We start from the raw sequence: 144,179 nt of genomic DNA, 5'->3' as shown, positions 1-144,179 counted from the left end.
CTCGATAACAAGAAGTTATAATAAGGACTGATAATGAACATTGAAAGAAATTATGCAGATTTGTCTAAACAAATATAGATTTTGATATAATATAAGTATCAATTGGTATTAAAATGAATATTACATTTTAAATATTTTTGGGAGACATAAAAAGAAAAAACATCTAAGAAAATGGATTTGCACAACACATAAAAAAGCCAGATAGAATATTGCTTTAAAAAAAAGTAGAATATTGCCTTCAAATATCTTCTTTGATGCTCCAGCATCAAATATTTCTGGTGTATTACTTTATACTTCACTTCTTGCTATTTGTAGAAGATTTTCTAAGTAAGTTTTACCAGACTAGGTCCCTAGCTCAAAAATATCAACATTACAGGATTCATTCATCATTATAATTTTATTTTCCTTTGTATTTTGAAGCCATTCTACCCAAAAGAGTTGTATTTGAAAGGCAAATTCTCTTGGAGGTCATGCCTCAAAAATCAGTTAGCATGTTAATATATAGATAGAACTATAGCATGGAAATGTTACATTGATGGAAATTGGATATTGCAGTTGCAAAAGAAAATACGACGCTGACATGAGAGGTGAAAGAATCACCCAACGCAAATTTCATATTTGTGTCCAAGGCCTAAACCATACTACTCAAAAATGCATTAAAAGTATGACCCTACAATGATATGTGGATGCTACATGCAATTTTTAGTGGAAATCAGAGGAAATTCACATAACAGCACCAGTGGATATTATTCAATATATCCTGAATATGATCTGAGTGATCTAAGGACAAAAATCATATTCTTCATGGGTGGCCATGAAAATAACTGTCTTTCATGGGTTTTTTTTGTTTGTTTGTTTGTTTTTTTTTGCGTGTGTGTGTGTGTGTGTGTGTGTGTATGTGTGTGTGTGTGTGTGTGTGTGTGTGTTTCTATGTGCATATCCTGTATCTTGAGGTTAAGGGAAAATAAAGGAATTGCATCCTGATTTGGTTGCCAAAACTTTCGTGTCTACAAATGACATGAAAGCAAACCCTTAAAAATTATCTAGAAAATAGACATAACTTATGTTTTTCAAATCCAAACACTTGGATCATACCTTTTTGTTCAGCTATGTCTGATTGATTATTGAGACACTGCCATTAAACAAAAAATGTGGGAATTGTCAAAATACAATATCTAAGGTAACTTAAATAATGCCACCTCACTGTAAAGCACTCAACATTTATTCAATTATAAAATATATATTAAGCAATTTGCTATGTACATGGGTGGCACTGGCCTTCCTGCAACTAATATTCTTGCAGGAAAGAGTTAAAACTACTTCCAAAATCGTAATTAAAATTTTGGCCAATATTCTGGAGGTGTTTAGAGGGTACATAGCAGGGACATCTGCCCTAGACTGGGATCTAAACAAGGGAAAGACAGAAAAAGAATTCCAAGCAGAGGGAAAAGGACGTGGAAAGGTCCTGAGATAGAGAGGATCAGAGTCCATTGCAGGGACCGAAATAAAGTCTGTGTGGGTGCAATTCAGAATGGAAAGTGGTGTGAAACAGGTTCATAAGAACCATATTAAGGGTTTTAATCTTCACCCTAAGAACAATGGGAAGCAATTGCAGTTTTCTAAAAGAGCGGTAGCAGGATCTAAAGGCATTTTTAAATCATCTGATTAGAAAGAAATAGCTAGCTAAAGGAGTATTTCTGCAGTTTAGGTAAGGAAGCATGGTCGCTAGGAGTATGGGTGTGGCAGTGAGAATGAGAGAAGCAGACATATTTGAAAGATTTGAGAGATATTTTAGAGGTAAAATTGATAGGACTTTTATGGTTAATTAGTTGTGGGGTGTGAGAGAAAAGAGGAGTCAAGGGTGACTCTCAGGTTTCTTGCTTGCATAATTGCATATATAAACCATTGAAAGAGAACAGAGTTTGAGAAAGGTGAGGATTTGTTCAGTTTCATTTATACGGAATTTGAGTGGTTTATGAAATACAGAAATGAGAAAGCTTAGGAGAGTTGTACATAAGACTTTTCATAGTGGCCTATGTTTAAATGAATTTAATTTCCAATGTAAGTGTGCAAGCAAGTAGTTTTATCTCCATTTTACAAGTATGATGTCGCTGTATGTCTACACTCAATTGTTTTTCATCTTTTTTACCAGTAACTTCTCACAAGAAAGTGCTCACCTGATAATTCCAAAAATTTTAGATTAATGTCATACATAGGAAACAATCACCTGAAAATTAACAGGCTGAAAATTGAAAGGCTGGAGAGTAAATGTATCTATATTTCCCTACCTACTGCTGACTTACCTATAATTTCTTCATTTCTGGTTTGTGTCTTTACCAGCTGTTTGAATGAAAATGTTGATATGACCACAAATTCCAAAAATACTTTTTCCTACGGTCAAACCACTTTAGTATTCATATCCTATGAAGAAAATAAATTAAGAGAAAATAGAAATATCCCATGCGGGGATGCATATTTTTTATACTAATGAAGAGCTGGTCTCATTATCATCAAGTAGAAATGAAAGCCACTGTTGAACAAAACAAATTTTATAGATGTTGACTAGAATACATAGCTTTTCCATGTATTTTCTAAGGTAAATGTGTTAGTTCTTTCCAATGCCTAAAATAGATAGCACAGCCTATCTTAGAATGCCAGGGGTGCTGCTGCAAACACACACAGACTTTGGGAGAGTCACATGAATCACATTTGTGCATAACAAGCTGGCAAATTGTGACACACAAAGGCAGATACGTGCTTGCTGAGTGTTCACTTTACTTGGTACTGTACTTCACAAAATGTTTTCCTAACACTCTTGATTCTTTGATTGCTGATGCAGCATCTTCCAGGCCTTCAAAAAACGATTTGCAGTTAAAATGAGGAAGATATATTTTCAAAAAAATGAAACTTGGTGTTACGCTTTTCCATTTCCAAGAAGTAACATTAAGAAAGGCCAAAAAAGGTGGGAGCAGAGGGTTGCAGAGATTCCGGAGGGCTGGGAACATCATTTAGTATGAGGTAGAATCAAGTTTAGTTTTCGAAATGGTTCCTATTTCTAAGAGCATTTTTCATAATGAAAGTGAACATTGAATAGAAAAATCTTAACCTTAAAATGCTTGAATGGAATATAAATTTTGTCCATATAACTTTAAATGGCTGACATTTTTAGTTGTTGTTCTTCATGATCATTCTTTTATATACTCTGTTAGAAGGTTCATTTGGTATACATTTTGCTAGATAAAACAGGAATAGGTAAATATTAGTAAGAAGATTAGCCCAATGATTTTTTTTTTCTGTATATAAAAATCCAAAGAAACAGAGAAGAAGAAACAAATAAACACAAAAACTAACACTAACTTTTGGGTTCCCACAATCACAAATAAATTTGAGGAAGGGAAGGTACGAATGCTTACAGTCTCTGGAACACCATCATCCTCCTTCCATATTGCCCTCTCCCTTCTACGGCCAATGTGTTTCATCACACCCTGCCTTTATCCCCATCCACCTCCCACTCCCCCATTCCCTACACATAGGGTCTACTCCAGAGGTCCCTGGACTCTAGGGAACCAAAACACAGCTTCTTATCTCAAAAAAAAGGTGTCATCCTAAAGAATTCTTTCTATGACAGGCTTAGTGCACCTGGCCTACTGCCGATTTCAATTCCCCACATTTCACAGATTAATTCTTTCAAATGTCTTCATCAGGAGTAGGGAGAAATAGAGAGAAAATTCTGGGACAACTCAACATTTGCTAATGGAATTTTTCCAAATTGAAGAAATTTGCCCTTACATAGTCTCTCTAATGGTGAACTTAGCTTGCATGTGCATACAGTACTCTCTTCAGAAGAGTTCATCCCTAACAGTGTCCTGGGACCCACTTGCTTTTGCCCACAACTATCTGGAAGAGAGAATGTTATCTTGAGAACTATTATCTTTTACGCACCATTCTCGGCTAGAAAGACTTCAAGTAGGTGGGCAACATGGTTTTATGACAGGATGGAATCCTGTTTCATTTTCCTTCTCTCACTCTGACTCAGTTACACTGGCCTCCCTGCTTTACCTCTAACCTGAAGGCACACGGCTGCCTCAGGGCCTTTGCATTATTGTTCCCTCTGCCTCCAAAGTTCTTCCTCCACAAGCCTCACTTCTTTATCTCACCTTGTCCCTACTCAAGTGTCAGCTTATTAGAAAAACCTTCTCTGCCTCCCTATTTAATCCTGCAGATCCTTCTACCCAGTCCCAGCTCCCAGTTCCTGCTTTACCTTTCTTCCTAACACTCACCATTATCTATCTTATTTGTTTTTATATGTCTTATATCACTAGAATATAAGCCCCATGGAGGTAAGAATTTGTACCTACTTTATTCATTGATGTATCCTCAGCACCTAAAAGAGTAGGAACTCAAATACTTGCTGAATAATGAAACAGTGAATGAGTAAATGAATATTGGGCTAAAGGAGCATTAGATATAAATCTCCACTCTAAGTATCCTATACAAATAAAAATTATCAAATTGCATCACAGATGACTCACCATCATCTTCAACTTAATCTTACGTTGATTTATAGGCAACATCGTATACTTTGCGTAGGGTAATAATTTAAATCATTCATTTACTTCTAATTTGTCAATGACATCATGAACACTGAGGAATCTTTACAACTGTGTGCTAGTAAGTTAGCTGGGCATTGAAATACTGATAAATTTGGTGGGCCCTGATCATGGTTATTGTGTCGTTTCTTACCACCAATACACATTAATTGGTCTCCTGTCACTCCCTTTTGGTGCCACTAGATTTGCTGTCTGCCATGACAGTAACAGACAGCTCTAGAGCAGATGTTTCTGAAGTATCATTGATAACAGTGTCACAAAGATTGTGTGGAGTCAAAGGCCAACAAGCTTGACTGATGAGGAGGAGGTTTGGGCAGCTGATACATTGCCTTAGAAAGGGAAGTTGTATACTTCCTATGCTTCAACAGCTTCTGGAAGCAGCCAGTCATTTTTAAAGAGAAGCCACAGCTGTATAGCAATACCTGGTCTCTTGATTTTCTCCACTTTGATATCATTTATCATTCTTCAATTTAGCTATTTTTGCATTATTTGGTTCCATGGCTGCTAAGTTTGTGTCTTCCTGTATTCTGTTCATTCAAGTTGCCTCTCAGCACCTGTGGTTTATAATGCAGAAATCTGACTTACAGTATTACCTGACAGGCTTATTTTGCTACTCTGTAGCTGTCTAATTAGACTACTAGGAGAAATTTTAAATATAATATTCCTAGCTTATCAGAATAATCAAACCCCTGTTACTTTCCACCAAAAAAACTCTATTACACTGTTATGAAATACTCAGTGTTGTTGTTTTTTGTAGTTATAACTGTTTTTGAGGAGCATCAGTGTACTTGTGATTTCATGATTTCATATAATCATATTTCATGTGAAACATAAGAGATCCATTCTGATGACCTTAGTTTTTTAGATGAGAAAATTAATTTCCCAAAAGGTATGTTTCTTACGCAAGATCACAAAGCATTTAACTACCTATATGAATATAGTTCTATAATAGAGACTATGCAAATCTGGTCCCTGACTCTTGTTATCTAAATACTGGATGTGTTAAAAATAAAAGATAGGAATACATGTAAAATATATCACTATAATCTTAATTTCCTTTACTGTTCTAAATCATAGTCATAGAATATTACATTGGGAAAACTTAATTCAGTCAATATATGTTTTATGTCTACATTGTGTTTGGGACTGTGCTGAGGTGCCGGGGATATAAGAATTATCAAAAGAGTCATAATCCCTGTCATCACAGAGCTCACAATATAGTAGAAAAGACAGATGAGTAAACAGATATACTTACAGTAAAGTATAATAAATGGTAATACAGGAGAAATACATCAGGCTATGAGAGGCATAGAAGAGCAGTACATAACCTAGACAGTGACAGTGGTGGGGATCAAGAAAAGCTCTCTAGAAGTGATTTGAAATTGAGATATAAATAATGAGTAAGAGTCAGGTAGTTCAATAGTGGGTGGAGGGTACTGCAGCCAGAGGAAGAGAAAATTGTGAGAGAAAGCTTCCAGGTGAGAGAATGCATGGCATGTTAGCAGATGGAAAGGAAGCTCAGCATGGCTGGAAAATGGAATGCCAGTGGATTATAGCAAGAGGAGCTGCTCAAGAAATAAGAATGGTCTTATAAATTCTACAAAGGAGTTATGGAGTTATCCTAAGGTCAATGAAGAAATCTTTTAAACAAGGTAGTAGCATGAGAAAATGCAGAGATAAAGTGACTCTAGCTACAGAAAAAAAGAGAGAGAGAGAATGAATGAAAGAGGGTAAAACTGAAGTCAGGGAGAACAGTTAGGATGCTTGTTAAGTAATCTGGGCAAGAATGTTGGTGGCCTGAACTAGGGTAGTGATAGTGGAGAAGGAGATAAATGGATGAGATCAACAGGACATTCAACAGATAAATCCAGCAGGGCTTACATACTGACTTCATGTGTTGGAAGACAAATGCAGAAATCACATGTGGCTACCAGATTGGTAACTTAATAAACTGGGTGTGTGAAAGTGTCATTCACTGAGATGAGGAACAACAAAGAACAAATTTGAGTGTGGAACGCCAAGAGATCAATTTTAGACATGTTATATTTATGATGCTTATAAAACATCCATTTAAATTTGTACAGTAGGCCATTGGATACACAGGTCCAAAGGTCAGGGAGGAGATCTGGGTTGGAGATGTAGATTTGGGAGTCATCGGAATTACCTGTTAATTATAGCAGCGAACACAGATGATATCATTGAGTGAGAGAATATAAATTAGTAGTGAAAAAGACAAAGAAAAGAATACTGTAGACCATGAATGTTTAAGTAATAAAAGAGGAAGAGGAACTAGGTAAAGGCCCTGCAAATGAATAAACATAGAAGCCCAAGACATTCATTGTTTTTGGAAAACAAATAGAGAAAATTTTTCAGGATGCACAGGTTAAAAAAATATCTCATAAGCTGCTGAGCAATGAAGTGAAATAAAAAATTTAAAATCTCTATCAGATTTAGCAACAACGTTATTAGCATCTTTAAGAAGAGCAGTTTCAGTGATGTAATGAGGGTATAATTCTGAATGGCATCCATTCATCCTTTTCGTCAACAGACATATTTATTGAGTGCCTACTTTGAGCCAGTTACTGTGTTAGATGTTGCACATGCAATGGTAAGCACGAACATAATCCTCATTAACAGGGAGCTTGCAATCTAGTGAGGGAGACAGGTATTAATGAAACAGTAATGTGAATAAATATTAGGTCACTGTCCTGAGAAAGGAAATTGTTATGGATGAATATACATGAAGTAGAAAAGCTGGAAATTTTCTCTATGGAAATAACATATGAACTGAAATGTAACAGATATGTATAAATCAACTAAGCATAGGAGAGTGCAGATGCTATGATGAATAGGTTACAGGGTGAAAGAGAGAACATTTGCAAAGATCTGGGAGAGAAAAAACATGGCATTTCCATGGAATTAAAAGTAGGTAAGTGTGTCTGAGGTATAGAGAATAAGGGAGACCATGGTAATAAATGAGGCTAAGAGAAATGCGACAGGCTCAAGTCATGCAACTAAGGATTTGGTTTTTATCTGAAAAGCAGTGGGAAGCTATTGAAGGAGTTTAGACATCTGTATTGGGGGAGTATCAGTATACTTGTGATTTCATATAATCTTGTTTCATGTGAAACATAAGAGATCATCCATTGTGATGACCTTAGTTTTTTCAGATGAGGAAATTAATTTCCCAAAAGATATGTTTCTTATGGAGTTGACATGATCAGATTTGAAATTAAAAAGGTTGTTCTGGCTTCTGTTAGTAGAAAGGATCTGAAAGAGAAGCAGATTAGATGCAGGGAGAAGTGTTAGGATCCAAGTCTGTAGTTGTCCAGCCCAGAGATGGCAGTGGTATGAACATGCAAAGAAGTAAATGGACTCAAGAGTTATTTAGATGATAAAATTGATAATATATTCTGACCAACTAGATAAGAGCTTGTGGAAGAGAGGCATCTAAAACAAAAATACAAAAAAATTCCCAAGTTTTTGTTTTGAGTAGTTAAAACTGCAATATATTTTCTTTAAAATTTGGCTAAGAAATTGCAGAAGAGGGAGTAGCTAGGGATAGACATGAGATTAATAAAGACATGAAGTTAATGAAAGAGTTTTTAAATTTGTTTTTTTTTTAAGATTGTAAATATTTAAGTATGACAAAATGTCAGTTGGAAAGACCTAGGGAGAGGGAAGAAAAGTTTACATACCAGAGAGAGAAGAAATAATCAAAGAACATGTTCTCTGAAAATGCAAAAGAAAGTAGACTCTAGAACACTTAGGAAAGAAGGAATTAACAGCTAGGAATACAGGTAAGTCATAAAGCTGGTGAAGGGATGATGAGGACATCTCCTTCTGATGGCTGCTGTTTTCTCTGAATTAATTTGCTGAAAGTGAAATGGAATGTGACGGTGTCAAAGTTTGTCACCACATTATTTATATTAATGAAACATTAAAAGCAATAAAAATGCTTACTATAGAGGATTGGTAAAATAAGTTATGATATGTGTCTATAGTGTTCTAGTACACAGTATTTTTTAAAAAACGTAGGAGATATCCAAGATGGCGGAGTAGATAAACACTGTGCATGAGTCATTCCATGAACACATTAAAATTACAACTAAATTATAGAGCGATCAACACAGAGAACCATCTGAAGATTAGCTGGACAGCAATCCTATAACTAAAATTATAAAGAAGGAGCCATATTGAGACTAATAGGAGGGGTGGAGACTTGGAACGGGCCCCTCACTTCCCTGTGGTGGTTGAGAACCAGGAGGGATATCCCGGCCACCTTCGTTCCCCCTGGAGGAGCCAGGGACTCCAGACCCCCCACACACACCAGGATTCCCAGCCTGGAATACTGGTGCTGAGAAGAAGAGCTCCCACAATATCTGGCTGTGAAAAACAGTGGGGATTGTGACCATTGAGGTGGGCCAGAAGGCTGCATGAAACCCAAGCATCCTCTTAAAGTGTCCATGCACAGACTCACTCACTTGCAGCCACTCACCTTGGGCTCCAGTGGTGACGGGGGTGGGGGCCTCAAAGACATATGGGGAGGCAGACTGAGGTGTGTGGCTTCAGAGGGAGAACAAGAGTAGAGTTAGCATTTTCCCAGTTGAGGTGTCAACCTTCTATGCAGTGAGCAGGTGGGTGCCATCTTTCCTGTGTTGAGCCCGATCCATACAGCCAAATCTGAATCTGATTGGCCTGGTGAGCTCCTTTGCTCTGCCTTGCTGACTCACTGGGACCCTGTCCCCACCCAACTCGAACACAGACAAAGTCACTTTCTCCAAGAGCAGCCAGCCCTTCTCCCATTGCACTCTTTCTTAGAAAACTCAGGTGGGTGGCAACTGGCCTTGGTGTGTTCTAAAACTTTTGTTGCATCAAGTCACTCCAATATAAGCACTGGCACCAAACCAGAGTTTACATTAACCTGATGAACACAATTCTTCCCACTCTAGTGACTCTCTGAGACCCTATCTCACCCAACTCGTAAACCACATGAAGCGTTATCAATGGCTGAACTTTAAGGGAGCTGGCAGGTAGCAGCAGGCCTTGGGATGTCCTGGCTTTTTGCACAGCTACCCCAGATCTTGTACTGGTGGCGGTTCCCAGTGTGGTCTCTCCCACACACCTCCAGGTCCAATACAGGCAGCGAACAACTGCGAATCGCACTATAGCTCCTACTAGGTATGCCCTGGCTGGTCACAGGCAGTGGCTGACATGCGCCTGCACCAGAGAACCTTTCAAGAGGCCCCAGAACCAACATACTTGGAGGTTAGTTTCAGACTACAGCAGAGCACTGTCCAACTAGACCCATAAGCAGCACACACAAAGGGCAGTCTCAACAGGCACCAGACCCCACTGGGGTGAACTTCACTCAGTGGGGTAAGCCTCCCTCACAGCAGCCCATAGGCTGTGGACATGGCCAAACTCCACAGCCAGTCAGCCTAAGGGCCAATCTCAACCACTGACGCGCCAAGAGCAATCAGGGCTCGACTATAACAACAGGGTATATACAACCCACATAAGGGACACTCCTGGAGAACCTGGCTCAGATGACCAGGGAGACTGAGCCACTGGGCCCCACAGGACACCTACAACATAAGGCAGATCTACCTAATATAGAGAAACAAACACAGAGAGACAGCCAAAAAGGAAATAAAGAAATGTGTCCCAAATGAAAGAACAGTAGAAAACTTCAGAAAGAGAACTAAATAAAATGGAGGCAAGCAACCTACCAGAGACAGGGTTCAAAGCAATGGTTATAAGGATGTTCAAGGGACTCCATGAGAACTTCAACAAAGAGACAACAAGCATAAGAAAGGACATAGAAACCATAAAAAAGAACCAGTCAGAAGTGAAGAATACAATAACTGAAATGAAGAATGCACTGGAAGGAATCCCCAGTAAACTAGATGAAGCAGAGGATAGAATCAGTAATTTGGGAGACAAGGTAGCAGAAAACACTGAATGGGAACAGCAAAAAGAAAAAAGAATCCAAAAAAATAAGGATCGTTTAAGAGACCTCTGGGACAACATCAAGAGTAACAACATTTGCATCATAGGGTTACCAGAAGGAGAAGAGAAAGAAAGCCATTGGGAACATAATTTGAAGAAATAATGACTGAAAACTTTCCTAACCTGTGAAGGAAATAGACATACAAGTCCAGAAAGTGCACAAAGTCTCAAGCAGGATGAACTCAAACAGGCCCACACCTAGTAACATTATAATTAAAATGGCAAAAGTTAAGGACAAAGAGAGAATCTTAAAAGCAGCAAGAGAAAGGCAACTGGTAACTTATAAGGGAGCTCCCATAAGATTGTCAGCTGATTTCTCAACACAAACTTTTCAGGCCAGAAGGGTTTGCCATGAAATAATCAACGTGATGAAAAACAAGGACTTACAACGAACATTACTCTATCCAGCAATGCTATCATGTAAAATCAAAGGACAGTTAAAGAGCTTTCAAGACAAAAAAAAAGCTAAAGGAGTTCATCACCATCAAACCAGTATTACAAGGAATGTTAGAGGGACTTCTTTAAGACAGGAAAAAAAAAATCAAAATTATGAATAAAAAAATGAAAATAGCTACATATCTATCAATAGTTACTTTCAATGGAAATGGATTAAATACTCCAATCAAAAAACATAGGAGGGCTGAATGGACAAGAAAACAAAACTCTTACATATGCTACCTATGACAGATTCACTTCAGATTGAAAAACATATACAGACAGAAAGTAGAAGGATGGAAAAAATATTTCATGAAAATGGAAATAAAAATAAAAAAAACAGAAAGAGCTGGGGTAGCAATACTTATACAAGGCAAAACAGATTTTGAAACAATGGCTATAAGAGACAATGAAGGACTCAGTAATCACACTTCTGGGTATTTATCTGAAGAAACTCAAAACACTACTTCCAGGGGACATGTGCATCCAATATGCAGCATTGTGTACAATGGCCGAGATGTGAGGCAGTGTGGGTGTCTTTTGATGTAAGAATGGACAAAGAGGAGGTGGTACATATATACAATGGAATATTGCTCTGCCATGGAAGAGAATGGGTTCTTGCCATCTGCAGTGGTATGGATGGACCTGGGGGGTATTGTGCTGAATAGAGAAAGACAGATGGAATGTGATTTCACTTACATGTGGAAACTAAGAAAAAAATTAAGAAAAAAACTCACAGATACAGATAACATTTTGATGGTTGCCAGACGGGAAGGGGGTTAGGGGTGTGGGTGAAAGAAGGGGAAGGGATTAAGAAGTACAAATTGATTGTTACAGTGTAGTTATGGGGGTGTAGGGCATAGCATAAGGGATAGAGTTAACAATATTGTAATAACTATGTATCATATCAGATGGTACTAGATTTGTTGGGGGGATAGATGAGAGGGATTTGGGGGACAGATTGAAAAAGGTGAAGGGATTAAAAAGTAGAAATTGGTAGTTACAAAATAGTCATGGGGATGTAAAGGAAAGCATAGGGAATATAGTCAATGATATGGTAATAACTAGGTACAGTGCCAGGTGGTTACTAGACTTATCAGGGGGATCACTTTCTAAGTTATATAAATGTCTAACCACTATGCTGCACACTTGAAATTAATGTAAAATAATGTTAAATGTCAACTGTAAAACTGATAAATTTAAAAAGGGGTAAAAGGGAAGGGGAGTAAGAGGTCCAAATTTCCAGGTATAAAACAAATGATCGTGAAGATGTAATGTACAGTATAAGGAATATAGTCAATAATGTGATAGCATGGTACAATGTCAAATAATTGCTGGACTTATCATGGTGATCCTTTCTTTAGATATATAAATATTGAATAATTATGGTGTACTCCTGAAACTAACATAATATTGTATGTTAGCTATATTTTTAATAGAAATCTAAAAAAAGACATCAAACTGTGCACTTTAAATATGTGAAGCTGATTGTATATCAATTTTATCTCAATAAAAGTGTCATAGAAAAGAAAAAAGAAAAAAACATGCTGCAGAAGACAATTTTAGATCAAAGAGAATGATTTACTATGTTTCACATGAAAATATCAGCTTACCATAGATTATGCATGATATACTCCCAAATAACAAAAATAAATATTGAATATATTCAAAGTTGAAAAGATAAGAAAGATATACACCAAAATATTATACACACACACACACAAACACACACACACAAGTTCTGACAATTAAGTTCATGAACTCATCCTAGAAAATGTCCTGCATACCTCATTGCTGAATATCACTATGGTCACCTTCGAAGTACTCCCCTTGGGAAGCTATGCACTGATGCCAGCGCCTATTCCACCCTTCAAAGCAATTTTGAAACTCTTTTTCTGGAATGGCCATCAGAGCTGTTGTCGTGTTACACTTGATGTCCTGATTGTCATCAAAATGTCTTCCTTTCAACATTTCCTTTATCTTTGGGTAAAGAAAGAAGTCATTGGGAAGCCAGATCAGGTGAGTGGGGAGGGTGTTCCAATACAGTTATTTGTTTACTGGTTAAAAACTCCCTCACAGACAGTGCTGTGTGAGCTGGTGCATTGTCGCAATGCAAGAGCCATGAATTGTTGGTGAAAAGTTCAGGTCGTCTAACTTTTACACACAGCCTTTTCAGCACTTCCAAATAGTAAGCTTGGTTAACTGTTTGTCTAGTTGGTACAAATTCATAATGAATAATCTCTCTGATATCAAAAAAGGTTAGCCACATCATTATAACAAGTTTGCAAACTTAATTGGCAGACTTCATGTGTATGTGTGTGTGTGTATATATATATACAAACTTGTATATACTGTATATGTATATATTCATATATATGTATATATTACATATATGCATATACTACATATATATACTATATATACATATATGCATCTATGGATATACTACATATATGTATACACAGATGTAGAGAGAGATATACATACATTGTCTGTGTGTATATATAAATTGATGGACTAGAGGAGATTTTCATTTTAATCTTCGCCCTTTTCTGGATTTCACCAATTTTCAAGATAAATATGAATAGATGTATGTGCATCCATATTCAGTAATTAGAAACAAAACTTTTATAAATAAAAATAAGCTATTTTATTCAGTAATATTTCATTACATTATCATCAAGTTGTGTATGATCTTTGTAGTTCATTTGTAATTTCTTTTCTGCAGCCGCAATGCCTGGCTCTTTGTAAACGTTCCATAATTGTTAAAACAATATAAACTAATGCTTTAACTTTATCTCAAAATAACAGCATATTGTATAATATATATGAAAATTGTTAAGAGAATAAGTTCTAAGAGTTTTCATCACAAGGAAAAAATGTTAGTAATTCTTTTTTTTGTTACATATATATATATATATATATACATATATATATATAATGATGGATGTTAATTAAACACTTGATAATCATTTCATGATATATGTAAGTCAAATCATTGTGCTGTACACCCTAAACTTATCCAGAGTTGTACATCAATTATACCTCAATAAAACTAGAAAAAATTGCTACTGTGATAAAATAATGTAACAATTTTTGTCCTCCCTTTAAAGCCAGCTTTTTGGTAATATGGACTGTTTTAATAAAAAGAAAATGTAACTAAAAAATAAATTCTTATATGGCAAAAAATAATAACAGCATAACATCCTACTATTCAATATAAAACAATGTAAAGAAATGATTGTAGAATTATATTTCCATTGAAAAAGCATGAGATTCTATTGTGCATTAATCAAAATAGCTACAACCCTTTTTCCCTGAAAATAAGACCTAGCCAGACAATCAGCTCTAATGTGTTTTTTGGAGCAAAAATTAATATAAGACCTGGTATTATATTATATTATTATATTATATATATTATATTATATTATATTATATTATATTATATTATATTATATTATATTAAAGACCCAGTCTTATATTATAGTAAAATAAGACCGGCTTTTATATTATTTTTTGCTCCAAAAGACGCATTAGAGCTGATTGTCCAGCTAGATCTTATTTTCCAGGAAATGGTATGTTTTTAAGCTCCTAGTACGTGTCAGACACTATTATTTAGTGCTTCACCCTTAGAGCAATTTGGTGAGAAGGGTGTCAATATGATTGCCACTTTACGGATAAGAAAACTAAGGCATTGAAAGGTCATTTGGTCAAAATCAGTCACAGGGAAGTGGCGAGTCAGATTTGGAGCCCAGGTCTATCTGATCCTGGAGACTATGAGCTGCACTACGCGGTGACAGGAACTAAAAGCCAACTTCTATTGAAAAGACTCAGAAACCTGCACTTCTGCTGGCAAATATTACCATTCTAATGGAAACAAAACATCAAATGAACCAATAAAAGAAAAAAAATTCCATTTAGATTAATAAGCAAGCACCATTAATTACACAAAAGATATTTAGACAGTTTTTTTTTGGCAGGATAATTAGTATTGCCAACGTTACAGAAACCACCGTAAGCCCTGTCTCATTTCTTAGATAATTAGCAGTGGTCAAAATGGTTTTTAAAGGGGAAAAAAAATCAAGTGAAAATGGAAAATGACACAAATGGCACTGTGTCATTGAAAAAGCTTTCAACAGCTGTAGATTTGGTCTAAGGTACTTGTTAATTGTGCTTCTGTTTTGACCATTGCCATCACAAGCCTTTATTTATACTTAGGATCAGGAACAGCAAGCAAGCTAGAAACCATATTCTTTTCTACACTGAAGTGAAGCCCTAAACCTGTTCCCCTAATTCATCTCCTCCTCATACTTCCAATAAATATTTATTGAGCACTTGCCTCATGCTCAAGACTGCCAAGTGGGATATGATTCTGACACAATTTGATTGAAATGATAACAACTCCCAGTGGATAATGTGAAAAACTAAACTCAGCTTATCATCAAAATATTTTAAGGACATTATTTTGGTTAATGATGTAGAGTTTCTTTCAACATCTTCTATATCCTGTCTCCACATCGACTAACCAACTAAATAAGGAATTAAGAAGAAAAAAGTGAAATATATGTTTCATCAGCAAGAGGCAATAGATAGCTTCTTGCTATTAGATATTCTTAGTTGGTGGTATTTGAGAGGGTTTGTTTAATTTGCTTAGTTTAGTTTTATTTTCTTGACTCCATTATAATAGTAATAAAAATATTTTACATCTTGCTCTTTTCAGCTGAGAAGCTGAAAGGATTCACAAAATTAAATTCATCCATACAACCTTTATAAAAGCAGGAAAAATGAAAGAACCGTATCTATTATATTAAAGTAACTCATGATATAGAGAAAAAGTGGTTTCATATATGACAGTTTCCATTGTTTTTTTGTTGTTGTTTTTTGTTTTTTTGTTTTTTTTTTTAATTGTGGAATGGTGTGCCTCTCTAGGGACCATCAACTCCAAGTCGCTGTCCCTCAATCCAGCTGTGGAGGACGCAGCTCAGCTCCAAGTCCAGTCGCCGTTCTCAATCTTAGTTGCGGGGTTGCAGCACACCATCCCATGCGGGAATTGAACCAGCAACCCTGTTGTTCAGAGCTCACACTCTAACCAACTGAGCCATCCGGCCACCTTGACAATTTCTATTTTAATGTAGTATATCAAATTATGGTGTATTTTAACCCTGATGGCAAATTAATTAATTAGAATTGTTTATTCAATGAGTAGGGGAGTTAAAATGTAATTGACTTGGTTGGCCATGCAGGATGTCTGATGTAAGATATAACACTGATGTATCTGGTCCCTTTAAATATAGAGGAAGAATAGATTACTATCATCCCTTATTTTAGCATGGGTTATCCCTAAAAGCAGAGGCTGAGACAGAGACAAAAGTTGATGGAAGTAGTTGAATCTCAGATGGCCGGAATGAAAGACAGAAAGAAGGAAACAGGAAGGAGGGAGAGCCGATGTAAGGTGATATGGAGAACTGTAAAATTCTCTGCTCTGAGAATTCATGGACTCCTTTGCTCTCTGGGACCAAGCAACTCACTCCCTCCCTCTAAATCCCTTCTTTTAGTCAACAATTCTGAGAACAGGACTTAATGACCTGAAATGGACCACATCACGAAGAAAGTCAATTTCTTTCATCAAGCTTGCAATACCTGCCTGACCAAATCAAGCCACCAATCGTGAAACTACACGCTGCTGCTTGTCTCTTTTCCCTGTAAAACCCTTATCATCCTCCACATTCAGGGAGACATTTCCTTTGTTTTCCCATTGCAACTACTTGAATAAAGTACAAACAACCTTGCAGCTTGCACATTGGAAAATGTTTTGAAAATGCAACAGTGTGTTTCTCAATATAGGGTGATTATTTGATCTTGAAGGGATTTCTGAGGAGCCTTCTAAAAGTGCACTTCAGAATCATCTACCTAGGGAAAGAAAGGGATAAACATTTATCCCTCATGAGTCAAGAGTTGGCCTACAGGGCTTTAGTTCTCCCACACGACTGGGTGGTTAGAGCTTGAGTGTGAAAGTTTTCAAGAGGTGTCTCAGGCTTCAGCCTCAGAGAAGTTCTGGGGTAGGAAGCCCAAGACACAAGGTTCTGGCCCAAGGCAAGGTGCTGTCATGCTGTGACTAATTGAAGCACCTATTCCCATGTGAGCTGGCCACTCTGGTCAGGGTTGCAATGAGAGGTGAGGCTGAGAGTATCTGAAGTGATGCCAAAGACGTGCCTGCCTGTGTACAACTTGTAGGGTAGTGTTCTCACCTCTCTGTCTTCTTGGGAAGAGACACATGACCTTCATAAAATTTCTCCCACCACTGTCTAGGTAGATCACGTTTTTCTATCTTCTTTTGAAGAACCTTTGTGAACTTGGTCAACCTGCCTCTCTCTGCAAATGGAAGATGTTGGTAGTAGATGGTGTTAATGGCTCACCTCAATTCCCTTTGCCATCCTCCAGTTGCTGTGAGCATTGGCTGCTAACTGCTCACAGTGGCACTCTTCTCTGGAAAATCATCCCAGGACAGGAGTCTTCTCACTCATGACGTTATGCCCCACCAACCCATGTGGTAGCCTGAACCCAATGACTGACTGACCAATTAAGTCAGGGTCTCCTAAAGGCAAGATGTATTCTATCGTGAGATACGTGCAGTGGTATTCTGGTAAAATGACTTAGAAAAAAAAAGGGGGGGGCCTCATTTTTAGTATTTATGATTTCTGTGGTGCAAATTCTCCAACTATGGCTGATGTCAATCTACCAATCTGATATCACTAAAAAGCAGAGTTGGGATAAGATATGCACAATCTGCTCTTACAAGCCTGCTCTAGCACACTGCTAAATTTATGCTTCAGAGCTTCCTGTGGAAAGCACAGTGTAAGGACTCAATAAAGATCTGTTGGTGGCTACATTTTTTCTCAGCAACTTTCCCTGCCCTAGCCTGATTCCCTCACTTCCCTACAGACCCTGCCAGAGTCTTCCCTCAGTAAAGCACTTAGACAAGAATTCTGGCCTCAGGCTCTGCTTCTAGGGAACCCAACCTAAGACAATTACGTGGAGAACGAACTGCTGTGAAAACACTGTACTCCATTAACCATCTCCTCAGGCTTATATGGGTCAGGCCTGCTGGCTACCACTCCAGCCTTGCCTCTTGTCATGATAGTTGTGACCACCTTGTTTCTGACGGTTAAGCACAGCTTTATTATTTTAGGGTCCCCCAATTCATTATTATTTTGGGGGGACTCAGTTCTATATCAGTATCTCTTACCATCAGCCCTTGCCTACAGAGAATGGCCACCTTTGTACTTCTCAGTGATGATAGTGCCTTGTCTCACCAACTCATTCCTTATCACTTTTCTAAATGGGGTGTCCTCCAGACATTACTAGGGGAGCACAGACAGCTGGTGCATTTTCTGGTCATACAAAATATATCCTCTCTGCTATGCCCACTTCACTAAGCATTTTGGTCCCATCTTCCATCATCTTTGACAGCAGTTCTAAAGTTTTTACTTCACTTCCTTTGGGCCATCACTTTATCCAAATTTCCAAGTGCCATCTTAGCAGCATATTAGCACCATCATCTAGGGTCCTGGCCAGGGTGTTTAAATTGTTATAATAGAGTGCATCAATATTGATAAATCCCCAGTTATCTAGCTGAGAATTAAGATGTTTGCCCACACTCTCCCTTGATCCAGCACCCTCAGGATACAGTCCCATACATATGTATCAGATCCTGGTACATATTGGTTAGGCTCTTCATATCTTTACCTTAGAGTTTTTTCTCCCTTCCACATATAGGTTATGTGTGACATGTCTCCAAGTACTGGTCTGATGGCCTAGGAGGGGAGCTGATTCTAGAACATGAGAGGCCACAGTTGTTTTTTCCTTTGTTTTGCAAGAGAGGATCTTGTATCATTACCAAGCAAGATGGAAGCACTAGCCTTTAAGAGAAAGGAGAAGCTCACTTTTGTAAGGCCAGAGGATTCAGGAGAATCAGAGAATTCAAGATATTGAAAACAGCTTTATTGGGATGTAATTCACATAACCATACAATTTACCCTTTTCAAGTGTACAATTTAATGGTTTTTATAGGTATGTGCCATCATCACCATAGTCTTTTTTATAATATCTTTCATTCATCAGAAAGAAACTCTGCACCCTTTAGCTATACCCCACCCCCATCCCTATGAATAGGGACTATATAACATGTGGTCTTTTGTAACTGGCTTCTTTCACTTAGCATTATGCTTTCAAGGTTCATCCTTGTTGTAAAAGCCAAGGGTATCTACCATATGTCTCCATCCCACATCTCAGGCCTCCTCTCCTCTCAACCAGTGCCTCTACCTTGGTGTAAAAAAACATGCCAGAGGTGAGGCATAACCCTTTCCTGGGCTGCAGTTCCTTATGATTAAGTCCTGGGCCTTATCCTCTGATTGCAGAAAGTGAAAGTCTATAAATGCTTCCAAGGCCCTCTGACTTTCACATTCACCTTAAATTAGTGATTAATCACCCTCAGACTTTCATTGTTTCTCCAAATCATCTTTCACACTCAGCAACAGCTATCCATTGTCCATTGTCCTTATCATTAGTTATCATTATTAATTGTTCTGAACCTCCCCAACTCCTGAGATAGTTTCACTGCCAGTGCATTCCCCTCCACTTCGAGAATTTTAACAATTGCAGTGCTACACCATGCCAAATGCTATCGACATGCTGCTATAAGCAGTGACGGCATTCTGGTTTCCAGCCAGCTGATGAGTGATCCAGCTCCAATATCCCATTTTAAATTCTGCTTTGTCAGAGCGTGCCTAGTACCAACTATCCCATGTCAGTTCTCCATGAATCAGACTCTGGGATGGATATTTGCACGCAGAAAATTTATTGATGAGTGTTCTCTGAAACAATACCCATGAGGCAATGAAAGAAGCAGGATTGGGTAGAGAAAGCAGGCCCTGCCCTTCTGAGGGCAACAAAGGCCTCGTTTGATCCCACAGGGAGCTTTGGAGCAGAAACCAAGGGTCCCTGTGGCTTTGATTAAATTTAGTTTTAAATCCTAGCTCTAGAAATCATATCCCTTTCTCTACAAGTTCTGAGAATTAAGTTTGTGAACTTGTTGCAATGATGTTGCTAACCTTTTGTGATATCAGAGGGATTATTCATTATGAATTTGTACCAACTAGGCAGTTAACCGAGTTTACTATTTGGAAGCGCTGAAAAGGCTGCATGAAAAAGTTAGACCACCTGAAATTTTCGCCAGCAATTCATGGCACTTGCATAACGACAATGCACCAGCTCACACAGCACTGTCTGTGAGGAAGCTTTTAGCCGGTAAACAAATAAGTGTATTGGAACACCCTCTCTACTTACCTGATCTAGGGACCCAATGACTTCTTTCTTTACCTGAAGATAAAGGAAATATTGAAAGGAAGACATTTTGATGACATTCAGGACATCAAGGGTAATATGATAACCGCTCTAATTGTCATTTCAGAAAAAGAGTTCCGAAATTGCTCTGAAGGGTGGACTAGGTGCTGGCATCAGTGCATAGCTTCCCAAGGGGAGTACTTCGAAGGTGACCATAGTGATATTCAGCAATGAGGTATGTAGCACTTTTTCTAGGTTGAGTTCGCGAACTTAATTGTCAGACCTCGTGTGTGTGTGTGTGTGTGTGTGTGGGGGGGGGGGGGGGTACCGTGTTTCTCCAAAAATAAGACCTAGCCGGGACAATCAGCTTTAATGCATCTTTTGGAGCAAAAAGTAATATAAAACACGAGCTTATTTTACTGTAATATAAGACTCTGTCTTATATAATATAATATAACATAACATAACATAACATAACATAACATAACATAACATAACATATAATACAATACAATACAACATAACATAACATAACATAATATAATACCGGATCTTATATTAATTTTTGCTCCAAAAGACCCCAGAGACCAAGCCTTTCCCCCTGATAATCAACAACACCAGAGGCAGCAGAAGACAGTAACCCAGACTTGGCTAATGGTCACAAGTTCTGCACCTCTGGCAGGCTAAAGATAACATCTTGAGCTAAGCTATGTTTGAGTTCCTGAGCCCTAAGTTGGAACAACCCCCTGGTTACTTTCCCATGAGACCAGGTAGAGATACACCAGAATAGACCTCAGAACTGTCCTCAAGACCCAAAGAAATTATTTATTACTTCACCTCCAACCAATCAACTCCCAACATGACCCTGGACCCCTAACCCACAGTGTCTTGTGATTTTGTCCTACATAATCTGTAACCTATACACCATGGGTTTGTCAAATTTTGAGCATTAGCTTCCTGGCTCCATATTGGCCAATTCAATATTAAACTATTTTTTCTTTCTATACTGGAAACTCCTGTTTGTGCATTTCTTTGGGCCAGTGTGCACAGGCAGGCAGACTCAAGGAAAAACATTGGGGCTCCAGTAACAGAGCTAAAATGGCCCCTCACAGTTTTAAATGGACCAATCATTAAATGTGGACTGCCCCTAGGTAAGGGCATAACCTTGGCCAAAGCAGCTGTCTTCAGTGGAGGGCAGTGCCTACAAAGGGACTCAACTCTTTGAGCTCTCAGCAGGCAATACTCACAGAAGCTGAAAAAAAAAATGACTGCCTTTGTTCTAAAAAGAGGTTTGGGGCAACACATTATAGCATCCACTACAAGATCATAATTCAGAACTTGACATTGCCAATAACTGCTGTTCCCCCAAAATCTCAGTTTCAACTTCCTGTCCTCCAAACACCATCTCCTTTTTTTTTAATTTTGTCCCCTAAAATTCCTTAACTATAACTATCATTGAACTGAGACTTCTGACAGGCTAAAGATAACATCTTGAGTAGGTGTGGGGACAGAGCCAGGAGTGCAGTTTCCAGGCTCTCGGCCTCACGTGGAAAGGTTCTGGCTCAGGTAGTAAGTGGCCATCAACTGTGATTGGATGGCCATCAGCTGTGGCTAGTTGGCCATCAGCTGTAACCAGTGAGCCATTGGCCACTAATATAACTGCTATGGCTACCCTAGCAGAGAAAAAAATGGGTGCTAGCAAGAAGATGGTGGCTGAGCTAGCAAGCGGCGGAGTGAGGGTTGTGGATCGTGTGGCTCCTGTTTCCTGTTTCTCCAACCCAGCCACCAGTGATACTATAGCGGTATAACTCCCCTATCTAAGGCTCCATGGGTGTTTCTTTTTGGCCTCACCATATCCTGCGTTCTTATGTGAGGAGCGGGAGTAGAGACCCTGCATGCCACCCTGCATGACAGTAGGATTCAATACATTGATCCTACTCTCTATTTTTTGTTCCTCACTCCCTTTAATTCCTCTCCCCACCTAATGATCTTAAATCCATGATCAATTAATACAATCATTGACCTACATGTAGCATAGTGTAGTACTCCTTGCCATCTCTCACATACGTTTTGTTTGTTTGTTTGTTTGTTTGTTTTTGGCAAAAGTATAACTAATCTTAAATATAGCTGCTGTGGCAATCTTAGATATATTGTGTCCTCACCCCCCACACCCAATATGTATATTGAAACCCTATCCACCAAAGTGACTGTATTTGGAGATAAGGTACTTAGGAGATAATTAAAGTTAAATGAGGTCATAAGGATGAGGCCCTAACCAAAAAGAACTGGTGGCCTTATAAGAAGAGGAAGAAAAAACTCTCTCTCACTCATCATATTAACTGAAAAGAAAGTCCATGTGAGAACAAAGTGGATATCAGTAATCAGAAAAAGACTTCTCTTACCAAAAAAAATGAACCCTGTTAGACTTTGATCTGGGACTTACAGCCTTCAGAATTGTAAGAAAATAAATCTCTGTTGTTTAAGCCACCCAAAAAGAAAAAAAAAAAAAAGAAAAATACCCAGTCACACTAATTAGCTAACTTGAAATTCATGACCATGAATCTCAAGTATACACTTTATGATGCCAGTCAATCATAATAAACTTCCCACTTTTATTTAATTGTCCTGCTCTCTTAGATAAATATTTTATACTTTTTCTTATTACTCAACTCTCAACTGATGAGAGCTCCCCATTCTCATGACAGCTGCTGACTTTTCTTCTTCATCATTGAGAAAATTGAAGCAATCAGAAAAGAATTTCCACAGATCCCACGAAAACTAGATCTACCCTCCTACCGGTACCTGCAACCATATTCCTTGTCTTCCCAATGTTTCCACAGATGAAATATTCATGTTATCATCTAAAGCCTCTCCCTTCTCTCATGTACCAGATTTTATGCCCTCTCCACTACTAAGAGGAATCCTTTCAACGGTTCTCTTCCACATCATTCATTTTTTCACTATCTCCTGGATCAATCCATCAGCTCATAAGCATACTATTATTTCTTCCATTAAAAAAAGAAACCAAAACACTTTAGTCTCTATCTTTCCACAAAATAATGCTCCATTTGTTTGCTCCTCCTTTCAATAAAATTTTTAAAATTTATTTTTAAATTACTGTTGACATTTGATAATATATTAGTTTCAGGTGTTCAAAACAAAATAGTGATTCAACACTTATATACCTCACAAAGTGATAACCCAAAATAGTCTATTACCCATATGACACTGTAAATAGTTATTACAATATTATTTGCTATATTCCCTTTGCTGTACCTTATATCACCACAAGTTTTTTTTCAGTTATAGTTGACATTCAATATTATTTTATATTAGTTTCAGGTGTACAGCATAGTGATTAGATATTTATATAATTTATGAAGTGATCCCCCCAATAAGTCTAGTACCCATCTAACACTATGCATAGTTTTTACAATGTTATTGACTATATGACCATACTGTATTTTACATCCCATGACCCTCTTGTAACCTTTCTCACCCAGCCCCCCAACACCCCTCCCATCTAGTAACCATCAGTTCACTGTACCGATGAGTCTGTTTTGTGTGTTCATTTATTTTGTTCTTTAGATTCCACATATAAGTGAGATCATAGGGTATTTGTCTTTCTCTGTTTGACTTATTTCACTTAGCATAATACCCTTTAGTTCCATCCATGTTCTTGCAAAAGGTAAGATTTCATTCTTTTTTATGTCAGAATAATATTCTATTGTACATGTACCACTTCTTTTTTATCCAATTATCTATTGATGAGCATTTCAGTTGTTTCTGTATCTTGGCTATTGCAAACAGCACTTCAGTGAACATAGGGGTGCATATATCTTCTCAAGTTAGTATTTTGGATTTCTTTGGATGAAAACCCAGGAGTAGAATTGCTGAGTTGTAAGGTAGTTTTATTTTTAATTTTTTGAGGAACCTCCATATTGCTTTCCATAATGGCTGCAGCAGTTTGCAATCCCACCAACAGTGCACAAGTGTTCCCTTTTTGTTCCCTTGTTTCTTGATTTATTGATAATAGCAGTTTGAACAGGTGTGAGGTGATATCTCATGGTGGTTTTTATTTGCATTTCTTTGATGATTAGTGATGTTTGGCATCTTTTCATGTCTATTGGCCATGTGTATGTCCTCTTTGGAGAAATGTCTACTGAGCTACTCAAGTTTTCTGTTCATTTGTTAATTGGATACTGGTTTTTTTGTTTGTTTGTTTGTTTTTTGGTGTTGAGTTGTATGACTTTTTAAATAAATTTTGGATATCAACCCCTTATCAGATATATCATTGGCAAACATATTCTCCCATTCAGTAGGATGTCTTTTTGTTTTCTTGATGGTTTCTGTTGTTGTGCAAAAAAATTTAGTTTGATGTAATTCTATTTGTTTACTTTTTCTTCTGTTTCCCTTGCCTGAGGAGATATATCGGTAAAGAATTTACTGCCCATGTTTTCTTCTAGGAATTTTATGGTTTTGGGTCTTACATTTAAGCCTTTACCCATTTTGAGTTTATTTTTATACATGGAGTAAGAGGTGGTCCAGTTTCATTTTTTAGTATATATCTGCCCAGTTTTACCAGCACCATTTATTGAATATACTGTCCTTACCCCAATGCATATTCTTGCTTTCTTTGTCATAGATTAAATGACCATACATGCATGAGTATATTTCTGGGCTCTCTATTCTGTTCCATTGATAGATGTGTCTGTTTTTTGACAATACCATGTTGTTTTAATTACTCTGTCCTTGTAGTATAGTTTGATAACAGATAGTGTGATACTTCCAACTTTGTTCTTCTTTATCAAGGTTCCCAGGGCTATTTGGTGTCTTTTGTGGTTCCATGTACATTTAAAGATATTTTTTTCTAGTTCTGTGAAAAATGTCATTAGTATTTTGATAGGTATTTCATTGAATCTATAGATTGCTTTTGATAGTATGGACATTTAACTATATTAATTCTTCCTACCCATGAGCAAGGTATACGTTTCCATTTATTTGCATGTCCTTTAATTTCTCTCTTCAAAGTCTTACAATTTTCTAAGTACAGGTCTTTTACTTCCTTGGTTAAATTTATGCCTAGGTTTTTTGTTTTTTAAGCAATTACAAATGGGATTGTTGTCTTAATTTATCTTTCTGATAGTTATTGGTGTATAAAATGTAACCAATTTCTGAATATTAATTTTGTATCCAGCTACTTAACTAAATTAATTCATTTTTCAGTTCTAATAGTTTTTTGGTGGACTCTTTGAGGTCCTGTATATGTGGTATCATGTCATCTGCAAATTATGACAGTTTTACTTCTTCCTTTCCAATTTGGAGGCATTTCATTTCTTTTTCATGTCTGATTGCTGTAGTTAGGACTTTCAGTACTATGCTGAAAAAAGTGCTGAAACTGGACATCCTTGTCTTGTTCCTGATCTTAAGGACAATGACTTTAGTTTTCCCCCATTAAATATGACATTAGCTATGGATTTGTCATATATGGCCTTTATTATATTGAAATATGTTCCCTCTATTCCAATTTTGCTGAGAGTTTTTATCATAAATCAATGCTGGATTTTGCCAAATATTTTTTCTGCATTTATTGATATGATCATATGATTTTTTTTTTTATTTTATTTATGCAGTGTATCATGTTAATTGACTTGAGGATATTGAACCAACCATGCATAACAGGAATAAATCCTACCTGATCATGGTGTATGATCTTTTTAATGCATTGATGAATTTGATTTGTTAATCTTTTGTTGAGGATTTTTGTATCTAGGTTCATCAGGGATATTGACCTGTAGTTTTCTATTTTTGTAATGTCTTTGTCTGGTTTTGAAATCAGGGTAATGGTGGACTCACAGAATGAGTTTGGAAGCCATATATCCTCTCAATTTTTTTGGAATAGAGAAGAATAGGAGTTATTATTATTATTATTTTAATATTTGGTAAAATTCACCTGTGAAGCCATTTGTTCCAGGAATGTTTTTTGTTGGGAGCTTTTTCATTACTGATTCAATTTCACTAGTACTAATCAGTCCATTCAGACTTTGTTTTTTCACGATTCAGACTGAGAAAACTGTACGCTTCTAAGAATTTATCCATTTCTTCCAGATTGTCAACTTTTTGATGTATAATTGCTTACAGTATTTTATTTATTTATTTATTTTATTTATTTATTTTTTTTGTATTTCTGTGGTGTTCATTGTCACTTCTCTTTCATTTCTGATTTTATTTATTTGGGTCCTCCCTCTTTTTTTTCTTGATGAATCCAGTTAAAAGTTTAATTTTGTTTATCTTTTCAAAAAAACAGCTCTTGGTTTCATTAACCTTTTATATTGTCTTTAGCCTCTATTTCCTTTATTTCCGCTATGATCTTTATTATTTCCTTCCTTCTATTCTCTTTGGGCTTTGTTTGCTGTTCTTTTTTCAGTTTCCTTAAACGCAGAGTTAGATTGTTTATTTGAGATTTTTCTTGTTTCTTAGATAGGCCCATTGCTATGAATTTCCCTGTTAGGATTGCTTTTGCTGTGTCCCATAGATTTGGGGTCATTGTGTTTTCATTTTCATTTGTCTCAAGGTGTCTTTGAATTCTTCCTTGATCTCAATGTTAAACCATTCATTGTTTAGTAGCGTATTATTTAGCTTCCATGTTTGTGTGTTTTTTAAGTTGTTGTGTTTTTTTTTTGTAATTGATTTTCAGTTTCATACCATTATGGTCAGAGAGGACACTTGATATGATTTCAATCTCCTTGAATTTATTGAGACTTGTTTTATGGCCTAGTATGTGGTCTATCTTGGAAAATAGTCCATGTGCACTTGAAAAAAAAATGTATATTCTGCTACATTGGGGTGGAATGCTCTAAAAAATATTAATTAAATCCATCTTATCTAGTGTGTCACTTAAGGCTGCTGCTTTTGTATTGATTTTCTGTCTGCAAGATCTGTCTATTGATGTCAATGGGGAATTAAAGTCTCCTATTATAATTGTATTACTGTCAATCTCTCCCTACATATTGGTCAATATTTGTTTTACATATTTAGTGCTCCTATTTTGGGTGCATAGAAGTTTATTAGGGTTATGTCCTCTTGTTGGATTGATCCATTATCATTATGTAATGTCCTTTGCATCGCTTATTACTGTTTTCGTTTAAAGTCTATTTTGTGCAACATAATTATTGCTACCCCAACTTTTTTTTTCCATTTTCATTTGCATGAAATACCTTTTTCTATCCCTTTACTTTCAATCTATGTGTGTCTTTAGATGTGAGGGATGTCTCTTGTAGACAGCATATGCATGGGTCTTATTTTCTTCTCCATTCAGCTATCCTATGTATTTTGTTTGGAGCATTTAATTCATTGACATTTAAAGTGATTATTGATAGGTACATTGTTATTGCAATTTTATTATTTATATTTTTTATCTTTTTGGTGTTGTTGTTGGTTTCCCCCCTTCTTCTTTTTCTTAAGAAGTCCCTTTACCATTTCTTGTAATACTGGCTTGGTGGAAAATAATTTCTTTAGCTTTTTTTGGTCAGGGAAGCTCTTTATTTCTCCTTCAGTTTTAAATGATAGCCTTGCTAGGTAGAGTAGTCTTGGTTATAGGCTGTTGCTTTTCATCACTTTGAATATTTCATGCGACTCCCTTCCGGTCAGCAAAGTTTCTGTTGAGAAATCATCTTATAGTCTTATGGAAACTCCCTTGTAAGTAAGTAGTTGTCTTTCTCTTGCTGCTTTTAAGAGTTTCTCTTTGTCCTTAAACTTTGCCATTTTAGTTATGAAATGTCTTGGTGTGGGCCTGTTTGGGTTCATCTTGTTTGGGACTCTGCACTTCCTTGGCTTGTATATCTATTTTCTTCACCAGGTCATGAAAGTTTTCAGTCATCATTTCTTCAAGTGGGTTTTCAATCCCTTACTCCCTCTCTTCTCGTACGATGTGAATGTTGTTAAACTTGAATTTGTCCTAGAGGTCCCTTAAACTATCCTATTTTTTTTTTCTATATCTTTCATGGGAATTGTGATTAGAAATTCAAAAAGTCTGTGTTTTAAACCAAACTCTAGCTTTTCTTATATATAATGTTTCTAGGTATCAACTTTGCTCCTCTTCAGTTTCGATGCATCTTCATTCTTCTTTGCCAATTCCCAGCTTCTTTAAAGTTTGAGAAACATCAAACTTTTATATTCCTTTTGCATTTTCTCATAAAGAATACATTAATTGAGTTCATTTGCATGCATAATTAGTTTTGAAGCAACTCTTAGGTCTAGTCCTACTATAGGTCTCCCACCCTCATCCATCACCTCACTTTTTTAGAAAGAAGAAACTGGCTTTTTATAGCAAAGATTTCTTTGCAATTTTTTCTTTTATATTCTTAATCAGAATATAGAAAAGAAAAAAAAACTTTTGCTTGTTGTCTTACATTAAGAACAAAAGAAAACATCTTAGAAAACACATTCCATGACTCCAAGTACTGAGCAACTCCCATGGACAGTTTCATTTGCATCTTGGGAGAGGGAAACTAAATCCATTCACTTTTCTGAATCCCACCATTCTTTCTTATTAATGCTTATTTTGCATCAAATGCTAAAGGTAATTCATTAAGTTACCTAGCACACTTCTAGCATTTTATTTTTGATCTGACTCATTTCCAGATAATTCTTATAGGTGTCAATTCCCTTGCCTACTTTTCGGCTTTTCTCTTCTAAAGATTTAAATAAAAACTCAGTGGCACATATTAAATTTTAAATAAAGATACACAGTCATTTATTCACAATAGATAAGCCAACTAGGTTTGTAAACCTAAGAATTGAAAAGCTAAATAACTTATTGAGTCTTATATGGAGCATATGATAGAGCCAAGCATGGAGCAACTTTCCTAAATCACAAGGCTTGGAATGGCACCCCGGAACTCTTAAACTTATATGCAAAGAATATTTGTACTTTCTGCCATCCTGTGCTTTGAAACTGTAAGTCTCTTTCCTGACTGCTTGCTATGTTCATATTTACATTTGCCTTTCTTTGTGTGGGGAATTTATTAAAACCAAATTCATTCTGGTGATATAGGTTTGTACTTTGTTAAACTCTCAATTGTTGTGATTTATGATGTGATGTAAGTTTTCTATGTACTGACAGAAAACTGTGTAAAGTTAGTGTTCTAAATTTCTTACCCGGTTTGATATGAATGCAAGCCATATGAAAACCTTATGCACTGGCAATGTTCTGTCTAAAATCTACAACTGACCAAACCTGGGCCAATGTCTGTTTATTGTAGTCACTACTCTTATCCAGTATGTTAGCTGGTACTGAGTGATTCTTTTAGCCACTGTGAACTGATATTCCCTCTCTGTTTTCCCAACCTGAATCCAGACTACTGGGTTTAGAATTGGTGGTCGAAAATGAGCTAATTCATGTACATGTGTATTTTGCTGATAGTAATTAAGAATTTCGCTCAGCTTTCAGTCTCTGAGGTACGTGGGTGGGAAAGGCAACAGCAAAATAGTCAAAGGAACTGGAGGAACACTGGGGCTTGGTGACACATTGGATGTGGGTGGTAGTCACTTGTAGAAAGCTAGACAGAAAGTGCTTCCTGAGTCACTGGGCTAACTATCAAGATGTGTCATGTTTACAAACAAATACTAGGATAATGGCAAACTTATAATTAATGTTCCCACTGCAATACAAACAGGATATAACTCATTTTAATTGTTCCATCCCTGTTCTCTTTCTGGATATTCACTGGTCATTTCTCAGGCATTTTGTTAACATGTCATTGTAGATTTATGAGCAGCTAGCTTTGATTGAGAGAATTTCTGAAGACACAGAACTGAAATGGAATTCAGAAATTATTTTGCTCATCTCTCTGATTTGTACAGGTAGAAAACTGAGGCACCAAGACTTGCCCAATCTATACATCAAATTGGAGACAGAATAGAATGTAGAGGCCCTGACCCACACCTACGGTGTTTTCCTCTATACCACACTGCTTGACCTAGGAAATACTAATTTTAAAGCCTTCTTTTTCAGAAACTGAAAATGGTTTGTCAGTAGCCTTGCAAGTTCATTTGAGTTATGATATTCAGTCACCTGCAAAATCATCTTTAGATATCACCACAATGTTGCAGGATTAATTAAAATTATGAGTGGGATATGTTAACATTTTCTAAACATGGGGCAACTTCTATTTGTATTAAACATTAACCACAGAGACTGATCACATATTAACCTAAGAGTTAAAAATACCTATTGAAATAATGGTGCTTGATTGTAAGGCATTTGGATGTGTTTTTCCTAAGCAGTCTACTTAAAGATCTGCTAGATACTGTTAAAGGAACACCTTCAGGCTGTTCTCATGGGTGAAATCAACTGATCTCACTTGCTTGAAGTCTCCATCAGGGGTCACACCAAAGTGCAAAGTGTTCTACACTGTTGTACTTAATATATTACCCAGATAGCTGATGTGCTTGTCACCAATTAGAGCAACAGTCCTGACTTTCTGTAATGTAATTTCCATATTCTTGTCTATGTTGCAATTAATACTTGCAAGAAACTGAGTTGGAAAATGATAAAATAAATCCCAGTTAATCACATTTAATCAACTTCCAATTTTTGGTTGCCATTGACTGCTTTGTCCCTCCCATTCCTCCTGGCTTCCCAGCACTGCATTTCAAATAATGCTTGTAGTTGCTTCTTTGTATGATTTTGTGATTGATTGACAAGCGGTATAGCTGCATATTGTTCTGCTCTACCATTTTCCCAGTGGGCAGTACTGAACAATACTGATGGGGAACTGTAATGACACTGCATCAGAAGTCAGTAAAATATAAATATGACACGAACTTCTCCATTTTGTGAAGCTTGATCTCTATATCCATTTATTTGTATCACTTTTGTATGTAGACTGATAAAAAATGTTAACCCTCTGTTTTCCAAACCTTCTCAAATAGGATTTGAATTTAAATGCTCTTGGGAGACACACACTTTAATATAGGTGTATTCTAGGACTTAAAGTACGATCACTCTTTATGCAATATTCTTTCTAAGCACAGCATATCAGAGGAGATTTAAAGCAGATGGAAATTATTCAGTGTAGTTATGAATTGAAAGCTCATAAGCTAGCTTCTCTTCAAACTGCTTAGAACACCTGGGCCACCAGAATTGCTGAAGTAGATAGTGGCATTTATACTGAGATTACAGCATCATCTTATTCTAAATGGTATTTTTGTCTTTAAAGTACATGAGGGATGCCTGCACTTCTCAGTGCTTAATTGGTTTTCTCCCTTGACTTTAATTAAACTCACCCTAAGCTTGCAAAACCCCAAGGCTGCTGCTTAAGGGTAAGAAACTCCAATGTTCCTAGCTTTGAATATAGTGTGTTAAAGAATCAATTGTACTATTTGATTAACTGAATATGCAACCATTTTACATTATTAGACAGCAATATTGTTACACAATCAACAGCATTCTAAAAAATGCTCTATTATAGATAAAAAGGCATCATTTTTTTTATAAATCTCCAACAGGATTTTACAAAATGTTTAAGTTGCCAAACTGTAATGCATATACTCATTGACCGGCAATGCCTTATTTATATTATGCCTAATTATAAAGCCTCATTATTTACTATTATTATGCTAACTAGGTATCATTTAGATTGTTTAAAAAGAATCTCAGCTTTGTTATTTGTTGCATCTAGTGGTATGGCAAAGATCAAGGTCTTCAGCATTCTGGACATAACCCAATTCCCATTTACTTCCTCAATTCTTTATTGGAAGCTCATCTGAATTGACTGAGTCAGTTGCACCTGAACTGGGAAAGAGTTTTCTGTCTTTTCTGGGATGAGTCAGCACTCAGTTTTAATATTGTACCTGAACCTAGGGATTGGAAAATAGAAACACATCCTTATAGCATGTATCAGGGTTATATAGTGCTGGAAGCCATCCCTACCAGCAAACATAAATTAAATACTGAGTCAGAAAAAGATGACAGAATAGAAACCTATCTAAAGTTTTCCTACACTACCTACATAGAAATGATTGAAATTCTAGAATAGCATTGCAGGAATGCAGATTTCCTAGCTATGTGTTTTCTTTAGGACTTAATATGACTAGGCATTGTGCTGGACACTTTACATATATTAGTTAATTTAATATTTACATAAACTCTATGAAGTAAAGAGTATTATTCTCCCTACCATTTAGGCATATAAACTGAAGAACAAACAATACACTTAAGGTCACAAAGGTAGAAAGTGGTGGGTCTAGAAGGAAAACCCTGGCAATCTGATACCAAAATCCCTATTCTTAACCACCTTACTATAGTGAGACACAGTATTAGCTACTGAACACATCTCAGTCTCTTGACTTGCAAAGAAGGGTGAAAAACTGCTGTTAGGCCCAATGACCCTGAAGAATACAAATCTGTTCTAAGAACGTAATTAGTAATGTTTTAATAGCCCAATTAGAATTCAAGTAAATGTCTCCAGAAGCCTTATAGGCTGAAGACCATGTTAAACTTCTCATTGTGCTCTGTTCTCCCAACAGCATGACTGGGAAGAGGCACCACTGAATCAAAATTGAAGATAACGTTCATCTTGTCAAAAATTAATTTCAATAATTTATACATTCAAAAAGTATTTATTTGGCTATTCACTATGTGCTAGGTTGAGCTCAGAAGTAAAAATTGCATTCTTCTCATCTGAAAGGAAAACAACATCACACACTAGACGTTCATGCAAGTTGAAACACAGAATCAAAACATGGCATGGGAAATAAAGCATTCAAGTCCATCAGGGTTATTAAGGGTGATAAGACCTGGTGGCTGCCTTTAAGTTTTAATTCTAAGTGAGGAGACAAGACATGAGCATGAAAAACTAGCTAGTTTAATTTGGTAAAAGTGTCAAGTAGGTATATATACAATAACTAAACTGGGAAAATCTGAAATAAAAGAGAGATCACTATGGACTGGAGAAGAGGTCTTCAGTGTTAATTTACATGCAAAACCTGGAGCTCTTTTGAAAATTCAGATTATGATTCAGTAGGTCTGGGTGGGGGCCTAGGAATTCGGCATTTCTAACAAGCTTCTTAGTGATGTTGGTTTGTTAATTGATAGATTACATCTGGAATAAGGAAGAGCTGAGAAGATTAGGAAAATGTTTATATAGCAGGGGAGAGTTGAGCTGAATTTGAAGGGTAGGTAGGATATGTGTAAGTGAAGAAATGGGAAGAGAACACTGGCAACAACACAGGGAAAGTATCAGACTGCATCAAAGAATTTACGTTGCCAAATACTAAGTGACAGTGGAAAAATAGGTTAGGACTAGGTCTTGGGGAGTGGGGAGACAGGGGAGATACATTCCAGGCTTGAGAATTTGAGTCTAGAGAAACGGGGAATCATAAATGATATTGTTTGGTGACGTCATAGAAATGGCACCGGTGAGGTGGACTTCTTGAATTCTTCACTGGAAGGTACCACAAATTGAACATCTGTAACTCATTAAAAGATTCTCTGTTCATCACACAAAACAGGCAAGAGATACGCACATGGATTATGTGAAAGTGGGTAAACCGGGCTAGCAGGGGAAGAGGGAAGGGAAAGGTGTGGAGACCAGCCCATATCCGCGGCTGCAGAGACATGGGGCCCCAGGATCAGGACCACAGATCACAGCAACCAGGTGTGGGCTCCCTCCCTGCACCCCACAGTCCTGCCCAGAGATCAGCATAGATGATGGTGGTGCCCAGCATTCAAGGCAGAAACCTCAGCTGAGAACTGCAGCTGGGCTCTCTCAGTCAGACAGAAAGTAGAGAAAACAACATACCTAGAACCCCTCCCTCCACTCTCCCACAGCCCTCCCTACCCCCGCTCTTCCAGAGCTTTAAGCTAGTCTCAGATCAAGAAGGAGTAGTGTCAGATTACAGAGGAGCTACAGCCCTGAAGAAATTGAAAGAGCCGGTTTGGATCTGTAAGCTAGGGAAGAGGCTGGGATGACTGTGACACTGGTGGTAGTCTGGCCAGGGAGACGAAGGCAACTGCCTACCCAGCCCCCACATTTTCTGGGTGGCTCCTGGGAGGACAATTAAAGCTGCTGAGACACACACAGGTGACAACAGTGGGTGGCAGAGGCAGCTCTGGGCTTTCAGCAGCTGAGAAATCTCACGTCCTGGACACACCTCAATGGAAGAAGTGCCCTAAGACACAGGAGACTGGTGCACAGGGAAAAAGCCCACCTTCTGGTGACTGGTTGTGGTGCTTTCAGCGTGTGTTTGTGCAGGCAAGAGCAGAAATTGCACTGATTTTGTAAAAACTACCAACCACACCCCATGGCCCCTCTCATCTAGAACTGCATTGCCAGGGTCACTCTGGGCACCAGGTGTCTGGCTCTGCCTCCATCAGACACAGAAGAGTTTTGCTACAGCACAGGACAACCTGGAGATAGCTTGGTGGACTTAAGCCAAGACACTGGTGTTGTTTTTTTGAATTTTTTCATTATTATCATAATTTTAGTATATATATAATATATATATATAGCCCTTCCTCCCTTCCTCTCTCTCTTCTTTTCTTTTTTCTTTTCTGTGTTCTACTTTTCCTCCTTCTTTCCATTTTTCTGTATTGATTTTTTTCTTTGATGTTGCTATTTTGTGTTTTGTTTTTTTCTGTTGTTTTTTGTATTTTTGACATTTTTGTGTGTGTTGAGTGTTGATTGTTGGTTGTTTTAATATCTGAGTGTATTTATTTTTTGTTGTCATTGTTGTGCTTATTGGTTTGTTTTGCTCTGAAATCACCCTGCACTAGGGCCCAGCCCAAGAGTCACAAGAGTCAACACACCCAGAGGCCAACTCAAGACCAAATCAGAGCATTGCCAGGTTTCAATTACAAATGACTCACCCAAAGGGATTTCTCTACAAGCACAAGAGCCCATAGAGGCCAAGCCTCATCTGAGGGGTCAACCCTCACAAAGTAGCTCATACACTGTGGGCATAGCTAATTCTCACAACTAGTCGTCCTGGGAGTCAATTCCATACACTGACAAGCCAAAAGCAATTAAAGCTCAACTTCAACAGGAAAGTACACACAACACAAGGGATGCCTCTGGGACACACACACAGGAGAATAGGGAGACTGTGCATTTCAAATATAAAGGACACGTACTACATAAGTCCACCCAGCAAAGACTGAGAGACCTAGGGGATCTATCTAATACATCAAAGCAAACACAGTCAGCCAGAATGAGGAAACAAAGAAATACGTCCCAAATAAAAGAACAGAAGAAACCTCCAGAATTGGAACCAAATGAAACAGAGGTAACCGACCTATCAGAGAGAGTTTAGAACACTGGTTATAAGAATGTTTAAGGAATTTAGTGAGAACATAAAGAAGGATACAGAAATCATAAAAAAAACAACTGGTTAGAACTAAAAAATACCATAACTGAAATAAAGAACACACTTGAAGGAATTACCAGCAGGTTAGATGAAGCAGAGGATCAAATCAGTGATTTGGAAGACAAGACAGCAGAGATCACCCAATCAGAACAACAAAAAGAAAAAAGAATAAAGAACAATGAAAATAGTTTAAGAGACCTGTGGGATAACACCAAATGCAACAACATGCGCATCATAGGAATACCAGAAGGAGAAGAGAGAGAACAAGGGATCGAGAACATATTTGAAGAAATAATGACCGAAAACTTCCCTAACCTGGTGAAGGAAATCGACATACAAGCCCAGGAAGTGCAGAGAGTTCCAACCAAGATGAACCGAAACAGGCCCACAACAAGACACATAATATAGGTAAAGTGGCAAAGGTTAAAGACAAAGAGAGAACCCTAAAAGAAGCAAGAGACAGACAATAAATTACTTACAAGGGTGCTCCCATTAGACTATCAGCTGACTTTTTTACAGAAACTTTGCAGGCCAGAAGGGAGTGGCAGGAGGTACTAAAAGTGATGAAAAACAAAGGCCTACAACCTAGATTCTTTATCCAGCAAGGCTATCATTTAAAATTGAAGGAGAGATAAAGAGCTTCCCAGAAAAGAATAAGCTAAAGGAATTCCTTATCATCAAGCCAGCATTGCAGGAAATGTTAAAAAGGTTCTTAAAGCAGAGGAAAGTTGAAAACAATCTAACTAATGAAGACAAGAAATACAAGTAACAAAATGGCAATAACTATATACCAACCAATAATCAGTTTAAATGTAAATGGATTAAATGCTCCAATCAAAAGACCCAATCAAAAGACATAGGGTGGCTAAGTGGATACAAAAACAAGACACTTGCATATGCTGTATACAAGAGACTCACCTCAGATCAAAAGCCACACACAAGTTGAAAGTCAAGGGATGGAATAAGATATTTCATGCAAGTTGAAATGAGAAAAATAACTGGAGTAGCAATACTTATATCTGACAAAATAGACTTTAAAATGAAGAACACAAAAAAGGACAAAGAAGGACACTATATAATAATAAAGGAATCGATCCAACAAGAGGATATAACCCTTGTAAACATCTATGCATCCAACGTAAGAGCACCTAAATACAGCATTTCCCCAAAAATAAGACCTAGCCAGACAATCAGCTATAATGCGTCTTTTGGAGCAAAAATTAATATAAGACCTGGAATATAATATAATATAATATAATATAATATAATATAATATAATATAATATAATATAATACCGGGTCTTATTTTACTATAAGATCCAGTCTTAATATAATATAACATACTATACTATACTATACTATACTATACTATACTGCCGGGTCTTATTTTAATTTTTGCTCCAAAAGACACATTAGAGCTGATTGTCTGGCTAGGTCTGATTTTGGGGGAAATGCGGTATATAAAACAGATATTAACTGACATAAAGACTGAGATCAAAGCAACACTATCATAGTAGGGAACTTCAACACACCACTGATAACAAGGGACAGCTCCACCAGACAGAAAATCAATATGGAAACAGTGGCCTTAAATGACACATTAGATCAGTTGGATTTAATCGATATTTTTAGAGCATTTCACCCTAAAGCTTCAGAATATATATTTTTCCCTAGCACACATGGAACATTTTCCAAGATAGACCACATGTGAGGCCACAAAACAAGTCTCAATAAATTTAAGAAAACTGAAATCATATCAAGTGTCTTCTCTGACCACAGTGCTATGAAACTAGAAATCAATTACAAGAAGAAAACCAAAAGACACATAAATACATGGAGGCTGATAACATGTTACTAAATAATGAATGAGTCAACAGTGGTATCAAGGAAGAAATCAAAAGATACCTTGAGACAAATGAAAGTGAAAACACAATGTCCCAAAATTTATGGGATGTAGCGAAAACATTCTTAAGAGGGAAATTCATAGCATTGCAGGCCTACCTAAAGAAATAAGAACAATCTCAAATCAACAGTCTGTCTTTACACCTAAGGGAACTGGAAAAAGAACAGCAAAATAAGCCCAAAGGGAGTACAAAGAAAGAAACAATAAAGATCAGAGCAGAAGTAAATGAAATAGAGACCAAAAAACAATGCAAAAGGTCAATGAAACCAAAATCTGTTTTTTTGAGAAGATAAACAAAATTGACAAATGTTTAGCCGGACTCATCAAGAAAAAGAGAGGACCCAAATTAATTAAATCAGAAATGAAAGAGGAGAAGTGACAACAGACAGCACAGAAATGCAAAACAAAATTAAGACAATACTACGAGCAACTATATGCCAACAAATTAGACAATATGGAAGAAATGGATAATTTTCTAGAAGCATGCAAACTTTCAAGGCTAACTCAAAAAGAAACGGAAAATCTGAATAGACTGATGACTACTAAGGAAATTGAATCAGTAATCAACAAGCTCCCGACAAAAAAAAAAAAAAAAAGCCCTGGACCAGATGGCTTCACAGGGGAATTTTACCAAACATTCAAGAAAGAATTATCACCTATTCTACTCAAACTATTTCAAAAAATCAAGAAGGAGAGAAGGCTCCCAAACTCCTTTTATGAGGCCACTATCACCCTGATCCAAAAATTAGACAAAGACATTACAAAAAAAGAAAACTACAGGCCAATATCCCTAATGAACATAGATGCAAAAATCCTCAACAAAATATTAGCAAAGAGAATTCAGCAATACATTAAGAAGATCCTACACTACGATCAAGAGGGATTCATTCCTGGTATGCAAGTTTGGTTTAATATCCACAAATCAATTAATGTGATACACCACATTAACAAAATGAAAAACAAAAATCGTGTGGTCATATCAATAGATGCAGAAAAAGTATTTAACAAAATCCAGCAACTATTTATGATAAAAACTCTTAGCAAAATGGGAATAGAGGGATCATATCTCAATATAATAAAGGCCATATATGATAAACCCACAGCTAACATCATACTCAATGGGGAAAAGCTAAAACCATTCCCCTTAAGATCAGGAACAAGACAAGGTTGCCCACTTTCTCCACTTTTATTCAACATAGTTCTGGAAGTTCTAGCCACAGCAATCAGACAAGAAAAAGAAATAAAAGGCATCCAAATTGGTAAGGAGGAAGTAAAATTGTCATTATATGCAGATGACATGATACTATATAGAGAACCCCAAAGACTCCACCAAAAAACTATTAGAACTGATAAATGAATTTAGTAAAGTAGCAGGATACAAAATTAATATTCAGAAATCAGTTGCATTTGTATACACCAATAATAAACTATCAGAAGGAGAAATTAAGAAAATAGTTCCATTTACAATTGCTTCAAAAACTATAAAATACTTAAAAATAAATCTAACCAAGAAGTAAAAGACCTGTACTTAGAAAATTATGACACTGAAGAAAGAAATTAAAGAAGACACAAGTAAATGGAAACACATACCATGCTCATGGATAGGAAGAATTAATATAGTTAAAATGTCCTATCTATATACTATACTATACTATACTATCTATATACTGCTTAAGGCAATATATAGATTCAATGCAATTCCTATCAAACTACCAATGGCATTTTTCGCAGAAATAGACAATATAATCCTAAAATTTATATGGAACCATAAAAGACCCTGAAGAGTCACGACAATCTTGAGAAATAAGAACAAAGTGGGAGGTATTACAATACCTGACATCAAATCATACTACAAGGCTATAGTAATCAAAACAGCATGGTACTGGTATAAAAACAGACACATAGCTCAATGGAACAGAATAGAGAGCTCAGAAATAAATCCAGACCTATATGGGCATTTAATCTATGAGAATGGAAGCAAGAATTTACATTGGAGTAAAGATAGTCTATTCGCTAAATGGTGCTGGGAAATCTGGACAGACACATGCAAAAAACTGAAGTTGGACCACCTCCTTACACCATATACAAGAATAAATTCAAAATGGATTAAAGGCTTAAATGTAAAATCTGAAACCATAAAATTCCTAGCAGAAAATATAGGAAGAAACTTTACAGACATTACCTGGAGTAAGATTTTTACTGATATATCCCCTCAGGTAAGGGAAGCAAGAGAAAAAATAAACATATGGGATTACATCAAACTAAGAAGTGTTTTCACAGCAAAGGGAACCATCAATAATACAAAAAGGCAGCCTACTAAATGGGAAAAAATATTTGTCAATGATACATCTGATAAGGGGGTAATATTCAAAATTTATAAAAAGCTCATTCAACTCAACACCAACAAAACAAACAACTCAATTAAAAAATGTACAGAGGACATGAAGAGACACTTTTCTAAAGAGGACGTACAGATGGCCAACGGACATCAACCTCACTAATAGTTAGAGAAATGCAAATAAAAACCACAATGAGGTACCACCTCACTCCTGTCAGAATGGCTATCATCAGTAAATCAACAAACAAGTGCTGGCAAGACTGTGGAGAAAAGGGAACCCTCAAAAACTGTTGGTGGAATGGCAGATTGGTGCAGCCACTATGGAAATCAGTATGGAGGTACTTCAGAAAACTGGAAATGGAACTGCTTTATGACCCAGCAGTTCCACTCTTAGGTATCTATCCAGAGAAATCCAAGATGCTAATTTGAAAAAAATCTATGCACCCCTATGTTTATTGCAGCGCGATCCACAATAACCAAGACATGGAAACAATTGAAATCTCCATCGGTAGATGCCTGGATTAAGAAACTGTGGTACATTTATACAATGGAGTATTACTCGGCCATGAAGAAGAATGAAATCTTACCATTTGCAACTATATGGATGCACCTAGAAAATATTATGCTAAATGAAATGAGTGAGTCGGAGAAAGACACCATGCAATCTCACTTATATGTGGAATCTAAAGAATAGAATAAATGAACAAATTAATCAGAAACAGTCTCAGAGATATACAGAAAAACTGAGGGTTGCTAGATGGGAGGGTGGTGGGGATGAGGGAGAAGGTGAGGGGATTAGAAAGCACAATTGATAACCACAAGATTGCTACGGGCATACAAAAGATAATTTGGTGAATATAATCAATAATGTTGTAAAGATTTTTTAGCGTGTCAGATGGGCACTTGTCTTATTAGGAAGAGCACTTCAAGGACGGTGTAGATGCCTGACCACTGTATTGCACACCTGAGGCTGAAGCTGAATAATAGTGAATGTCAACTGTAACTTAATATATAGTCACAAGATGTGGAGTACAGCACAGGGAATAGAGTCAATGGAATTGTAACGTCTATATACGATGTCAAAGGGGTAGTAGGTTGGAGGAGGGGGGTTATCACGTTGTGAGGGGTGTAAATGTCTAACTATTACATTGTTTCGTACACCTGAAACTAATAAAAAAGTAAAAATAAAATAAATGATATTGTTTTAGGTTTTTGAAAAAAAATCTGTAAAATTAACTGCAAAAGTTTTTGTTCAATTTGAATATCTGGGCCTCAACTTATTTCTTTGGCAAATGGTTTGAATATTTACCACCTTAAAGCATTGAGTCCTTACTCCGTGGAAATGTATATAACATAAAACATCCAGATACTAATTTTGCAAAAATTAGTAAAATTGATCCATCATTATACTATTTAAACAACCATATTAATTGTCAATGTAGAGATAGAGGCCTACTAAAGATGATTTGAGGAACCAATCTATTTAGAATGCTTCATTTATTAATATCTGGAAATCCCTATAATCAATATTTTGTTTGCTTTTGCTTGTTCTAGTCTTCCATTTCAAATGAAACCCTACCTACTATGGTTGGAATAATTTATTGAGAAGGAATTACACAAAGAGAGCTTAGAAAATGCAGAAGATTGATACAAAGATAATTTGCATTATTGACTGCCACCATGCCAGAGAGGCTGGCCTGCATCTTTTTCAGAATATTAGTGGTGATTAGAATTCAAGAAAAGTCATTGAACATTTTGGTTATATTTCTCTTAAAAGTAAAATGGATGAGCCAGTGCCTATATGGTGACAAAATATGTCGTGAAGTAGATGAAAATGAGTCAATTTGATATTTTTGAAAGAAATTTACTTTCTCTTTTCAATCACAGTTTTGGCCTTGAAGACATAGCTTTACAGTATTTTTGAAACACAGAATATTGTGCTGTTCATCAATCATTAAAATGGTAAAATTCTACAGATGGTGGTTAATACTTGACTCTGTGACCTAGAGATAAGTAGCACTGTAGAGTATTGGATTTTTTTTCTTGCATACAATGAATAAACGACCATTCCTCTCATGTAGAAGAGCTGAGAATCTCAATACATTCTCTTCATCAGAAAAATGCAGATTTTGTGAAAAGTCAATACAAAACGCAAACTCCTGTGGCTGTCCTTGGATTCAGATGTCAGATCACATCAGCTCTTAAATAAACAAGAACTATCTACTTCAGACACTGGAAATATTAGGCAAAGGCAGAAATAAAACTTTACAATATTACCAGCATGGGCAAGTCCTAGCTTTAGAACAACTATAACAACCTTAGCAAAGAAATGTTCATTTTATAATTGTATATATATATACATGTGTGTATGTATGTATATATACACATATGTATACATATACATACATGTACATATACATATGCATATATATTTCTTAGAAAATTAATCCAAATGATGAGACCTATATGTTACTAAGCAGCCACCAATCAAGTGGCTATGAGGTCAAACTTCATTAAAGATGCAAATTACAACTGAAAATTCAAAAGAGCAGAACTCTTACAGTCCATTTACAACATTGCAGATTGTTATTTATACTTAAATGTCAGCCTTGGCTACTTTGTTCACAAGTCTCAAATGGAAAAGACACTCTGTGAAAGAAACATCAAGAACATCAAGTCAGTTACTACAATAATTTAAAATGAAATTATTCTTGTAGGAATTTTCATAGAGCTAGTAGGTCTGTCTTGATTTCTGTGGTCCTTGTAAGAATTTACTTTGCATTTAAAACTATTAGGAACTTTAAGAAATATTAAATTAAATTAAATTTACTTTCTGCTTATAGCCAACTGCTGAATTGCCATGAAACTTATAAATATTTCATAGTGTATCTGGAACAAATTTAAAAATTTCCAGGTTCAGGTCATTAGAAATAGCTTTCTTTCCCATTAAAATTATTTTAATTGGTGCTAGTGGAATAATGGGTGAGATACAAGATGAAAAGCATGATATTCTAGGTTTAGAGATTCAAAAAATATTGGTTGTCTTTTTGATGAGCTGAATCAGGAATGTAAAGATTTTTTACCATGTTCAAAGTATAAACCAGAATTTTAATCTCTGGCCAAGATGGAGTAAGGACCAGATTTACCTTCTTGCCAGAATCATCAGCAAGCTAGACAAACTATACATGAAATAAGTTTTTAAGACACTTGATATCAAACAATGAAGGGAAGTGGTACATGATTGATAGAAAACAGGCAAATGGAGTCCCAGGATTCCCTCAAATTGCTGGCTTGAAAGAGTTTCTAAGCTATGGTACAGGGAGGGAACAACTTGGCTGAGTCTGGCAGACAACCAGAGTTCAGAAGATAAAACTAGAATGACCATGGCAGCTTGAGTTTGTCGGACACAGTACTGGAGAGGAGAGAGCTACAAAGAAAGAGAAACCCAGAGATTTAGAGAAGATCCCTCCTGAAGTGTTCAGAAGAGCGCTAGTGCTCATCAGTAAGTGAATGTGATGGGGCTCAGGGCAAGCCACCCCCAAAATATGTCACTTTGGCATAATGATTAATTTGAATTAAAGTTATCTGTGAGGCAGCTGGTACAAGAAGGACACTCTGATCCTCTTGTTTATCCCCTTGAAAGCAGGAAATAAATCGTCCATGTAAAAGGTACCCTCTCTGCATCAGGAGGTAGAGAAACATCCTTACTACCAGAGATAAAAAATTCAGGGCCAAGAAGGCTGAGTAAACAAACTCTCCTTAGTTTTTTCACTAATTAGTACCCAAGCCTAAGTTTCTTTGTCTGGTCAGTTCTTCATATATTTATTGTTTCTTTGTCTAAAAGTTATATAAACAGCCTGCTTTGGTCATTTGTTAAGTCTACACATAAGAAATGAAATTTGATTTTTTCCTTGTAATATGTGTCATGTCAATTTAATACTTAGACCAGCCAGAAAAACCTAGAAGAGTGGAGGAAAATTTTTTTCCCTCAAAACATGTGTGAAGACTCAGGAAAAGAACAACATAAAAAGATTAGAGGGAACAATATCCAGCACTCTCACAGGGCTAGGGATAGTGCCTATTCTTACAGCCAGACTTGTAGTTCATGGGCAGAATACTCAGATTGATATTTCCTCCGTAGTGGAGAATAATTGGCCTTAGATTAACTATGGCTCTAGTCCTACCTAACAAATCTTAAAAACAAGACCGGAAAGGATAAAACAATTCCCAGTTAACTTAACTGCATCCCAGAATACACTGAAAAATTTTATAAGAAAACAAAAATATCCAGCACCAAGCATTGAGATGCACTACTTAAATGTCCTTCAAGAGGAAGTGCCATGAAGTGCCTCATTAACTGGCAGCCTCCAGATGTGTTCCCTTGTGAAGGATAAGATCACACATACTTCCTGGTTCTCTCAGCCATTGGTGGATCATGGTAGGAGTTGTAGTGGAGACTCATTCCTGTCCAACAGGGGATTCTTCTAGCAGGAAACTATGGTTCAGGGACTCCCAGTTGGCCTTGTTGTTCAGTTTTTAGGACACAGTACTAGAGGTGTTCTCAAAACAGTGCTGCAGTGAATCTCTTGCTTCCCAGTCCTCCTCTATTCCAGCTCTTCTTTGACAGGTGTTAGACCAGCACTGAATTTTGAAGGCTCTTCATGCCTACTCTGGCTGCCACTACCTCTATCTATCTTAGTTTTTTTTTTCTGTAATTAATCTCTTGATCTGTGTGGGGACAGAGTCCCAGAGAGCGGTTTCCAGGCTCTCGGCCTCACGTGGGGAGGTACTGGATCGGGTGGTGAATGACCATCAACTGTGATTGGTTGGCCACCAGCTGTAACCGGTTAGCCAATTGGCCACTGATATAACTGCTGCTGCTGCGCTGGGGAGTGGAAGTCAGTCCGTCCGACAGCAGGTCACTTGTTGTGTGAATCCAGCCTCCAGTGAGACTATAGCGGTATGAATCCCCTACCTATGGCTCCGTGGGTGTTCCTTTTTGGCCTCACCATGTCCTGCGTTCTTATGTGGGGAGCAGGAGCTGAGACCCTGCAGGCTGCCCCACACGACAATCTTCTAATTCTATCTTGGCATCAGATTTTTTTGTGAGACCCAAACTGATACAATCTGGAACTCTTTAAGTCAAAATATTCTTTAATTAAGGAAACGCACTATGATATGCCATGAAAAATAAAAGTAAGTGATACCAAGATTATTATAAAGATATTTTACAAAGTTATACACATGCTTATCACTATAATTACCATTAAATGAAGTTGATGATACTAACAGTAATGGATGTTAACATTTATTATGCACTATAGTCCATGTACTATTCCTAGAGCTTTTAATAAATTATCTCTTTTAACTCTCCATAATAATCCTATGAGGCATACACTACTAATTTCCTTCCTTTTATAGATGATAAAACAGGTTTAGAGAAATTAAACAACTTGTCCTTGTCCATATAGATAGTAAATACTTGAACTAGGTTACAAGCCCAGGCAGTTTGCCACTAGAGCCCGCACTTTTCATTATTACAATATTCAGTCTATATGCCTCAGTTGGCTTCTCCAACTCCATGACCCCCACCAGCTTCAGACATCTCAGCCAGGCTTCATAGATCATTAGTTCCCAACCTGGCTCTTTTTAAAAAAAAAAAAAAATTATTAAAATATAGCTAAAATACAGTATTATATTAGGTGTACCCAATAGTTATTCAATGCTTATATATCTAAAGAAGCGATCACCATGATAAGTCCAGCAATTATCTGACACTGTATAACACTATCATAATATTATTGACTATATTCCTCATGCCACATATTATATCACTATGTCTCATTTGGTTTAAACCTGGAAATTTGAAACTCTTATTCCCCTTCCCCTTTCCCCCCTCATTAATTTTTCAATTACAATTGACATTCAGTATTATTTTATATTAATTTCAAGTGTGCAGCATAGTGGTTAGACATTTATATAATTTAGGAAATGATTCCCCTGACTAGTCTAGCACCAACCTGACACTATACATAGTTATTACCACATTATTGACTACATTCCCATTGCTTTACTTTATACCCAAATAACTATTTTGTAACCAACAATTTGTGCTTTTTAATCCCTCACCTTTTTCACCCTGCTCCCCAAACCCCTCCCATCTGTCACCCAAAAAATCTAGTACCCATCTGCCACCATACATAGCTATTACAATATTATTGACTATATTCTTTATGCTATACCCTACATCCCCATGACTACTGTGTAACAATGAATTTGTACTCCTTAATCCCATCCCCTTTCTTACCCACCCCCAAACCCTTTCCATCTGGAAACCTTCAAAATGTTCGAGGCATCTCTGATTCCTCTTCTGTTTTCCTTGTTCATTTATTTTGTTCTTCAGATTCCACATATAAGTGAAAACACATTGTATCTGTCTTTCTCTGTTTTACCTACTTCACTCAGCACAATACCCTCAGGTCCATACATGCTGCCACAGATGGCAAGAACCCATTCCTTTCCATGGCCAAGCAATATTTCATTGTATATATGTACCACCTTTTCTATATCAACTCCTTCATGGACGGACACCCAGGCTGCTTCCACATCTTGGCCATTGTAAACAATGCTGCAATGAACATATGGATGCACACATCTCCTCAAAGTAGCATTTTAGGTTTCTTTGGATAAATACCCAGAAGCGGGATTACTGGGCCCTTCTTTTCTTTTGTTATAGCCTTTGTTTTAAAGCCCATTTTGTCTAGTATAAATATTGCTACCACAGCTGTTTTTTTTTCTTTCCATTTTCACGAAATTATGTTTTCCATCCCTCTATGTTCAGTCTGTGTGTGTCACTTGATCTGAAGTGAGTCTCTTGTAGACAGCATATGTGAGGGTCCTGTGTTCTTATCCATTCAGCCACCCTATCTTTTGACTGGAGCATTTAATTCATTTACATTTAAAGTAATTGTTGATAGATATGCAGTTATTACCAATTCATTATTCATATTTTTTATTTTTTTGTTGCTGTTCTTCTTAAAGAAGTCCCTCTAAGATTCCTTGTAATTCTGGTTTGGTGGTGATGAACTCCTTTAGAGTTTTCTTGTCTGGGAAGCTCTTTCTCTGTCATTTGATTCTAAATGATACCCTTACTGGATAGAGTAATCTTGGTTGTAGGTCCTTGCTATTCATCACTTGGAATATTTTCTGGACTTTGAATCCCTTCTGGTCTGCAAAGTTTCTGTTGAAAAATCAACTGTGGTATTATGGAAGATCCCTTGTAGGTAAGTAACCATTTTACTTTTGTTGCTTTTAAGATTCTATCTTTGCCTTTGACATTTTAATTATGATGTGTCTTGGTGTGGGCCTCTTTGGGTTCACCTTGTTTGGGAATCTCTGTGTTTCCTGGGCTTGTATATTTATTCCCTTTGCCAGGTTAGGAAAGTATTCCATCATTATTCTTCGAATAGGTTTTCAATTCCTTGCTCTCTCTCTTTTCTTTTTATGGTACCATTATGATGAAAGTATTGATATGCTTGATGTTGTCCCACAGGCCCCTTAAACTAGCCTCATTTTTCAGACTCTTTTTTCTTTTTGCTGTTCTGATTGAGTATTTTCTGTGATCCTATCTCTCTTTTTTAAAAAGTTTTTTATTAAAAATACAGCTAACATACAATATTATATGAGTTTCAGGGATACACCATAGTTGTTCAACACTTATAGACCTAAAGAAGTGATCACCATGATAAGTCCAGCAACCATCTGATACCATACTGTGCTATCACAATATTACTGACTATATTCCTCATGCTCTATGTTACACCCCCATGACTTATTTGACTTATACCTGGAAATTGGGATCATTTATTGCCTTTCACGTTTCCCCTTTTTTAATTTTCAATTACAGTTGACATTCAATATTATTTTATATTAATTTCAAGTGTACAGCATAGTGGTTAGACATTTGTATAATTTAAGAAGTAATCCCCCTGACTAGTCTAGTACCCAACTGGCACTATTCATCGCTATTACCATATTATTGAGTATATTCCCTATGCTGTACTTTACACTCCCATGATTACTTTGTAACTACCAATTTGTACTTCTTAATCCTCTCACCTTTATTACCTTGCCTCTCAATCCCCTCCCATCTATCGTGCCAACGAATCTACTACCCATCTGACACCATATATAGTCATTACAATATCATTTACTATGTTTCTTCTGCTATACCCTACATCTTCATGATTACTTTGTAACAACCAATTCGTACTTCTTAATCTCTTCCCCTTTTTTCACTCACACCCTCAACTTCTTTTCCATCTGGCAACCATCAAAATGTTCTCTGTATTTATACCTTTGTTTCTGATTTGTTTGTTTGTTTATTTTGAGGTTTTTGTTTGTTTAGGTTTCGCATATAAGCAAAATCACATTGCATCTGTCTTTCTCTGTCTGTCATACTCCAGTCAGCACAATACCCTCCAGGTCCATCCATGCTGCCACAGATGACAAGAACCCATTCCCATCCATGACTGGGCAATATTCCACTGTATATATGTACCACCTCCTCTTTATCCATTCTTTCATCGACAGACACCAAGGCTACGTCCATTGTAGTAAACAATGCTGCAATGAACATATGGATGTTCATGTCCCCTCAAAGTAGCATTTTGGGTTTCTTCGGATAAATACCCAGAAAGATGATTACTGGGTCCTTCTTTGTCTCTCATTATAGCCTTTGTTTTAAAGTTTATTTTGTCTGATATAAGTATGGCTACTCCAGATTTTTATTTGTTTGTTTGTTTCCATTTTCATGAAATACCTTTTTCCATCTCTTTACACTCTGTTGTGTATGTATGTGTCTTTTAACCTGAAGTGATTCTTTTGTAGGCAGCATATGTAAGGGTATCGTTTTCTTATCCATTCAGCTCCCCTATATTTTAATTGGAACTCTTAACCCATTTCTACTGAAAGTAATTGTTAATAGATATGTACCTGTTGCCATTTTATAATTCATAATTTTGATTCCCCCCACAACCCTCCTGCCAATCTTGAAGAAGTCCCTTTAACATTCCCTGTAATACTGGTTTGGCGGTGATGAACTCCTTTAGCTTTTTGTTGTCTGGAAAACTCTTATCTGTCTGATTTTAAATGATAGCCTTTCTGGGTAGAGTAGTCTTCATTGTAGAGCCTTACTTTTCATCACTTTGAATATTTCCTGCGAATTCTTTTTGGCCTGCATGCAAAGTTTCCATTGAGAAATCAGCTAATGATTTTATGGGAGCTCCCTTAATAGGTTACTAGTTGCCTTTCTCTTGCTGCTTTTAGGATTTTCTCTTTGTCTTTAACGTTTGTCTTTTTGATTATACTATGTCTTGGTAGGGGACTGTTTGTGTTCATCTTGTTTGGGATTCTCTTGTTTGCGCTTCCTGGGCTTGAATATTTATTACGTTCTCCAGGCTAGGAAAGTTTTCATTCATTATTTCTTCAAATAGGTTCTCAATCCCTTGCTCTCTCTCTTCTCTTTCTATGATGCAAATGTTATTACACGTGATGTTGTCCCAGAGGTCTTTTAAACTATTCTCATTTTTGCATTCTTTTTTCTTTTTTCTGTTCCCATTTGGTATTTTCTGCTACTTAGTCTTCCAAATCACTGATTCGATCCCCTGCTTCATCTAGTCTCCTGGTGATTCCTTTTAGTGCATTCTTCATTTCAGTTACTATATTCTTCATTTTTGACTAGTTCATTTTGATGGTTTCTACATCCTTTTTCATGCTTACTATCTCTTTGTTGAAGTTCTCACAGAGTTCCTTGAGCATCCTTGTAACATTGTTTTGAACTCTGTCTCTGGTAGGTTGCTTGCCTCCATTTTGTTTAGTTTGTTTTCTGGAATTTTTTCCTGTTCATTTTTTTGGGGATGTATTTCCTTGTTTCCTCATTTTGGCTGCCTCCCTGTGTTTGTTTCTGTGCCTGAGTTAGATCTGCTATGTCTCCCATTCTTGGTTAGTAGCCTTATGTATAAGGTGCCTTGTGGGGCCTTGGCAGAGTCTCCCTTGTCACCTTCTTTGGTTGTGCCAGGAGTGGTCCTTGTGTGGGTTGTGTGTGCCCTCCTGTTATAGTTAAGCCTTTATTGCTATTGGCATATCAGTGGATGAGATTGACCTTCAGGCTGATTTGCTTTGGGGTTTGTCCATGTCCACAGCTTATGGGCTGCTGTGCAAGGGTCTTACCACAGTGAGTGGGATTTGCCCCAGTGAGCTCTTGTGCCTTTTGAGACAGCTCTTTGAGTATGCTGTTTGTGGGGCTAACTGGGCTGTGTTTTGCTGTGGTCTGAAGCCAACCTGCAAGTATGTTGGTTCTGTGGCCTCTTGAGAGGGGCTCAAGTGCAAGCCCAGGTCACCCACTGCCTGTTACCAGCCGTTGACTACCTTGTAGGAGCAACAAAGAGATCTTCAGTTCTTTGCTGCCTGTGCTAAACATGGAGACACGTGGGAGAGGCAACGGTGATAACCAAGAACGGTTGCCACCAGTTTCAAGTCTGGGGTAACTATGCAAAAAGCTAGGACACACTGAGGCCTGCTGCCACCTGCCAGCTCCCTTAAAGTTCATCTGCTGATAAATCTTCATGAGATATATAAGTTGGGTGAGGCAAAGTCTCAGGGATTCACTACAGTGGAAAGAGTTGTGTTCACCAAGATAATGTAGATTCTGGTTTGGTGCCAGTGCTGAGCCTGGAGCTACTTAGGAAAAGGCTCAGAGAACACCAGCACCAGGCACTACCAATCTGGGGCCTGTGGACTCTGACCATTTAAAAAAAAAAAAGTTCAATGTGGGAAGGGCTGGCTGCTTGCAGTCGGTAAGCTGGGTGGGACAGGGTCCCAATGAATCAGCATGGCAAAGCCTCAGAGCTCACTAGACCAATGAGATTCAGATTTGGCCGCAAGCATAGGGGGGTGGGCTCAGCACATTAAAGATGGCACCCACCTACTGGCTGCATGGGAACAGGACCCGACACAGGGAAAATGGTGACTGTCCTCCAGCCCTGGACGTGAAGCCATACACCCTAGTCTGCTCCCTGTATGCCTCTGACGTCCCCTGAGTCACTGTCCCTCCACTGGAGCTCAAGGTGAGTACCTATGAGCGAGTCAGTCTGTGTGTGGGCTATTTAAGAGGATGTCTGGGTTTCCCGCAGCCTTCTGTCCCACCCAAATGGTTGGAACACCCACTGTTTTTCACTGCCAGATGTTTTGGGGGCTCCTTTTCCCAGCACCAGTACTCTGGGCTGGGGAGCCTGGAGTGGGGCTGGGGTCCTTCGCTCCTCCATGGGGAATCTCCATGGCTGAGGTATCCCTCCCTATTTTCAACCACCACAAGGAGGTTTGGGACCAGCCTGGTTCACGTTTTCATCCCTCTTACTAATCTCAATGTGGCTTTTTCTTTATATCCTTAGTTATAAAACTTCTGTTCAGGCACACTTCAGATGGTTCTCCAGGATGACTGTTCTATAATTTAGTTATAATTTTAATGTGTTCATAGAATGAAGCAGGCTCAGTGTTTATCTATTCTACCATCTTGGATCTGTCCTCATCTGCTATTCTATCTTCTACATCAGTGATTCAATCCTTTGCTTCATCTAAACTGCTGTTGATTTCCTCTAGTGTATTCTACATTTCAGTTATTGTATTCTTCATTTCTGACTGGTTCTTTTTATGTTTTCTATGTCCACTTTTATGTTTATTATCTCTTTATTAAAGTTCTCCCTGAGATCATTGAACATCCTTATAACAAGTGTTTGGAACTCTGCATCTGGTAGATTGCTTGTCTCCATTTTCTTTAGTTCTTTTTCTAGAGTTTTGTTCTGTTCTTTCATTTGGAATGTTTTTCTTGGTCTCCCCATTTTGTCTGCCTCCTTGTGATTTTTTTCCTCTGTATTAGGTAGGGCTGCTATGTCTCCTGGTCTTAGTAGAGTGGCCTTATGTAGTAGGTGTGCTGTGGCACTCAGTGGTCACCTGAACTGGGCACTACAGGTGTGTCCCTTGTGTGCATTTGTGTGTCCTCCTGTTGTAGTTGAGCCTTGGTTGCTATTTGCCATCAATGGAAAGCATTCGTCCTGAGGCTGAATTTTTTGTGAGGACTGGCTGTGACTACAGTGGAGGAACTGTGGTGCAGGATCTGCTAGCAGAGATCTGGTGCCTGCCCAGTGTGCCTTTTCATTATATCATCCCTGGACACTGCTGGGTTATGCTCCAGCTAAAACCGAAGCTGGCCACTGGGTGTGCCAGCCTAGAGGCCTCCTGGGAGTGGCCTCACAATAGGCCAAGTTCAGCTGAAGCCTATGCCCTCCCCAGGGCCACTTGGCATGAGTTATAAAACAATCTTCAGATGTCCATTTCTTGCTCTAGGCTTGGAGGTGCCTCAAGAGGCCAAGCTGCGAACTGATGCCAGCTGTCGCTAGTGCCAGGCTTATGGCTCTTCAGCCAGAGGTACAGGACATGTCAAAGCCAGATGTTGCTTGTTTGGGTTTTGTGAATATTTGAGAGATTTTAGGACAGTCTGCAGCAGGAGCTAAGCAAGCTGTTAATATGGAAAAACCACTGGAAGCAGCTTGGGTCAGCCCGGATGTTGGGTAGGACACAGTCTCCAGGAATCAGGGTGCACAAACACTGTTAGCCAGATTGATAGAGACTCATATATGGAAGCCACCTCTCTCTGCATGCCAAGAGGGAGAGGACTCAACAAACAATGGCTTCTGCCAGCTCCTCTGTCTGGGGGAAAGCTGCCCCTTCAGCCCTTGTATTTCCCTGGTGCCTTTCAAGTTGCAGCCCCAGCACTGTAGCTCAAAGTTAATGAGTCCATCAGCAAGTACATCCATGTGTGGGACCTTTAAAGAGGAGTGCCTAGAAATTTAGCTGCCTTCCATTCCACTCAGCCACAATCTATGCTGGCTTTCACAGCCAGAAGTTTTGGGGACTTCTCTCCCAGACACTGGTACCCTGGGCTGGGGAGCCTGGTGTGGGGCTCAGACTCCTCACTCTCTAGAGTGAGGGAGACCTCCACAGCTGAGATACCCTTCTCAATTTTTAATGGTCACACGAGTATGTGGGACCAGCCCTTTCCACATCTCTGCCCCTCCTACCTGTCTCAATGTGGCTTCTTCTGTATGTCCTTAGTTGTAGAGCTTCAGTTGAGCTAGATTTTAGGTGATTCTCAATGATGGTTGTTCTGTAGTTTAGTTGTTACTTTGACATGGTGGTGAGAGGAGGTAAGCACAGCGTTTACCTATTCTGCCATTTTGACCAGATCTCTCCCCAAGCTGATGTTGATCCCAGGTATGCTCTAGTCCAGATCCAAGGGCCTGTACATTAAAATGCATCTCTGTACTAGCATTCTGACCTCAATTACTTTTAAAAGTATCAACGGAATCAATGAGTTTAAGTTAATTTTTTGATGACTCTCTGAATGTAGTGACTTGAATTTTTGCAAAATTCTGACACTCATGATATAAAAAGTTGGTTACTAGGAGCCATACATTTGTCAACATCAGTCTAAAAGGATAAATATTTATGTTGACATGTTTAGTAAGATGTGGCCAGGTAATATTTTCTTTACATATACAAATGCCAGATTATTTACTAGAGGCTGAATGGAAAGCACCAGAACAAAGTTATTCTGGTATTGGTATATTCAAATAGTACCTATGGCTCCCTTCTGAATTATGCAAAGTTTAAAGTAATCTTGTTCTTGGGAGATAACTGGAAGAATGAAATCTTTTAAAAATTTCATAGAATTGACTTTTGCATTCTTTGAAAATTCATATAGAATCACAAATGGATTATGAATGTTAGGAAGCTATAAGACATCAGTGTAAATCCATAACAAGGATGGGCAAACCTGTTCAGACAAAATTGGAATGAGCAGTCTGAAACCTACAAATCTTTAACCAAATCAGAACCTCATTAAATTTGGAAAAGTTTCATTGAATATTTTTAGAAATATGCCTCTCCACATTTTCAACTCTATTTCAAACCAAGAATAAGAAATAAATAAACTCATTGTGCATGGGCCAAGTCTACTTTAACTTTTGCAAATGCTTGACAAGTTCAACAAATGTTAAATAACAGTAATAGTCTAGGAAACAGCTCTCAAAGTTGTTCTTAAAGAATAGAAATCAGGAAAGATTAACCAGTCAAGACAAAATCAGAAATCTTTTGAGCTTTTTTTCACTTACATAAAATGGATGTGCTGAATGTTATTCACTGTTACCATAGCTTATAATAAACTGTACAACTGTGACACTAATAAACAGGTCATCTTCATTTTGATTTTCAATTTTTCTGTTCCTACATTGAAAATAATTCAAGGACTGTTAACTTGGAAGAACTGAATACAGATATGGAAGGGTATAGAAGTATTAACCCTCATTTTTGGATTTGCTGATCTTAACCTCAGCTGCATTAACTAGTTCGTATTAAAATTCATTTACTACACCACTTTAAATGGTGTTAAACATGTGACAAATTTGTATGGATAGAATATTCCTATATCTGATAGTAATTTTTGTACTATTCATGGGATCATCTTTAAATATATGTGAATTTCTCTGAGTACCTAAACTTGTTTATTTTCTCTCATCACTGAGATCCACTACTGTGATAAAGTGCAGCAGAGAAATTTTACATACAAGATTTTCACATACTTGCCAACAATTTTCTTTGGCAAATTTTATTATTATCAAATTCTTTGGTAACCAAATGCAAAGGTACCTTTAATTGCTAAGTTGATTCACAAGGCCTTTTAATGTATACTGAATTGATTTTTTCTCATCAATGAGTAGGCAGAATCGGTACCCTGGTTTACTGATGAAGAAACTGAGACTTTTAATTGACTACTGGACATGTGTTCTCAATTCAGATGTTCCAACATATGTCCTAAATAGCTCAGACTAAACAAATATAAGGTAAATAATAATGCATGAAAGCACAATTGCAAATACGATGGCAAATCTGAGAAAACAGACAAAAATAAGGTACAAATAAAGGATGAGCTCATTCTTTATAAGCAAAGGTATCATGTGGCTTGTGAAACACCTGAATACCGACTACAATACCATGGATGTGGCAAATGCTCAGTACATAGGAAAATAATAAAGTGCTATAAAATAAATAGACCATATGCCTTATAGACAATCATTCCTGGGTCCAAATCCAGCTTATGCTATTTACCAGCTGTTTGATATCATGTAGCCACATTACCTCTCTTATCCTGATTTCTCATCAGCAAAGTGGGGATGATGATGATACGTAATGCTTATCTTTAAAGATTAGCTTAGAATTAAATTAGATCAAATTAATTGTTAAGTGGCTGGCATTTAATACCTGATCAAAAGTGTTAGTTCTACTTTCCACTTGGTGAAGCTGAAATAAGTAACATGCTCAAAACAGAAGAATCTGCAAACTGTGGACAGTTGTAAACAACAACAAAAAGACTTTCATGGATCCATAATGGGTGAATAAGTTTTCCAGGCACCCTCTGGAATTTTCAGCCAAATATCCAAGCATTATAACATTGTCAGAAACATTTCTTTTCATTCTGAGAAAAGTAATATTATTTCAAGAAAAATCATTTCAGTTAACAAATCCTAACATATTTTTTAAATTAAGCTATTGAGTTGCTTTTGTTTCAAATTGCCCATAAATAATTTTGTGTGGCTTAATTTCACCATTCATATCGTGCCTTAAAGTAGTGCCATTCAAATTTCTTCTTAATAAGTAAACATAGTTAATTTTCCCTTTTAACCCAACATGGTCTATTATAAAAAAATCATTAGAGCTTACTTAATTTTAAAGAGTAATACACTCTTCTAACATGATTAAATACTTATGTATAAAATGTAGAATATAGTTCCTGTTACTCTTTCTGTATGGTTTTCCCAGTCATACAGCAAACACATGTATATGCAATGAATGGTAAATTGAGGTCAGGAGAAGTAAGAACCAGATTGTAACATAAAAATCTCCTACCGGTGCATATTTTTTTCTTTTGATTTGTTTAAATTTAATCAATTACCCAATTCTATTAAATTTGTTTACAATTTTTAAATAATATTTTTATTTTAAATTACCGTTGACATACAATATTATATTAGTTTCAGGTGTACAATACAGTAATTAGACATTAACATAATTTACGAAGTGATCACCCCAATAAATCTAGTACCCATCTGACACCATATATAGTTATGATAGTATTATTGACTATATTCCTTATGCTATAATTTACATCCACATTATGATTTTGTAACTACCAATTAGTACTTCTTAATCCCCTCCCTTTTATACCCATCCTTTAATCACCTTCTCATCTGGAAACCATCAAAATGTTCTCTATATCAATGAGTTTGTTTCTCTTTATTATGTTTGTTTATTTTGTAGTCTAGATTCCACATATGAGGTCTGACAATTAGGTTCGCAAACTTGTCACCATGCACTTACATTGGCAGCACTGTACAAACAGCTTGGTAAGGTTTCATAACCTTGGTATATCAGTGTCTCACAGCTCTGTTCGTGGTGATGTGTGGCAGTGTCTTGCTGAGTGGCATTCATTATTGTTGTTGCATGTTTTTGTATGCTGTCGCGAGAATGTCTGAGCTTGAATTACAGCAATGAACAAACATTAAATTTCTTATTAAACTTGGCAACAGTGGAAGTGAAATCAGGGACATGTTAGTCCAAGTTTATGGGGATAATACGATGAAGAAAATGGCAGTGTACAAATCGATTAAACATTTTTGTGAGGGGAGAGACTGCCTCACTGATAAAGAGAAATCAGGGTCACCAGTAATGAGCAGAACTGATGAAAACATTGCAAAATTCATCGAACTGTGGGTCCAAATCGTCAGCTGACTGTGAGAAGCATAGCTGAACAAGTAAACATTGATAGAGATAGTTAGGAAAATCTTAACTGAAAATCTTGGCATGAGAAAAGTGTGTGCACAAATGGTCCCAAAGGAGCTCACCGATAACCAAAAGCAAAAGAAAGTCAAAGTTTGCCAAGACCTTTTGGAGAGGCAAGACGATGTTTTGGGCTGTGTTATTACTGGTGATGAAACATGGTGTACCAATGTGACCCTGAAATAAAGCATCAAAGTGCACAATGGAAGTCAGCCAATTCTCCATGACCAAAAAAGTTCTGTCAGTCCAAATCAAGAGTTAAAACGATGTTGCTAAACTTTTTTGATATCAGAGGGATTATTCATCGTGAATTTACACCAACTGGACAAACAGATAGCCAAGCTTAGTATTTGGAAGTGCTGAAAAGGCTGTGTGAAACAGTTAGACAAAAACGACCTGAACTTTTCTCAATAATTCATGGCTCTTGCATCATGATAATGCACCAGCTCACATGGCACTGTCTGTGAGGGAGTTTTTAGCCAGTTTGTTTACTGGCTAAAAAGTGAGTAGGTAGAGTGTTCCAACAGTTATTTGTTTATAACTGTATTGGAACACCCTCCCTACTCACCTGATCTGGTCCCCAATGACTTCTTTCTTTACCCGAAGATAAAGGAAATATTGAAAAGAAGACATTTTGATGACATGCAGGACATCAAGGGTAATACAATGACAACTCTGATGGCCCTTCCAGAAAAAGAATTCCAAAATTGCTTTGAAGTATGGACTAGGTGATGGCATCAGTGCATAACTTCCCCTGGGGAGTACTTCAAAGGTGACTGTAGTGATATTTAGCAATGAGGTATGTAGCACTTTTTCTAGGATGAGTTTGTGAACTTAATTGGCAGATTTCATATAAGTGAAATTATATGGTGTTTGTTTTTCTCTTCTAGCTTATTTCACTTAGCATAATAACCTCTAGGTTCATCTGTGTTGTTGCAGGTAGTAAGATTTCATTCCTTATTATGGATGAGTAACATTTCATTGTATATATGTAACACTTCTTTATCCATTCATCTATTGATGGACACTTAAGTTGCTTTCATATCTTGGCGATTGTGAATAATGCTGCAATAACCATATTGATGCATATGTCTTTTAGAGTTAGTATTTTGGATTTCTTTTGATAAATACCCAGAAGTGGAATTAGTGGGTCTTTCTTCGTCTCTTGTTTTGAAGTTTCTTTTGTCTGGTATAAGTATTGCTACCCCAGCTTTTTTTGTTTGTTTGTTTCCATTTTCGCAAAATACCTTTTTCCACCCCTTTACTTATAGTCCCTGTGTGTCTTTTGATCTGAAGTGAGTCTGTTATAGGAAGCATATGAAAAGGTCTTGTTTTCTTATCCTTTCAGCCACCATATATCTTTTGATTGGAGCATTTAATCAGTTTACATCTAAAGTAATTGTTGATAGATATATAGTTATTGCCATTTTATTATTCATATTTTTCATCTTTTGTTTCTTCTTAAAGGAGTTCCTTTAAAATTTCTTGTAATACTGGTTTGGTGGTCATGAAGTACTTAAATTTTTCTTGTCTGAGAAGCTCTTTATCTCTCCTTTGATTCTAAATGAAAGCTTTGCTGAATAAAGTAATCCTGGTTGTAGCTCCCTGCTTTACATCACTTTGAATGTTTCATACCAATCCCTTCTGGTCTGCAAAGTTTCTGTTGACAAATCAGCTGACCATCTTATGGGAGTTCCCTTGTAGGTAACTAACTGCTTTTCTCTTGCTGCTTTTAAGATTCTTTCTTTGTCTTTACCCTTTGTCATTTTAATTTTGATGCATCTTAGTGTGAGCCTCTTTGGGTTCATCTTGTTTGGAGGTCTCTTTTCTTCCTGGGCTTGTATGTCTATTTCCTTTGCAACATTAGGAAAGTTTCCCTTATTATTTCTTCAAATAGGTTTTCAATTTCTTGCTCTCTCTTCACCTTCTGATACCCATATGCTGTGAATGTCGATAGGCTTGATGTTGTCCCAGAGGCCTCTTAATCTCTCACTTGTTTTGATTATTTTTTTTTCATTCTTTCTTTTCTTTTCTTTTTTTGTTGTTTTTGTTTTTTGCTGTTCTGTTTGGTTGTGTTCTGCTACCTTATCTTTTAAATTGCTGATTCGATACTCTGCTTCATCTAATCTACTGTTGATTTCCTCTAATGTATTCTTCATTTTAGTTATTGTATTCTTCACTTCTGACAGGTTTTTTTTTATGTTTTCTATGTCCACTTTTATGTTTTCTGTCTCTTCTTTGAAGTTCTCCCTGTGATCATTGAGCATCCTTATTACCAGTGTTTTGAACTCTGCATCTGATAAATTGCTTGTCTCCATTTTATTTAGTTCTTTTTCTAGAATTTTATTCTGCTCTTTCACATAGGACATGTTTCTTTGTCTTCCCATTTAGACTGCCTTCTGTGTTTGTTTCTGGCTGCTATATCTCCAGGTCTTAGTAGAGTGGCCTTATGTAGTAGGTGTCCTGTGGTGTCTAGTGTTACAGTCTCCCTAGTCACCTGAGTCTGGTACTCCAGGTGTGTCCCTTGTTGGTGTTGTGTGTGCTGTCTTGTTGTAGTTGAGCCTTGATTATTGTTGGCACATCAATGGGAGTGATTGACTCTCAGTCTGATTGATTGTGAGGACTGTCTGTGACTACAGTGAAGGGACTGTTGTGTAGGAGTTGACCCTATGAAGCAGAGTTCACTTTAGCAGGGCTCTGGTCCCTACTGAATCTGCCCTTAGGGTGTGTCATTTGTAGAGGTGATTGTATGGTACTTTGGTGTGTTGTGAAGCTGGCCACAGAGTTTGTTGGTTCTGGGGCCTCTTGGGAAGGGCTGTGGTGCAGACCAAGTTCAGCTGCTGCCTATGCCTTGTCCAGGGCTACTTGGTATGAACTACAAAGTGATCTTCAGATGGTTGCCACTTGTGCTGAGCCTGGAGTTTCCTGGGAGGGGCTAAGCTGCAACTTGAGGCTGCTGCCATTAGTGCTGGGCTTGGGGCTGCTTAACATGTGGTACAGGCACACAGACCAATTGCTGCTTGTTTGGGGTTTATGAACCTTTGAGAAATTTTAGGAATATTCACAGCATGAACCAAGACAGGCCATTTGTACGGAAAAACCACTGGAAGTGGCTTGGGTGGGCCTGCAAGTTGGGTGGGACAACTTGGGTGCGTGATTCTCAAAGAATCACCAGGCTGGAGCAAACAGTGTGGGCTAGATTGATGGAAAGTCAGATATGACACCTGCCTTTGTGTGCAGGCTGGGTGAGGGGAGGGGTCAACAAAGGAACAATGTCTTCTGTCAGCACTTTTGTTTGGGAGAAAGCTGCTCTTCCAGCCTTTGCCCTGAAGCCAGACAATTCATACCCTCTTCATATGTCCCTGGCACTTTTCAAGTTGCTGCCCCTGCACTGGATTTCAAAGCAAGAGTATATGTAAGAAAGTAAGTAGGTGCATGGGACTCCAGCAGCCTTCCATCTCACTCAGCTACAATTTCTGCTGGTTTTTACAGTCAGAAATTAGTGGGACTTCTCTGCCTGGCACTGGAACCCTGGGGTGGGGAGCCTGTGTGAGTTTCAGACCCCTTGCTTCTTAAGGAAGGACTTCCACAGCCGAGCTATCCCAATTTTTAACCACATGTGGGTGTGAGACCAGCCCATTCTGCATATCTGTCCCTCCTACCAGTCTCCACATGGCTTCTCCTATATATCCTTAGTTACAGGACCTCTGTTCAACTAAACTTTAGGTGATTCTCAATGATGGTTGTTCTCTAATTTTGATGTGGTCATGGAAGGAAGTGAGCACATTGTTTACCTTCTCCACTATCTTGTCCAGATTCCAATTTTTTTTTATTTTAAATTGCTGCGTCATTTGGTTAATCTTAGCAGATCAAAACTAAAATGTTGACAATAGCCAATAAATGTTGACATTGTGGTGGTTTGAACTCTATAAAACTGGTTCTTTTGTGAAAAACTACATGGATTGTAGATATGTCCTACTAAATACCAATGTGTGTGATATGTTATCTACTCATTATACAAGGGGGTGCATTTCTGAAAAATAATGATCAGTCTGCCAGACAGCTTTCTTTTGTAAACAGCTTAAACTTGATTTATATAAGTTGATGTGATACAGCACTTTTGTTCATTATTTGGTTGTTAAAACACCACATGATTTAACTATGTCAATATTCACATTCAATGGCTTTTGTCATTAAATGTTTAAATTTGAGTGCTTTTAAGGCAAACAGAAAGCAGAATTTTTTTAAAAAAGCTTCATCAATTCAAACCATTTTAGCATTTCAGTCTAATTTTTTAAAGCACAACTTCTTACATGTCTTTGCCAGACCTTGAGATTTAACATGGTTGCCATGCTGATTGAAAAGGATCCTTTCTAAACATTTACTCCTGCTCTTCCTAGCCAACAAGAAGAGGGCCCTTAACTTAACTTACCTTGTCTTCCACAAGTGACAATCTATGGCTGCTAGTATTTGTGTAGGAGAAAGAGTCTTTCCTCTACCCTCAAGGCTCTTTCAGCTGGTCCAATAATCAAATACACATAATACAGATTAGAAAGAGAAAATGACGAAATTTCATTATGTACATATGTGTGGGAACCCAAAATACATGAGAGATTCAGAGACCCCATATACCTGAGAAATTCAAAGACAAGAAGGGAAATTTAGGTAAATATGGCATTTTGAGCTAAGTATAAAAATGCCATATTTACCTAATTTTGGGGCTTCAGAGGAGAGGAAGGTCATTGCAGGACAATAAGAAGAACAGATACTCAGTAATTAGAAGTTTGCCTGCCATAAAGATAGGTCAAAATGGTTATCTCTGATAATCTCTTATTATGCGTAAGGGTCCTAATTTAAATTCTTCTAGTTACCCCGTTTCGCTGAAAATAAGACCCAGTTGGACCATCAGCTCTAATGCGTCTTAAGTAGCAAAAATTAATATAAGACCCTGTCTTATTTTAATATCAGATTGGGCATTATATTTATAACCATTTACAGATTATAAATATATAATATTTATATTTTATAACCATATGGTTATAAATGTTTTATAACCATTTACAGGTTATAAATATATTTACAGATTATAAATATAAAGACCTAAGCTAAAAAAACTTCTTGTTAGCATATATGAGAAATGTTATCTCAGTGTACTTTTAATTTTAATACCTTATTAAATGAGACAGTGAGCATTTTTCACATGTTTAAAAACCATTGATTTTTCTTTTTCTGTGAATAGTTTGTCTTGTGTCATTTTTTCTATTGTTTTCACACTTTTAAGGGCACAAATATATGTGTTTCATTTGTTTTCGTAGGAGACACACATAGTTTCAGCCATAAAGTCGCAAAATGTTGGAGATATTTACGAACATTTTTTTAAAGACGATTGTCTCTCCACAGTGTAACTTTCTTTTGAAAATGAAATCCCCTTTCCATTATTGTTAAAATATCACCTTCCCTTTGAAGGTTTTGATGAAGCATTTATTGTTTTTAGAGTACATTCTGAGTAACACATTACTGAGAGCCTTTTGTCATCAGAGTAAAGGTCGGCACACTTATCTTTTAGTAAAAGAAAAATATCTAATGCATCTTTAAGTTCTACAAATCCTTAAGTACTTTGTCACAGGTTAATCAAAGAACCGCTGTAAAATACAAAAGAGTTTCTGGGTCACTCACCATATCTACATTGAAGAGATTCCATCTGGTTTATGTAAAATGAACTATGTCGATGACACCCTGTAAATTATAAACAAATAGATTTTCTCCTCACATCCCAGAGGATTATTTTACATACTCCACTTTGGAGGCCACTGTTACGTAGAAAAGCCAATGACTGTTCTCTCTGAGCCAGAGACGGTAGTAATGTCCCTAGAATTAGTCTAGATGGTCTTTGTCGCTTGCAAACCTCAAAAGCTTTTCACGATCTACTTTGTAAGTCTCTACATGCTGAAAATCACATCTTTGAATTTTACTTGGGTTTAAAAGATAGATTCCAATTAATCTTGCCAAGGACCTCACATACAACTTCAGAATATCTACCGAAAGTGGATACAAATTTTTATCTGCCCACATGCTCTTCCCCTTTTTTTCTGGTAAAGAACTCTTTTTATTTTTATGAATAAACATTCCTAAAAAGTTCACCTGGTAGAACTGTCAATTCAGGAATCCTTCCCTTTCCCACCATGGGTGTCCATACATGAGCCAGACCTGGACAATCAGAGCATTTCATCACCATAGAAAAAGTGATTAATCAAGGTTGGTCATGTAATACAAACCAAGCCAATCAGTCTTTTATAAGGATTGGTATGGAGTTTGATAGAAAATCGGTCTGTAAAATGGATCTCTAGCCTTCCAAGATGGTCACTGCACTTTACACCTGAAGCTGAAGCTGAACAATAATGAAATATACACACACACACACACACACACACATATATATATATCTACAAGAAGTGGAGTACAATATTAGGAATAGAGACAGTGGAAATGTAATTGCTGTATGCGATGTCAGAGGGTTAGTAGATGGGGGGAGGGGGGTAAATCACTGTGTGAGGGATATAAATGACAAATGTCTAACTATTACATTGTTCTGTACACCTGAAACTAATTTTAGAAAGTTATAAAAAGAATTAACCAGTTATGAAAAAATTAAGAGTCAATTAGGAAAATTTGAACACTGCTTGGATATTTGAATACACTAAGGAATTGCAGTAATTTTAGGTGTGATAATGGTGCCATGGATATGTTTTCTAAAGATTCCGTATCTCTTATATTAAATTCTTATTGAAGTGTTCAAAAAAAAGATGATGCTGAATTATAGAAACCTGCAATTACCTAATAACATGAAAGATTATGAGGGAAGGAGCAGATATTGGATAAGAAAAATGCACAGTTTAACGTGAAAAAAATAAACAAAAATAAAAAAGATGTAAGTCAGGAGCTACAAGAGAACATCTTTGCTTATTGGGAAGACAATGTATTTCAAAATGAACACAATACAGAGCTAATCAGAGATGAAAAAAACAGGCTTTGAATCTTGATTTTATTGCTGAAGCACCTGGGATCCAGCTATGCCTGAAGTGAAACTTACTCTCCCATATTTTAGCTACATAAGCCAGTAAATTTCCTTTCTAGTTTCAGCAGGATTAAACCTTTCCATTGCATACAGTTATCACTTGGGAGTAACTGCCCAGTTAGAGACTATATTTCCAAGCTACTTTGTTATCTAGATGGGGCCTTAGAACCAGTTATTGCCAGTGGAAGGAATGAATCAGGGCCAAGGAAGTAAAGAAGCAGATGTGCCTTCTCTGCTTGCTCTCTCCTACCTTTTGTCACCTGAATACAGATGATTCTGGAGCCCTAAAAGATGATAGAGCTACACAGTGAAAGGTCCCAGAGTGCCTGAATCATCATGTGGGAGGCCACTGTCACGTCCAGCGCAACACAGGCAGTGAGGGAACGAGAAGGGGCAGCTTTAGGTTAAGTTTTAAGACAGAAAGAAACAGAGACTTAACGCAGTTGAATCTCAGAGGGCCAAGGGTCTCACAGTCATGAAAGACTGGAGCACAAAATCAGGCCGACTGGTGGCTTTTATTGATTGTACAAGGGAGTAAAAATTATCTTATCTATGGTCTGTGAAACTCATCCATCATATCACAAAGGTGATTTAATCCAATTATCCCTGTCTGCAAACAGCCGGAGCAGAAAGTCCTATGATGACTTATTTAAGGTGTGTACCCTCCTGGGGATAAGCCTCTCATGATAAAACTTTGTTGTTGAGCTAAACAAGGAGAGCTGATATTATCCCTCTCCTAACTTCTCTCACAATCAGGTGAGAGGGAAAGCCAGTGTCAGCAGTGGCTTCCTTTAAGCAGGGGGAAGGGGAGGCAATGCTCCTTCCCATATTTCCCATAGTAGCTCATTGGGGGTCCCCACACGGTTCCGCCTGTCTTAGGTTGTTCCTCACATGAGAAATCTTACCCATCCTTGGCTGGCAAACCATCTTTTGGGGACCGGACAGAGAGACATGAGGTGTAAACACAAAGATGAAGCAAAGTCCCAAGATGGCACAGTCTCACAGACTCTTCTTTCCTTAGGGAAAGGTACGAGGGGACAGGCAGCTGGACTGCTGTGTGACAACAGCCAACACTTGCGCTGTATTATTACATGAGCAGAAATACACGTGTGAAGCCACTGAAATGGGGATTTATTTGTTAAAGCCAATAATATGACTCTAGCTAATATACTGTTTTGCATTATATTAGAGATACTTATTTGTCTCACTATTAGATTAAGATTACCCTGAGGGCAGAGACTGGGACTCACTCATCTCCGTAGCCTTTGTGTCAGAAGTACTCGACAAATATACATACACTGAACTGAGTGAAATCTCAGAGTGCCAAGAAAGTTTAACCCAATGTAACTCAAGAATGGTTTATGCAAGTTAATTATGATTATATTTTTAACAACTGCTTTCTAGAGATACAATTCTCATATCATAAATTTTCCCATTTAAAGTGAGTAGATTTCAGCACATGCACACAGTTGTGCAACCATCACCAAATCAATCTTAGAACCTTTTCATCACCCCCCCAAAACAAACAAACAAACAAACAAACAAACAAGAAAACACTCCTGACCCATTAGGAGTAACTCAGCATTTCCCTCTGAGCCTCCTTTTCTCTCATCCCCAGGCAACCACTAATTTATTTCCTGTCTTTATCGATTTGCCTATTCTGGACATTTCGTATAAGTGGAATCTTGTCATATGTGACCTTTTATGTCTGGCTTCTTTCAGTTAGCATAATATTTTTCAGGCTCATCCATGTTCTAAAATATATCAGTATTTCATTACTTTTTATTGCACAATAATATTCCATTGTATGGATACTCTTATACCACTTTTTGCTTATCTATTAATCCATTGATGGACATTTGGGTTGTTTCTACTTTTGGGCTATTACGAATAATACCATTAGGAACATTTGTGTACAAGCTTTTGTGTGGACATGTTTTTATTTCTTTTGGGTAGATACCCAGGAATGGAATTTCTGGGTTATATGGTAACTATATGTTTTACCTTTGAAGAACTTCCAAAGTGTTTTCCAAAGCCTCTGTGCTGTCTTACATTTTCAACAACGATATATGATGATCCCAATGTCTTCGTATCCTCACTCACACATGTCATGGTCTTTTTTATTATAATCATTCTAGCTCGTATAAAGTAATATCTCATTGTGGGTTTGATTTGCAATTCTCTGATGACTAATGATGTTGAGCATCTTTTCATGTGCTTATTTGCTATTTGAATGTCTTTTTTGGAGAAACGTTTATTCAGCTTCTTTGCCAATTTTTAAATTAGGTTATTCATTTTTATGTTATTGGGTTGCAAGAGTTCTCATAATCTGAATACAACTCTCTTATCAGATATGTGATTTGTGCATATTTTCTCTCATTCTTTGGTCGTCTTCTCACTTCTTCAATGCACAAAACTTTTAATTTTGATGCAGTTCAGCTTATGTGTTTTCTTCTTGTTTTGCTTGTGTTGGGTGTTATATCTAAAAAAAACATTGCCTAATCCAAGGTCTGAACGATTTACAGCTATGTCTTTTTCTAACAGTTTTATGGTTTTACTTCTTACAATTAGGTCTTTGATCCATTTTGAGTTAACTTTTATACGTAAGCAAGGCAAGGGTCCACCTTTATTCTTTGGCATGTGGATATTCAGTTGTCCCAGTACCATTCATTGAAAAGACTATTCTTTCCCTAATGAATTGTCTTGGCACTTTGTCAAAATCAATTAACCCGAAATAAGAGGCTTTATATCTGGACTATTAATTCTATTCTATTGATTTACATGTCTATCTTGATGCCGGCACCATACAGTCTTTAATACTGCCGTCTTGTAGTAAATTTTGAAACAGGTACATGTGAGTTCCCCAACTTTGTTCTTTATCCAGATTGTTTGGACTCTCCGTATCCTTTTTATTTCTACACGAATTTTAGCATAACCTTATTAATTTCTGTAAAAAGGCAACTGGGATTTTGATAGAGATTGTATTTAATCTGTAGATCAATTTGGGGAGTACTGATGTCTTAAAATATTAAGTCTCCCAATCAAGGAGTATGAGATGTCTTTCCATTTATTTTCGCCTTTATTTCTTTTAATGATATTTTGCAGTTTTCAGTGTAAAAATCTTGTACCGTTTGGTGCAATTTACTCCTTAGTGTTGTATTACTTTTGATGTTATTATAATTAGAATTGCTCTCTTAATTACATTTTTTGATTTTTCATTGCTAGTACAGAAATACAATTTTTTTGTATATTAATCTTGTATCCTGCAAACTTGCTGAACCCCCTGATTAGTTGTAATAGTTTTATAAAGGGATTCCTTAAATTTTTCCATATAGATGATCATGCTATCTACAAATAGAATATGGTTGTGTTCTTACCAAGCTTCAAAAGAGCCCCTCAAAGAGAACTTTCTGCTTGTTTAAGAATACCAATTGTAAAAGTCTAAACAAAAGGAGCACCCTTTAAAAATGCTGCCAGCCTCTAAGGCCAAGAAGGCTTTGTAGGATATTCTGCTTTCTCAAAATGTTATTTATGCAGAATGTTTTCTTTGGTGATACATAAGAGAAATTTCTAAGTACTGAGTTGAAGTTAACAGGAAATCAAGATAGAATTGTTACATAGTGTAAATAATAGATTACCACACACATCTCATCTGATTAGAATAAGTAATCGGCAGGGTATGTAATATTTAATTATTTACACTTTCTCAGCAAACTTTCCCTGCATAGGAGAGAGGGCTCACTGTTGGTAGACTATAGGACTGCACCCTGAAACCTCTTCAGCCTTTAAACTGCAAATCAGAAGCCTGATGAAATGTCTACATTACTGTCCAAATAAATTACAGGAACATATTTGTGGGAGCTGCTCCGTAGAACACACCTCACTATGTGTCTATAAATACTGTAAGAATGAATCTATAAGAGCCCATCCCACCTGTAGCCCTGAGAGATACAAGACAACAATAAGGAAGAACATAGATTTTGGAATCAAACAGACACAGGGAAAACAACAACAACAACAAAAGTGAGTTTGAATCTGGCTTTACTACCTGCTTATCTCTCTGAGTCTCATTTTCTATCTATAAAATTGAGATGCTAACAGAACAACAATTTCATAAGATAACAGAAGACAGACTTAATAATTTTTTGGATGGTAACACCTCTTAGATAGTCTAAGAAAGCAATCAATAAAGGTTAGAGCCTTATACTCACTAGGGGCTAAAGAATGTGTAGGGTAACCCTAGAGTTCACTGACAAGCCTAAATCATTGTAACCCTTGTATATTTCATAGATATAAGTATTTCAGAGCCACTGCATGTACAGAGTTGTCCTCATTTCATAGTGGACCTTGAATAATTTGACATCATACAGTTACTTTAATGGAAGGCATTCACAAACCCTAGCTCATGGACATGTACTAGTTAGTCTTCTCAACCTATCTCCCTTTGGAGAACTACTCCTTCCAATTGCATTGTAATTTTTCCGTTTATGTGGCTTCATTCATGTTAGTCTCCCACATGGCCTTGAGGTAGGAACAGTCCTGGACCTAGCCAAAATTGTATCTCGTGATTCTGACGAGAGTGATGGTCATGTGACTCAACACAGTCCAGTAAAAACCAGCCCTGGAACTTTTCAAAAACTATTAGGAAATACATTATCATTTTTTTCTGGAATTGGGAGCTGTAAGAATTACATGGGTTTGGGACAACTGGCAACTATTTTGTTGCCACATAGAGAAAGCCTCCCGGGAAAGAAGGCAAGTAGAAATAAGCAGAGCTATAGTCAAGAGTTTAAAAAAAAAGAAACAGGATTTAACAGTGCATAAAAACATTTCCCAGCAACCTCCAGGCTTCTTAGTTATATAAACCAATTAATTCTCTCTCTCTCTCTCTCTCTCTCTCTCTCTCTCTCTCTCTCTCCCTCCCTCCCCCCTTTTATTCAACTAGTTTTAATTTGGTTTCTGTCTCTTAGAGTTGAAAATGTTCTGATTGACACAACTGTTCTCAATACAAGTTTAGGCCTCCTTCCACTATTCCATGCTGAGTCTAGCAGGTAATAATAGAGACAAAATTACAAAATACAGATGTAGTAGAAGAGAAAAAAGGGGGGGGGCAAGAGAAAGCATTTTAAAATGATAAAATACTTTACTGTTGTAAAGCAAAATCAGCCACGGACCATATTGAAACAAATGGGCATTCCTGTATTCCAGTAGACTTTATTTATGGACACTGAAATTTGAATTTTTAAAATAATTTTCTGTATAAAACAGCATTATTCTTCTTTTGATTATGTTTCAACTGTTTAAAAGTGTAAAAACCATAATTAGCCTGTGGGTCCTATAAAAATGGGCAGGTGGCCAGTGTGCCCCAGACTGTAGTTTGTTGACCTCTGACTTAGCCAATGCATCAGTGGGCTCCATAATATACACTTATAATTCTCTGTGTGCCCCACCTGCCCTGAAAGCTCCTTTCTTACCCCTATGCCAACAGTGCTATTTGGGTTGGCTTCCAAAGACATTTATTTCCCAAAGCTCCTTCTCTGACAAATCTCACCTTCTTTTTGACACACAAACCTTCAGTTTTTTAAATTAATATGATCTCCCCCCATCAATAACATCAGGAAATAGTTAAAACTTTTGATAATTAACTTTTCAAAGGTTTTTGCATGGTTGTTTGTGGCAGAGTGCATAGTAACTCTATTAATGAGATGATCAAAAAGAGAAAAATGGACCTATTATTCCAACTCTGTCTTTTAATGTCTGACATCACCACAGTCAACCTGCCATCACTGTGCCATCAGTGCTCTTTGACGCTCTTCAGTATCATTAGAATCACAATATATCGAGCATGAAGAACTTCACATTCAGTTTCAAGAATGACATTTGTTTTTATAAATAATGATTTAAGCCTATACCCATTTCCATAGTAAAGGCTATGAATAAGGGACATGAATGCAACTTGGGAAGAACTGGCTGGCACCACCCTCTCCATCCCTCACTATCATGGAGATCTACATATTTTGCCTTTATATTTTATCATTTTAAACTGCTTTTTCTTGCCCCCCCCCTTTCTTTCTCTTCTACTACATCTGTATTTTGTAATTTTGTCTCTATTATTACCTGCTAGACTCAGCATGGAATAGTGGAAGGAGGCCTAAACTTGTATTGAGAAGAACAGTTGTGTCAATCAGAACATTTTCAACTCTAAGAGACAGAAACCAAATTAAAACTAGTTGAATAAAAGGGGGGAGGGAGAGAGAGAGAGAGAGAGAGAGAGAGAGAGAGAGAGAATTAATTGGTTTATATAACTAAGAAGCCTGGAGGTTGCTGGGAAATGTTTTTATGCACTGTTAAATCCTGTTTCTTTTTTTTTAAACTCTTGACTATAGCTCTGCTTATTTCTACTTGCCTTCTTTCCCGGGAGGCTTTCTCTATGTGGCAACAAAATAGTTGCCAGTTGTCCCAAACCCATGTAATTCTTACAGCTCCCAATTCCAGAAAAAAATGATAATGTATTTCCTAATAGTTTTTGAAAAGTTCCAGGGCTGGTTTTTACTGGACTGTGTTGAGTCACATGACCATCACTCTCGTCAGAATCACGAGATACAATTTTGGCTAGGTCCAGGACTGTTCCTACCTCAAGGCCATGTGGGAGACTAACATGAATGAAGCCACATAAACGGAAAAATTACAATGCAATTGGAAGGAGTAGTTCTCCAAAGGAGATAGGTTGAGAAGACTAACTAGTACATGTCCATGAGCTAGGGTTTGTGAATGCCTTCCATTAAAGTAACTGTATGATGTCAAATTATTCAAGGTCCACTATGAAATGAGGACAACTCTGTACATGCAGTGGCTCTGAAATACTTATATCTATGAAATATACAAGGGTTACAATGATTTAGGCTTGTCAGTGAACTCTAGGGTTACCCTACACATTCTTTAGCCCCTAGTGAGTATAAGGCTCTAACCTTTATTGATTGCTTTCTTAGACTATCTAAGAGGTGTTACCATCCAAAAAATTATTAAGTCTGTCTTCTGTTATCTTATGAAATTGTTGTTCTGTTAGCATCTCAATTTTATAGATAGAAAATGAGACTCAGAGAGATAAGCAGGTAGTAAAGCCAGATTCAAACTCACTTTTGTTGTTGTTGTTGTTTTCCCTGTGTCTGTTTGATTCCAAAATCTATGTTCTTCCTTATTGTTGTCTTGTATCTCTCAGGGCTACAGGTGGGATGGGCTCTTATAGATTCATTCTTACAGTATTTATAGACACATAGTGAGGTGTGTTCTACGGAGCAGCTCCCACAAATATGTTCCTGTAATTTATTTGGACAGTAATGTAGACATTTCATCAGGCTTCTGATTTGCAGTTTAAAGGCTGAAGAGGTTTCAGGGTGCAGTCCTATAGTCTACCAACAGTGAGCCCTCTCTCCTATGCAGGGAAAGTTTGCTGAGAAAGTGTAAATAATTAAATATTACATACCCTGCCGATTACTTATTCTAATCAGATGAGATGTGTGTGGTAATCTATTATTTACACTATGTAACAATTCTATCTTGATTTCCTGTTAACTTCAACTCAGTACTTAGAAATTTCTCTTATGTATCACCAAAGAAAACATTCTGCATAAATAACATTTTTGAGAAAGCAGAATATCCTACAAAGCCTTCTTGGCCTTAGAGGCTGGCAGCATTTTTAAAGGGTGCTCCTTTTGTTTAGACTTTTACAATTGGTATTCTTAAACAAGCAGAAAGTTCTCTTTGAGGGGGCTCTTTTTGAAGCTTGGTAAGAACACAACCATATTCTATTTGTAGATAGCATGATCATCTATATGGAAAAATTTAAGGAATCCCTTATAAAACTATTACAACTAATCAGGGGGTTCAGCAAGTTTGCAGGATACAAGATTAATATACAAAAAAATTGTATTTCTGTACTAGCAATGAAAAATCAAAAAATGTAATTAAGAGAGCAATTCTAATTATAATAACATCAAAAGTAATACAACACTAAGGAGTAAATTGCACCAAACGGTACAAGATTTTTACACTGAAAACTGCAAAATATCATTAAAAGAAATAAAGGCGAAAATAAATGGAAAGACATCTCATACTCCTTGATTGGGAGACTTAATATTTTAAAACATCAGTACTCCCCAAATTGATCTACAGATTAAATACAATCTCTATCAAAATCCCAGTTGCCTTTTTACAGAAATTAATAAGGTTATGCTAAAATTCGTGTAGAAATAAAAAGGATACGGAGAGTCCAAACAATCTGGATAAAGAACAAAGTTGGGGAACTCACATGTACCTGTTTCAAAATTTACTACAAGACGGCAGTATTAAAGACTGTATGGTGCCGGCATCAAGATAGACATGTAAATCAATAGAATAGAATTAATAGTCCAGATATAAAGCCTCTTATTTCGGGTTAATTGATTTTTGACAAAAGTGCCAAGACAATTCATTAGGGAAAGAATAGTCTTTTCAATGAATGGTACTGGGACAACTGAATATCCACATGCCAAAGAATAAAGGTGGACCCTTGCCTTGCTTACGTATAAAAGTTAACTCAAAATGGATCAAAGACCTAATTGTAAGAAGTAAAACCATAAAACTGTTAGAAAAAGACATAGCTGTAAATCGTTCAGACCTTGGATTAGGCAATGTTTTTTTTAGATATAACACCCAACACAAGCAAAACAAGAAGAAAACACATAAGCTGAACTGCATCAAAATTAAAAGTTTTGTGCATTGAAGAAGTGAGAAGACGACCAAAGAATGAGAGAAAATATGCACAAATCACATATCTGATAAGAGAGTTGTATTCAGATTATGAGAACTCTTGCAACCCAATAACATAAAAATGAATAACCTAATTTAAAAATTGGCAAAGAAGCTGAATAAACGTTTCTCCAAAAAAGACATTCAAACAGCAAATAAGCACATGAAAAGATGCTCAACATCATTAGTCATCAGAGACTTGCAAATCAAACCCACAATGAGATATTACTTTATACGAGCTAGAATGATTATAATAAAAAAGACCATGACATGTGTGAGTGAGGATACGAAGACATTGGGATCATCATATATCGTTGTTGAAAATGTAAGACAGCACAGAGGCTTTGGAAAACACTTTGGAAGTTCTTCAAAGGTAAAACATATAGTTACCATATAACCCAGAAATTCCATTCCTGGGTATCTACCCAAAAGAAATAAAAACATGTCCACACAAAAGCTTGTACACAAATGTCCCTAATGGTATTATTCGTAATAGCCCAAAAGTAGAAACAACCCAAATGTCCATCAATGGATTAATAGATAAGCAAAAGTGGTATAAGAGTATCCATACAATGGAATATTATTGTGCAATAAAAAGTAATGAAATACTGATATATTTTAGAACATGGATGAGCCTGAAAATATTATGCTAACTGAAAGAAGCCAGACATAAAAGGTCACATATGACAAGATTCCACTTATACGAAATGTCCAGAATAGGCAAATCGATAAAGACAGGAAATAAATTAGTGGTTGCCTGGGGATGAGAGAAAAGGAGGCTCAGAGGAAATGCTGAGTTACTCCTAATGGGTCAGGAGTGTTTTCTTGTTTGTTTGTTTGTTTGTTTGTTTGTTTTGGGGAGGTGATGAAAAGGTTCTAAGATTGATTTGGTGATGGTTGCACAACTGTGTGCATGTGCTGAAATCTACTCACTTTAAATGGGAAAATTTATGATATGAGAATTGTATCTCTAGAAAGCAGTTGTTAAAAATATAATCATAATTAACTTGCATAAACCATTCTTGAGTTACATTGGGTTAAACTTTCTTGGCACTCTGAGATTTCACTCAGTTCAGTGTATGTATATTTGTCGAGTACTTCTGACACAAAGGCTACGGAGATGAGTGAGTCCCAGTCTCTGCCCTCAGGGTAATCTTAATCTAATAGTGAGACAAATAAGTATCTCTAATATAATGCAAAACAGTATATTAGCTAGAGTCATATTATTGGCTTTAACAAATAAATCCCCATTTCAGTGGCTTCACACGTGTATTTCTGCTCATGTAATAATACAGCGCAAGTGTTGGCTGTTGTCACACAGCAGTCCAGCTGCCTGTCCCCTCGTACCTTTCCCTAAGGAAAGAAGAGTCTGTGAGACTGTGCCATCTTGGGACTTTGCTTCATCTTTGTGTTTACACCTCATGTCTCTCTGTCCGGTCCCCAAAAGATGGTTTGCCAGCCAAGGATGGGTAAGATTTCTCATGTGAGGAACAACCTAAGACAGGCGGAACCGTGTGGGGACCCCCAATGAGCTACTATGGGAAATATGGGAAGGAGCATTGCCTCCCCTTCCCCCTGCTTAAAGGAAGCCACTGCTGACACTGGCTTTCCCTCTCACCTGATTGTGAGAGAAGTTAGGAGAGGGATAATATCAGCTCTCCTTGTTTAGCTCAACAACAAAGTTTTATCATGAGAGGCTTATCCCCAGGAGGGTACACACCTTAAATAAGTCATCATAGGACTTTCTGCTCCAGCTGTTTGCAGACAGGGATAATTGGATTAAATCACCTTTGTGATATGATGGATGAGTTTCACAGACCATAGATAAGATAATTTTTACTCCCTTGTACAATCAATAAAAGCCACCAGTCGGCCTGATTTTGTGCTCCAGTCTTTCATGACTGTGAGACCCTTGGCCCTCTGAGATTCAACTGCGTTAAGTCTCTGTTTCTTTCTGTCTTAAAACTTAACCTAAAGCTGCCCCTTCTCGTTCCCTCACTGCCCGTGTTGCGCTGGACGTGACAGTGGCCTCCCACATGATGATTCAGGCACTCTGGGACCTTTCACTGTGTAGCTCTATCATCTTTTAGGGCTCCAGAATCATCTGTATTTAGGTGACAAAAGGTAGGAGAGAGCAAGCAGCGAAGGCACATCTGCTTCTTTACTTCCTTGGCCCTGATTCATTCCTTCCACTGGCAATAACTGGTTCTAAGGCCCCATCTAGATAACAAAGTAGCTTGGAAATATAGTCTCTAACTGGGCAGTTACTCCCAAGTGATAACTGTATGCAATGGAAAGGTTTAATCCTGCTGAAACTAGAAAGGAAATTTACTGGCTTATGTAGCTAAAATATGGGAGAGTAAGTTTCACTTCAGGCATAGCTGGATCCCAGGTGCTTCAGCAATAAAATCAAGATTCAAAGCCTGTTTTTTTCATCTCTGATTAGCTCTGTATTGTGTTCATTTTGAAATACATTGTCTTCCCAATAAGCAAAGATGTTCTCTTGTAGCTCCTGACTTACATCTTTTTATTTTTGTTTATTTTTTTCACGTTAAACTGTGCATTTTTCTTATCCAATATCTGCTCCTTCCCTCATAATCTTTCATGTTATTAGGTAATTGCAGGTTTCTATAATTCAGCATCATCTTTTTTTTGAACACTTCAATAAGAATTTAATATAAGAGATACGGAATCTTTAGAAAACATATCCATGACACCATTATCACACCTAAAATTACTGCAATTCCTTAGTGTATTCAAATATCCAAGCAGTGTTCAAATTTTCCTAATTGACTCTTAATTTTTTCATAACTGGTTAATTCTTTTTATAACTTTCTAAAATTAGTTTCAGGTGTACAGAACAATGTAATAGTTAGACATTTATCATTTATATCCCTCACACAGTGATTTACCCCCCTCCCCCCATCTACTAACCCTCTGACATCGCATACAGCAATTACATTTCCACTGTCTCTATTCCTAATATTGTACTCCACTTCTTGTAGATATATATATATGTGTGTGTGTGTGTGTGTGTGTATATTTCATTATTGTTCAGCTTCAGCTTCAGGTGTAAAGTGCAGTGACCATCTTGGAAGGCTAGAGATCCATTTTACAGACCGATTTTCTATCAAACTCCATACCAATCCTTATAAAAGACTGATTGGCTTGGTTTGTATTACATGACCAACCTTGATTAATCACTTTTTCTATGGTGATGAAATGCTCTGATTGTCCAGGTCTGGCTCATGTATGGACACCCATGGTGGGAAAGGGAAGGATTCCTGAATTGACAGTTCTACCAGGTGAACTTTTTAGGAATGTTTATTCATAAAAATAAAAAGAGTTCTTTACCAGAAAAAAAGGGGAAGAGCATGTGGGCAGATAAAAATTTGTATCCACTTTCGGTAGATATTCTGAAGTTGTATGTGAGGTCCTTGGCAAGATTAATTGGAATCTATCTTTTAAACCCAAGTAAAATTCAAAGATGTGATTTTCAGCATGTAGAGACTTACAAAGTAGATCGTGAAAAGCTTTTGAGGTTTGCAAGCGACAAAGACCATCTAGACTAATTCTAGGGACATTACTACCGTCTCTGGCTCAGAGAGAACAGTCATTGGCTTTTCTACGTAACAGTGGCCTCCAAAGTGGAGTATGTAAAATAATCCTCTGGGATGTGAGGAGAAAATCTATTTGTTTATAATTTACAGGGTGTCATCGACATAGTTCATTTTACATAAACCAGATGGAATCTCTTCAATGTAGATATGGTGAGTGACCCAGAAACTCTTTTGTATTTTACAGCGGTTCTTTGATTAACCTGTGACAAAGTACTTAAGGATTTGTAGAACTTAAAGATGCATTAGATATTTTTCTTTTACTAAAAGATAAGTGTGCCGACCTTTACTCTGATGACAAAAGGCTCTCAGTAATGTGTTACTCAGAATGTACTCTAAAAACAATAAATGCTTCATCAAAACCTTCAAAGGGAAGGTGATATTTTAACAATAATGGAAAGGGGATTTCATTTTCAAAAGAAAGTTACACTGTGGAGAGACAATCGTCTTTAAAAAAATGTTCGTAAATATCTCCAACATTTTGCGACTTTATGGCTGAAACTATGTGTGTCTCCTACGAAAACAAATGAAACACATATATTTGTGCCCTTAAAAGTGTGAAAACAATAGAAAAAAATGACACAAGACAAACTATTCACAGAAAAAGAAAAATCAATGGTTTTTAAACATGTGAAAATGCTCAGTCATATTTAATAAGGTATTAAAATTAAAACTACTCTAAGATGCCTTTCTCATATATGCTAACAATGAATTTGTTAGCTTAGTGTGTAGAAATAGTGACTGTCTTAAATTTCCAGGGACTTTGCAAAAGGTCACAACTCCCATGCAGGTTTATTTGGCAATATCTAACAAAATTATGTTTTTATTTTTTGACTCTGTAATTCAACTTCTAAGAATACACCCCGAAGATATTATTCCAACAATATGAAACATATGCATAAGGTTATTCATTGCAACATTATTTGTAATAATAAAAAAAAATGGAAATAACCTAGCCGTCCACTCATAGGAGATTGATTGAATACACTATGATACATTCACACAGCGAGGTGCCTGCAACAATCAAAATAAAGAAAAGAAGGCAGGTTTGCTTTTTTTCACAAACAGAAATACAGGAAGAGTGGAAGGAATAACTATAAATGTATCCTAAACTGAAAAAAAAGGGGGGGAAGGTTATGGAATGAGGTTGAATGGATAAAGATAAGAGCAAGTCTTCTTGAGAGTATCTTCTTATATAGTGTTGACTTTTTGACTATGCAAATGCTAATAAAATTAAATCAGAAAGTACAAAACATAAACCTTCAAAATAGAAACACATGAACGTAATTATATATCAAATACAAACATACGGAGAAAATGATTATTTAAAGTATTTTAACACAGTACTCTGACTGTACATCCTTAATTGGATATATTCCAAACACAAAAAGAACTGTGAAGAAAGCTCAGTAGGTTTCTTGTTATTAGTAATATTGATTATAATTTTAAAACTAATTTAGGTATATTGTAGGATGAAGTATGTGTGTGTGTATATATATATATATATATATATATATATATATATATATATATATATATGGTTTGGCATCAATATTTTCACAATAAGAAGAAGAGATGCAAGAGAAAACTCTGCAGTTTAAAAAAAGATTCACTGAAAACTGCTATAGAAAAACAGTATGGAGGTCCCTCAAAAAGCTAAATTAGAATTACCATATGATCCAGCAATCTCACTTCTGGGTATATATCTAAAGAATTAAAAGCAGGATCTCAAAGAGATTTTGCACACCTATGTTGTTAGCAACATTATTCACAGTAGCTGAGATGTAAAAACAACCCAAGTATCCATCACAAGATGAATGGATAAAGAAAATGTGGAATATCCACACAATGGAATACTGTTCAGCCTTAAAAAGAAGGAAATCCTGTCACATGCTACAAGATGGAGGAACCTTGAGGACATTATGCTGAATAAAATAAGCCAGACACAAAAGGACAAATACTGTGTGATTCTACTTAAATGAAATATCTAGAGAAGTGAAAAATCACAGAAATAGAAAGTAAAATGATGGTTGCCAGGGGCTGCAGAGAGGGGAAAGCAGGGAGCTGGTCAATAGATACAGAGTTTCAGTTTTACAAGATGAGAAATTTTAAGAGATTTGATACACAACAATGTAAATACAGCTAACATAACTGAACTTTGCAGTCAAAAATGGGTAAGAGTGTAAATTTTATATTATGCATTTTAATCACATTTTTTAAATAAAATAAGCGGAAATTATCAGTACAAACTCGTAATTTTAAAAAACATTCATCCTAGCTCTGACTATAGATAGTACTGTAGAAGCAATGACACCCAGAAGCATTTCACACCTAGTAGACTTCTAAATTCAATTCCCCCATAAAAGAACCATGGCTCCTTGGAGAAATAATGATTGTAGTTTTGAGGCAGGGGATGTACAAAGTGAGACTGAGACATCCTGTGTCACAGAGAACAAGGAAGTGCTCAGAAACAAATAGGGACATGTCACTTCGAGGATACAGAATCCAGCTCAAAGAAACCCCCAGGGACAACATTTGAAACAATTTGAGCATTTAGAAGAATAACTGTAATTAAGCGTAACACACTACAGAAAGTCCATTAGGCCATGATGATACTTACTCCCCACCCCACAAAAAAAAGGGAAAAAAAGAAAAAAAGTTGGATGAAAGGAGAGCTCTTATTTCTAGAGTGTCAGTTAATAAATTAAATATGAAATAAATGATAGATTTTGAAAACCACTATTTAGTAACCTCCAAAGAAATAATTGATCAAGGCAAGGATCACTGATGAATGCTACAGCAATTAGGTGAAAGATTTTTTTAGAAAAGAATAGTGGCCCTGTGGAAATGCACCTAAGGGAAAGTAACTTTTCAATGGAGGGATCTAAAGGTAACCACTTTAAGCAAGTGATCAAGTGATCAAACAGTGTCACTAGCAAAGGTGTAGCCAGACCTAATGTTCCTATCAGTATGATGCAAATAGAATTAAACAATATTATCTTTTAAATAGTCTGCACAAATATTTCATCTAATTTGATTAAGCCTCTAGATGCCTTACTTGTAATTTATATGGAATACATGAGATTTTTACAGTTAAACAATACAAGGAGGAAAGAATCAGACAAATGCAGAATCCAAGGATATTCTACAGGACAACAGGCTTGGGCTCTTAAAGTGAACGTCATAAGAAACATATGAGGGACGTCATCAAAACAGCGGCGTGAGGTGAGCCTCTGTAAATCTCCCCTGGAATTTACAACTAATCGAACAACCATAACTCCACAAAGGACTCCCTGCACAGCAGACAGGCAAGACGAAGAGGCCCAATACTGAATTCACCTAGAGGTGGGCAAATAGCGTGGGGGGGGTAAGGGGGAGGAGGGGAGGGAGAAGTGCAGAGATAGAGCTGCACGGGCGCAGGACGCAGACCTAGCTTAGTGCTCCGAGCTCGCTGCTTCCTGGAACAACCGCAGCTACGGGAGGGGGAAGAACTCGGACTGCTAGGGCTCTGCTTATGGCCCACAGGGCTGAGGGGACAGCACATAACACGGCTGAACCCAACACTCACGGCAGAGACCTCGGAGAAAAGACTGAGGGAAGAAGGCTGAAAACGGTGGTTTGGGCCCTCACTGCCGAGCAGAGAATGGAAGCCTTAGGCACTGAGACGAGCTGCCTCCTCCCTACCCTCCCAGAGCTTGCCCCACCCCCACCTGCCTGGTGCTAGAAGCGGAACAGTAGCAGTGTCAGATCAAAAGAACAGAATATTTACTGTTCTGAGAACTGTGGACCGCAGACACAGATTCACAGCCCAACTAGTTCCGGCAAAGGGGAGAGATCTGTGGAAGCAGGACCGGCTGTGGTGGTGGTCACTGCCATTGCTCTGGGCCACTTCTCACAACTCACCCCACCCCTGACCCCACCTATCTGGGCAGATCCCTGCAGGAGTAAACAGAACTGCTGAAACACACGGGCTCTGAATCTGGTGCAGGAAAAAGCAAAGCGAATAGCTGTAAAAGACAGTCTTGGGACAACTGAAAAATTTTAATATAGACTACATATTAGATGTATTAATGAATTATTGCCATTTTTCTTAGGTGTGATAGTATAATGATTATTATGTAGGAGATGCAACCTGCATATATAAGAACAATGCACTATAATGTGTGCAATTTACTTCCAAATGACTGAAATAAATAAATAAATGTATCAAACTAATTTAACTAAAAACCTTTACAGAATTGGTGATTGAAACTCAATATTGACCATCAGTATTTAGTAAATGCAGCAACAGTATACTCCTTTCAGTTGGATCTATATATTTTTGTAAAGTACCTTTTCAACTATGACAACCATTAAAATCAGGTATAAAAATATACTGAATCTAGAACGAGACCATTAAATTACTGTATCATAAAGTATTAAATCAAGAATTTAAAGTGATGAACACATCTAGTGACATTACTCTCACTAAAACATAATTATGCATAACATTTATAATAACATATGAGTGAGAACAAAAAGGCTTTTTGTATCATTAAAAATAAAATATGGAGTATTTTCAGGTATTTTCATTTCAGCATTATCTCCTTTTTCATTTTTATTTGGAAAGTATGCATTAGAATGTGCATAAATTGTTGTTACACTAGTGCATGAACATTCTTGAGAATCATACCAATAAATACCCATCTAATCTAATAATGATTTTTATTTTCATTAAAGGTTTTGACTGGCTTGAGTGGTGCAATATGAGTCAATGTGTAAGGAAGTCTTAGCTCTTTCTGTGAACAAATCTTGAAATATATGAAATTTTGAGAAAGAACCACACAGTACCACAAACTTGGTGGCATAATACAACAGAAACTTATTCTTTCACAGTTCTGGAGGATAGAAGTCCAAAATCAAGATGTCAGCAGGAATGGTTCCTCTGTGGGCTCTAAGGGAAAATCTGTTCCATTCCTCTCCCCTAGCTTCTGATCATGGTGGGCAATTCTTCAATCCTAGGCATTCCTTGGCTTGTAGATGCATCGCTCCAATGTCTTGCCTCTGTCTTCACATGGTTTCTCCTTATGTGTCTGTGTCCCTTTTCTTCTTTTCATAAACACACCCATCATATTGGATTAAAGGCCCATCCTAATCCAGTATGATGTCATCATAAATAATTACATCCTGCAACAAGTAAGGTCACAATTTGAAGGGCTAGTGGTTAGGACTTCAACATACCATTTTTGGGGACACAATTCAACCTATAACAGAACCTAACTGAAGTTTTTTCCATTTTGTTCTATGTGGTGATTTTCTACCTTACTTTCTTTTTCTGTAACTTTTGTATCCACAAATTTGGTAGAGCGATCAGAGAAGAAAAGAAAGGAAAACAAAAACAAAAACAAAAAAAACACCCAATATATTTGAAGACATTTTGTGTTTGATTCACTTTAAAATATTTGAACTATAAATGATTAATTTTTGAGACTACTAGAATTGTTGTATCTTATGAAATAGATTTTTTCTTTTTTCCAAATAACAGAAACAAGAACTATGAGTTCTATCCTTGCAGTTTCCTAATTCACATTATAAAACATGACTCTTTTTTATTAAATTTTCTATAGTCTTTAAATTCTCAGCTTCACCCTTTAGTACTATTATAATTCTTATTCTCTTCAAGTGATTCAATCCAACATGTACAGTGTCTCTTTAAAATGACTTTTCTGCAGATTACTACCTTCAAGGTCTGATTTATCTTCCTTTAAACTATGGATCATACTTCCTTTGACGTGATATGTTCCTACATTTCCCTTCTAACGAATAAATCTTAAGGCTCATTAGTGTGTGACATATATAATTGATTGGATGCATTTGTAACTGCATTCCTAATAGATACATTAGGTTCAAGCTAAAGAGAGGAAGTGTTGGTTTGTTGTCCTCAGTTTTTCTAAATGTAGAAATGAGAACATTGATTCCTATGCTCCAGTCTGCTTCAAGTTGTTTTGTTGTTTAATATGGTTTCAATTTGATAGACAGCAGGAAAACCCTATTTAGCACACAAATGTAAAGAAGAAAAACCACTTCTGTAAGAATAAAGCCACTATGGTGGCTACTTAATAAATATTAAGTAATAACAGCAGTACTCATGGGGGAAATAGCACAAAATAGTCTCTTATTGTTGGACAAAAAAGCAATCACACTTTTTAAATGCTAGATGACTTGAAAAAGCATGCTATATTTACAAACTGTTAAACAAGAATTTATCCCATTTATTGAATTTCCCCTTTTAAGGTATAAAGAATATTGTATTTAGAAAGTTGTATTTTCTATTCCCAAGATGAGTGCACTGGGCCAGTTCCTCAACTACATATTACATTTCAAAGATTTCTGATCACTAGTTGAGGACGTCAGAAAATGTGCAAAATGTAGCTTGTCTTAGATGTATTCTTATTCTCCCTTTTTCTTTCTTCCTCCTTTCACTCCTGCTCTCTCTTCAGCCTTCAAAATTTGCCTCAAGAAATAATCTGATACGCTTATTTACTATAAGCCATTGGTTCTCAAAAACCTGTGATCCCCAGACCAGAAACAGCTGGGAACTGGTTAGAAATATACATTCTCAGGCCCCACCCCAGAACAACTGAATCAGAAACTCTGGGGAGGGAGCCTGGCCATTTTTGTTGTAACATGACCTCCAGGGGATTCTTACACACCCTGATGTTTGAGAACCACTGCACTTATTCATAAATGACTAATTAGCTTTTATATACTATTAGCCACACCAGGAATACTTGCATTAAAAATAGGGGGGAAAGAACTGAGTTCCTAATAAAGGAATTATAGTCACTAGCTGTCTTAGTCTGTTTGGGCTACTATAACAAGCTACTATAGACTTGGTGACTTATAAACAGCAGAAATTTATTTCTCACAGTTCTGGAAGCTGGAAGTCTGAGATCCGGGTGACAGCCTGGTAGAGATTTGGTGAGGACCCTCTTTCAGGCTGCAGAGTGCAAACTTCTCATTGTATCCTCACATGACATAGAGTAGAGAGGGAAATCAAGTTATCTTGTGACTCTTAAAAGGGTACAAATCCCATTTACAAGGCCTTTACCCTCATGACCTCAACAAATTCTAATTACCTCCCCCACAGGCCTCACCTCCTAATACTATCTCATTGGGCGGAAGGGTTTCAAAATATGAATTGCAGGGGTGGGGGGGTGGGGGTGAGGGACACAAGCATTTAGTCCGTAACACCAGTCAATCCATGGGGAAGGGAAAGTTTAAACAAGGTTCTTCCCGATTTCCTGACACCATCTCTATTCTTAAGGTAGCACTGCCTAACATATACAAATTGTTCATTCATTCATTCAGTCTTCAAATATTTGCTTAAAGATTCAGCCAGACACTATGCTAGCTACTAAGGATATAAGGACTCAGTCCTTGACCTCAAGACATACCTCATTGAGTGGCAGAAACTGGCAATTAGATCATCAGAATGTAAAAATGTAAGTACACTCATAGTGGTATATACATGGTGCTATACCTCTTAATACCATCACACTGGGGGGGGGGGTAGAGTTTCCATAGATGAATTTGGGGTGACACAAACATTTAGCCCCTAACACCAGCCAATCTGTGGGGAAGGTAAAGTTTGCCTACATCATGGGTGATCAGGGGAGAGGCATATTGAAGACCAATGGCAATAACACTTTGGTGACAGCCCTGCTGCTTACCTGGCTACATGAGACTTGCCCATCCCTAGGATTTTTGACTGGGTTTGTCAGGGTCCTTCAGTCTAGTGATACTGAAGTTGGAAACTTCACATAAGATTTTCTGATGCTTTTTATGATTTATTTTGATGAGGTAGTGGGGATTATCCCATATAACCTAGAAGAGCAATTCTAAAAGTAATCAAAATTGTTTAGGCTTTAAGACAGTTGTCTTATAAATACTATTCTTGGGCGACCCAGTGGCTCAGGCAGTTGGAGCGCCATGCTCCTAACGCTGAGGTTGTGGTTCGATTCCCACATGGGCCAGTGAGCTGCGCCCGCTAGAGCTAAGATTGTGAGCAATAGCTCTCCCTGGAGCTGGGCTGTGAGCAGCCAGAGGTCAAGTGAGCTGCTGTGGCCTGCCGTGGGCTACCGTGTGCTGCCAAGAGGGGCCGGTGGCGAGCTGGAATGGCTTGCAGCCAGTGTAAGTAGCCGGCAGCCAGTGGGAGTGGCCAGCAGCCATCGTGAGCCACCAGCAGGTGAGAACTGCCATGAGCTGCTGTGAGCGGCTGACCGATGACCCCTTGCCTCAGCTGGGGAGAGAGCAAGGCTCATAATACCAGCATGGGCCAGGGAGCTGTGTCCTACACAACTAGACGGAGAAACAGCAGCTTGAACCTGAGTGGGGCCTGGAAGGTGGAAGAAAGGGGAAAAAATTAAAAAAAAAAGTATTCTTTTTAGTTGGCTGCCTATATGTTGCTATTGTTTTTATAATGTTGCACTAGAATTCCACTAATTTCTGTCAGAGAGCTAGATTTGTCTTTTGTGCCATTAGAATTAATGTTTTTAACTTAAAATGTATCAAAGACCTAAACATAAGGCCTGAAACAATAAACTTCATAGAAGAAAACATAGGTACTAAATTTATGGACCTTAGGTTCAAAGAGGAGTTTATGAATTTGACCTCAAAGGCAAGGGACGTAAAAGCTAAAATAAATGAATGGGACTATATCAAACTGAAAAGCTTCTGCACAGCAAAAGAAACCATTGACAAAATAAAGAGGCAACCAACTGAATGGGAGAAGATATTTGTAAACAACACCTCCGATAATGGGCTAATATCTAAAATATATAAGGAACTCATACAATTCCACACCAGGTAAAACGAACAATTCAATTAAAACTGGGCAGAGGGCCTAAAGAGACATTTCTCCAAAGAGGACATACAGATGTCCAATTAACATATGAAAAGATGCTCAACGTCACTAATCATCAGAGAAATGCAAATCAAAACCACAATGAGATATCACCTCACCCCAGTCAGAATGGCTATCATCAACAAGACAATTAGTAACAAGTGTTGGAGAAGCTGTGGAGAAAAAGGAGCCCTCATACACGGTTGGTGAAAATGTACATTGGTGCAGCTGCTATGGAAGGCAGTGTGGAGATTCTTCAAAAAATTAAGAAGAGAATTACCATCTGACCCAGCAATCCCTCTCCTGGTTATCTACCCCAAAACTTTGAAAACATTTATTTGTAAAGACATATGTGTTCCGACATTCATTGCAGCTTTACTTACAGTTGCCCAGACATGGAAACAACCAGTGTCCTTCGATAGATGAATGGATAAAGTTGTGGTATATGTATACGATAGAATACTATTCTGCCATAAGAAAAGATGAAATAATACCATTTGTGACAACATGGATGGATCTTGAGATTATTATGCTGAGCAAAATAAGTCAGACAGAAAAAGTCGAGAACCATATGATTTAATTGGTATGTGGTATGTAAAACTGAAAACAACACAAGAACAAGACAAACAAATGAAGAAACAAAAACTCATAGACACAGACAATAGTTCAGTGGTTACCAGAGGGTAAGGGGGGAGGGGGCTGGTAGATGAGGGTAAAGGGGATCCAATATATGGTGATGGAAAGAGCACTGACTCCGGGTGGTGAACACACAATGTGATATATAGATAATGTACTACAGAACTGTACACCTGAAATTTATGTAACTTTACTAACAATTGTCACCCCAAGAAACTTTACTTGAAGAAGAAGAAGGAGGAGGAGGAGGAGGAGGAGGAGGAGGAGGAGGAGGAGGAGGAGGAGAAGAAGGAGAAGAGGAAGTGTATATACACTATGGATTACTATTCTGCCTTAAGAAAAGATGAAATAGTATCATTTGCAACAACATGGATGGATCTTGAGATTATTATGCTAAGTGAAATAAGTCAGACAGAAAAAGTTGAAAACCATATGACTTCACTGATATGTGAGATATAAAACTGAAAGCAATAAAGGAACAAGACAAAAAAAGAAACAAAAACTCATAGACACAGACAATAGTTTAGTGGTTACCAGAGGGTAAAGGCAGGAGAGAGGTGGTAGAAGAGGGTAAACAGGGTCAAATATGTGGTAATGGAAGGACTATTGACTCTGGGTGGTGGACACACAATGTGATACACAGGTGATATATTACAGAATCGTACACTTGAAACCTATGTAATTTTACTAATCATTGTCACCCCAATAAATATTAATTAAAAATAATAATAACACTTTAATGGTAAGAGTAAATTCCCTGGGCTCATCTACCATTTTACTATAATAGCAAAATTAATCAGGAACATTTTCTATGCTGAGCATGAGTAATTTAATCTTGAGACCCTGATTCTATAAGATTAAATTCTGGAGGAAACATTTGTCCAGAATGCATAATTGTTCCCTCATTCATGAATTTTTTTAAACAAGTTTAATAACAACAACAATATTTAAACTGTTTTAGAGTATCTGTTATTATCAACTTTCATTTTTATGGTGTTTTAAGGCTTCCTTATGGATTATAAATATTAAATGAATCCTAAAGACCTTTGTATTCACCTTCAGGTACTTTTAAATATAAACATAATATCTCTTTTTACTTAAGGGGTCATCCATTTCAGTAGAGACCAGTAAATACACCAATTATGATTAACACTAATTCAACAAATACTTAAAGGCTTACTATGCGTACTTAATGTATTCCATATTATCTCTATGAATGAGGGTACCATCTCTCTTTTGTTTTCTGCTGTTGAGCAAATAAATGACTGGGTGAAGGAACAAAGGCTAGGAGCTATGGCAATATAAAGATAAATGCCAAGTGCTCCCTGCCCTCAAGAAGTTTATAGTCTTAGAAGTTGATAAAACACAGCTCATTAACTGCAAACTAATAATTGATATGAGTATGCACCATAAGAGTAAAACATAACTTCTATTGGATTTCTGAGAAGTGAGAGATGATATTAGGTTAAGGAATCAGAAAAGTCTTCCTGGAAGAGATGAGTTTGCATTTGGACTTGAATAATTAGACTATGTGGAAGTGGGAAATAGAGGCATTTTGAGCAGAGGAAACAAGTGAAGCAGGAAATGCAGAGCATGTTTGGAATGTTGGGTATTGAAAAGGGAAGTGAGAAATAAAACAGAAAGGGGTGGTTGCATCCAAGCAAAGTACTTTAGAATGGTTTCAATGATCAGCAGGAAGCAGGTGAAGTTATCTGACCAGAAAATGGGAATTGTTACAATAATCTGATGAGAGATAATGGTCCAGACTAGAACGAAAATGGAAAAAGAAAAACAACAACAACAAAAAGACTGACTATATTAATTTTTCTCTGATGAAGATTTTGCAAGGTTTTAATGCCCCTAATTCCTCAACTAGCTTTTCACTAGAGCCAGTTTCCTGAGGATTAAATGTACAGAGAACACTGCAACCAAAAGCATGCACATCTCCTAGTCAGTTTTGACCCCCAAATTCCTTCTCTGATGTCAGGAATGGGCTGTATGCAAATCTTAAATGGCTTTGGTTTTGTCCCTAAAAGAATCTATGGGACCTTAGCCCTCTAGATCTTACCACTTCACCTGTAAGAAGCACAAAATGCCAAAGAAAAATTCCTCCTTTCTACAGCATGGAGAACTACCTACTTCCTTCCTTCCTGACCCTGGGCTCCACCCAAACTGAAATTAGCCCACTGTATCATGGAATAGCTGCCAAATTCCAAGGGAAATTAGATGATGGGCCTTCTAGGTGGGCCATTTTAAGGAGGAGAGAGTGTTACCTGTTAAGGAGAGAGAAAGAGAGCGACAGAGAGAGAGACAGAGAGAGAGACAGAGAGAGAGACAGAGAGACAGAGAGAGAGACAGAGAGAGACAGAAAGAGAGAGACAGAGAGACAGAGAGACAGAGAGCAGATCCCAGGGAAAACAGAGCTTTTACAATGCCCTTCACTCCTCCTAGGAAAAGCACCATCCCCTAGTAATCTTACTAAAGAATTTGGAGTAATGGTGAAAATTATGGGACATTGACACCAGCCTAAATGGGTGCAAATACTGTTTTTGACACTTATGTGGAACTTTGCACAAAATACTTAAAACTCTCTCCACCTTAGTTCCTCCATCTTTAAAATGGGGACTATAATTATACAAGCTTAAATCATTGTTATCGTTAAACAGGACAATGTTGGTAAAATGCTTAGAATGGTACTTAGCTTAGCCCTTTCCAAGTTTGCTTGATGTGAGCTGTTCTAACTGTGAGTCTTTAACCCATGTCAGGAACCAATGCTTCTTGGAAGGGGTAGGGGGCAAGAGGCCAGAGAACCATTTAAAATTAGAATATTTGCCTTTTAAAAAGTGTATTGGTAGAAGATTATAATTAATAACGGAATGGTGGGTGGACACAGGGGAAAAGAAATATTATTTCAAGATTTGATACCTGGATGACAAAAGAGACTCAAAGTTGGACATCAGGAGAAAGAGCAGGTATTATAGCATGCATGTTTGTTCACTTTTAGGTTCATGATGTCACACTAAGTACCATTGGCAAATTACAGATAATAAGCACACCTACCAAGTATATCAGTCAGCTCAGTTTACGTTGTGTTGCGGTAACAAACAATCACAAAATCTCACTGATTTAAAACAAACAATATTTAGTTTTTCACTCAAACTGCAGGTCTGCTGATGGTCAGCTGCAGCTATGCTTCATGATGCACTTACTCTGGGACTCAGATTAATACTGTGGGACCCTTTCTGGACAGTTCTGACCTACTAGAAAGAGAAGACAGCTCATAAAGCATCTGCTTGAAAGAAACTTATACTTCATTGGCTAAAGCAAGTCACATGGCCAATTCTGGTATCTATGGAGCAAGGAATTCCCTCATGGAGAGTTCCCACAGGGTGGGGCCAAAATATTTTGGACATAAATACAATTTACCATACCAGGGGCTTTATTGTCTATGGTCAAAGAAAGAATAGGTGAATCCAGTCTACTCTGGTACATGGATTAATGACCTCTCTATAAGAGACAGAAATCAGCAATAAAATGTTCTAACCATGGTTAAAAACTGCAAATAAACTTAGGTACACTACAGGAAAAAATATATATAAACAATTTGTGAAGAGGTTACTTGGGCAAAATTGAAGATGAGATGCAAAAAATTAATGGAGATCTCAAAAGCCATACTATGCATTCAAGTCTGAGTGGAAATGAGATGTTGAGGTCTTTGTTAATATAGTGTTGGTGAAGGTTAAAGAAGAGATTAAGGATTGAGAAGAAGGTATGATAGTTAAATGAGATGCCCAAAAAGTAATTTACTCTGCAGGAGGAGAGAAACGAAAACACAAGGTGCAAGAAAGAGAGAGAGAGAGAGAGAGAGAGAGAGAGAGAGAGAGAGAAACAGCATTTGGCAGTTCAGTTATTAATAGTAAGGGAAACAAAAACTGGTAGAGTCAAAAATCACAGGGAATTGACAAGACTGCAAATAAAATAAAGTTTTATTATTATTATAGCCGGTACGTTTGGAAATGTTGATACCTTTGTCATACGGAGAAGATGGGAAGGTAATCCAGTTAAGTTTTTTTGAGATGAAGCTTCAAAACAGGCCTGTGGAACAGAAGCTGAGGTTAGAAAATGCTCTTAAAGACTAAATTCTTATTTATTGTCTGCACCTTCCATTGCGTTTAATCACCCTCTCCATTAAATTTACTCTCTGCTTCTAGAAACAGTAATTTTACACAAGTATGATAAAATACATCTTTTTGTGATACCCTAACAAACTTTGAGATAATCATTATGCAAAAGCTTCAAAAACTAAATAAGAGTATATTCTACCTCCTTGTATCATTCACAATTATCATGGTGCTTCACCTATAGCAAGCAATCAATTGACAACTGTTGAGTGAATAAAAGAATTATAGTTTTATCACTGTTTTTTTTTTCCGTGAGTTAGTCATTTGAATGACTGGTGAATCCAGCAATTGTATCTCTTTGGGTCTTAGCTTCCTCAGATGTTAAATATAAGGTGGATTATCTGGGTCCTCTTTGCAGGACTATTGAGAAATAAGAAATGAAAATGTCAAATAATTTGTATTCATAACATTTGATGACTTGTTTGGAAGTAAATTGATGCAGTGATATTTTAAGTTATGCTCCTATGGTTTTCAAATTTTAGAGGTTAGTATTTAAATAAAGATATAAAATAGAATATTTGTAGAATCATGTTAGATCTATGTGATACCAAATACCCCAGTGAAAACTAAAAATACTGAACAATATCTAGGTATTTTCATGTACTCAGAAAACCACCACCATATAAACAAAATAACTGGATGTTTTAACCTTAGAAAATATATCTTCCAATTATATGTCCCAGAACTGACAGCTGGAATATAAGTTCTGGAACATGACAGAACATTCCAGTTTTCATGTAGGGCCTTGACATAATAAAAGTTTAACCATAGAATGCAAAAATGCCCACTATGTATTCTAAAGAAGTTGATTTCTCCATGACTTTGCAAATATTTCCTGCATTCAAATAATGTATTTATTTCTTCATACTGACAAAAAAGACTAAAACAATTCCATATTTTTAAGCTGCAATTTCACACATGCATAGTAAAGCATAACTATTCCTGACAGTTTTAGAAGTTTTGAAAGCATCATTATCAAGCAAAGCTCTAAGAAATGAGAAAATGTTTTTGTTTTTAGTCATTTGTTTCTGTATTTGTGTTGTATCCAAATCACTGCAGTTAACTGAGAACAACATTTAACAAGATCCCTAGCACATTCAAATATATGCCTTTGAAATAACAAACAATTTATACTCATGGAAAGTAACAACCAAAGGCTAAGAAGGGTGGTAGTGAAGAGCTGCATTTAAAATCAGACTCTCCACTGACATTAAAATTGTTAATTTTACCACAACATAATTTCCTGGCTATCAAAAGATTAATTGACTTTCTTTTAACAAGATTCCTTAAGTTACATATGCGTCACTGAAAATAGTACCAATAGTTCAATATGTCTGGGAAATTATCATCTAACAAAAATAAAGCTGATAAGATATTTAATGTATAGGATGATGCCATAACCTATTGAACTATCAAATCAGGGACAGCCAAATGGAATAATTTCTTGGACCTTTTAAATCATTTAAATTCAAGTGGTTCTGATCATTTTTTCCATAACTAGACTTTACTATGCATAGCTTATGGTAGGTACTAATATATTTCAAATGTTTCAGGCATTAAGTATACTGTGTCACAAAGCCATTTTCTTCAAATTAATAATACAAAGCTTTCAGCTTTGTTTAATTTGGCATGTAGACAAAAATACTGAGGGATAGCATAAGGCACTCACTACAATCCTTTCTCCACCTTTCAGGCCAGGCAAACTTCAAACAATTCAGAAGCTCTTAGAACTAATTGCTAAGCAGCATAGATGCCACTTAATTAGAGAAAACTAAGAGGAAGGCGTAATATAGAAACCACAATTTGATTGGAAGTAAGAACATCATTAATGGACGCAATTCCCTTAATGCACATTACTAAGGCATGGTAAAGCAAAGGGAGAGGAAGTGCTTCTGAAACAGGAATCTCCATTATTCCTTTGAGAAACCATGACAACACAATGTGAGTTTTATATAGTTTAGCAGCATTTTACTCCCTTCCATCTTAAGTAGTATGTTAGTTGCGGAATCATGATTTTCTCTTGCCTATCCTTTATGTTGCATATGAAAAAGTCTCCTGTGTGTCTGCTCTGGCTATTTTTTTTTCAGTGTGTTCTTTAAAAATGCTGTTCAGTGATAGAGAATAAGCAAAGCTGTTTGCCTAGAGGGTTGACATTCTACCCCTATCAGCTCTTGCTTTTTACCTTTCCCCTGCAGCATCTCCTGGTAATGTGCTTGAAAGAAATCCCCAAATACCCTTGGTACCAGATTGCCTGTCTTGTCTAGCAAGAGGTAAGTCACTTTTCAAGATAAACTGTAACATAATAGCATTGTCACCTTTATATCTCAGGTTGTGGAGTCTAGGGGTAAAAATATATCAAATCTGGATATTATACAAGATGTTGGCAATATACAAGATGCTATCTTGTATCCATCAAGGCAGCAGTGCACAGGCTGGTGGGGCATGGGACGAATAACCAAATTACGGTTGGAGATGGAGGGTGAGCAGGTGTGCAGAATCAGCATGAGCCATGAATAGAGCTTTGTTCTCATTGACTGATATTGTACTAGTGTTTCAATGCACGTTGGTTGAAAACACTGTCAAGACTGATCCTCTAGTGACGCATCGTTCCAAAGTAGTGTTTGCCAATAAATGTTCAGCTGTCAAGTTCTATAATTTATTATGGGTTTTGATAACACAAGAAATATTTACAGACAAAAAATCTTGGGAGGGGCAATTGTGGGAAACACAGTTGAAGTGAATGCTACCTGTCATGCTGGGTGTCATGCCGGGTCTCTGGTCCCCCTCCCCACATAAGAGCGCAGGATATGGGGAGGCCAAAAAGGAACACCCACGGAGCCATAGATAGGGGAGTCATACCACTATATTCTCTCTGGTGGCTCGGCGAGACACATGCAGTAGGAGCCACAAAATCTGCAGTGCACCATTCATTTCTTCTGTCTGCCAACCAACCAACCAATCAGCGTAGTCCCGGCAGTTACATCAGTAGCCAATTGGCTAACCGGTTACAGCTGACAGCCAACCAATCACAGTCAATGGTCATTCACCACCTAAGCCAGGACCTCCTCACCTGAGGCCAAGAGCCTGGAAACTGCTCTCTGGGACTCTGTCCCCACACTACCTTATTTGGTTACGAGTACATTATCAGAAAAAGAGAAAACTCATTTCCTTTTCTTCAAAACGGTAACCCTCATAAAGCAGCCATATTAGAGGTCAGACAGCAGGGCAAAAATGGGGCCGGAGGCTAAAGGTGAGGGAAAGAAAATTGATACCATCAAAAGAAGAAAGAAGTGAAAGAAATGAAGAAAGGTTAAATAAAAACCCTGTTTTCACTTGCCTTGGAAAACCATGTGAGATGGTGGTGAACCTGTAGTTCAGTTTAAAGGCACAGAACTGGAGCAGACCGGCAAGTAGGTCTGGGACTAGATGAAGGAAAATTGAGAATTGTTATCATTGTTCAGCTATTCATACTAGGTAAGTCTCAGAGGGATCTACACAATAGCTACCTGCAAGCTAGCTAAGAGCTGGAAACCTACACTGGTCTCCGATCATCATTCTTGAAAACAGAGGGTAAGGAGTATTCCTGGTGTTAAGTTTAACCTGTGTTCCTCAGTTTGGGAGTCTTTAATGAAGACAGATTTGAGTTACAATGAGAGTAATTTCTGACTTTTAGCCCAATAAAAATTACCAGGACCCAATCCCTTCAAATCCCTCCCTTACCACCTAGCAAGTTCCTTCTGTGACTTATTTCTTCTTGGGGATTAGCACTATAATGGTCCTGAATAGGTGTGAGTGCTTATTTATCTGCTCCATCCCAATGTAGCCTCTGCTCCAATGACATCAGTTGACCTGTAGTCTGGTTGTTTGTCATTGTTTCATTGTCATGACTCCTCCCATAATCATATGGCCCTTGTTACTATCAATTCGGGTCACCATACATCCTGGTTAGCCCAAGACAATTTCAGTTTAATTCTGTTGACTCAGCATAACTCTTTATAGTGCCCCCTTACACTTTTGTGTTTGTTTTTTTTTAGTTTCAGGTGTACAAAACAATGTTATAGTTAGAAATTTCACCCCTCACAAATTGATAACTGCCCTCCCTCAATCTATTGCCCCTCTGGTATCGATATATCTATTACAATTCCATTCACTCTATTCCCTATGTTATACTCCATATCCCATGACTATATATATTAAATTATAGTCGACATACAATATTATTCAACTTCAGCTTCAGGTGTACAGTGCAGTGGTCAAGCATCTACGTTGTCCATGAACTGATCTCCCCATTAAGACATGTTCTCATCTGACCCCTACAACCCTTTTCACTCTTGAAAGTGCTGTCTCTTATTGGAAATGGACTCTCTTCCATCAGTTTATAATTCTTGTTTAACGAGTGTCGTGCGGGGTGGCCTGCAGGGTCTCAGCTCCCGCTCCCCACACAAGAACGCAGGATATGGTGAGGCCAAAAAGGAACACCCACGGAGCCATAGATAGGGGAGTCATACCACTATAGTCTCACTGGACGCTGGAGTCACCCAATGTGCGACCTGTTGTCCCCTTTTCTGCCAACCAACCGACTCCCGCTCGACTCACAAACCAGCACAGCCATGGCAGTTATATCAGTGGCCAATTGGCTAACCAGCTACAGCTGACGGCCAACTAGCCACAGCCGACGGTCATCTATTACCCGAGCCAGCACCTTTCCATGTGAGGCTGAGAGCCTGGAAACTGCTCTCTGAGGCTCTGTCCCCACACCCACCCCTACAGGGTCTCGCCTCACAATCTACGCGATGACAAGCATCTTCCACGAGGGTTCCTGTGGATTAGCCTACAGTCACCTGACCACACAACACCCAAAAACTTGACAGATAAGCCAGGGCCTTGGACTTTTCTTCATTCACCACCCAGCCGCGTGACTTCAGGTGGCAGAGAAGATAGGGAGCTGCTTGCTCTAAATCAGAAAGAGAATCAGATGCTAATAAAATATCATCGACATAATGAAACAAGGCCACAGAGCACAGGTGATCCCGCTGTGCCAAATCCTGGGCCACGAGCCCGTGGCAGATAGTAGGGCTGTGCAAGTATCCTTGCGGAAAGACTTGAAAAGACCACTGCCGCCCGTCCCAAGTAAAAGCAAACTGCTCTTGACACTCGGGTGCAATATCAATGGAGATAAAAGCATTGGCCAAGTCCACTGCACAGTGATATGATTCCAGGCGGACAGTCAGACAATCCATCAAATCGTGAATTGAAGGCACTACAGCGTGCAAGGGTGGCATCACTTTATTTAACTCCCTACAGTCCACAGTCATTCGCCAGGTCCCATCTGGCTTCTTGACAGGCCATACTGGGGAGTTAAAGGGACTGTGCGTTGGCCTCACAATATGTGCCTTCTTCAATTCCAATATTGTACGACCAATCTCCTGTCTTCCTGGTAGGTGGTACTATCGCACTGTAACAATGCCAAGGCTGCGGCAACACTTGAGGAGGGTGGTGAGCATGCCCGCGTGTCACCGCTTTCACCACCCGGATCCAGAGACGGAACTCTCCTACCGACGACTTCGGTAAGCTGAGGCCATGTAGCACGTCCACCGCTAGAATATACTCCGGAACGGGGGAGACTTAAACCTTTTAGGTACGAGGGGGAAGCCTTCCTATAGCCAGTGGTAAGGAAACGGCTTTCACGGTCACAGTCTTCCCCCCCCTCCCCCCTCGTAGCCATCAATGCAGATTGCTGGTCCGGGGAACAGTTCTGCGTTCCCATAAACAAGACTGCAGTCTGAGCCAGTGTCAACTAGGGCCAAAACCCTCTGCACATTAGAAGGGGACCAATGTAGGGACAGTTCCACGTGGGGCCTCTGGTCCCTGCTCATCCCCTCTGACCAGGTACCTTGGCCCCACCCCTAATCAAGCTGAAAGGAGTCGGCCTCAAGTGGCCACATGAAGTCCTGGAGGGACACGGGTCACGCTTTCCCAGACTTCTCCTTTAGGCTTCTCCGGAATTGTTGTTCCGGATGCAACTGTTTCCAAAGTTCCAACAACAGTGCATTGGGTTGTCGGTCTATTTTCTCCCGATCGACCCCTGCTGCCACGAGATCACGCCACATCTCACATCTCTGTGCATGTTACTCTCTGAGGCCCGTGACTTCGCCCCTTTACTTTTGATTTGGGCTTCCAGGTCTCAACTGCGCGGACCTCCTGTCTTAACTTCCTTCGCCTCTGGCTTTCAACATCTCCTAGGGTGGCCATGCCAGTTATAACTTCATGGATTTGTTGCCCCACATAGGGAGTAAGAATGGCAACCAAGGATCCAAAAGCACTGGCAGGTGCAGTATCCAAAACCACATCTCTCATGTTGGCTGTAAAAAGCTCGTCACCCAGCCCCTGCATATTAGGGTTGAAAATAACATGTCTCATAACCATTTCAAGGATGATTTGAGTAAGTTCCTTATATGACTGCCATTGACTCAGTGTCTGGCAGCTCGCCAGCCTGTCCCCATACTGTGCGTACCGCAGCAGTGAGCCACTCCATTAGAGAGTGGTTGCCCTGGTTTTGGGCCAACCTACGGCAGTTCTGTAACCTTTGTCGCAGGGACGGATGCACTGTTACGAAGGCAAGCTTTCCCATCTCGCCTGGGGAGCAGAGAATGTTGTCTGCCCCCTCATCCCATAAACGTAATAGCCAAGCCGAGACTGGCTCTCCAGGGCGCTGTCGGTACCGCCTCCCCAGCTCCTGCACCTCAGGGGGAGTGTAAGGGGTGTAGGTTGTGAACTCAGTCACAGCTGGGCTGCCTGCAGCAACGCCCCTGGGGCCCAAAGTTTGCTCACGTTTTACCATTTGCTTCAAGATTGGTCGGGCTTGGGGGTTGGGAGCTACATTGTCTCCACTTGCTTCCTCCGCCTCTGCCTCAGAGTCTCCACTGTGGGGCCCCTCTTCTAACAGGCGGACCCGAGCTTCCAGCACCTCCAACCAGTACACCTGGTCCGGCACCTGGGCCACTTCATTAAGCCCATTTTCCGTGTTGAGACTCAAGGCGTTGAGGAACATCCAGCCCATGCGGCCAGCTGTAGCCCTCTCCTCCTCTGGCAACCACTCAGCCAGAGCCTGCAGGGCCCTCTCCATGCTGGCCAGAGAGCTGTCCATGTCCTCCCACCCCTCCTTGGGGGTCCAACTCCTGAGAACAGTGGCCACTGGACACCACACACTGTGTGGGTGCCACACGTCCTCCCGCCCAGAGTCAGACGCCATTCCTACCTGGTCAGAATCTTGCTCGCCGTGCCAGGTGTCTGAGTGGGTGGAGGCCTCAGTGTAAGATGTCCGCAACCCTCAGAGCCTAAGGCCACAGCAGATCACCAAAATGAAGGCAACGCCGCCCATGGCCAAGAGGGTGGTGTGCCAGCTGGAGACTTGCGTCTCCCAGGCAGACGGCGCCTCCCGTTCCCCGTGTCGCTCCTCATGGGCCTCCCGAAGATGAACTTTTGTATGCACAAACTGCTCCACTATGCTTCAGTAGGTTTTGGCCGGCACCATACCCTGCTTACGAAACTGAGCTTTTATATGTGTAAACTGCTCCAGTACATTCCGGAGAGTTTCGGCCAATACCACACCCTGCTTGCTGTGCCATTTGTCATGTGGGTCGGCCTGCGGGGTCTCTGCTCCCGCTCCCCACACAAGAACACAGGACATGGTGAGGCCAAAAAGGAACACCCACGGAGCCATAGGTAGGGGAGTCATACCACTATAGTCTCACTGGAGGCTGAAGTCACCCGACATGTGACCTGCTGTCCACTTTTCTGCCAACCGACCGACTCCTGCTTGACTCACCAACCAGGGCAGCCATGGCAGTTATATCAGTGGCCAATTGGCTAACCGGCTACAGCTGACGGCCAACTAAGCACAGCCGACGGCCATCTACTACCCGAGCCAGCACCTTTCCACGTGAGGCCGAGAGCCTGGAAACTGCTCTCCGGGGCTTTGTCCCCACAAGGAAGCTCCCAAATAAAATAGTTGTGGGGAAATAGCCAGGAGAGCAGTTTCCAGGCTCTCGGCCTCACGTGGAAAGGTGCTGGCTCGGGTAGTAGTCACTACTATGACTAGTTGGCCAGAGAGCCAGTTACCAGTTAGCCATTAGCCACTGATAACTGCCATGGCTATATTGGTGGATTGGTTGGCAGAGAAGCAGATGGCAGATTGAGGATCCTGTGGCTCCTGCTTCCTGTGTCTCCAACCCAGCCTCCAGCGAGAATATAGTCGTATGACTCCCCTAGCTATGGCTATGTTGGTGTTCTTTTTTGGCTTCACCATATCCTGCATTCTGGTGTGGGGAGCGGGACCAGAGACACTGCATGACAATAATCTAATTCAATTTCTTACAGTTCTTATACTTGTAGAATTCTTTTGTTTATCTTGCTCTTTCAGATACTTCCACCCCATGATATAGCAGATAGGTCATGGATTTGGGAGCCCAACTGATTTGTGTTCAAATCTCAACTCTGTTCTTACTACCTGAGTAAAGCAGAGCAAAATTTCAGTTTCTCATCATAAAAGTGAGGATAATAATATGATTTAGCTCATATGATTGCTTCGAGGATGAATCAAACATAATATGAAAATAAAACCTAGCACAGTTTCTAATATATTGTGGAGAATGAATAAATGTTAGTGTCCCTTTTTCACTTCCTCCCTCTACAGCTGAGAATGTAAAACAGCTTCTCCAGGGCTGAGGTCAGAAAACATTTCACCTGATGACATTTAACAATTTACTCAAAATTCTCTATTCTTTTCCGACAATTTCTCCTACCAGACAGTGAATAAATTCCTTACCCACTGAATTATTCCCTGTGTGGTTAGAAATGACCCCTACCCGCTCTCTCCCTGTCTATACTTCAATTCTTAGTCTTAGGTAGAACCATAAATTTCAATGAGTCCATTACTCTAGGAGACCAATAGGAATCTTAAACAAAAAGAACTCTTGGGAGTCACCTGTTTTAGTTAGACCAGAGGTGAGCAAACTTTTCTGTAAAGGGCCAAATTGTAAACATTTCAGGCTTTGTAGGACATAAAATCTCTGTCACAACACTCAACTCTGCTACTGTAGCACAAAAGCAGAACCAGATGACTTATAAATGAATGAGCATAACTGTGTTTCAATAACATTCCATTTATGGATGCTAAAATTTGAATTTCACATAATTTGTATGTGTCACAAAATAATATTGTTCTTTACGTTTTTCTAAATGATTTTAAAATGAGTAAAACCATTCTTATCTCATAAGTAATACAAAAATAAGCAGTAAACTGGATTTTTTCCTATGGTGTATAGATTGCTAATCACTGAGTTTGATTCTTTTGGTTGTAAGTGACAGGAAACCAAGCTTAAAGCAACTTAATCAAAATAAATATATTGGTTCAACTAATTAAAAGTCCAGAAACATATGCTTCAGGTACAACTTGATCCAGCAGTTCCAAACAATGTCACTATACTCTGTCTCTCCATTTCTCAATCCTCCTCTTTTTCATGTTGACTTCATTTTCGTGTCCTGATTCTGTTAGGATGGTTATTTATATTTCCAGGGCTTTTTCTTCTATGTTCAAATCCAGCAGAAAAGTGAGTTTTTCTCTTTCTAAAAATGTTAACATAAAGTACTGGGCCTGATAATCAATACTTTGAGCTGGATCATGTGTCTGTCCCTAATCCAGTCACTATGACCAGAGGCATGGGATGTCCTGATTGGCTTAGGCCAATAGCATATCCCTGTCCCCAGGGTTTGAATAAGGTGAACTCCAACCAAAGTATGCAGAAGATCAATTATTCCCCAAGGGCATTTTAAGACACTGCTGTTAAAGAATAGGAAAGGGGTAGGTGTGGTGGTGGTGGGGGAATGTGATGAAATGTAACAAATGTGTACTATATATCATGGAACATGCCTGACTTTCAAGGACATTCAAATTTGTCCCTGCTTGATTCCCTCAAAAAAAATTAAATTTAAATATTTTGAAAATAAAATGAGTTCAGTGGTATAAGGTTGAACCTTCAGAGAAGGCCATTTTATAATGTATATGTGTATGATGAGTAAATAGGACTCGGCTTTTCCCTATAACACAAAGCGATTAAATTGCACTATGACAAACTTTTTCTGTAAAGGACCAGATAGGAAGTATGTTAGCCATTGTGGGCCACATACTTAGTCACGTAATCTTTTCTTTTGTACAACCCTCTTAAAATGTGAAAAGCATCCTTAGCTCAAAGGCCATATAAAAATACAGGCCAATTTGGCCTGCAGGCTATTGTTTGTCTACCTCAGAACTAGATGATCACTAGCACCCCTTCCAGCTATGCTAGTGGTTCTAGGCTTCTGTCAGTAGCAGCTGATTCCTACTGCCCTTGCCCAGGAAGCTCTCATCCTTTCACAAAAGTATTTAAATGCAAATTTCACTGTTATCGCCTGCCCCAGGAAGTGTAGTGAAAATATCTAAATTGGTCCTGTGCTCACCTGCATCTTTTTTGGTCCTTGAATACCCAGGTATCTATATTTGCATTGTTTCCATCAGGTACTCTCTTATGGTTTTCTTTCTGACTTATTGGAAGGAGCACCTGCCAAGCCAGAGGCATGAGGTGGCAGCTAAGGTTACCTTTTTAAAACACAAATATGATCATATCACTCCACTATTTAAAAGCCCTCATTGAGTGCCATGACCTACAGGGCAGAGGTGATACTTCTTAAGCATGTAATTAAGGGCCCTTCTCCCCTGAAGCAGGTCATAAGACCCTCATGTAAGAAGTGCCTTCCTTATAGCCAGAGGAAAGAAGCATCTTTATCTCTGAAGATAGAGGGACTCAGAAATCTGAGCAAAGAGGTGTTGATAAGTTTCCCCCAGTTTACTACCCTTACTTCATACCCTTTTGTCCTATCACGTTTTCCCATGACTGTTCACTCTTCATCAAATCTCATACAAAAATGCTAAGGTTTAATTGTTTCTTTGACTCTTCATTTCCTTATGAAGGCTCCCATATCATGAAAAACATATATTAGTTAAATGTGTATGTTCCTGTCCTGTTAATCTGTCTTTGTTAGTTTAATTTTCAGGTCCAGTAAAGTGATCTTGATCCTAAGAGGATCAAGGAAAAAAATTTTCCTTCCCTACACCTATAATCTAAAGATATAAGGGGAAAAAATGTGTTCTTTTAATATAGTTTCAAATTAACCTTGAAAATAAATGTCTTTGGAGGGTTATCTCTTAGGCTGAATAGTAGGTAAAATACTTGTCTTGTATGTAGGAAACAAGTTGTATAAAAATATAAACCTTAAACCTGAGAATCACATGCAGTACAGGGAGATGTTCACACTGTGAGACGTAAGTGGGAACTGACACTGCAGGAACTGCAGATTCCTTTCTTAAAGTATCATGTCAGTTGTAGGGTCTTGCTCACCAAATAGATTAGTAGACAAACCAAATTCTCTCTCTCCCTCTTTCCCTCAGTTTATCTAGTTAAATGTGACCATTTGAATTGTGCTATCTGTAGTCTGCTTCCTCCTTCCAATTTGAGATTATGAAATCCTCATGGGCAGGAGTTATGTGTTCTTCACTTTGGATTCTCAGTATTTATCCACTATGGCGTCTCCTAGGTACTCATAGTTGGGGCCTTGTATGTGCTCATTAAATGTGAAATTGGATTGAATATCATAGTCCTTTAGTGTTGTCTTCCTGTTTCTTTTAATTATTAGCAAATTAATTAAAAAATAATTTGCTCATGGGTTGATGGACAATAGTGAGTGGAGAAAAAGAAGCCTTGGGCACTAGGCCTTTCCAAAGTAGCCAAGGAACAGTTTAGTTTTATAAGATGTGAATGACATAATGCTGCTTTCCTTCCAACCACAGGCCACATCAGATAATTAGGTAAGGAATTAGATGAGACCAAAGTGAATCCATTTTCATTTGTCAATAATTTCTTCTTAGCCTTTTCTGATTTTAATTAAGCACTAAACCTGCTGAATAGCCTTACACTTCCTGACAGTCTAATAACAAAGCTTTCTAAATGTTTTGAGCCTCAAATTCTTTTAATTCATCTAGTCCTTCATGTCAATCTTCATCTGAAATTCACATCAAATATATAAACTTTTGGTAGTCTCTCTACAGCTTTCCACATAGCAGGAGATTTTTGATTTTTTTTTTCTTCCAGTACTGAAATGAAAGACTTTCTGATATAAAATCACATACTAAACTTTTCAGGGAATTAATTACATGTTGATATTTTTAAGAAGGGCGAGTTGTTCTGTCCTCTTATACCTTAAGAAGGGCGAGGTATTCTGTCCTCTTACCTGTTTTAAGGTCTTTGACTTCAAAAACACCACTCTAACATGGTTCTATGATGCTTTGATTCTCAGTCTGTTGGTTAGACTTGAAAATATATTTTGACTGTCAAAGAATATTCTCCCTCAAACAATGTTCAAAAACAGGTTAATAATTAAATCACTAAATGATAAATAAATAGATGAATATGTATGAAATATATAAATATATAAATATGACAATAATTAATTCCTAGTATTTTCAGTTGGTTTCTCCCTAGTGCAACTCAATCAGAGAAAAGGGATGTATCTGAGTCAAAGCTTATATAACAAACTAAAGGACTCCTTTCAGTGCATAGACTAGAAATTACCTTAGCTCTGTGTATATTCTCACTCTTCTGCCTCTAATCCTGTTGGCCTAGTAGTAGACTGTGTGACAGATGATGAGTCAGTTAACCATTGTTCTGTGATCAAGTCTCACATAACTCCAGGTTTTATGGCTTTCTCACTCTAAGATCCTTCAGCAATTAGATGGAAGAGAAGGGAGGCAGAAGGAGGTTCCTCTGATTACAAAGCCTGAACTGTTAGACGTTCTATACTCTCGTCCCATGTAGCCTATCTCCCTTTGTTTCCTTGTTCTCTAAGGTAGAGTCAAGAATAAATAGAACACATGATGATTCTAATCTGTCACAATATAGAAAGACAACCATATAAGTGACTGTTTTGGTTCCTGCTTGTTCTGGAACTAGGTCAATGCATCACAGCAAATTAGACTGACAAATGCTCTTTCACATTTGACTGGGCTGCGTGTGCTAGGTGATGTCGACAATAAAAAGAGAATGTTAAAACATGTTTTTGTTTCACTTTCATTAAGGATTTGACAGGGTAGCATCTGAAGAGCGATAATACAAAGAAGAGACATGGATGGGTTGGTAAGTACCTAAGGAATGTAAAATCGTAATGCTGGAATGCTTAATGCACAGTTGAAAGAAAGTCAGTTAGAAGGTTTGTAGTGAAAATTATCACCTACTAAGGCATAAGGAAAAGGAAAAGTGTTTCTTTGGGGTGTTTTTGAGTTTGGTAATAGGAAAAGCTGAGAAACACGTTACCATGAATCTCCCTTTCTGTGACAGGAAATACATACTCTCATGCCAAGAATAGCAAGAAGAGGGTCATCTTTTGCCAGTGCTTCAGGGATCTACCTAGATCTTTATTTAACCCCTGTGGTTAGAGAATCTGGCTCATTGTTATTTAAGTTAATTTCCTACAAAGTTACTCTACACAAAAATAAGTTGACCAAATGCAAACATTGTTTTCCTTTTTTACAATCACATTGTAGAATTCCATTAACTGTCAGAAGAAGCAAAATGACTATGCTGACTATGCTATAGTTTTCAAACATAAACATAGTATTCAAATCTGCAGACCCTGATGATTTTTATTACAAGATTCTATAAAAATTGGGTCAAAATTATTGTGGGACTATGCCAGGGGTATATTTATATATTTCCCCTGAAAGGAAAGTGATGATACTGGAAATGCTAGGCATGTAAGCTTGTCTTTTTTACCTATACATTAACAAAACAAACAAACAAACAAAACAGACAAACAAACAAACAAAAATTTGTCCCCAAATCTATTTGTAGGCAAACTGAATGGAAACAACTTTACCAATAGCCATGATAGCTTCTTGAAAACCAAATACTATCAGACTAAACTTACCTTTTTCTGCAGTAGACCTGATAGACAGAAGTAGGGACTTTTTTGAGGATTCAATTCCACCTTGCTGACACAACCATCAGTGAAATGGGAAGATGTGGTATAAACCATATAGCTATTAAATAGCACCATAGTTGGCTGGAGTGTTATATTTAGAAAGTGTCATCAGTCTAAGTAATATAATAATTAGGCATGCACAGCTTCCAGTCCCAGAATTTTAGGGAAAAAAAATGATTCTTCATATATATATATATATATATATATATATATATATATAATTTTTTTTTTAACACCATGACTATTACTTGAGCTAGAAATTAAAAGACTATACACATACTTCCTAAGAGGTCAGGACTTTGACATGCATAAGCAAAAATAATGAAAGAAAAACAGAGATAAATGGATAAGCAAAACAAATGGACTTTCAGATTTTGTGCCTTTCACTTAGCAGGAATTCAATTAACATTTGCTGATAGATTTAATTTATGTGTTTTTGGTGTCATAGCTGTTAATCACTTATGTATTCCACATACATGTATAAAGGCCAATTCACTACAAACTAACAGCTAAACTGGCTTTTGTGGCAAGTTGTATTTTGCAATTTAGGATCTGATTTCTGCAATGTAGGATCTATTTTAATTCTTTATAAGTCTTACACACGTGCGTAAATATTATATATACAATTAGTGATCAAGAAATATGGTGGATGTTTAAATTTAAAACAATTATTACAGTAAAAGACACATTGCCATTAATCCCCCTCAAAATATTCCCCCTCACTTCAAACACATTTAGCTCATCGCTCTTGCCACTTTCTGAAGCAGTTATGGAAGTTCTCTTTCGTGAGTGTCTTTAGTTATGCTACTGTGGTTGCCTCCATGTCCTGAACGGATTCAAAAAGTTTACCTTTCATGGTCCTTTTGATTTTGGGGAAGAGCCACGAGTTGCATGGTGCCAAATCCACCTGGTGAATAAGGTGAATGAGGACATACCATAATGTTTTTATTTGACAGAAATTGCCATACCAGAAGTGATGTGTGACATGGAGCCCTTCCGTTGTGATCACAAAATACAGTGAATGCTGTTGCCAAGTGCCATCCAATGGAAAGGCAGGGATCTTCAATATGGGAAGTGGTGCAACAAACCTTAGTAACAGTGCGTGACAAGTTTCAACTTGTTCAGTGCAGTCAGTTGGGTGTGAGCTACGGTTGAGAGAAGGTGTGTTTTAAAGTGTGCCCTAAATCATCCTCCATCATGACAACGCTCCATGTCATGCATTGCTTCTGCTCTACAGCAATTTCTGTAAAATAAAAACATTATGGGGGTGGCCAGGTGGCTCAGGTGGTTGAGCGCTGTGCTCCTAACCCTGAGGTCACTGGTTCCATTCCCTCATGGGCCAGTGAACGGCGCCCTCTACAGCTGGATTGAGAACAATGGTTTGACCTAGAGCTGGGCTGCCGGGAGTGGCCAGTGGCCAGTGTGAGTGGCCCGGAGCCAGCTTGAGTGGCCGGCAGCCGGTGAGAGATGCCATGAGCTGCTGTGAGCTGCCGTGAGCGGCTGCTGATGGCCAGCGACCAACTGGCTCAGCTGGGTGGAGCACAAGGCTCATAATACCAACATGGGCCATGGAGCTGCATCCTCCGCAACTAGACTGAGAACAACGGCTTGACTCGGAGTTGGGGAGGAGGGGAGAGGAGGAAAGGGAAAAAAAAACAACAAAAAAACCATTATGGTGTGTCCTCATTCACCTTATTCACCGGATCCGGCACCGTGCAACTTCTGGCTCTTCCCCAAAGTCAAAATGATTCAGGACATCAAGGCAGCCATGACAGCGCAACTATGAAGACACTCATAAAAAAGGACTTCCAGAACTGCTTCAGAAAGTGGCAAGAATGATGGGATAAATGTGTTCAAAGCAAGGCGGAATATTTTGAGAGAGATTAATGGTAATGTGTCTTTAAGTGTAATAATTTATTTTATTATTTAAACATTCACCATATTGTTTGATCACACCTCGTACATACATTTATTGTATCGATCAGCTCTTCCTCAAATTTTTACCTGCTTTTATCATTTGGTAAAAGAAAATATGGGAAGCTGACCACTAGGTCAAGTGAAAGACCTAATCAAAATTGGAAGTTTGGTACATACCTGGACATTTATAGCAAGGCACTTCCAGATCAAATTTGTCTGCTTCTAAGTGACTAAAACTCTAGGCTTTGTCCCAATATTGATTAATAGGAGGAGTTAGAAACAGAATGGATTTTTGTCTACAATGTAACTGTAACAGCAAAAAGTTTTTGAGTGTTTTTGTGGCAGAATGCCATGCTTAGAAACTAAGGTGTCCTAAAGGCCCTATTAACTGATAATTGATTTTTCAAAATTATGAACCACTCTGAAAGTCCTTCAATCCACCATTTCCCAGCAACTGGTAGAGTCAGAGATCCACCAAGCACAGAGGCTTCCTGTGTTGAATATTATAGCATAGTTGCAGAGCCGGATTAACTCTGCTGGTACATGTAGCCTTGACATTCACAGTGATCATAGGACATCAAGGAAAACTAGGTTCTATTTAGAAAAATGTCTTAATATTTTATCATGAGCTCAGTTTGATCTAATTCTCAGGACACAGAAAAGAATAAAAGATAACCACCATGAAGACTGCAAATATAGTTGAGTTATCCTCAGAAAAAAAGTTTAGTAAAAGTTAGGAGATAACAAAGAGTTCATCGTGTTTCTATTATAAATTCTTTCTATTCATTTTAGGTTATTTTCATAATCGTAGTATTAAAAGTCAACATTGGTAAAGAAATGTGAAAGAAAATTTGAGAAAAATTTTGAAGCAATTTGGGAGCCAAGAGAACCGAAGTCTATTTCACTCAAGGAATTTTACAGAGACAATGTGATTTATTGATTTGAGATGCATTCAAACAATTATATTGTTTACCTTGAATTATAGATGTAGAAATGCTTAGGGCTAGGGGAGGTACAAGGGGCAGTATTGGAGACATTATTTCATGTATTTACCATACATACCCATGATCCTAACATGGATTACTGAAGGGCTTGGAATTAATAAACAATTCTTCTATTTTTTTGTCCAAACTTTAAGTAGAAGCCAAACTGCATAAGTATATTTTTAAAAACTGCTTACTTAAACAGCCTGTACCTCCAAGTTTTATGCACATGACCTAGGACACTTTATTGCTACATTTACCATCACCATAAATTAACCAGAATACCAGGTACCAGAACAAATTAAAAGAGACAACTTTAATAACTTAATGATCCATTCATATGTCTAATTTTGATGATACATCATTACGCAAAAAAGTAAAATTGAGCTACTTCATTTCAGATTCCATTTGTACTTCTGAAATGTGTAAGCATTACTTTCACTTTCCACACGGAAATCATTTAAAAAGTTCTAAAAAATAGTGAAAGTGTTTGATTTGTATATCAACTTACTCCTTAGTAAAAGAAAGATAATAATATTCAGTAATCTCAAAATTCTTTGAATCCATTGATTTAAAAGTAGTCGAACTATATCACCTGTGGTTGGGTCTTCAAGAATTTTAATCAAACGGAAAAACTTTCATTTACACTTCCATTGTTGCTAATTTTTGCTTTAATATGGATCATCTCAAAGGTTTTTTGTCTTCCATAACGAATCATTATGGATTTATCTTCCACAATTTATTAAAACTCTTCTTGAACTTATTTATGTTTCACAGTTAGTCATTTGCCATTCTAATTACTTTCATAGATTTAATACCTGCTTTTTGAAAATATCTTAATTTGCTCTTAAATTAGCCCTTTTCAATTCCAACATTGCCCCTGGCTTTAATTTTTATAGGATTTGTTTAAGCAAACCCAAATTCACCAACCTATATGTTTCACGATGTTAAACACTGTGATCATATCTTATATTCAGAAGCTTTTGTTTTGGTAAATACAGATTACATGTAGTATAATTTTTAGACTCTGATTTTTCTTCACCCAGAGTAGTAAGATGGTTATTTGTATTTAGCAATGTCTCCTCACATTGGTATGGGAAAACAGGTATGGAGAAGTGAAGTAATATTGGGAGCGTGGACACCAAATTAGTTTTGCTGCCAAGAATAGGATCTGAGTTTAAATGTTCAATCTAAAGCAAAGAGATTCCCAAGCATGGGTCTTTCTTGCTGTATCAGAATCATTGGTATTGAGGTTGCTGGAGAAAACACAGATTCCATGTACACAACACCAAAGATTCTGATTCAATAAGTCTAGGGTGAAGCTCAGAAATCCTTATTTTTAATGAGCTCCCCTGTTAATTCTGATACTCTGCATCCAAGTATGGGAAGTCAATGATAGTATATCATTGGTGGCAACCAAAATATGGTAAGGAGGGATGGTGCTGTGGTATTTTCCAGACTCAGGGCCAAGTGTATTATCTCCAATATTTCCAACTCATAGCATGTAGAACCATTCTCTGAGAGATTTAAAAAAAATAATTGAATAGCATTATTATGCTTTTGCTGATCTTTCACATAATAATTTAAGGTATATAATGTACAAAATGAGTTATATGTAGCTTTTCAAAGAGTGGATCCCATTTTTTACAGAAGATTAATCTTTTGCACTGGGAGCTGCTTTGCAATACATATCCCAGTGGTTTATTTTCATGAAATGTCTGTGTTAACTGAAGACATATAAATCAGCACATACTGTGCTCAAGCAAGACTGAATTATAAACCCATTATAAGCTGGAATTACAGAAATGATGACCCAGTCTTTAGTATAGCTCTACCATTTCATATCTCCAGCTGTTGTACATACAAGTTAGGACAGGAACATTTAAGTAGAATCTTGGGAGAGCTTCAAAAAGTTTAAGAAAGCTTTGACCCAAATAATTTAGTTCAATTTTAACTAATTGTGTGAGTGAGTGAGTGAGTGAGTGTGTGTGTGTGTGTGTGTGTGTGTGTGTGTGTGTGTGTTTAGGGAATGCAGGGTAGAAAAATAGAGAAAGAGAGACTGGGAAGGGAGCACCATAAAGTTTTCTTCAAGCCATCCTTCTGAATAAAGAAGACTGAAGAATAATGTAATTCACTGGTGAAATCAAGTTTTATTTAATTCAGTTAGGCACACATAACCTATGTTTTTCTATTTTTGTTTGTTTGTTTGTTTGTTTTTTTGTTTGTTTCTGTGCAGGCTATTTATAGAACAAAGCCAAAGAGGTTATAGGTGCCTGTTACTCACCCAGGGTGATACCCCAATTCAGTCATTCACTCAGCCTGCAAAGGCTGCTTGGCTCTGTTGGGCTGCCAGGTGGGACTGACACACCCCATCCCCAAGATGTCGAGCTTCTTCATAATCACCAAGCAGTGGCACCGTGACTCACGCTGTCCCATTAGAGAGGTGTGTGCAGCCCGCTTGTTGGGCATGTTTTTTGTTTTTTTTATTAAAGTTTATTGGGGTGACAATTGTTAGTAAAATTACATAGATTTCAGGTGTACAATTCTGTATTACATCATCTATAAATCCCATTGTGTGTTCACCACCCAGAGTCAGTTCTCCTTCCATCACCATATATTTGATCCCCTTTACCCTTATCGACTACCACCCCCTTACCCTCTGGTAACCACTGAACTATTGTCTGTGTCTATGAGTTTTTGTTTCTCATTTGCTTGTCTTGTTCTTTTGTTGTTTTTGGTTTATATACCACATATCAGTGAAATCATATAGTTGTCTACTTTTTCTGTCTGACTTATTTTGCTTAGCATTATAATCTCAAGATCCATCCATGTTGTCACAAGTGGTCCTATTTCATCTTTTTTACCGCTGAATAGTATTCCATTGTCTATATAAACTACATCTTTTTTATCCATTCATCTATCGAAGGACATGTCTTGGCCACTGTAAATAAAGCTGCAATGAACACTGGAGCACACTTGTCTTTATGGATAAATGTTTTCAGATTTTTTTGATAGATACCCAGGAGAGGGATTGCTGGGTCATGGTAATTCTATTCGTAATTTTTTGAGGAACCTCCACACTGCCTTCCATAGTGGCTGCACCAGTCTGCATTCCCACCAGCAGTGTATGAGGGTTCCTTTTTCTCCACAGCCTCTCCATCACTTGTTACTATTTGTCTTGTTGATGATAGCCATTCTGACTTGGGTGAGGTGATATCTCATTATGGTTTTTCTTGGCATTTCTCTGATGATTAGTGATGCTGAGCATTTTTTCATATGTCTATTTGCCAATTGTATGTCCCCTTGGGGAAATATCTCTTCGGTTTCTCTGCCCATTTTTCAATTGGGTTGTTTGTTTTTTTGTTGTTGAATTGTATGAGTTCCTTCTATATTTTGGATATAAGCCCCTTATCAGAGGCACTGTTTGCAAAAATCTTCCCCCATTCAGTTTGTTGCCTCTTTATTTTGTCGATGGTTTATTTTGCTGTGCAGAAGCTTTTAAGTTTGATACAGTCCCATTCATTTATTTCAGCTTTTACTTCCCTTGCCTTTGGAGTCAAATTCATAAAACGCTCTTTGAACCCAAGGTCCATAAGTCTAGTACCTATGTTTTCTTCTATGCAGTTTATTGTTTCAGGTCTTATGCTTAAATCTTTGATCCATTTTGAATTAATGTTGGTACATGGAGACAGATAGCAGTCCAGTTTCATTCTTTTGCACGTGGCTTTCCAATTCTGCCAACACCATTTATTGAAGAGTCTGTCTTTTCTCCATTGTATGTTTTTTGCTTCTTTGTCAAAAATTGTCTGTCAATATTTATGTGGTTTTATTTCTGTGTTCTCAATTCTATTCCATTGGTTTATGTGTCTGGTTTTCTTCTAATACCATGCTGTTTTGATTATTGCAGCCCTGTCGTACAAGCTAAAGTCAGGTAGTGTGATACCTCCAGCATTGTTCTTTCTTCTTAGGATTGCTTTGGTTATTTGGGGTATTTTGTGTTTCCAAACAAATCTGATGATTTTTTGTTCTGTTTCTTTAAAAAATGCCATTGGGATATTGGTGGGGATGTATTAAATCTGCATATTGCTTTGGGTAATACTGCCATTTTAACTATGTTTATTCTTCCAATCCATGAACATGGAATGTCTTTCCATTTCTTTGGGTCTTCTTCGATTTCTTTTTTAAATGTCTTATAGTTTTCAGCATATAGGTCTTTCACATCCTTGGTTGAGTTTATTCCTACATATTTTATTCTATTTGTTGCAATTGCAAAAGGAATCTTTTTTTAAATTTCTTTTTCTGATATTTCATTGTTGGTATATAGGAATGTTGACAAACCCTCAGCTAATCTCATAATTAATGGTGAAAAACTGAAACCCTTTGCTCTATGTTCAGGAACACGACAGGCCTGTCCCCTATCACCTCTGCTTTTCAACATCGTGTTGGAAGTCCTCACCAGAGCAATCAAGCAAGAGAAAGAAATAAAAGCCATCCAAATTGTGAATGAAGAAGTTAAATTGTCACTCTTTGCAGATGACATGATGCTATATATAGAAAACCCTAAAGACTCCACCAAAAAGCTATTAGAAACAATCAACGAATACAGTAAAGTTGCAGGCTACAAAATCAACGTATTTTTGTTTTGTTTTTAAAAGGTCGTGATCATCAATGCATTGATTTTTAATTTATAGTATCAGAAAAATGTAATTGTGTTATAGAATTGATGATCTTGTTGGGAAAAACCTCTCTTGAAAACCTAAAGTAAGAGGGTGTGATCCTGGGGCAGTGCATTTTGTTGTTTCAAAAGAGAAAATTGTTCCTTCAGCTATACAGCAATCCCTAACAGCAACTGATTCCTGTAAAATTGTTCCAAGCACATTTCCATAAAGAAGGATTCTATTTTACTCTCACCCTACTTATATTCCAACTCCATCTACATTCTACTCCAGGCGTTGGTGTGTTTCTCCCCCCAACAATTTGGCTATTTAATGCTTGTACAGGCCTATAATTGTGCTGATGTCATCTAGCCAATCAATCATGGAACTATTCATTAGGATATCTGCAATCACAGCAGTGTCAAAGTGAGCTACATTCATTTTGCTACCAACTATCAAACGATGGCAAATGAAACTCTTATTGTAATGATGGTATTAAAGCAAATCGTGTGCAATTATATTTCTTTCTCACTGTTATGTTATCTTTACAAGAGAAGATAGTAAACATGGGTTTTATGGACTTTAAGACTGGAGCTTAGCTGAAAGAAAGAGGGCAGGGGGATTCGTATTTCCATGTGAAAAGCCCCTTACATTGCATTGATGGAAAACAAGTTACTAAACACTATATTTTGGCAAAATAAGAATGCAGGAGCATATTTCCCATATATAGTGCAGTCTGTGACCATGTCAGCACTAAAAATAGATGAATGTCGGTGCACTGAGTACTCCAGCAGCAACACAAATCCCACAGAAACACATTGCTAGTTATAACTAAAGAAAAATATTTCACATACTTACATATTTCCCTCCTGAAAAAATATATTCTTTTCAAAATTAAGGTTAACATAATATTTTATATTTGAAAAACTGCACCATAACCTTTCACAAATTTATCTTACATGAAAGGTCATTAGTGGGAAGTGGAAAATTAAATAGCATTAATAAGAATACTTATTTAGTGTTTTTTTCCTGTTGTTCAAACACCTAAAAATCAACTGTTAATTAAAATAAATAAATAAAAGGAAGAATTGTTAAGTAAGTTAAATTTATCCTTTGCAGCTGTCCTGCCTTGAATTGCTTCAAGAAATATTAAGAGCTAGCACTCGTATTAAACTCATTAAGGACAGTTTAAAACAGATTTTCACAGCAAGAGGTATTAACATTTTAGTAAAAATTTAATGGGGGATTTTCACATGAGGCAAAACTGAAGAGAAATAATGTTTATAGAGGAAACTATTAATTAACCAACAATATTCTGTTATTCTGATGTTTCTCTATCAGTAACATTCCCTTTCTTCTGGATTCTGCAAAAAGGTCAAAATAACCCTTTACCTATTTCATAATATTCTCTTTCTTTCAGTGTCCCAGTTTCTAGACATGATTTCACTACAGAACAGAATAAAAGAAGATCAGTCAGACCATGGAGAATATTTTATTTATCAAAATACATCTGGATAAGGGTCAAAGTTATAAACACAACTACGAAAATCTTTGCATTAAAAAAAAGACTTTTAAATACATTCTGAAACATCTTCTGGTACTTCATACTATGGCAGTGTTTCTTTTGTTCTGAAAATTATTTTATAAAATGAATATGTCTTAAGAATACAGTTAAGAACATCACAAATTTCTTTATTAGGTACGTATTTAGACAGTAATGAATCAAATCAAAATTTTTTCAAACATGAGAAATAACACTTTGTAATTCAGTAAAGGTAAATGCAAATAACATATTTTTTTCCAATCACATTTACTCAAATGCAAGATACATTACTAATTCTAAAATATCCATTAAGTTGAACAACTGAAATATATTATAGACTAGTAATCTGAATCATAAATAACAAAATTCACTTTTGCCTAAATAAAACTATTTCTATTAAGAAATAATAAAAATAAAGTTATGTAATTTTTTCAACATCCCTACAAGGACCTAAAAACTAAACTTGTATACTACACAGTGAACAAAAATGCCCTTAATCACACTGCAAAGTTGGTTGAGTGAAGACATCATTGCCAGTGCAAAAGGGGTCAGACAGTGTAGCGTGTACCACTGATGGGAGGCAATGGGATGTTGCGCTTAGAAGCATTCACTGACTCTAGACCTGTAGAGATTGGGCAGAGCTGCCACCACTGCTTCTACCCCTGCCAAAATGATTTCTACCATGTTTCTTTGGGAAGGTTATTTGATTAACAAAATCTATGTGCCCAAGTCCTAGCTGCACTGAGGCTGGGAAAGCGAGTACTGTTCCTGGACTTTGCAGCTTCTATAAGTGGGATGTTGGTTTTCCCTCCTATAGTGGAGGGTTCCCCAAATTCAGGAAAACAAGTTTAGATCCTGAGTGACCAAAACACAATGACAAATGTCCACCATGGTTCTCTCCTTAAGCTACCTAACATCAGCTACAGTATTCTTCCCATACCTTATTAGTCTAACATTGCATAGCTCTTATTTTGTGCTGTGCATTTTTCTAAGTATTTCACATATATTTAGTCATTTAATCCTCACTAAACCCTATGACGCAAGTACAATATGCTTCCCATTTTACCGGTGAGAAAACAAAGGCAAAGAAAGAGTACATAACTTTCTCAATGTCCCAAAACCCTTCATCACACCACACTCTTATGTGATACAATGCAGTTCGTTATACAACGAGAAATGCACTATCTCTGCACTATAAAAGGTATGCAAATACTAAATATTTATGTCCCCCCAAATTTGTATGTAGAAATTCTAACCCCCAAAGTGATGGTATTAGGAGGTGGGGCCTTTGGGAGGTGATGAGGTCATGAGGGCAGAACCCTTGTAAAAGAAGCACATAACTGTTTTTGGAGCACTCCCCCGCCTCTTCCACCATGTGAAGACACAGTGCGAAGACATCCATGTCTGAGGAAGCTGGCTCTCACCAGACACCAAATCTGCAGGTACCTTGAGCCTAGATTTCCCAGCCTCCAGAACTGTAAGAAATAAATTTTTTGTTGTTTATAAGCTACTCAATTTAATAGTAATTTGTTTTAGCAGCCAGAAGGAGATGGTATCAACCAAAAGTTCTTATCACTTACTTTATCTAGCCCTAAATCTATGATGTCTGTGCAATGGCCATTGTTCATTTTGCATCACAACCCTTTCTTAATAATCTAATTGGTAAATTTAGTGATAACCATGACACCCCATAATTTTAATAATTATCAACACACCTGAAAAATACTTGGGAAGGTAAAAGGAAATTAGTTAAAATATGCAAATACATATAGCACAGTAAGGAAAATGATATGGATTGATGTCTTATCACAGGGCCACAATGAATATTAATGACTTCCTTCCTCTACTGTCCCTTAATCTGCCCTTTTCTCTCAGCCAGGCCATCCACTTGCTAGGGCTTTTTAAAAGGTCAGATGAAGGAGCTAAGCTAAATGGTTCTGCCTGATTAGGGTTCCTAGATTACCTTTTACTGGGCTATTGGATATAGCAGTACTACGAGCAACCCCAGCAATGATACTTCTCTCTACCTCAGTTGTATAACAGCAACCTTATTCAAGTTAATAATGCAAACCCATTTTTTTGCCTGTTTACCCAATGTAAATAAGGCATCTGAAATGGCCAGTTGATATTTCATTTTTTAATTCAGTGTAACCATTATTGTATCTTCTAGTGGAAACTTTCTTCTTTTGAGTACTAAGATCTTTCAATCAACAAACCCTAGAGTTGCTATATGAGTGCCCCATTAGGTGGAATAGTGATAAAGAAGTGCCACTCCGACTTTCTCCCACTGCTTCCCAGATCTATGTAATGTGACTATGAGAGAAGCTGTATTATACATTATTCACTGGGTCAGATCAAGCACTTTCCTGCATCCCATAGAAGAGTACCTGAACCTCACATGGTCAGCTCTCAGTTGGCATAGTGACTGTACCTTCAGTAAGGCACACTGTTCCATAAATCAATCTACTTCTGGGTGATAGAGTTCATGGAAAGAACAGTGAATCACACAGAATTCAGCGAATTCATTCCCTTACTTCTGCTACACAGTGAGTTCTTTGGTTGAAGATAATATTGTGTGGGATACTTTGACAGTTTACGTGGCATTCAGTATATGGATGATGGTGCTAGCAAAAGCATGATGGGCAAAGAAGGCATATGAAAACATTTTATTCCAGCATAGAAAAACACAGCCCTCTTCATGACAGAGTCCATTGTAATCACTTGCCATTATGTGGCTGACTGCATTGGGGCTCAAGGTCAGGTGTTATTTATGCAAATTGGACACTCAGTAGGGTAGCCTTGATGAGAGAAATTTTAGATTATTGATGCCAAGCAGAAACTCCATTCTTGCCATCATAGCCATTGCTTTATAATAATCCATTGAGCAAGCACTAGGGAGATTGGGGAAAGAATCCAGCCAGGAGAAACAAAATTAAATAAATCTGGTTGTCAAGATTTGATGGAAATCATCCAATCTGAGTGAGAAGATAAAACATATACATGCTTAGCACAATGTCTGCATTTTTTTTCATTCAAACATTTATTGCGTGCCTGCTGCGCATTGAGCACTGTACTAGAAAATAGAAATAAAACAATAAAAATTCTTACCACAAAATAAACAAGGTATTTATTCTTACTGCTCTTAAGAGGTTCACAATATGTGGAGAAACAAACAAATACATCAAAAATAAAATACAATGTGAGAAATGTAAAGAAAAAAAAAAAAAGAACCCTACTGCTATTGTAAGGGAAGATCATTTTTTTTCTATGATTATTGAAAACCTATTTTGCCAGGGATGATTTCTGGTGAATGTTCACATGGGACACAAACATTCTCACACTTGGTGCCCTTTCTGAGAGCTCTATGCATAAATGTTTTATTCAAATTTCCTTCTCACCAATCCTCCAATCTTCTTTCAAACTCATCACCCAGCCAAATCATTAGCCACTACCTATAAATAAGTAACGATCCACACCTCAGGTCATATATCCTTCTAGGCAAAGTAGACAATGAGATATACAGTTTGAGTTTCAGCCAATTGGAAGGAATATCCTTCATCAGTGTCTTTCAGGGTAACCTCTAAGTGATCCTGTAATACTGCAGTAGTCCACGTTCTGCCTGGTGTCACCACATCATTCAGAGCTATCTATAAACCAGGCTCTTTTTTTTTTTCTTTAGTTAACAGGCCATCAGAAAATCTCCAGGTAGTCAAAGGTGTCATTTACAAGAAGGATGACAGTACAATCAAAATAGGCATATTGGGAGTGTGAATTATCTGCTCATACAAATTATTTATGCCTACAGGACATGTTCAAGTCCAATCTCGTGTACACTACTTCCTCTGCATAATGGAATGCTGTCCAAGTTTATGCCTTAGTGGATCAAATAGCATCTAGCTCATGATGGCTGGTTCAAGTCATGTAGGTACTTGAGGTCTATAGTCAGGTTTTCAGCCTCTACCAGAGCCCAGCAAGCTAGAGCTGTTTCTCAAATGGAGCAAGTGATTTGCCAATGAAAACATAGCTTTATTACAAAACCCTTTGGGTCTGCATTGTGTTTCTCCTTGCTACAGGAGGCTCATCCCAGAATCCATCCTGCATCCCAGTTTATCATCGGTACTTTTTATGTGTACCCATGGATCTAGCGGGTCATATGTTTCAAATGATAGGGAAACTTGTCTTGCAGCCTTTATTTGCTCTGGACTACTTTTCAATTTTTTCCCTCCAAGCCCTAGAACTCTTGGCTTTGCTGATATAAAGATTTCCAATGGAGGAATAATTCTACCATTAGACAAAACAATGGATCTCATCTCTTTCTTTTTAATGTTTTTTTGTTTGTTTGGTTTTGTTTTGTTTTGTTTTTTTGTCCTTCAATATTATTTTATATTAGTTTCAGGTATACAGCATAGTGGTTAGACAATTATGTAATTTACCAAGTGATCCCCCTGATAAGTCCGGTGCCCACCTGGAACCACACATAGGTATTAGAATATTATTGACTATATTACCTATGTTGTACTTTACATCCCAGTGACTATTTTATAACTACTAATTTGTACTTCGTAATCCTTTCACCCAGTCCCCAACCCCCGTCCAATTCAGCAACCATCAGTCTTTAATGCTATCTGGACTTTCACTGCCTTTCGTTGCCACCAAACCAGAACCTAATTCCAAATTTCCTAGAAGATATGTTGCTGCAACTAATCCTTACTAGAATATTTCTAATGTCTATATCAGTTAGCATTCTTAGATGCAAGCAACAGAAACCAATTTTGGCTAGTTAAGCATAAAAAGAGTTTTTTCAAGGATATTGAATGGATCTCAGAATCCCCAAAAGGATTGGAGAATTTGGAATGAAGAATATGTAGCAAAAATAAAATCATACCACAGAATTGGTTTAATGATGAACCCAGTAGTACTATCAATGCTAGTTCCTCTACTACTGGAAACAGCACAGCAATTTACGCACCCTGGACACTGGATTATGCCACTAGACTTACTAATACTGTTGCCTCTAGAAATTGAATTCCTTCATGCCATAAATATATAATAAGTGCCAACTATATGCCAGGCAATGTTCTCAGTGCTGAAAACATAGCAGTGTAAAAAGGAATAAAATGCCTGCTCTTGTGGAACTTACAGTGCAGTGAAGGGAGAGAAACAATAAGCAGATAAATAAAATATATAGTACGTTAGATGTTGGTAATTGCTAGGGAGACAAAACAGAGGAAGAGGGATAGTCAGAGTTTTAAAAAAAATGCTATTGTCAATAAAAATGACCAGTAAAAGTCTTCCTGAAAAGGTGGCATTTGAGTAAAAACCCAAAGAAGATGAGGCAGCAGCAAGGAATACAACTGTCAGAGCAAAAGCACTTCAGGGAGAGATAACATCAAGTCCAAAGGCTCTGAGTTTTGAGCAGACCTGAGATGTTCAGAGAACAGTAAGTAGGCTGGTATGATGTAAAGAGGATAAGCAATGAAGATGAGATTAGATTATGTAGGGCCCTTGAAGACTAAGAACGAAACTTTAGTTTTCACTCTGAATAAGATGGAACATCACTGGCACATGTTGAGCAAAACTGTGACCTGACCTCACATATTCTAACAGGTATCTATGTAGGCAGCCCAAAATAATGGCAAGTGTTTGCATTCATCAATTCAACAAATATTTATTGAATACCTAATATTCCAGGTATATTTTTTAGGTGCTAGAACACAATAGTAAACGAGACAAACAAAAATCTTTGTGTTCCTGGAGTTTACAATGTAATAGGAGAAAACAGGATACAAACAAGCAAATAAATATATAGTATACAAATGAGTGCTAAATGCTCTGAAGAAATCTGTGTCAGGATTAAGGAAATGTTGGACAGTGTGGATGGGAACTATCTTGTTAGCTAAGGTGGTTAGGCAATTCCTCTCTGATATGGAGATATTGACCAGAGATGTGAATGAGGTAACAGAGTAAGCCATGCAGGTTCCTGGGGGAAGAATGTTTTGGGGAAATTGCACAGTAAGTCCAAACACCTGATATGGTAGCATGATTGGCATAGTCAAAGAAGAGCAAGGAGGCTTTTGTGCCTAGAATAGAGTGAGAGGGGAGAGTGGTTTCAAATAAGGGCATAGATACATGAAAGTGCTACATTATACGGAGCCTTGTACATCACTGCAGTCACATTGGTTTTATTTTGAGTGACATGGGAAGCCATTGAAGGATTTTGAGCAGAGAATTGGCATAATTTGACAAGCTGTTAAATAATTCCTTTAGCAGTTATGTGGAGAACAGACCAATGAAGTTTGTGCTCAGGTGTTATGTTTCTACCACAGCCCAGGACTTCATAGCCCAGTATTTCACCTGAGGATACATTTTAAAAGCTGTACATGCATCTAAAACTGTCCATCATAACTTGGGTTCTCTCAGATCAACCAAATCTTAAGGTCAGGCAGACCAAGATCAGTCCATCACGATTTGGAGCTGGTACATCCAGGATCAAGTGCTAGCAGAGCCAGAAGTAACATATAAGCTGCATGAGCAAGTGGCCCACGCTCCCAAATCACCCACCACTGTTACACCAGGCCCTCCCCTAAGTTCATACCTATGGTCAGATTGGGGAGATAAGTTATGATCAGCTGATCAAGAAAAAAAAGAAACAGCTGAATTTAGTTCATGGCTGGATCAGCTTAGCATATGAGTGGAAACTTAAACGAACTCTGGCTGCACTAGAGCCCTATTCCAGGGTGGCTTTGAAAGACAGCCATGAAGGGAAATCCTCTTAATGCCCAGAATTCATGTGGTATACCAGATTATCCATGTCATGAGAAAACAGAGGTGGCCTGAGTTTCAAATATATATGAATTAATGGGCAGTGGGAAATGGCTTGGCTTATGGTTAAGGGCATGAAATAAAAAGATTGAAAGATCAAGGATAAGGAGATCTGTGAAAAAAACATAATGGATGGACTTACGGGAGTTGGCATACAATGTGAAAATATTTATTTTGCATTTTAACACCTGCCAGAGAGCATCCAACATGGAAGAGACACTACATAACAAAAGAGAAAGCATGGCTAAACCTTTTAGGCTACTCCAGTCTGGTATAATGGGCACATGAATGGAGAAGTCCCACTTGTCAGTATGGATGCTAAGCATGCACTAAATATCATGAAGACTCATGAATCAAGGCTGATCTAATTAGTGCTGCTGCTGAATGTATAACCAGCTAACAACAGAGACCAAATTGGAGTCACTATTATGGTGCCTTCCATCAAATAGACCAATCAGCTCTTTGACGGCAAAGGGAGCATATTGTACACCCTTGCTGGGGAGCAAGAAACTTTCTTCTATCCTCAAGGTTGTTTTTGTTGATCTGATAATCAAATACACATGAGACAGATTAACAACAACAACAAAAAAGCCAAATTTAATAATACATATGTATGAAAAGCCCACATACATGAGGGAGTCAGATCCTACATACAGGAGAGGTTCAGAGACAAAAGAAACATGAGTATATAAGATATTCTGAGCTAGGGATGAGATAAGGTGCCTTGAGGGCTTCAAAGGGTCATTGCAGAATGATGAGAAGAACAAATTTTTAGTAAATAGAAGTTTGTCCTGCCCTACAGACAGGTCAAAAGACGTTATCTCTGATAATTTCCCATTGTGGGCAAAGTCCCTAACTCATCTTTTCCTAGGTAGTAAACAGAAGGACAGAAATTTCTCCTGAGCCTGCAGCTAAAGTTTCCCTTAGCTCAAAACAATCCACATACCACAGAAGTACATCTTGTGGTGACTAGCTCTGAAACTCCACACCCTCCACCCTGGAAGAAGCAGCAATTCCTAATGATTAGAATTGACATGTATCTTAGGAATAGGCTGGCCTTACTTGCCTTGGCCTGCATGAGTACCTGAGAACTGACAGAGTTGCTGTAAGTTGCAGCACCAATAGGATACCACATAACATTGTGGAAGATTAAGTGACCAAGTGTACAAAAATGAAGGTTCAGTACTAAGCCCGTATCCATGGTATCCACTGATCCTATAACATACTGCACAGTCTAAATGCTGCTGGCCTGTAGGGTGATGGAATAGCTCTTACTGAATCAACTGAGGTGCCAGCTGGAGATCATTTCTTACAAGGATGGGATACCATCCTCTAGGATATGGTATATAACCTACATCAATGACCATTATATGGTACTATGTCCCCCAAAGGTGTAATATATGTTTCTGAGAACTGAGGGTTTGTAAAAGTAAGAACTGTCCTGCTTGCCGTCACCCTCAATGACCCACGTGAGCAATATGTGCTTCCTATCCCTACAGCGTCAGACTCTGTGGATACGTTCATTTTCTATTGCTGCTATAAATATGCTATAAAAATTCCACAAACATGGAAGCTTAAAACAACACAAATTATCATCTCATAGTTTTGTAGGTAAGAAGTCTCGTTTGGATTTCTCTGCCTAGGGTCTTGCAAAGCTGAAATCAAGATGTTGGCTGACCTAGGGCCTTATCTGGAGGTTTTGGGGTAGAATCCGCTACTGAGCTTTTCAAGTTGTTGGAAGAATTCGGTTATTTATAGTGTAAGGCTGAGGTTTCTATTTCATTGCTGGCTGTCAGTTGGAAACTTCTTTCAAATCCTTAAGGCTGCCTGCATTCCTTGTCAGGCTGCTTCTTCCATTTCAAAGCCAGCAACAGCACCTTGAGTCTTTCTCATGCTTCACATCTCTCTGATTTTCTTTTTCTGCCACATCTCTTCTGACTTCTTCTTCTCCCCCCATATAGAGAACGTTTTCCCACTTTCAAGAACTCATGATTTGTTTGTGCCCATTTGGATATCCAGAATAATTTCCCTATTTTAAGAGTAACTGATTAGTAACCTTAATTACACCTGCAAAATTGCATTTGTCATGTTATGTAACATAGTCGCAGGTAATAGATATTAGGGCATGGACATTTTTAAGGGTTTAGAAGTCCTGGTTCTCAGGGACATAGTAAAAACCTAATTGAACTTGAAGCTACAGTTGCTGTCCAGTTATTTTAGCTCCTTGTACCAAGTGACCAGCAGACAAGAAAATTACCAGCATACTAGCAGGGCAATTCAACCTCGATTACCTGGAGGAAGTAGGACTTCTGTTACTACTAATGGGGACAGGGAAGAATACATTTGGCACCCTGCTGATCCACTGCTTCCTGGATAATAAATGGACAAGGAGAGAAACACTATCTTGCCTGGCTTATATCCCCACCCCAGGAGCAACTTGCATACAATGATTGGTCTATTCAGGGTTCAAAACCCTGATCTCTTTGTCTCCATTACAGACAACACTGAAGGATATCTTATAGAGCTCCCTGAAAAATCAGCTGATACCTATGGGGAATCTGCATTGCAATTCAAATTCTCCCTCTGCCCAATTCTGCTTCTCTCACAGCCTTACAGGTGTCATTCCTGAGAGCATTCTCCCAAAAATCTTCTACACACCCATCTCTGTCTCCCAGTTTGTTTACTGAGGAGCCCAACCTGAGACAGGATATAATCACAGAAAGCACCAATTGGAAAGTGAAGAAATGAGACAGGGAAGAGAAGAAAGCCAATAAAGGGTACATTAATGAGCAGGCTACTTCTGTGTGCAACTGAGCAAAATCCAACTAAAGGAGAATTCCTAGAAACTGTAGTACCTGCCTTCATGCTGTCCTACCCAAGAATTGAGGAAGCTGGGGTATTTATTCACCAATACTTATCGATTATTGGTTAAAGGTTGCTCCCAGGGGTGCTGAACTCCAGTGGCAACATGCCAAAGTTACAGGTGGAACACATCCCTGTGGCCAGAGAAAGACCTCAAGCAGAAACTCAAATGTCTTACAGTAAGAAAACATAGGGAGGAAATCCTGAAACTGAGCCCTGGGGTATACCAACACTTAAGATATCTGGAAGGTAAGGATGATCTAGCAAAGTATGTAAAAAAAGAGCAGCCAATAAAGTAGGAAGATGTAAAGAGAACAATTTATTTTTCCTTCTACCCTTATAGATTCTTGGCTGACAAAAGACATATTAATAAGAGAAAACCAAACAGAAATTTATTAACATGCCTAGCTCATATACTGCGGGTGCCAAAAAAATGTATACAAGTGGACACTTTGGTCAACGTTGCTCAAGCAGTAGTTCGCCATAATTAGAAGTGTCTGGACACTGATGGCAACCACTTTGAGCACCTCTTGTGATTGCAGAAGTCAAACGTGACTTGTATTCATCTTTTGTTATTGATATATATTATTACAATTTTAATACAGTTTTCCTTTCTTAAAATTTGTATACTTTTTTTTGGCTCCCTCTGCATATGAAACTCAGGGATGAGTAATTTAAAAGAGTGGCTAGAGCTTGGGTTTACATATAGCATCTTAACAATACAACAATAAGTTTGTAGAGAAGTGAAAAGACAAAGTAAAAGGACCTTGAATTCCTAGGGGAGGCAAACTGTGGGAAAGCAAATATATGGGAAACTAATGGTAGATAAAAGCTAAAGTTTGCTACGTAAATTTCTCTGGTGCTCTCTAGGCCAGGGGTCTAAGGTTTTCTCCAGTGATTAACTTTTGTCCTTCCTGGTAGAGAGGGGAGGAGGGACATCTTTACATATGTATGTCTTCCTTTTACGCAAATGGGAGTGGGGATTAGAGCTTTTCCTGTATCTACTTCTCAGTTAGCTTCAGCTCAAAATAACCTTTATGCCAAAGTGGTATATTTTAGGGTGGGAAATTCTGCTCCTCTTCAGAGACAACAAAGAGAGAACATTTTCTCAGATGCCAAGTGATCAAACTTCCCAGAAGTGATCAAATTATGTCAAAGGCAGCTTACAAGTGAGTAATATGAGGACTGAGAATTGAATGTAGGATTTAGGAATATGGAGATTGTGGGGACAGAGCCCCAGAGAGCAGTTTCCAGGCTCTTGGCCTCACGTGGAAAGGTGCTGGCTCGGGTAGCAGATGGCCGTCAGCTGTGGCTAGTTGGCCATCAGGTGTAACCCTTGAGCCATTGGCCACTAAAATAACTGCCACGGCCAAGCTGGGGAGTGGAGTCGAGGAGAGTCGTCAGTCCGTTGGCAGAAAAGCGGACAGCAGGCCGTATGTCGTGTGAATCCAGCCTCCTGTGAGACTATAGTGGTATGACTCCCCTACCTATGGCTCCGTGGGTGTTCCTTTTTGGCCTAGCCATATCCTGTATTCTCATGTGGGGAGCGGGAGCAGAGACCCCGCAGGCCGACCCACACGACAAATGGCATAGCAATCAGGGTGTGGTGTCGGCCGAAACTCTCCGGAATGTACTGGAGCAGTTTATATGTATAAACGCTCAGTTTCGTAAGCAGGGTATGGTGCCAGCCAAAACCTACCAAAGCATGGTGGAGTGGTTTGTGCGTGAGAGCTCAGACTTCGGGAGGCCCATGAGGAGTGACAGAGGGAATGGGAGGCACGGTCTGCCTGGGAGACGCCATCCTCAAGCTGGCACACCATCCTATTGGCCATGGACGGCGGTGTCTTCATTTTGGTGATCTGCTGCGGCCTTAGGCTCCGAGGGTTGCAGACAACTTACATGGAGGCCTCCACCCACTCAGACACCTGGCACAGTGAGCAAAATGCCGACCAGGTAGGAATGGAGTCTGACTCTGGGCAGGAGGACGTGTGGCCCCCACACAGTGTGTGGTGTCCAGTGACCACTGTTCTCAAGAGTTGGACCCCCAAGGAGGGGTGGGAGGACATGGATGGATCTCTGGCCAGCGTGGAGAAGGCCCTGCAGGCTCTGGCTGAGTGGTTGCCAGAGGAGGAGAGGGCTACAGACGGCCGCATGGGCTGGATGTTCCTCACGGCCTTGAGTCTCGACACGGAAAGTCCGCTTAATGAAATGGCCCAGGTGCCGGACCAGGTGTTCCAGTTGGGAGTGCTGGAAGCTCGGGTCCACCTATTAGAAGACTGGCCCCACAGTGGAGACTCTGAGGCAGAGGCGGAGGAAGCAAGTGGAGACAACGTAGCTCCCAACCCCCAAGCCTGGCCAATCTTGAAGCAAATGGTAAAACATGAGCAACCTTTGGGCCCTGGGGGCGTTGCTGCAGGCAGCCCAGCTGTGACTGAGTTTACAACCTACACCCCACACACTCCCGCTGAGTTGCAGGAGCTGGGGAGGCGGTACAGACAGAGCCCTGGAGAGCCAGTCTCGGCTTGGCTATTACGTTTATGGGATGAGGGAGCAGACAACATTCTCTGCTCCCCAGGCAAAATGGAAAAGCTAGTCTTCAGTCTTCGTGACAGTGCATCCGTCCCTGCAACAAAGGTTACAGAACTGCCATAGGTTGGCCCAAAACCAGGGCAACCACTCTCTAATGGAGTGGCTCACTGCTGCGGTACGCACAGTATGGGGACAGGCTGGCGAGCTGCCAGACACTGTGAGTCAATGGCAGTCATATACGGAACTTACTCAAATCATCCGTGAAATGGGTATGAGACATGCTATTTTCAACTTTAACATGCAGGGGCTGGGTGACGAGCTTTTTACAGCCAGCACGAGAGATCTGGTTTTGGATACTGCACTTGCGAGTGCTTTTGGATCCTTGGTTGACATTCTTACGCCCTATGTGGGGCGACGGATCCATGAAGTTACAACTGCCATGGCCACCCAAGGGGATGTTGAAAGCCGGAGGTGAAGGAAGTTAAGACAGGAGGTCCGTGCAGTTGAGACCTGGAAGCCCAAATCAAAAGTAAAGGGGCGAGGTCGCGGGCCTCAGAGAGTAACATGCACAGATGTGGAGTGATCTCGTGGCCGGGGTTGACTGGGAAAAAATAGACTGACAACCCAATGCACTCCTGCTTGAACTTTGGAAACAGTTGTGTCCGGAACAGCAATTCCAGAGAAACCTAAAGAAGTCTGGGAAAGCGTGACCCGTGTCCCTCTAGGATTTCATGCGGCCAATTGAGGCCGACTCCTTTCAGTTTGATTAGGGGAGGGGTCAAGGTACCCGGTCATTGGGGACGAACAGGGACCAGAGGCACCATGTGGAACTGTCCATACATTGGTCCCCTTCTAATGTGCAGAGGGTTTTGGCCCTGGTTGACACTGGCGCAGGCTGCAGTCTTGTTTATGGGAACCCAGAACTGTTCCCCGGACCAGCAGTCTGCATTGATCGCTATGGGGGAAAGACTGTGACTGTAAAAGCTATTTCCCTACCACTGGGTATAGGAAGGCTTCCCCCTCATACCTACAAGGATTATGTCTCCCCCGTTCCAGAGTATATTCTAGGGGTGGACGTGCTACATGGCCTCAGCTTACAGACGTCGGTAGGAGAGTTCCGTCTCCGGATCCGGGTGGTGAAAGCGGTGACACGCGGGCATGCTCACCACCCTCCTCAAGTGTTGCCACAGCCCTGGCACGTGGTTACAGTGTGACAGTACCGCCTGCCAGGAGGACAGGAGGAGATTGGTCGTACAATATTGGAATTGGAGAAGGCACATATTGTGAGGCCAACGCACAGTCCCTTTAACTCCCCAGTATGGCCTGTCAAGAAGCCAGATGGGACCTGGCGAATGACTGTGGACTATAGGGAGTTAAATAAGGTGACGCCACCCTTGCACGCTGCAGTGCCTTCAATTCATGATTTAATGGATCGTCTGACTGTCCGCCTGGGGACATATCACTATGTAGTGGACTTGGCCAATGCTTTTTTCTCCATTGACATTGCACCCGAGTGTCAAGAGCAGTTTGCTTTTACTTGGGATGGGCGGCAGTGGACTTTTCAAGTCCTTCCGCAAGGATACTTGCACAGCCCCACTATCTGCCACGGGCTCGTGGCCCAGGATTTGGCACAGTGGGATCACCCATCCTCTGTGGCCTTGTTTCATTATGTTGATGACATTCTGTTAACCTCAGATTCTCTTTCTGATTTAGAGCAAGCAGCTCCCTCTCTTCTCCGCCACCTGAAGTCACGCGGCTGGGCGGTGAATGAGGAAAAGGTCCAAAGCCCTGGCTTATCCATCAAACTTTTGGCTGTTGTATGGTCAGGTAAGACAAAGGTCATACCTGAGGCCATTATTGACAAGATACAAGCCTTTTTCTGGCCGACCAAGGTCTCTCAACTGCAGACGTACTTGGGTCTTCTAGGATATTGGCGGGCGTTTGTACCCCATTTAGCACAAATGGCAAGGCCCTTGTACAATATGATAAAAAAGGAGGCCTCATTGGATTGGACAGAGGCTATAGAGCAAGCCTTCATTGCCACAAAACGGGCAGTGCAGCAGGCATAGGCTCTGCAAGTAGTGGAACCCGGCCGCCCATTTGAACTTGATGTTCACGTAACCCCAGAGGGGTACGGATGGGGCCTCTGGAAATCACAGGAGCGTTCCGGTTCCCAGTGGGATTTTGGTCCCAATTATAGAAAGGAGCGGTGGTCCGCTACTCTCTAATAGAGATACAGCTGGCTGCTGTGTATGCAGCCCTAGTGGCCACAGAAGCCATCACAGGAACGGCACGGGTGTTGGTTCGAACAACCTATCCCGTCCAGGGGTGGGTCCATATGTGGACCCAGGGACCCAAAACAGGGGTGGCACAGACCACCACCCTCACCAAGTGGGGTGCCTACTTGGAGCAACGTAGCACCCTTAGTTCAAGCCCTTTGAGCACAGAGCTACAACAGGTCCTGGGGCCTGTGGAGCTTATAGCCCAGGCTGAGCCAAGTGCTCTGCCTAGATGGGAGGACTTGGAGCCCTCGCCCTACAAAGAAGGACAGCCCCCGGTACCTGAGGATGCTTGGTTTACCGATGGTTCTATCCGAGGGATTGCAGCCATTTGGACGGCTATTGTTGTGCAGCCCAAAACAGACACCATTTGGTTTGATACTGGGATGGGCCAGAGTAGCCAGTGGGCTGCATTATGGGCTGTGTGGATGGTAGTCATCCACGAGTCCGGGCCCCTAGTTATTTGTATTGACAGCTGGGCGGTGTTCTGGGGCCTAACGATCTGGCTCCCTACATGGAAACACCAAAACTGGTTGGTGGGACACCATCCACTGTGGGGTCAAGCCATGTGGCAGGACCTCTGGGACCTAGGGCAGAGAAAGGAGGTGACCCTAATGCATGTCACAGGTCACTCCCCCTTAGAGTCCCCAGGTAATGATGAAGCAGATGCCCTAGCATGGGTCCAATGGTTAGAACGGGCTCCTGCCACTGATGTGGCCCATTGGCTGCATAGGATATTCCAGCACGCTGGAAGCCGAACCATGTGGCAGGTGAGCAGATGTTGGGGTCTGCCTTTGAAATGGCAGGAGATAACAGATGCCTGCTATGACTGTGCCGTCTGTGCCCAGGACAGCCCCCAAAGGCAGAGGCTGCCCTGGGAGACAGCAGATTACACGAGCGAAGGTGCCTCTCACTCACTGGCAAGTGGATTACATTGGACCCCTGCCTAAGGCCCACAATGCGATATACGCGTTTACAGCAGTGGACACTGCTACAGGGTTGATGTTTGCTTGGCCGAGTCTGGCTGCGGATCAGCGGCATACAGTGGTTGCTTTTACACGGCTGTGCGCCCTCTATGGTTCCCCCCAAGTCATTGAAAGTAACAGGGGTACCCATTTTACGGAGCAAGAAGTGCAGCGCTGGGCTGCAAGAATGAACGTGCAATGGTTGTTTCATACCCCGTGTAACCCACAAGCAGCTGGCATGATTGAGCTATAATGGCCTTTTGAAGCAAGGCCTCCAGGTGTCAAAACACCCTCCCACGATGCGTGACTGGGCCTCATGTCTATGGGACTTCCTGAGATTCCTGAATGAGAGACCACGGAAGGGAGGGCCCACGCCAGTAGAAACTCTGCTACATTGAACGGCCGCTCCTATTCAATTACAAGTTACCACCAGTGAGACTCTGTTAAAGCCAGGCTATGGCAGAAATGGAAACATTTTGCTGCCAGCGCCCACATGCTTGAAAGCAGGGTAACGACAGCAATGGACTTGGCCCTGGCAGGTCAAAAACCCCCACTGTCGATGGTTGGGCCTGATACACCCATGGGGGGCCGGTTTGACTCATGATTTGCAAGTGACGCCAGGGGTTGTGGCTGAGTGGCCACCACAAGTGACTGTAGTATGCGGAGGTCCTGATACCAGGATGATTTTGCAGGAAACCTATGTGCTCTCACTATGGCCTATTATGGGGTCCCCTGTTCTGTTACATGTTGAAACTATGCAAGGGACCCCAAGCATTGCCATAAAGGTCTGGTACCACAAACCGGGATAGGTGCCAGTGGCAGCAACCCTCCTTTCCCAGGACAAAAACTAGCATGTATCCTCCCAGATGGAAGGGATTTGCCATTGTTGGTTCCTAAGACTGCTGTTTCTTTTTGTCCGTAGGTGCCGATAGGCTAATATGGCACAGGGCCCCTTGTGGAAGACACTTGTCGCATAGATTGTGAGGCGAGACCCTGTAGGGGTGGAATGTGGGGGCAGAGTCCCAGAGAGCATTTTCCAGGCTCTCAGCCTCACGTGAAAAGGTGTTGGCTCGGGTAGTAGATGGCCGTCAGCTATGGCTAGTTGGCCATCAGCTGTAACCCTTGAGCCATTAGCCACTGATATAACTGCCATGGAGTGGATTCGAGGAGAGTCATTGGTCGGTTGGCAGAAAAGCAGACAGCAGGTCACACGTCATGTGAATCCAGCCTCCAGTGAGACTATAGTGGTATGACTCCCCTACCTATGGCTCCGTGGGTGTTCCTTTTTGGCCTCACCAAGTCCTGCTTTCTTATGTGGGGAGCAGGAGCAGAGACCCCGCAGGCCACCCCGCACGACAGAGACCATTGGCAAACTTGTCAAGAGCTACCTCAGTGGCGTGGTGGGGACAAAAACCTGACTGGAGTGAGTTCAAGAGAGAATAGGAGATTATTAAGTCGAGTCAGTGAGTATTGACAATTTTAAGGTAGTTTGGGTAAAGGGGGAACAAAGAAAGGTAACAGTAGCATGACGGGGTATTGCATCAAGAAGGAGTGTGTTAAGATGAGCATTGCCACATACTGATGAGAATGATCTAGCAGTAATGGAAAACAGTTAAAACAGAGGAGAAAGGCATACCTGCAAAGTTGTTGAGTCGAGTTGGTAAGGAAGAATGAAAGTGAGCATGCAAGTGCAGGGGCTGTCCTCTACACATGTTCACTGTATTCACATCTTTTTCATGATATACCAGATAATGAAATCCAACAAATTAAAGCCATTTTTACTTGACTTTACTCTGATTTCTTGATGAGTGTTTGTTTCCTGGTTCTGACTGTCAGACTTGGCCTCTTCCTACTTCTTCTGACCTTAATTTCCCCACAACCACACCGACTGACCCTTAAAACATATAGTAGAGGACCAATCTGGTCCTGAATCAGGAGGTAATAAAGGTTCTCTAGCCCATCACATGGCTGAGAGTGATCTTTCTGTTAGTCCAGCCTAAACCCGATGCCTCTGTTCTGAAAACAGGCTTCTGCTGTTTCCTTGTGCTCCTGTCTTGTTAATATGTCTAATACTTAGATCTCTATAGAACTTGGGACCTCTTTTTCTTATCAGTAATGCTCTCCTGCTCTCCCTGGAGTTTGCCTGCCATCCCTGAACCCTAGTTCGTAGCTAGGATCTCCTTACATTGTAGCACATTTCCTAGAATGCTGCCCACCTCCTAGTGTCTTTGATCTTTCAATAGGACTCACATCAGTGTGCTTCGATCAAATGTTGGTTTATCCCATTATTTCATGTTGAAATTCCCTCCCCATTATCTATCTATCTATCTATCTATCTATCTATCTATCTATCTATCTAATCATCTATAATATCTTTCTCTCTCTTTCCATTACTGAATCCTGGGCCAACAATGCTGTACTCTGTAGTTACAGCTCTGCCAGAAGGTCTGGCAGAACCTAAAGCTGGCTCAGTCAAATGAAGGTCTAGGTATCTCACAAGCTGCCCTAAGCCAGTAGGCTGAGCCATGCTTGGTTATGCATGAAAAATGACACCGAAATTGTTGGGATGTACTAATAAAATATATTAATTGGCACATTTTGGTAGGAAAACTGAAACCACCACTCTGTTGCCAAAAAATGGGTTCTCAGTGAACGTCACAGGAAAGAATTCAAGGACACACCGAATAAGCCAAGCAAGCAGAGGATTTATTAAAGAAAGGAAGAGAGTACACTCCCCAAATAGTGGGAGTGGGTAGGCCAGGAGAATAGCAACTGCACCGAATAACAGAGGATTAGGATTTTATTAGAATGGGGGCACGAAATATTCAAGTTTTAGGGGTGGTGTTATATGCGTTCCCAGAGGGGTCCTTGTTGACAACTCTTTCCCATTGGGAGGTGGGAATTGTCCTTATTTGGTCCTTGTCGAGCCTGTCATGGCGACACAATGGGGGAAGATTTTTCCCTGCCTGTAATGCTAATATTAAGATCTATTACAATTAGCTGAAGTTCACCTTGAGGGGCAAGATGGCACCCTGAGTCACCAAAATCTAGTTCTGTCGGTCTGGTAGCTGCACCTTTCTTAAGAATGTTCCCATCTCCTCCTTCCTTTGTCTCCCCTCACATCCTCCTTTCTTTACTTCCCCATCTCTCCCCATGGCCCTGTTCTTCCTATGGTAACAAGATCATGCTATCATTTTCATTTTTCTGACAAAACATTTAAACCTAGCCCAAACTATCCCTTTCTTATGAACCTGTTGGTTTTATTCTGTGCATGTCGAATATATTCAGTAATCTCTATCATCTTGCTCCTGTGGAAGTAAGGAATGGCTGAATAACTGGATTAGAAGGTAAGTGAAGAATCCTGGCTGTGATTATAAATACGGTATGGGGCTTTCTGTGCCCTCCTCTCTCCCTGCCCTTTAATTGGGCTGTATTTACATTTGCCATGTTTACTAGGAATCCAATTTAAAAAGTGAACACTATGTTCTTGAACTTGACCATCATATTGAATAGTTCTAATTCCCATCTTTGTACTGTTTAAATGACAATGTAGTGTCACTCCATTTGCTTGTAAATCTTTTACATTATTTCAGTTTTGACTACTTTCAAAATAGGAATGTGTCTTTCTTTTTTTCCCAAATTAAAGTATTCCTTTCCTGTGCAGCAACAGTGCTTTCATTTAACAATTAAAGTGTAAATGAATTGAGACTGAACAATTGAGCAAAGTTGCTGCTATGCTCAAGATATGTTAAAAGTTTATAGACAGCAATAAAGATCTTCACAGTGAAAAAAGTATGCAAATGAGATTAGCTCTCTTAAAAAAGGGAGCTAAAAACCAGCATATCAACACACAAAGATCTTGCCTGTAGCAAGTCATCTACTTTGTTAATTATCAAACTCGCTCTGGAAACTGAGCCATGATATCAATGAGATCAATGAGCTTAGTGAGCTGTTAAATACTCAGCAAATAACTCTTTACCTTAAATATAATCTTTGGGATTAATTTGAATAGTTTGCTAAAGTGTACAATTAAGTGTGAGTCTATTCTACTGGGAAATGATAGGAAATAAAACATAAATTTTATCTTTTTGGCTTACTTTTTAAATCCACAAACAATTGCAAAACACCTTCTCATTAATTAAAAGAAACAACAAACTAGATCTCAAAACAAATCTATAAATTCTTTCTTTTGAAAATGACCAAGAATCTTGAAGGGAATCAGAATATGCCATCCCAAAATATGACACTTTGGCAAACAGATTATCTTGAGCTGAAGGCAATTGAGAAACAGTAGATGCAAGAAAAGCTCTCTGCCCTCCCCCAATCTGCCTAAAGCAGGGTATAAATTTCCCATGAGAAAGGTGACCTCTCTGTACCCCAAAGTGGAGAGTAACTCATCACAAGAAATGGACAATCGATGTCGAGATGAGTGTGTATAAACAGACCTTACTAAAATAACCATTATCTTTTGTGACTTACCCCATATATTTCCTAGCCACTTTCCCACAATTTATCACTCTAAGAAGCCCAAATCCCCTTTCCTTTTGTCTAGTCACTTTCCCACAATTTATTGCATTTTGTTAAAATGGTACCTAAGCCCTTAAGTCTAACTGCTCCATTAGATTTTTCACTTATTTTCTGTGAAGACCCTATGCACATACAAATATTAACATCAATAAAAATTGTATGTCTTTTATCATGTTAATCTTTCTTTCCTCAGTTTAATTTGGAGGCCTAAGCAACTGAACTTAAGAGTGTAGAGGAAAGGTTTTTCCTCTCCTACAATCTACAATAGTAAGTTTCATATTTCTATAAGAAAGAGAGGGAGGTAATATTGTCAGCCTCTGATCATGTTCATTACCTAATGAGCCAAACTTTCTCAAAGGAAATTACTAACACCGTTACTTATCTCCTGCCCCCTTGAAAACTTCTTGTTGATAATAGAGACAATATACAGAACTGAATCCTATAACTCTGTTTAAAGTATTTGTAACTATACATACATTCTTAATATAGCAGCTACTTATGTACTGTTCTGTCAATAAATATTTATGACCTCCTATTTACTGATACTACCTGCTGGGTAACTAATAGTTCTTGCCCTTTTGGAGTTTACAGTAACACAGACATGAAACAAGTTATTACAAGGTGATGAGTGTCAGAGTGCTATGGCATCAAATTAAAAAAAATCTGGACTTAGCTAAAGAGAGAAGTTATTCCAAAGGATTATTGCAAGAAGGGTGAAGGGACTATCACAATGGTGGAGGAGGGCAATTACAAAGAAGAGTATGCTCTTACTCTGCAAGTGTCTCAAAGTTCAGACAAGAAAGGGATTTTCTTCTATAGGGAGAAGTGAACAAGACTAAAAGCAAGTGGGTGTGGGAGTATGGGATGAGTGAATACAAGTGGCGTGGTCAGACAATAGATCCTGGCAAAGACTCTCTTTGGTCAAACTTTAGTTAGACTCTTCTGAGCTTTCTTCTCAACCTTGGCCTATGATTGCTGCAGACTTTCTGCACAAATGATTTCATCTACTCCCCACACAAGGAGACTGAAGCAAACACTAGCACCATTTCTAACAGCTCAAGACAGCGCCTCTAAAATGATAACCCCAATATTCTTGTGTTCCTATATGAGAAAGCTCAAGACTGCTAAAAACTACTGTTTATTCCAGCCAAAACCTGATTACAGGCCCCTGATTCCCTTTACTTAGAAGTATTTACAGTTGACTCTTGAACAACATGAGTAAGGGGTGCCAACAGCCTGCACAGTTGAAAATTTATATATAACTTTTGACTTTCCCAAAACATAACTACCAATGGACTGCTGTTGACCGGATGCCTTACCAATAATGTAAACAGTCAATTAACACATGTATTATACACTGAATTCTTACAATAAAGTAAGCTAGAGGGAAGAAAATGTTACAAAGAAAATCAAAAATAAGAGAAAATACATTTAGAGTATTTATTGAAAACAAATCCACATATATGGGACCCACGCAGTTCAAACCCATGTTGAGCAAGGGTCAATTGTACTTAAAATAACTTAACAATTGTAAACCCTTCCTCTACCCCTTCGAAATGTATAAGTATCTACCACAACCTAGGAGTGTCCTTCTCAAGGACCTGAGAGTCATCCCTTTAAAATGCAATCATCAGGAACAATAAGGACCCTGTCTCCTAGTCATTGTGGGAGGGCAGGAGCCCAACTTAGATAAGTGCCATGTAGCAGACACAGATGGCTTAATCACATTGATGTTGGAGCAGTTTTTCCCTGCGAGCACAGCCGTTAGAGGCTTTCCTGTCAGAGCAGTTTTCAAGCGCTCACAGCTGTTAGGGATGGACCTCCCCAGCACCCCGGCCAGCTTTAACCAATCCCTTAGTGCCGCAATAGCAATGGCACGAATTCTCCCAAACCCACTTCTCACCTAACCCTGTAAAACAAAGCGCCCGACCCCAGTAAGTGCTCAGTCTTTTGGGGAACTATCCTGCTGAGCCCGACGGTGAAATAAAGCTGTGTTCTCCCTGATCTCTGCGTGGCACTTGAGTTTCTCGGTCTCCGCCGATTTTTCCACAACATTGAGATTGACCAATTACCCTCTTTTTACAATTTTTTACTTCCCTGACTCTTCTAGAGTGCCCCACTCATTTCCCCTTCCTATTTCCTCGTTCTCCTTTTGAAATGCCCAGTCAAATTTGCACAGATCAGATTTGAGCTCAGGTAACACTGGAGTCTCTCCTTTACTTCAGTACGACTATTATATGAAATCTGTCTTTACTGCCTTTAACTGTAGTCTAGCTTTGTTTTTCTTTAATAATCAGAGACTGTTTTACCCTGCAGTCAGTCTCTCGGGGGGGCCACTAAGAGGGGGTTGTATGCTGGCTCCAGCTGAGTGTGAGTCAAAGCTGAGGGTACTGGAGAAAGGATAGAAATGTAACTAAAGTATGATCAAGTAAGGTTAATGGGCATTTTGCTCTGATTGACCAGTGGGGACAAACAGTTCAGCAAATCATTTCTGAGACAAAGAATGGGAATTTGGAGGTTGTCACTGATAAATGATAAGGACGCCTGTGAGTCTTATTTAGGTCATATAGAAAGGGTAGCCCTTTGCACTAAGCCCATTCTGGTCACACAAAATTGTAGGGGGATTTGTTAATTGTTGCTAATGATAAAAGTGAACTGGCATCTTAAGATGTTTAACCATCAAGCTGGGAGGACTATGGGTGGAGCTGGGCCCCTTGTTAACTCTCTAGTCTTGACTTCCTGTTGAACTCAGTTGTAACTTCCGGGGAAGGGATGCGAATAAAGGGGGAGCCATGTTGGGCTCTTAACATTTTTCCACGTGGGTAGCCAATGGGAAGACCAGCAGGCAAGTGTGCACGCATGCACTCTTTGGTGGTCCTTGTTCTTTTTCTTTTCCCGAATGAACCGTTTTCTTTTGGTGGATTACCTGGAGAATTATTTGGCCAGTCGACACTGACAAGAGCACGGGGCCCAGGCAACATACACCACTGTAAGTGGGAATACCCTGCAGGACACTGATCTTTGTTCAGGGGTTAGAAGAAACCACCCAGTCAAATGATATATAAGTTGCTTATTGAATGATGAGTTGGAACAAGCCAGATAAATGGTACTTAGGTAGAAAATATTAGTCTATGATGATATAGATTGTCTGTGTGAAGAATTTTATGTTCAGCCTTCTTGTAACAAAAAGATTTTAGAAAGTGAGAACCAAGTAGTATTGTAAGGATGACACTGTATCTTCTATTTGGAGATTTAAACCTCCAGTGTAGTTCCATTTAACAGTAATTTAGCTTGGGACTTTTTGAAAGTTTTTTTTCTTTGCATCCCTATCCTCCTGCCAAACCTTAATGACTCTGTTTATTATACATTTACTATGCATGCCAGTTTCAATGATCCTGTTTACTCCAGGCTAGTACCACCTTCCCCCCCTTTCCCATCCCCCACCTTTTTCCTTTAAGCCTGCTTTTTCTTTCCACCCTCATTTCTCCAGTTTTGCCTTTTGTGCAGTGAGCAATGGGACCTTTAGCACAGTAACAATGTGACAGTGGTGAATTTTACTTAAGCCCTATGCTTCTGGAAAACTTGGAAGGTAATAAAATCTCCCACCCTTTGTGTTCCAGGAAATGGCTTACTACAAAGAATCCCCCTTCACTATATGACTTAGATAAGGCTCACTGACCCTCTTTCTCTACCTATGAATAGGCCAGACACGGACCTTTAAAATTCCCATTCTTTGCCTCATAATTGATTAGTTGAGCTGTTTTGTCCCCACTGATCAATGGGAACAAAATGCATGTTAAGCATAAAAAAAAAGTTTAACTTTCACTGCTGAAAGTCTTTTCATAAGTAAGGATTTATTGAGCCAAAAATGCTAGCCAAAAAAGAAGACTGGTCTTAAGGCATGGAGTCTAAGCCACCAGCAGCATGGTTAGGTAGAAAAGACAGCATGTCAATCATCCGAGAGTTTTGCAAGAGATTTTATACATCTAGTAGGGGAAAAGGGGAAGAAAGAGGTAGTCTGTAAGAATTTGCATGATCTATAGACAAAAGAGTGGGAGAAGGTGACAGGGTCCCCGCTCTGGGATAGGTGGTGAGTCAGCATAAAGAAATGTCTGGGGTGGCCAGTTAGCTCAGTTGGTTAGAGCGTGTTGCTAATATCACCAAGGTTGCCGGTTTGATCCCTGCATGGACCACTGTGAGCTGTGCCGTCCTTAAAAAAAAAAAAAAAAATAGTCTGCTCCTGTAGGTTAGCTGTAGGCAGCAGGACAAAAAGGTCACATGTAAACAACATACGGAGGCTCCTAAAGTTAGATAGTTCCTGGCTAAGATAATTTGTGGAAATAGCCACCTGGAAATTAATCTGAAGTTCCAACAGGCAGAACAGGAACGTGAGGAGTCTTTTGTTAGCTGGTCCCGCAGCCTTTAGCACACTAACAATTCTGTCTGTTGCTCTCACCCTCTGGCTGCTGTAATTTAATTTTGAGCACCTCAGAATTTTTTTTATCAGCATATTAAACAAACTTTAAGGTTCTGTCCTTTCCCCTGGTACCTGAACTTGACCCACCCTCCCACTAAGCTGACATAGACTTCTCAGACTTCTGAGAACACCCTGGCTTGAGGATAAAATCTTCTCTGATCTACCTACTATCAAATAGCACCACCCTTTCATCCCACTTCCCCACACCCAGTTCTTTTCTAACTCTGTTTACTCCTATATAAAAGAAACAGTTTCTGTCTAACTGTTGAGACTTGCAGATCTTATGGGTCACAGTGTTCTACCCTATTGCAATAGTTCCTTTCTCCATCACAGTAATCTTTTTGAATAAAATCTCTCCTTACTAAGTCCAGATTTGTTTTCGTATTTGATAGTAGCTAGAGAGGTAGCCAGGGGATGGATCACAGAGACTTGCTGTTCCAAGGAAATGGCAAAGCACTAAAGCTTTTATAAAAGAGAGTGACGAGATCAGATTTGCATTATGAAAACTCAGGACTAGGGAAGGAGGAAGAATTTCTGCCTTGGCCATTTGTGTGGTTGGTGGGGCTTTCACTGAGAAGAAAGAGAAGATTGGGGTGGGAGGAGGTGACACAGTCATTTTGAACATGCTGAATTTGAGGTGACTTGCAGACATTGGGCTAAAGCAGGATGTGACTCCAAAGCTTGAGGGAAAGACGTATATTGGAGAATTAAGAGTATATACATGATCATGGAAGCCCTGGAGTGGATGTGCTCTTCAGTTTCAAGTTGTAAAATATAAGTTCTCTTCTCTTTTAGTTCCAGGCTTCCCTGGATCAGTTCACTCCAATTTTAACCTATGTTTTTGTTTATCTTTGTTTCTTCTTCCTTCTTTAAAATATATGGACAATGATGGATAAGCTGTAAAAAAGAAAGAAAAAATAAAACCTCTGCATCAGTGAAAAGCTAGATTAATATTTGTTAATCTTCTCAGGCCATATAGCTTCATTTAATACATTGAAATAGCTGCTAATTGCTCTCTTCATAATAAAATTGATTAAGTATCAACTTCTGTTTGAAACCTATTTACCATAAAATAATATCTAACATAGAAGTGGGCAGCATCTTTAGTCCTAAGTGTAACACGGTGGGTAGTGGAGCCAAGAAATTCCTAAAGGCTTTACTAGATACTACATTGGAAGTCATGAGGCATAGTAAAGCCAGAAAGATGAGAAGGAGAAATAGGAAAAAAATAAAAAAGCAACAATTTAGAAGAAAAGATAAAGGAAAAATAAAGAAGGAGCAAAAAGCAGAAATCATTAAAGCACCCACAATGGGGAGTTGATGATACCAATATTTATGTCAAAGAATGCCCAGTGCATTTACAATACTAAAAGTGTAATTTTAAAACAATTTAGTAACTATTGGAAAATGACTTTGTTATGGTAGAACAACTTGACCTTAGCATCGTCACTACTTGTTCTAGATCTTCACCATCCTTTGGCAACAAAACGAGGTCAAGTTTACCTTAAGAACCAAATTATGGGAGCTCCAAGCAGCTTGCTGAAGTATAGCCATTCTCAGAAACTTCCCCAGTGATTTTTAGGAGGTTCCACAAATGCATGTCAGCTCTAATCCCTCCCATTCTCTGGCAGCCACTCTCAACACCCTTTATCCACCACTCTACCTGATAAAGCCCCACCACTGCAACTGTTCATCCTGAGCACTGCTATGTACCTTCCCTGGCAGCTGATTCCAGATCCTTCCAACACGTGCAATGAGCCATACTAAACTGCGGTGCTGAGAGCCCCCTCTCCTTCTCATGTATTTACCAGTTTTCACCTGAAACTTCTCCTTTGTGCCAGGATCTTACATAGACTCTGTTAAAAAGGGCTTTTTCTACCTCTCTCTTCTAACCATTCAATTATTCATTCAATCTACTGTGTACCCAGCACTGTGCTCGGTGCTAGGGATACACCACTGGAGAAGACAGACCCGGTCCTTGACTTCTGTGACGCTTCAGTGATGATGATAACCCAAATAACAAAGGCTAAGTGCCTGACGGTTATTATTATTAATTTTTTTCTTTTTTCTTTTCTTTTTTTTTTTTTTTAGTTCTTACTGTTACTCTGCCAGGTAAGAACTATTATTATCCTCATTTTACAGTCCTCAACTCATGAAATTGTTTACTCAGAGTCATAGAGCGAGTAAGGTCAGAACCAGAATTTAAACCCTAAGCCTGTCTGACAACTCATGCTCTTGACCCGTAATAGTCTTCTTCAAAATGACTCCATGGGGCTGGGCAATTTATAGAGTTCAGATCTACCAACCTCCTCATCCGCTTCACTCTACCATCAACCTCTTTGTATCAATTCAATGTCCCCCTCTAAGGCTTGCTCCCCATTTCTCACTAGAAGCCTAGGTATACATCAACAGGCATAACATTAGTCAGAGTAGAGGAACTAGACATAAAGGAGGTATTCTGTGTACTAAGAGCATCTGTGAAAAGCTCTGTAAGCCAAAGTTCTTTCATCAGAAGAAAAAACTTTCTGACGGTAATCATATAACAAAATACCTTTGAGACTGATGTCCGCAAATTTGCCATATCCTTTAACCAACCTGGTCTAAAAAAGATTCTTCTTGCCCACCGGAAATCTCTTTGGTTATAAACAAGATCTAATATCAAAGGGTGACAGCACCAAGGCAGCGAGATTAGGGAATTTATCTGAGTTTGGGATGTTTCTGGCAACAGGGATTCTCAACAAGTCACCACACAAGTGCTTGCTGGAAGTTGAGCTGTCCTCCACATTCAAAAGAACCACTGGGCTCCTCTCACTATGTCGTGGCTTTTGAATTGTTTCTCTGATTGTGAGGATTAGTGTGTGCTGAACCACCCCTTGATTTTTCATTTGGGCTCCTCTGTGATAAGCAGTGCACTTTTCAGAGGTGGATGACATGTAAAACACTCTAGCTGTGTCTCTGTAACAGACACTGGAGCAATGAACTCTACCCTGCTGAGTAAACCTGAGACCTGTTCAGGATTCTAGCCAGTGCTGAATATTTTTCAGATTTTTTTTTCAATTTATTTTTTAACTATATTGACGTACAATATTATGTTAGTTTCAGGTATACAGCATGATCAAACATTTATATATAATGCTGCATTTTTTATTACAATGCACTTCATAGTATGTGGAGAGAGATATGTTTATAGTCTTTAACATTCTAATGCCTTTAGAGTATGCTCTTTTCCATAAAATACCAATCTGTTTCGAGCCAGGGTCTCAGGCTTCTTCTTTTGTTGCCATTCTCCAAATATTGCTTAGCATAGATATCTATACAGTGTTGATGAAAGGTCTCTCTGCACAGTATAAAACCAGCCAGGAGAAGCAAGAAAAACCTGCCAATCAACTGATTGCTTAGACTCTGCTTGACATTAGAGGACTAATTGATACTTCACAGAATGGATTGAACCACACACCCGCTAAAGGGCTGCAGAGTCATAGTTTCTGTTGTCCAATACCATAGACATGTGGCTATTTAAAATTGAAATTAAATGAAATTAAAATTTCAGTCCCTCAGTCACACTAGCCCCATTTCAAGTGTTCAATAGCCACATGTAGCTAGTGGCTACTGTATATTAGACAGCACAGACATAGAACATTTCCATCATCACAGAAAATTGTATTGGACAGTATTGGTTTTGATGATGAAACCACTGTTGTTTTATTGGGATAATTCAACTCAATACAAATTTACCAAGCACCTACTTTGGACAAATAATAGTTTCTACTCTTAAGGAGATAATATTCCCCCGAGACTATAATATGGATAAGGGAGCTGGGCATTCTAATTATGCGAGCAAAGAGAGAAAGAGTCATTCTGTCTCAGGGGATTTGGAAAAGGCTTATTGTTGCAAGTGGCATCTAAGCTGGTTTTTCAAAAAGAATACATGAAAATAGTCAGAAATTGGCCAGGGGCTCGTGGGAGGACTAGGAAGGAGTGCAAGAACCATTTTCCATGGAATGTGAGACAAGGGTACTGATGTAAAAAGTTTTAGACCTGCGTGAAAAATTATAAATGTTGTATTGGTGGCTAGCGTGAGTTTATAGAGATCACATTCCCAAGTCCAATTGTTTTAATTCCTTTATAAAACGCTATAGTTCAGGTTATTTTGAGATTCATGAAAATGCCTTTTTGACTTTCCTTGTGCTTTAAAGATAAAGTTGCAATCCAACTACTGTTGTGAGGCTAATATTTCATATATACATATATATATATATATATATATATATATATATATATATATATATATATAATTCATATATGCATATATGTAAACTAGATATTCAATTTATTAATTTGTAATACGATATATTACAAATACTGAGCAGTACACTCTATCCCTGTAGGCAAATTTATAAGGGAAGTATAATATAAGCACGAGATTGCTTGGAAAGCCTAGAACCTAAGCAAGGGGAGTCAGTTGGAGGTTGCTAATATCTAGTGTCATCCAGCTATGACAGCCTAATGCATCTATCGCCACTACTAGACTTTACCTGGATGATTCTTTCTTAAATACAGTGTATATCATGCCATTCCTATGCTAAGTATCTGCAACTGTTTCTTGCCTAAATTGCTAAATCCAAACTCCTCTACCTGGCATTTAAGGACTTACTTAATCAAATGACATTTTACTTAGTTGAACTTATACCCCATTAGGATACATAATATAACAAAACAATAGAATGCAGCCATTTTGATATGACCATTTTAACACAGTCATTCTGATGCTACGATCTTTTGATGATGCTGCCTGAGCAAGACTGTTTTAAGATAGACATATTTGACAGATTCTAAAACAGACTATTAAACTGTCAGCTTTTTTAAAAAAATTACCAAACATGGAATGTAATATCTGTGACCCCATCCTATCCCCAATTCTCTCCCATATCCACCTAAACTTACATTTTACTCTGTGTCCCCATAACTTGCTCAGTAAATGCTCAGTATGTGTTAAATGAATTAACAAACGAATGTTAACTAGTCATTATATTGTGCTGTATAGTCGCTATAGCTTTCTATCATTTCATAAAGAAGAGATTTTCCTTTAGATTGAATCTTACTATAAGTATCTTCTTAAGGTGTTTTCCTCTGCTTGCCCTGTTAAGATGTCTTGTGATCATTTTTAATCCCTGCATATGTAGTCCAGTAAATAATCTACCAAACAGATTTCCAGCAGGATTATGTGTGTGTGTGTGTGTGTGCGTGTGTGTGTGTGTGTGTAATTGTGGTTCAAAATGTTAAAAATAATTGCAAAAACCGCAATTACTTTTGCACTGACCTAATTTTATATATATATATATATATATATATATATATATATATATATATATGATAGATATATATATATATGATATACATATATGTGATTTCCAACTACTTTGCAAACCACTAGTGGTATCCATGTCTTTTTTCTAGTACTATTAATGTTTAAAACATGGCAATGCTTAGCTTATATTGTTCCTAAAATGAATTAAGACTCATGACATTTAATAAAAATGACATCACCACTATGGTATTTCACTCTAAAGCAGCTCTTCCCTTTATTCATTCTAATGAGGTTTTATTGTAAATGGGAGCAAGTGGTCTTTATTAAGATCATCAGTGGCTTGCTACTTGCTAAATCCAATGCAATCTTTTCAGTACATATCCCACTTTGCCCTCATATAGTATTTGAAAGTTTCTTGTATCTCTAGTCTCCTGGGTTTCATGTCATCATGTTTTACTAGTTTTCCTCCATCCTCCACGATTTTTCTTTCTTTGTCATCTTTACTGCCTTCTATTTTTCAACTCACTATTTTCATGATAGTGACCTCAAGGGTCTCAAAGGCAACTCACACTCCTCATGTTAAAAACTAAACTCATGATCTTGATCCCACTTCCATAAACCTGATCTTTATTTAATATTCTTTAACCCAGAAAATGTGACCGCTCTCTACCTAGCTTTACAAGCCATATAATTGGAAACCATTCTTGAGTCCTCTCTCTTCTTCACTTCTGTATGTAATCCACCATCAAATCCTAATAATTATATTTCCTAAATATCCATTTTTGCCATTACCATCTTACTTCCCTCCATCATCATCTCTCACCTGAAACAGCCTCCTAACTGTTCTCCTTGAATCTAGCTTTGCCCTCTTCTAATCCATTCCTTAAATTGTTGTCAACAGTATTTTTTCAAATAAAATCTGATCATGTTACTCCCCTATTTATGACTCTGTTATGGTTTCTCATTGCTCTTAGAATAAAAACCAAAATCCTTAAGATCGCTAGATAAACCCTCCAAGATCTGGGTTTCATCTCATTCTCCAGCTTTATCTCAGGCCATTCTTTCCTTTTTTTTTACCATGTTTCTTAAATATGAGGATTTAT

Source organism: Rhinolophus sinicus, chromosome X, assembly GCF_036562045.2.
Source record: "Rhinolophus sinicus isolate RSC01 chromosome X, ASM3656204v1, whole genome shotgun sequence".
NCBI classification, from domain to species: domain Eukaryota; kingdom Metazoa; phylum Chordata; class Mammalia; order Chiroptera; family Rhinolophidae; genus Rhinolophus; species Rhinolophus sinicus.
The sequence above is the reverse complement of the archived record's forward strand: the minus strand, read 5'-3'. Positions refer to the sequence as shown.